The 143389-nt window shown below is 46.0% G+C and overlaps 3 protein-coding genes across 7 annotated transcripts; 2 read left to right on the top strand and 1 right to left on the bottom strand.

Moving 5' to 3' along the window:
- The first annotated feature begins 44184 nt into the window (after positions 1-44184).
- On the top strand, positions 44185-123104 carry BAIAP2L1 (BAR/IMD domain containing adaptor protein 2 like 1). 4 transcript variants are annotated; one of them, XM_071211142.1, is made up of 15 exons: positions 44195-44446; positions 66116-66191; positions 66696-66781; positions 71022-71108; positions 98605-98666; positions 98763-98834; positions 99894-100031; positions 100629-100781; positions 103207-103374; positions 109576-109720; positions 111188-111395; positions 111818-111895; positions 112490-112670; positions 119778-119815; positions 120322-123104. In XM_071211142.1, exons 4-15 carry the CDS (start codon positions 71024-71026, stop codon positions 120395-120397), a joined length of 1404 nt encoding a protein of 467 aa, XP_071067243.1. In that variant the 5' UTR covers positions 44195-44446; positions 66116-66191; positions 66696-66781; positions 71022-71023; the 3' UTR covers positions 120398-123104. The 4 variants fall into 4 exon arrangements, with proteins under 4 accessions (XP_058141772.1, XP_071067244.1, XP_071067243.1 ...); XM_058285789.2 differs by lacking the exon at positions 66696-66781 and having other exon boundaries at positions 44185-44446; XM_058285791.2 differs by lacking the exons at positions 44195-44446; positions 66696-66781 and adding an exon at positions 68971-69070 and having other exon boundaries at positions 66137-66191.
- Positions 123105-123299: 195 nt separating this feature from the next.
- BRI3 (brain protein I3) lies at positions 123300-133351 on the bottom strand. Its single transcript, XM_058285793.2, has 3 exons — positions 133213-133351; positions 132595-132697; positions 123300-123708 (listed from the first exon to the last, which is right to left on the bottom strand). Exons 1-3 carry the CDS (start codon positions 133349-133351, stop codon positions 123576-123578), a joined length of 375 nt encoding a protein of 124 aa, XP_058141776.1. The 3' UTR covers positions 123300-123575.
- Positions 133350-137951, top strand: LOC139437399 (elongin BC and Polycomb repressive complex 2-associated protein-like). Of its 2 annotated transcripts, none has more exons than XM_071211144.1 (2): positions 133350-134468; positions 136505-137938. In XM_071211144.1, the coding sequence occupies exons 1-2, from the start codon at positions 133350-133352 to the stop codon at positions 136574-136576; spliced, it is 1191 nt and encodes a 396-aa protein (XP_071067245.1). In that variant the 3' UTR covers positions 136577-137938. The 2 variants fall into 2 exon arrangements, 1 of the variants encoding a protein (XP_071067245.1); XR_011647168.1 differs by having other exon boundaries at positions 133403-134468; positions 135827-137951.
- The last annotated feature ends 5438 nt before the right edge of the window (positions 137952-143389 follow it).

Here is a 143389-nt window from a genome sequence, read left to right as displayed (position 1 = left end):
GGGAGGAGATATATACATTGACTAGGGTGATCCCCTTGTCCATTCTGGTAAGTTCTCTCGATTGGACCAAAACTGGTTTATCACTAGGCGTTGCTCACCTGCAGTTCTACAGGGCGTGTTCCATTTTCTCAGAAAACCCCTGCAGCTCCAGCGTTTTTATCCTCTGGAAAATGCTTTCTTGGAGAGGGGTCTCCCTGGCCATGCCCAATGCAGGTGGCCATTTTACTTTTATTTAACACCGCCCCCCCCCCCCGCTGGCCTCTCTGGCAGGGTTGTCTCCCCCAGCTCCAGCTCCTGCTGCATTGTCCCCTCACCCCCCACGCCCTCCCCCATGGTCCCAGGTCCCGGCCGCCAGCCCTGGCTCCATCTTCCACCAAAAGGCAACAGCTCCCAGGCTCAAGAACCACTTCCTCCCTCCATCTCTCCAATCCTGAGGATACCAGCAGCTTCTTGCCTTGCTGACCTCTGGGTGGCCTCATGGTACCCTGTGGCCTCTCAGCTCTCTCATCTGTCATCAACGCATTCGCCCCGTTCTAAATTCCCAGCATGTTTCTCTTTCCCCAGCGGGACCGTGCCTGGCACCCGTCCTCTGTGCATTTTAGCCCCCGGCCGTCGCTGGCAAGGGGCTCCCCTGCAGCGGCCCCCATCCGTGCCCGCAGGCCGGGAAACTCTAAGGGACCCAGCGGAGACCCAGTGCTTGGCTGCCGCTGGGGCCATCTGCTTAATCAAGAACCAAGCCGCTGCTCTCGCCCAAGCCGGAAGCAGGTGTCCAGGAGGCTCAGCTTTCTCCGCAGGGGGAAGCACACACGGCAGCCACCCCGCCCGTGCCAACGGGAAATCCACGAGAAGCCACCAGCTCCCTGCAGATGGTGTGGTCTCTTCTTAGCTGCCGTGCTTCCTTATTTATACCTGCCTGCAGCAGACACTCCCCAGGCATGGATGCCCCCCCCCCCCAGCTGCGTGCTACCCAAGGCAGACTTTAGGGGCTCCCTGGGGAGCCTGTCCCAGGGCCCCTGGGATTTCTCCTTCTATTCCTTAGAATGGCCCTGGTTGAAGATCTGCGATCCTGAGCTCCTCTCCCCTAGGCTGCCCACGCTGTGCCCCCAGGGACAGCCCTTCTAAGCCAGGAGCAAGCTGGGAAACTTGCTTCACAGCCCAGGTGAGCTTGGCCCGGGTCCCTGTCCTTTTTATCGACAGCCTCTGGCCGCAGGCTCATTGCCTGGAGAGCCATAGAGGAGAGAGGAAATGGCGAGAAGGGGCCCTCGGAAATTGGCTCCAGGCCCCTCTGAGTACAGGAGGAACCGAGGGTCCGTGATGACCCAAGGTCACACAGCCAGCTGGACGGTCAGCAAGGGGCAGTTGAGGTCAGGGGTGCTTCCACTGGCCCGTGCCTGGCAGGCCCCGCAGAGCCAGCCACCCATGGGCGTAGCAGGTCCCCTGCTCTTCGCCTTCCCCTCGGGTGTCCTGGCGCTGACCCAGGTCTCTCCTGGGGGACCCGGCCCTGCTCGCTGCCCCCCTGCCCATGCCCTCACCCGCTGATGCTGGACTCTGGTTCAATGGATCAGATTAGGGGTGGAGAGAAGGGGTCCTGGGAGCTCAGAGTCCCGCCCCCTCCCCAGGCTGGAGAGCCAGGAAAATTGGGGCAGCAGCCCAGACCACAGCTGGGGAAGACACAGCTGCCCTGGGGACATGGGCTGGGCACGGCCGCTGCCACCCGCCACCAGAGGGCGCTCCCCACGGTCCCCGCCTCTTAGGGGGCGGCTCAGCGTTCGGCGGCCCCACCGGAAGGGTCCGATTGGCCCCCGGAGGCCTCTGCTCATTCTGGGTGCAGGAGGCCCCGGTGGTGGATAGTGGGGGCCCGGAAATGAGCCGCCGAGCGCCACCTGCTGTCGCGGCTGAGTCCTCTGGTGCCAAAAGCCACAGGCTCCCCCTACCTGACATCTCACCATGACTGTCACCTCCCAAGCAGGGATCAAGGAGCAGGGCACGGATGCCTCTGCCAGCATCCTTTCTCCATCCAGACACAGCTCAAGTCCTGAGGAGCAGAGCACCTCTCGAGGCAAGTCTAAAAATTACCTCCCAGCCCTTCACTTCGGGGAGCTTTCAGACTCCCTTGGTCTAATGAAGTCATATGTAAATCTGGTCTTCTAAATCTGTGCATTTTCCCAAAAATAGTCATTCCAATCTCAGTGTAGTTGTCACGCCGCCGGTCCCTTTGACCCTGGTGGGTTTCTAAGCTTCATGGATTCCTTTAGGAACTGGGCATGCGACACTCACTGGCACCTGTGACTCCCACCATCGCATCATACCGGACACAAAATAAGCTCCCGAGAGCCACTTCTTGGTTGAATAAATGAAAGGTCTGGCATCCTGTCGACTCAGATCTAGGATGATTATTTTAATGAGCGGTGCAACGGAGTTCCACACTCCTGACGGTCACTCCCCAAATGTAATCCGAGGAAGTTTCAATGGGGCGTGATCTTCGCAGACACAAGCCTACCTGTTGGAACTATCAGAAGAGATTCTGATCTGCATTTATGACTTTGAAGGAATGGTGCACCTTCACACTTCTGAACATCCTTTCCCCCTCTTTGGGCATTTTAGAGCCCACCCTCCTTACAGCTGCCCAGCAACCTCTCCCCTCTCCAAGTGCTGTGCCCCCTCTGCCCCCTGTAGCTCTCAGCATTGCCTCCCCTCCCCCAGAAAATACACTGAGCTAGCAAAGACTTCTCAAGAGGGAAAAGAAGACATGCTCTGAGCCTGCCCTGGACTGAGGAGGGGTTTGTGACCCCCTCACGTCCCCGCCCGGTGGGTAAGAGCTACGTATGTCCGCACAGGGGTTTGAAAGTCCACGTGGGCAGGCGGATCATCACATTCAACCCGCGCTGTCCAACACGCCCCGTGATCCATAAAGCAAGCGTTCCTCTCTTCCACCTCCACGGAGGAGAGGATCGTAACTCGGTGCTGTCGACTTGCCCGATGTCACACAGCCTGCAGGTGTCAGGTCAGTCTCCAGCCTGGGTCTGAGACAAGGGCATTTCCAGAACGCCACGCCGAGAATTCACCAAGTAAGAACCTGACCCAGAAGCACCGAAGGATCCTCAGTTATTCAAATAAAGATGCCACTGTATTTGTTTGACTCCATTTACTAGGTGGGCTTTTTAGAGAATTTTTTCAGTATGAATCTAAGAAGTTGAACCAAGGGGGCTTCTGAGAAACACCCGGTTCATGAGAACCAGACCCCCGCTGCTCCCCCCAAACCCCTTCCTCCCATTTCCTGAGCCCTCTCGATTTCAGAAGTTTCACATTCTAACCAACTCTATATCCGGAAACCAATCCTGTTCTGAATTTCTAACCAACCCCAGGCCCCCACTCTCTGGAAAGAACATGGCCTATGAGCCAGCTTGGCTATATTCTAAGCCTTGAACAAGCTTGACCTCTCTTGAGAAGAGGATGTGGCTCAAGTGATTGAGCTCCCGCCTACCAGATGGGAGGTTCCAGGTTCAGCCCCTGGTGCCTCTTGGAGAAGACAAGCAAGACATCAAGCTGGCATAATGGGCAGGCATGGCAAGGTGACACAACCAGATAACGCAACAAGGAGACACGAACAGGAAAGACAATGAAAGACACGACAAAGCAGGGAGCTCAGATGGCTCAGCCGACTGAGCACCTGTCTCCCACATAGGAGGTCCCAGGTTTGCTTCCTAGTGCCTCCTAAAAGCATGCATCTTCTTTCCAGCTTAACTCACCTGAGGACAGAGGCAGCGAAGGGGACCCTTTCTTACATAGGGGCCTCCTCACAGTTTCTCATACACACTTTTTTTTAGGAGGTACCAAGCTTTGAACCCAGGACCTCGTACCCGGGAAGCAGGCGCTCAACCACGTGAGCCACATCCTCTCTCCTCCCAACATAGACTTCTTTGCACCATGTTTTGTTGCCTTTGAAGCCCTGGTATAGAGGAAGTGTGGCAAGTTCAAATCCAACCACCACAGCTCACTGGGTGCTCTTAGACACCTCCCTGGGCTTTCTGAGCTGCTTCTTGGGCCCCAAAATGGGAGCACAGAGGACCCCCTCGGCTCCTGCGCCCTGCAGGCTGCTGTGAGAATCCTGCACGCCGTGGGGGCTGCAGCCCCGGGGGCCTTCCCTTCTTGCTTTTCCTCCAGAAGTCTCCCTCCCTCTGGGGAAATCCCAAGGCTCCCAGGATGTCAGCGAGCAGAGCTTTAGCTGTGGAAGCCCACGGCCTGGGAACGGGGTGACGGCCTGCCCTCCACTGAGATCAGCCGCTGCCAGGCCGTGGCGCCCACCGGTCTCATTCCCGAGGCTGGCAGGGGCACCGTCTTCTTTTAAAAATTAATTTTTTGTGGCTGTGTATCTATAACATACCCTCTTCCCTTTTTTTTTTTTTAGATTTATTTATTTATTTCTCTCCCCTTCCCCCACCCCCCCACCCCCCAGTTGTCTGCTCTCTGTGTCCATTCACTGTGTGTTCTTCTGTGGCCACTTCTATCCTTATCAGCAGCTCCGGGAATCAGTGTTTCTTTTTGTTGCGTCATCTTGTTGTGTCAGTTCTCCGTGTGTGCAGCGCCATTCTTGGGCAGGCTGCACTTTCTTTTGCGCTGGGCAGCTCTCCTTACGGGGCGCACTCCTTGCGCGTGGGGCTCCCCTACGCGGGGACACCCCTGAGTGGCAGGGCACTCCTTGCGTGCATCAGCACTGTGCATGGACCAGCTGCACACGGGTCAAGGAGGCCCAGGGTTTGAACCGCGGACCTTCCATGTGGTAACCACTGGGCCAAGTCTGCTCCCCCCGCCCCTTCCCTTTTACCTGTCTTTAAGTAGACAACTCAGGGGCATTACATTCGCAACCTTGGGCAACCACCACCACCACCACCACCCGTTTCCAAACTTTTGCACCACCCCAAACAGAGCTCTCTACCCACTGAGCAGGAACTCTCCGTCCTCCCCACCCCGCGCCCTAGTAAGTGACCCATTCTAGACATCTCATGTAAGTGCGATTGCACAATATTTGCCCCTTTGTGCCTGGTGTATTTCGCTCCACATGACGTCTTCAAGGTTCGTCTGGGTTGTAGCACGCATCAGAGCTTCTCTCCTTCCTATGGCCGAATCACCCGCGGTTGTATGGAAAGACCCCGTTCTGCTGACCCATTCTTCTGTTGATGGATGGTTGGGAAACAAGCTCTGCACTCCCCCACCTCTTCTCCATGGCACCAAAGGGAGCCCTGTGAAAGGGCACCCAGTCGCTCACGCTTCCAGTGACCTGGACAAGCCCTGCGATCCAGCTGAACTTCCAAAGAGGGCATGAAAAGCAGACGACGATGTTTATTCCCCCAGCCCTCCTCCCCCCACCCCGCCCCTATGCAGGGGGTGCCGAGTGCAAGCCAAGCCCCCTCGGGGGTCCCACCTGGGATCAACTGGGCAGAGCCACGTGGCGTGTGAGAGGCTAAGAAGGTCCGCTGGACTCGAAGGCTGGCGTTGCTTCACTGTGTCCACTTTCCTCCCAGTAAATTTCACACCTCGATACAAATGAGGAGATTTTGGGAAAAAGAAATGGAATGTTAATTAACATTTCTAACCACGGGGGATATGTGAAAATGTGCCCTTCTCTCCAAGGTCTGGATGAAACAGTGGCCCCCTGAGATACATAAAGGGAAGGCTCTCCCCCTGCGGGATGAGAAAACCCACACTGCCTCATCTCAGAACGACCTTGTCCATCTGATGGTGTTGTTTGAAGGAAAGTCAACAGAAATACCTGCCGCTGTTGTTTAGGCTGAATAACCCAGCATACAGAGGGTGCCCCATAAATGTCAGATGGATGGGTGAGTGAACGAATGAAGAAATGAGGGAGGGAGCTAGTGAACGGTCCCATCACAAGCCAATATCCATGAACCTGAGACGAGCAAAGTTGTTTACGGAAAGGCAAGAAGCCAATTCGCACCAGCGCTCCCCTGCCCCCGTCAGCCTCATAATCATTCATGCTCATCCGCGTCTAATAAAATATGGAAGCAATTTTACAGGAACATTTTGTGCTTTAGCAATTCATTTAACTATTTTCTCTAGGGGGCAAGTCATGTATTCTCATCCAGATGTGCGGGGAGTTCCATGAATAAATCTGCAAGTATCAAGAGGTGACGATGCCCCCCAGAGCCTGAACTTGAGCTAACGAAAGTGCGAAGGTGGCTACCACAGGGAGGCGGTCCGGTCCCCCCTTCCACTGCGGGCCCTGGACGCAAAAGGGGCCAGGAGCCGCCACGTGTCCCCATGCCCACCCCACTGCTGAAGTGGCCCTGAAGTGGCTAGGGGAGCCGAGCCCTGCGGTCACGTGCCTCCAAGAACTTTCCCCAGCCGAGTCCAGCCCCTCACCTGGCAGCCCTCAGGGACGCAGCAGCTCCCCACTTACCCAGCCGGGGGGCTGTGGCTCCCGGGTGGCTGCCCCCTACCTCCTTGCTGATGAAAGAACCGGGGAATAAAAGGAATGGCCCCTGCCCTGAGCTGTGTGGCATTGCATTCGCTTCTTGATTTTCTGGGTCACCAATTTTTTAAATTAAACTTTGAATGTTGAGGTCATGGTAGATTCACATGCAGTTGTTAAGAACAAATACAGAGGGAGGCAGATTTGGCTCAATGGATAGGGCGTCCGCCTACCACATGGGAGGTCCAGGGTTCAAACCCAGGACCTCCTGACCCATGTGGTGAGCTGGCCCACGTGCAGTGCTGATGCACGCAAGAGGTGCCATGCCATGAGGGGTGTCCCCCGCATAGGGGAGCCCCACACTGAAGGAGTGCACCCTGTAAGGAGAGCCGCCCAGTGCAAGGAAAGTATAGCCTGCCCAGGGTGGCACCGCACGCATGGAGAGCTGACGCAGCAAGATGATGCAACAAAAAGAGACACAGATTGCCGGTGCTGCTGACAAGAATACAAGCGGACACAGAAGAACACACAGCGATTGGACACAGAGAGCAGACTACTGGGGGGAGGGAAAGGGGAGAGAAATAAATAAATAAATTTTAAAAAAGAATAGGAATAGAATGTGCCATCCCTTTAAAAAAAAAAAAAAAACTAATACAGAGAGATCCCGTATATACCGTTTGCCCAGTTTCGTCCAATGGGGACATCTTGCAAAATTATAGTACACCATTGGGTCCCCAGTTTTTTCAAAAATGTAACATCCCATCCCTATTTCATAATGTTGGATAGAAAGACTGCTTTCACCAAATAGACTCTTGACTCCTACCCCTGCTCCAAAACCTGCCCCACCTCCTGGTGGTTCCCAGCTTTGCTTCCCAGGCTGCTGTGCTGAGACCGCCCGACGGGCTGGCTTAACAACAGGAACTGATCCGCTCCCGGGGTCAGAGCCTAGAAGGCTGGCCTCCCCCGGGGTCAGCTGCGTTCTGGCTGGCCAGCCAACCTTGGGGTCCCTAGGCTTTCCCGTCCCTCCTTTCTCTTCTGGGTTCCCCCTGATGCCTGGCTTCGCCCTGTGGCCTTCTCTAGGTCTGAATTTCTTCTGCTTATAAAGGACTCCAGAAGTCCCCTTAAGACCCTCCCTCTTTCTATTGGCCACAACTGCACTAAAAGTAACATCTTCAAGGGAGAGGACATGGCTCGAGTGGTTGAGAGCTCGCCTCCCACATGGGAGGTCCTGGGTTCAGTTCCCAGTGCCTCCTGGAAAAACAAACAACAAGCAACAGCAAAAAAAAGGTAACATCTTCAAGATGTCTTATTTATAATGGGTTCACTCCCACAAGAATGCAGATTGAGGTCATGTTTTTTGGGAGGTACATCATTCAACCTACCACCATTCCCTTCTTGATTAAGACTACTCCCCATCCAAGTGAACAGCCCCAAATTCAGGAGTTAGTCCTCCCTCCCTGTCATTCTCCCCCCAAATCCAAAATATCAACCAGACTCACAGGTCCTATGACCACAAAGTTCTGGATCCAACCACTTCTTAGCCACGCTACCACGATGACCCTGGCTTCAGCCACCACCAACACCTCTCAGTAGGACAGGCCCTACTTTGAGAAGCCCAGTGAAAAATAAAACTGTGGAGCCCCTTTTTCAAAAATTATAAAGACATTCAATATGTCAACAGCAGTATCAATTAATGTAATATTAATAGATATCTATATCAATAGAATAAAAAACAAAAATTGCATGATCATCTCAATGGACATAGAAAAAGTATTTGACAAAATCTAATACCCTTGCATGATTATAAAACAAAAAAAATCACTCAACAAATGAAGAATAGAAGGGAACTTCCTTAACCTGAAAAAGGGCATCTTCTGAAACCCACAGCTAATATTATACTTAATGGTTAAACATTGAAAGCTTTCCCCCTTAAGATCAGGAACAAGACAAGGATGCCTGCTTTTACCAATTCTGTTCAACATTGTATTGGAAGTGCTAGCCAGAGCAATTAGGCAAGAAAAAGAAATAAAAAGCACCCATGTTAGAAAGGAAGAAGTAAAACTTTATTCACAGGTGATATGATCTTGTATATAGAAAATCCTGAGGAATACACATACACAAAAAAAATATTTAAAATAATAAATGAGTTTGACAAGGTTTCAGGATCCAAGATCCATATGGTGACAGCAGAGTCTTAAAGAAAGTGTGGGTTCCTTCTGAGCAAGGAGCCCCGTGAACTTCACGGGTCTCACTGCCATAAAGTTGGCCTTCTCTTCAGTCAAAGTCTACCAGGAACACACCTATAGTTGAACAAAGTTGGGTTTATTGATTCAAAGCAATAAGGGTGAACACATATCACAGTAATCATAGGGCATCTCAGTAAAGTTTTAATACAGATTTGGGGCTTATGTTGGGTGATTTTAGAGAGGGGAGGTCAGGGAAACAAGGCTTTGCTCTGGATTGGATGTTTTCAGGAAACGGATAATTTTACAACAGGGTATCTTAATAATTCTTATTCAAAAGGCCAGAAGACTGAAGCAAGGCTAGAGCTGTGATTGATTTTTTTTTTTTTTTTTTTAATTTTGTAAGGAGCAATCACGCTTGTTAGAAAGGTAGGGGGAAGTTTGGCTCATTTTATAGTCTGGATAATAGTCACATTTGGTCTTTGTTCAAACATGATTTTGGACAGGTCTTGCTGCTGTCTTGATCGATCATAGGCACAGAGTGCCTGTGGCTGGTGTCCTGTTAAATTTTTTAAGTCCAAGAGGAGAAGGCCGACACATGGCCGTAACCGTTCGTTACTGCTTTTCTCTTTCTTGCCGTCATCTCTCTCCCAGCTTACTGCAATGTCTCCCTTAACTGGTCTCCCCCATGACAGTCTATTCTCATCCATGCCGCGGAGAGGAACACACAGCCTGTTCTCTCACATAAGCATGATCCCATTAAATCATAAGCCAGGCCCTGCTACTCCTCTGCTTAAATTACTAATGGCCTCTGCAGGGGGCTGAACAGTGTCCCTCCAAAAGATATACCCAGGTCCTAACACCCTGGCACCTATGAATGAGCCCCTGCTTGGAAATACAATTAAGTAAGGGTCTCAGGATGATATCCTGTTCACTAAATGCAATGAATGTGCCACAATGATGAGAGAGGTTGATGAGGGAGGAGTGGGGGTGGGTGGGGGTGGGGTATATGGGAACCTCTTATATTTTATAATGTAACATTTTTTGTGATCTATGTATCTTCAAAAGAATATAATGTAACATAATATAATATAATAAATAAATAAGATGATATCCTGGATTTAGGAAGTGCCCTGGCTCCAGTAGCCATTGTCCTTATAAGACAAGGAAAGGACAGAGCGACCCAGAGAGAAGCTGGCCATGCGAAGATGGAGGTGGACACTGGAGGGATGCCAAGGCCACACGGGCCAGCAGAAGTGGACGAGCCAAGGAAGGATGCTTACCCAGAGCCTTTGCAGGGAATGGGGCCCGCCCACACCTTGGTTTGGGCCCAGTCATATTTGTTTTGGACTTCTGGCCTCCAGGACTGTGAAAGAATACATTTCTGGGAAGCAGATGTGGCTAATGGGAAGTGGATGTGGCTCAAGTGCTAGAGCTTTCCCCTACCATATGGGAGGACCCGGGTTCACTCCCTGAGGCCTCCTGGTGAAAAAGAAGAGAACGCGTGCCCAAGCAGCGAGCCAGTGCCTGCGTGAGTGCCCACGTGCTGAGCCAGTGCCTGTGCAAGTGAGTCACGCAGCAAGATGATGACGCAGCAAAAGAGAGACAAGGGGAGAGTCAAGGTGAAGCGCAGCAGAAACCAGGAACTGAGGTGGTGCAGCTGACAGGGAACCTCTCTCCCCTTCAGAGCTCTCCAGGATCGAATCCCAGTGAATCCTAGAGGAGAGAAAATGAGAAGAGAAGACAACACAGACAGCAAAAACAGCAGGGTATAAAGAGGGGAAGAGGGGGAAATAAATAAATAAATCTTTTTTAAAAAAAAGAAGAAGAAATTTCTATCATCTTAAGCCACCTGGTTTGGGGCAAGCTGTTGTGACAGTATATTAGTCAGCCAAAGAGGTGCTGATGCAAAATACCAGAAATGGGTTGGTTTTTATAAAGGGTATTTATTTGGGGTAGCAGCTTACAGATACCAGGTCATAAAGCATAAGTTACTTCCCTCACCAAAGTCTACTTGGAGCAAGATGGCTGCTGTCGTCTGCCAGGGCTCAGGCTTCCTGGGTTCCTCTCTTCCAGGTTCTTGCTTCTCTCTGGGTTCAAGGTTCCTCTCTTCCTGGGGCTGGTTTCTCTTTCCTCTGTGAGTTTACCTCCCAGGGCTCCAACTTAAGGCTTCAGCATCAAACTCCAACATCAAAACTCCAACATCAAAAACCCTCAACTCTGTCCTTTGCCATGCCTTTTATCTGTGAGTCCCCACCCACCAAGGGCAGGAACTCAACGCCCTACTGAAGTGGCCCAATCAAAGCCCTAATCAAGTTAATCACGTCCAGGTACAGACCAGTTATAAACATCATCCAGTATCTACTTTTGGAATCCAATACCATGTCAAACTGCTACCGAAAGCCCTAGGAAACTAAGATGACCTTCTATTGCAATAAGAACCCAAAGTCTTACATGAGCCACTGGGCCCAGGATACCCAGGCCTGCTTCCCTCTATCCCTGCTCTCACACACCTTCTCCATGGCCCCCAGACGCCCACCACACCCACCTCCATACTGCAGGCTCCTCAGGCCCTCTCCAGGGGCACCCCTCTGCCTGGAGTGGGTTCCTCCCATCTTTCTACTGGAACCTTCTCATCATCTAGGCCTCAGTGCAGCTACCCCCTCCTCTGGGAAGTCTTCCTTGACTTCCTTGGCTAAAACCGCACTCCCATATCTGCTCCTTCTCTGCTATGTACCCTCCTGCCTGTTGCTGTTGGAATTTTCCTCGCTGTGCTGCGATCACATCATTTATTTGCTTACATGTTTAGTGTTTGTGCGCCCCCCCCACAAGGAAAGTCCCCATGGGGTCTGCACACCCCACTCCTCCCAGCACCTAGAAGAATTTATGTTTTACTGAATTCACGCACATGTTGTGTTTATTAGATGCCAGGCACTCTGCTAAATGCTTTACAAATATTATCTCCTTGAATCTCCATGAAGAAGAGATTACTCTTGTTTTGCAGAGGACAGAACTGAGGCCCGGAGAGGTTAAGTACTCTGCCGAAGTCACACAGCTCAAAAGTGGGAGAACCAGGATTCGAACCCAGGTGGTCCAGGCCCAGAATCAGAGGGCTTGACCCAGAGTCGGTGTGCTCGATAAATACCTACTGAATGAATGAACTTCCACGGAAGAGTGAGCACTAGTCTCTCACAGGTAACCTACCAGGTGGGAGGGCCCTGAAAGCGTCTCCCAGGTCCATACCGCACCACAGAGCCATCTCACCCGTCCCCGCCAAGGCTGGGGGGACAGAAGAGGGAGAAGAGGACAACAGAAGAATCTGAGCAGCGTGGCGGAGAGCCTGAGACCAGCGCAAGTACCACGGCTCTCTCTAAGGCATGACGCCGTTGGCCCAGCCCCCAGCTCTGCGCGGGGAGGGACGCGCCGGGGCCTGTGGCTCCCTTGTGCCCGGAGCTCTCCAGGCCCCTGCTCCGTGGATTCCGCCCCCAGCTGGGCAAGCCCACCCTGCCCTGACCCCACCCCACCCCCAGCCAGCCCCCACGGGCCTCCTGGGCTGGGCCCCGGCCTGCAACCTCCTTCCCCTGGCCACAGCTCCAGGGGCTGCCCAGGGGGAGAGCATCTTCTTCTCTGTTCACTGTCACTTCCTGGCATGTTTTATATAATATTAGCATTTGGTTGCATTTCTCAACAATCCCAGAAAGCAGAAATGAAGTGTGTGGATCAAGAAATAAATGTATATTAGGGAAGCGGATTTGGCTCAAGGGATAGAGCGTCCACCTACCACATGGGAGATTCAGGGTTCAAACCCCGGGCCTCCTTGACCCGTGTGGAGCTGGCCCATGTGCAGTGCTGATACGCACAAGGAGTGCCCTGCCACGCAGGGGTGTCCCCCACATAGGAGAGTGCAAGGAGTGTGCCCCGTAAGGAGAGCCGCCCAGCGCAAAAGAAAGTGCAGCCTGCCCAGGAATGGCGCCGCACACACAGAGAGCTGACACAGTAAGAGGACGCAACAAAAAGAAACACAGATTCCCGTGCCGCTGACAAGAATGCAAGTGGACACAGAATACACAGCGAATGGACACAGAGGGCAGACAACGGGGTGGGGGGAGAAATAAATAAAATAAATAACTTTTAAAAAAAAGAAATATATATATATATATATATATTTTTTTTTTTTTTTTTTTTTTTCTTTAAGGCAAGGGAGGAATAACAAGGAACCGGGATTAGAAACGGGACTGTGAGGCACGTGGAGAAGAACGGAGAAGTGGGCAATGCTGGAAATGAGTGTGAAGAGGAAACCTGAGAGGAGGAAATAAAGCCTTTCCACCCGGCAAGCTGGAGTCGGGGCGAGGAAGAGAAGAGGCTCCGAGGGCCCGGCCGGGCCCCCCGTGCCCCTGACCCTCCTCGTGGCTGAAGGCCTCACCGCCAAGTGCTGCCTTATGAGTCACCCATTGGCGGTGGCTTTTTAATTTCAGGTGAAAAAAAAAAATTTGACTAACTCTTCGGCTTCACGGACAACCTCCCCTTCCCAACCGTCCCCTCGGCTCCTCGAACGCCGTAAACAGAGTTTATGGCTGAGGCTGGCTTCCCGGCTGAGTCTTGGGGGACTGGGGTTCCTGTGTGTTGCTAGGCAGCGCGGGGCCGCTCCCGGGCCTGGCTGGGCCTGTGTCCTGGAGGAACCGCAGCGGATCCGCAGCCGCTGACGGCAGGAGCTCTGAGCTGACCATTCCTCCTGCCTGGTCCATGGAAACCACGGACCGGAAGAACAGCTGCCAGTCGGTTCTCGGCGCGCTAGGAGGCATGTCCCCAGCTTGTCATTAGCACACGCCGCGAGGAAGCGGTATCCAGGAAAGGAAGGCCTGAGCCGAGACACCGCGCCGGCAGTGTCATTAGAGACCTCTTCCGTCGCCATCGCAACGAGAGCCGGCATTGGTTATTTGCTACTTATAAAGCACTTTCACAGACAGGACCTCACTAGGCCTCACCGCCGTCATCAGGGGTGAAAACGCACGCGTGCGTGTCCCGGGTCCCATCCGTGGGCCGGGTCCCCGGGCTTCAGCGGCCGGCCTGGACCCGTCTACCGGTGGGCAGAGGGCTCTGCACCCCAGCATGGCCTCCCGCCTCTGCCCCGTGTGCCCGTCAGCAGGCAGGGGCAGCCTGGGGAGTGACAAAGCCCCCCGCAGGTGCTTCTCACTCCCACGCTGGCGTAGCGGGGAGAGCGCCGCGCCAGCCAGCAGCGCTCGCCTCTCCTCTCTCCCGAGGCAGCCAGGCCCTCTGCCCGGGCCAGGCAGGTGGCAGGCGCTGGGGGCCAGTAGGGTCTGTCTCGCTCTCTGCCTCTCAGGTTGCATCCTCTGCTGTGGTGGCTGTGAAGGGTTGGCCGTTTGTCCCAAATCCCTAGACCTTAGGAAAGAGGGTCCAGCCCAGACCACACAGCTTCAGTCCTGGGATTTGGGACTCACTTAGGGAGCGTATCGGGGAGGAGGAGATTGACAAGGCCAGATGAGGGCATTGTTGGAGTCCTGCCGTATCCGTCAGGGAATATTAGGTTATGTGGCAGTAACAAACAGCCCCAAAAATCTCAGTGGCAAAGGTAGGAAGGGAGGGAGGGAAGAGAGAAGAGAGTCTGATTCTTCTCTGCCTTTAGTGTTGCCTGCGGGGCAGCTGCAGCTTCTCTCCCTGTCCTCTGCGCTCTAAGATCAAGATTAAGGCGGGTCTCTATCCGGAATAGCTGGCTTCATAGAGAAGCGGAACAAAACGTCTGCTTCAAAACGGCCCGTGTCACTTGCACTCCTATGTCCAGTCTCAGGGCCCAGCCCCACGTCAGCGGGGCAGGAGGTGTGGACTTCCTGGGGGACGCCCCAGTAGGAGGAGAAGGCAACCAGGCAGTCCAACAGCCTGGCTGCCGCAAAAACAGGCGCTCACCCGCCTGCCGCTGTTACCCACTTCCGCCAGGAAGATGCCCTCCAAACCCAGCGGTGGGGCTCCGTCAACGCCAAATGTGAATTCCGTTTCACAGACCAGGAAACCGTGGTCCTCATCGGGCAGGTTTGACAAAAGCGGATGAGGTGCTCCCTGTCGCGGGCTGAACTGATTCTCCGAAAAGGATCGGTCCAGGTCCAAATCCCGTACCCAGGACTGTGCCTGTATCTGGAAATAGGGCCTTTGCAGGTGGAGTCAAGGTAAGATGGGGTCACCCTGGAGCTGGGTGAGCCCTAAATCCAGGGCCTGGCATCCTGATGGGGAGCGGAGCGGACGCACAGAGGCACAGAAGGCCACACGAAGACGGCGGCAGAGACTGATGGAGCCACGGGCCGTGGGACACCAAGGACCCCAGGTACCACCAGAAGCCAGCAAGAGGCAGGCAACGGTCGCCTTTGAGGAAGCATGGCCAGCTCACGCCTTTTCTTTTTTTATTTATCCCCTGCCTCCCCGAGATGGTTCTCTCGTCTGCCTGCTCACTGTTTGCTCACCTTCTCAGGAGGCACCAGAAACCGAACCCAGGACTTCCCACATGAGAGGCAAGTGCCCAAGAGCCTGAGCCACACCTGCTCCCCATGGCCTACAGCATCTGCCGGCTTGTGGACTGTGCTTGTTGTGGCAGGGGTGGCATCTGTGTGTCTTCTTTTAGGAGGCACCGGGACCCGAACCCAGGACCACCCATGTGGTAGGCGGGCCCCCAATGGCCCGAGCCGCCTCCACTTTCCCTGCCCACACCTTGGCTTCAGACCCCCAGCCTCCAGAACTGGGGAGAAGGCATTTCTGTGGTTTATGGTGATTCCTTAACAAATACACTCCCAGCCAGGTGGGAACAGGACATTTCCCAGGCTCCCTTGCAGTTGGATTGGGGCCACGTGGCTGGGGGTTCTGAGCCACGAGACAGGCGTGGGAGCTGTGCCTCGAGGCCCCACGCCTGACCACAAAGCTCCATCCAGGCTTTCACCCTCTCCCTTCCCCTTTTACCCCCACGGCGGAGCCACGTTCCACGAAGGCGCCATCTCAGTGTGGAAGGCGCGTAGGTCTCAGAATCAGCGCTTGGGGCCTGCTGCCCAGGGAAGCCGCTGGCCTGCGTGGGGCTGAGCCGCGAGAAACAAGCCAGGTTTTACTGCGCCGTGGCACGGGGGGCCTCACCTGCACCAGCCAGCCTGGGAGTGAGGCCACGAGGCCACGGCCGGGCATCAGTGGTGCTGGGAGTGAACCCCGGGTGTCTTTGCATGGGGTCCCTCAAAAGCAGAGCCTGTGGCCAGGCTCGGGGGGCAGATGGTTTTACGGGGGACAATCCTAGGAGCCAGGGCTGGGGAGCAAGCAGAGCGGGGCAGGGAAGAAGGAAGAGCCAATCCGTGGGGTTTCACGGGGCTCAGCCCACCGAGGACACGTAGGCAGACGTGGCAAGGGAGCCTCAGCTTGTCCGCCCCAGGATGGAAAGCTGGGATGTGTGTGCACAGCTTCCGTCCGCCCCCACTGGTGGCAGGCAGTCCCTGGGGACCCATGTCTCCACCAGGAAGCCTGCCCGGCCCACGGGCGGGGCCACGAGCTGTCCATCCAGCTGCCACGGAAGCCAGAGACATCAAGGGGCCACACCAGGACATGGGGCCCCACCTCCGTCATCTCTCCATGGCACTGCCCGACTGCTTGAGAGAGGCCAGGGTCACGGGGGACACTGAGAGCCACCGAGACAGACCGAGCAGGCAGCCCCTTCCCAACCCAACTCCAAACTCTAGTGGGGCGAGCGGGAATCGTGGCATGTGGGTAGCCACCACGAGGCTGCCAGGCCCAGGGAGGAGGGCCAGCTCCTGCGATGGCACCTGCAGGGGAGGGGTAGAGGGCAGGCGGAGGAAGAGAGGACGGGAGGGAGAGATGGAGGGAAGAAGGAAGAGGGAGGGCCCACTGCCCTTGGCCTTGGAAGCACGTTTCCTCCCTGACGTCAGTCTCGGCAGCAGCTGGCCACCTCTGGACTGACGGACCGATGGGCAGGGCCACCGTCTCCCCCAGCCTCGTGTCCACCGTCGGCCAGCATGGCTCAGCAGGTCACGGGCAGCCTCCTTGAGAGATGCTTTTGGGAAAACGATAAGACATCCTGAAGAGGGTAAAAGGGCCTTGCTTTTTTTTTAAAGATTTATTTTATTAATTTTCTCCTCTCCCCCCCCCCGCCCCCGTTTATCTGTTCTCTATGTCCATTCGCTGTGTGTTCTTCTTTTTTGTCCACTTCTGCTGTTGTCAGTGGCACGGGAATCTGTGTTTCTTTTTGTTGTGTCATCTTGTGTCAGCTCTCCGTGTGGGCGGCGCCATTCCTGGGCAGGCTGCACTTTCTTTCGTGCTGGGCGGCTCTTCTTACAGGGCACACTGCTTGCGTGTGGGGCTCCCCTACGCGGGGGACACTCCTGCGTGGCAGGTCACTCCTTGCGCGCATCAGCACTGCGCATGGGCCAGCTGCACACAGGTCAAGGAGGCCCGGGGTTTGAACCGCGGACCTCCCGTGTGGTAGACGGACGCCCTAACCACTGCGCCAAGTCCGCTTCCCAGGGTAAAAGGTATTATTGTTAATATTAAACCGACTGCTTTGTAAATGCACCACGGGAAACATGTTTAAAGTACAGATTAAGGAAAATGGACCAGCTCTGCTTTCTGATTCTACTGGAATGCCCCGGAATCCTGGCAAAGCTCGCAGTGTGCCCCCCAGCGAAGGCAGGCTGGGCGGTGAGGTAAGAGGAATGGCGCTCCTGGAAGGGCCCAAAGCACCCACCTTTCCACCCGGCTGCCTTTCGTCGCCTCCCAAGGCTCTTAACAGGTCCTAGCTGAAGGCAGCCGTCTGTCCTTTAAACACAAATTGTGATAGAACACATAGAGGGTAAAGTTCACCTCTGTGAGCATTTTAAAATGTACGATCCAGGGGCATTTAGTACACTCCCAATGCCATGCAACCACCCCCACTACCTAGTTCCAGAACATTCTCTTAACCCAACGGGGACCCCGTGCCCATTAAGTGCTCACTCCCCATTCCTCCTCCCCCAGCCCCTGGCAAACACCAATCCCAGCGGCTTCGCCTGTCCTGGACGCTTCCCACCGAGGGAATCACTCGCGACGTGACTTTTGGGTCTGCCTTCTTTCCCTCAGCACAGCACTTCCAGGCTCACCCGTGCGGCCGCGTGTATAGAACTGCAGGTCTTTCTATGGCTGAATCACAGTCGCACTGTCTGAACAGACCACACCTGGGCCTTTTTAAGTCCACATCGCATCCTGTCCCACTTAGCAGGTGTGGTTTCCTTTCCGTTGCTAAAAATTTCTCCTTTTTAAGAGGTTTTTCTCCCTTCCCCCCTGCCTTGACATCCACAGCCTGTAATTATCGCAAGATGGAAAAGCATGGACTCACCTGCAAGAAACAGGGAACTCCTCTTTGGAGATCAGACTTCTTCCCTCTTCTTTAACGAGGTGGCTCTATGGAGAGAACCATCACTTGCAGAAAGAGCTGCCCTTCACCTCTCAGCCCTGAAATCGGCCTTCTAGCCCGCAAGTTCAAGTCCCCCCGGGGGTTAAACCGCAGCCTGATGAGAACGGCAAGACCTGGTGGATTTCTATGCAAAGGGAGAGAAAACCTCAGCTTTTCCCACGGGAGAGAAATGTCTTCGAGTGGCCCTGGGAGGCATGGAAGACAGATACCCCACCCCCACCCCCTGCGGATTCTGAGGTAGGTGGGGAGCAAGAGAGAGCGGCAGGGGCCAGCCAGGCTTGGGTGGCCGTGAAGAGTGAGGGGACCCTTCCAGAAGAGGCTCCGGCTCGAGGCGAGGGTGCTGGCCACAGACCTGGCCGCGCCTGCCGGAGAGGCTGAGGATGGCGAGGGGCACGTCGGGGCAGATCGGGGAGTGTGCGGAGCCGGCGGGGAGCAGGGTGCACAGCACGGGGGTTAGGGACCTCGGCGGACGCCCGGATTAACCGGGGAGCGAGAGCCCAGGGCTCAGCCCCGGGAGACCTGGGCCCGCGTTTCCAGCTGCGGGTTCGAGGCCACGAGGGCTCCAGGCAGCTGCTGGGGTGCTGCGCCCCCTGGTGGCCGAGGCGGGTAGGCGCGCTGTAAGGCCGTCCCCAAGCTTGAGGCCACCCGGGAGGTGGCGGCGCGGGGGCCACAGGCCTGCGGCTGAAGGGGCAAAGTCCAGCCGCACAACCCGCGACTTCCCCGCCGCTCCAACCCGGGAGAGGTTCCAGCCCAAGAAGTTAACAGTCGGGCTGAAAAATCAACAATCCCCGGATGTGTCGCTTCTCCCAGGAACATCTGCGTTTGAATGCCTGTATCGCCCTCTAGTGGGAGGATTTTTAATTCAGAAAGAATCTGATTTAGCAGGTAGGAGGTGTAGGGTCCCAAGAGCAGAATTTTCCCCCAACATTTTATGATAAAGGTTTTCGAACTCAGTCCCTATACACCCATCGCCTAGATTCTACAGTTATTTTATTTTACTCCCTTTACACGTACCTCTCCAACTCTTCATGCCATTATCCAGTCAACAAACCATATGATTTTTTTGATCCATTCCAAAATTAATTGCAACATTAGTACTCGCCACCCCTAAACATTTCAGCACACGTTACTAACTAGCGTTCAAGATGTGTTTATGGGGTAGCCGACTTGGCTCAATGGATAGGGCATCCGCCTACCACATGGAAGGTCCGCGGTTCAAACCCGGGCCTCCCTGACCCATGTGGAGCTGGCCCACACGGAGTGCTGATGTGCGCAAGGAGTGCCCTGCCATGCAGGGGTGTCCCCCACGTAGGGGAGCCCCACACGCAAGGAGTGCGCCCCATAAGGAGAGCTGCCCACCGAGGAAAAAGTGCAGCCTGCCTAGGAGTGGCACCACACACACAGAGAGCTGACGCAGCAAGATGACACAACCAAAAGAGACACAGATTCCCTGTACCACTGACAAGAATACAAGTGGAAACAGAAGAACACACAGCAAATGGACACGAGAGCAGACAACGGGGGGTGGGGGTGGGGAGAGGAGAGAAATAAATCTTTAAATTTAAAAAAAATTACTCAAAACAAAACCTGGAATGTTTAAATAATAATAATAACATAAAATAAAACCCACTGGGTAATTCCAAGGGCTTGAGTGGCACTGCACAGAGAGTCCAGGACAGTCACATACACACAGACACACACACACACACACACACACGTTGTGTGGGCAGCAGGAGTGAAAGAGATGGTTTTAGGAGAGCACACTATTTTTAAAATTGTAATCCTTATGGATTGATTTTAATGTATATTAGGAAAACTTCACAAGCCCGTGAATTCATACATACTCTATAATATATTATTTTTTCCCAAGATTTATTATTTATTTATTTGTTTCTTTATTCGTTCCCCCCCCCCCCCAACCCTTGTTGTTTGCATTTGCTTTGTCTGTTGTGTGCTCATCTTTTTTGGAGGTGCTGGAACCAAACCCGGGACCTCCCATATGGGAGGGAGGCACCTAATCACTTGAGCCACCTTCACTCCCTGCTTTGTTGTGTCTCTCATTATGTTTTCCTCCTTGTGTCTTTTGGTTGCATCAGCCCACCGCACAAGCCCATTGTGTCAGCTCACTGTCTAGCTCATCTTCTTTAGAAGGCCCAGGAACCGAACCCAGGACCTCCTATGTGGTAGGAAGGAGCTCAATCACTTAAGCCACATCCTCTTCCCTATAATATATAATTTAAACACTTTCCTCTTTAAATAAATTTAAGTTTAAAAAGAGACTCGAATGACCCCGGCAATTCCACTCATAGGAAGAGCCACAATATAATTGAAAACATGGCCTCAAGCATATACTTGCACACAACTGTTCATAGCGGCTTTGACCACAGCAGCCAGAAGATGGAAGCAGCCCAAGCGTTCCTCCGGGGATGATGGATAATCAAAATGGGGTCTAAGACACAACTAACAAAACGGGGTGGAGCAGGTGGAGCGCAGTGGTTGAGCGCACGCTTCACATGTATGAGGTCCTGGGTTCAATCCCCGATACCTCCTAAAAACAATGGAATCTGACCACACAACAGAATATTATTCAGCCATGGAAAGGAAAGAGGTTTTGATACATGCAACGACAGGGAGGAACTTTCAAATCATTATGTTGAGTGAAACAAGACAGATTCAGAAGGACAAAGATGGTAGGATTCCATTTACATGAAATATCTAGAATAAGCAACTTCACGGAGAAGGAAAGATCAGAAGTTAGAAGGGTCTGTACAGAGAGAGGCACGGGGAGTTACTGCTCAATGGATATGGAGTTTCCGTTTTGGGGTGATGAAAAGATTTTGGAACTAGACAGTGGAGATGGTCACACAACAATGTTAATACAATTAATGGTTAAAATGGCAAATTTCATGTTTATGTATTTTATCACAGCAAGTTTTGTTATAAGGAATTGATTTTTTTTTTGAAGATTTATTTATTCCCCTCCCCATTGTTTGAACTCTGTGTCTGCTCTTTTTTTTTTAAGGAGGCACTGAGAACTGAACCCGAGACCTCCCATGTGAGAGGGAGGTACACAGTCACTTGAGCCACCTCCACTCCCTGCTTGTTGTGTCTCTCACTGTGTTTCTTTCCTGTGTCTCTTTGTTGTGTCATCCCATGCATCATCTTGTTGTGTCACCTTGCTGCACCAGCCCATCACATCAGCTTGCTATCTTGTTCATCTTCTTTAGGGGGCACTGGCACCTCCCATGTGGCAGGCAGACACCTGAGCCACATCAGCTTCCTGGGAACTGGTTTTTTAAAAACAACAACAATATTGACAAAATAATAAAATAGGTGCCTACAAAGATGTGGCAAAGTGAAGGGGTAGGAGGCAAACTAAGGTCCAAGAAACCCTGCTTCAGCAGATTCCAGAAAAAGGTGGACCATGGAGAGTCTTGCCAAGCGGCAAGTCCTGCTCACGTTCTTTTCCCTGAAACCTTTAAATCACTGTCCCAAAATACAAAAACAACTCTAGTTATTTTGATTTCACAATTTGTGGCTTAATTTGCATAGTATTCTCAGTACTTTATGATAAAATACTTATTACCTTTAAAATATGTGACTTTACGTATTTGCTGCAATTTTAAAGTATGGTTCTTATAAAATTTGGGGACTAGAATTCTTTTTCCTTGAGGAACACATTTTCAATTTTACAATGAAAGGCAGCTGGAATATAAGGCTCTGCATATAGAATATTACACTGAGACCCTTTTTCAATATCTTTTTTACCTATAAAATGAGTTGTGTTGTTATTAAAAAAGCAACTTTATTCAGTTATGTTTATTTCTTTCTCTATTTTACATTCCACTTCATCCCGTATGGATTTGAGATAACTTAGAGCAGGAACACATATGCGAAAATAAAAATGAAAATTTAAGACTGAACAGTAAAAGTAGGACGTCAAGGTAAAGGTAAGTAAAAACACAAATATGAAGGCCCTACTTGGTTATGGTGTTATAGATGAGTTTCAAATTAGGTTCTGAGCTCCCTGGCAGCTAAAAAGAAAAGAGATGAAGTCTGGACATAATTCTCATTATGGGGAAAGAGGAAGTATGCCAGTTGCTCAAGGAAAGCAAATCATTTCCTACTACTTAGCTGAAAATGAAATTTCTTGCTCAGGATTTTATGGAGGGAGCACTGCGTGATATAGTAGGTAATGTCCTTGACATTCCTACAGCCAAGGGCACAGAACGGCCTCCCTGACCCTGGCAAAGGTCAACCACATTGTTTTCCATGACACACACCTAAAACCCTTAGAATTTGCCCTGCATGTCATGCTGCACTTAAAAATCTCTTTCTGACTGATAGTGTTTGAAGACATTCAACTGTTGCGGCTATCTGTCCATCAACAACTCCCAAATTTATATTTTCCCAACTCATTCCAGACTCAAGTAGCCAACAACCTCCTACAAACCTCCACCTGGGGATCTAATAGTCATTTCAAGCTCTGGTGTTTGGTGGCCAAACTAACTCCTGATCATTCCCTAAAGCCCGCTCGACCTGGAACCTTCCCCACCTCAGTGAGTGGCAATTCCAGCTTTCTCCTTTCTCCATCATCCTACATCCCTCGTTCAATCTCTCAGGAAATCCTCTTGGTTCCTTCTTCAAAATCTATCCAGAACCTGACAGTCAACTTCTCTTCACCTGGTGTGAACCCCCAAAAGCTAACAGAGGTCTCCCGCGTCCATCCTGTCCCCAGCCACCCACACACACGGTCTTATCTCAACCAACATGCCAAAGCAATCCTTTGAAGACATAATGCCTATCATGCCAGGTTTCTGCTCAGATCCCTGCAGTGGCAGAAGTCCTTATGTGGCGAAAGTCCTTATGTGGCCACAAGCCCCACATGATGTGGCACCCTCCCTTACTGTGCTTTGGTCACATCCACCTCCTTGCTGTCCCTTGAGCACATAAACACACCTCTGCTCCGGCCTTCCCCCTGCCTGGAGCACTCTTCCTCCAGATACTTGCATTGCTCGCTTCTTTTTCAAATACTGTTTCTCATTGAGGCCTACCTTGATTGCCCTACTAAAGTTCAGTTTTCCTTCCCCTCCCAATATCACATAACCTGCTCAGCTTTTTTTTAAACCCGTGGTTCTAATCAATTTCTAACAATCTATATAATTATTTACTGTTTACTTACTTATTATAATATCAGTCAGAATAGGCCAGGTTAAGCCACAGTAACAAACATCCCCCCAAATTTCAGGGACTTAAAAAATCAGATGTTTAGTTCTTACTCATGCTACATGTCACGGGGACCTAGGCTGATTGAACAGGATCCATCTTAAATATTTCCACTTTCCATGTCAGGGGCAAATGAAAAGCTCTGGGGTGGTCTGATGCCAGCAATTAGTCTGGTCTGGAAGTATCACGTCACTTCCCTTCACAATTCACTGTGAACTGGTCACAATGAACTGGTCACACAGTTTCACCTAATCACAAGAGAACCAGGAAGTGAAATCTTACCCTGTTACCCAGGGGGGGTGAACTGGTAATATTTTGAGAACAGCACTGATGACATTCATTTTTTACTATTTGTCTTCTCCCTCTGAAGGGTAAGCTCCATAAAGGCAAGTATCTCAAGCACTTAGAACAGTGCCTAGCACATAGTAGGTGCTCAATAATTTAAACAAAAATAAAGGAATGCTGGATGTGGATGTGGCTCAAGTGATAGAGCTTCTGCCTACCATGTGGAAGGACCTGAGTTCGATCCCTGGGGTCTCCTGGTGAAAAAGAAGAAGAGAAAGCGTGCCTGCGTGGTGAGCCAGTGCCTGCACAAGTGAGTCACGTAGCAAGATGATGACACAACAAAAGAGAGACAAGGGACGAGTCAAGGTGAAGCGCAGCAGAGACAAGGAACTGAGGTGGTGCAGCTGACAGGGAACCTCTCTCCCCATCAGGAGTCTCCAGGATTGAATCCTAGAGGGGAGAAAATGAGCAGAGAAGACAACACAGACAGCAAAAACAGCAGGGTGGGAGGAGGGCAAGGGGGGGAAATAAATAAATAAATCTTTTTTAAAAGATAATAAATAAATAAATGAATGGATTATGTGGTTAGATTCATATCGGGCCAAGGAAGCTGGAAGGTAAAAATAAACCCCAGATCAAGTTTACATACTCCATATACGCAAGGCAGAGGCTCTTCTCTAGTCCTATGGTGCTCCGGAAGCCCATGAAATTATCTGCAAAACCATTCCAGAGAGGGGTTCTGCAGCTTTCACCCAATTTTCAAAGGAATCCCTGACCTAAAACCGTTAAAAACAGTCCGTTAAGGATGAAGGGGAGTTTGGCTGTCCCAGGTAGGATACCAGAACCTGGAGCCAATATCAGCTGGGTGCTAACGGGTGTTAGGGAAGTCTCTTCACCTCCCTGGGCCTGGGTCTCCTGGTCTGTCAGGGGGGCCGGGGGTGGGGACCACCTGAACAGGTGCTCTCCATAGCGGCCCGTGACTGGCGAGGGCTGCGCTCACCTGTGCAGCCAGCGCGCCCTCTAGTGGACACAGCAGGCGGTGCAGCTTGCACCCACCGGCCCTCCGGGGTCCCAGGCGGCAGCTGGAGCTCAGGCCTTTGGGGCTTCGCTAGAGCGCAGTGGCTCTCCAGGGCTCCCCGGCACAAGCGCCCCTTTCTGTCCAGCCAGGAACCCTCTGACAAGCCGGCAGCGACCCAGGCGCGCTCAGAGGCGCTTGCCTCAGCACAGAATTTCAGGGAGCACCGAAAAAACTCGGTCTGCAAGAGAAAGAATATTTTAAAGCAACATCTGCAAAACTCAAGATGAATGCAAAAAATATCCACACGGTGAGCCAAATAGGAACATTTTCAATAAGGACAAGATTTCACGATTGTTTTCCTCAGCCACAGGCTCCAGGGCCCCCCGCCCCCCCCCCAAGGAGGGAGCACCCTGGAGGGAGGAAGATGCAGTGCGGAGCGAGCGCCCCACGGTGCGCTTTGGTTCTGCTCGTTGCGTGGTCCCTCGGCTCTCTTCAAGGCCCAGAAACGGGGCCTTATTTGGAAATAGGGTCTTGGAAGACGCGATGAGCTAAGAGTAGGGTGTCCTCACCCAATATGCCGTGTCTTTGTAAGGAGAGGGATTGGGTGCCCCGACAGGGGGGCGAGGCCCTGTGCAGACGGAGGCAGAGACTGGAGGGGTGCAGCTGCCAGCCCAGGAGCACCCCCGGCTGGCCAGAGCCCCCGGAGTGCAGAAGGAACCGGAAGGAGCTCCCCTCCTGGGTTGAGACCAGCATGGCCCTGCCAGCACCTTGACTTTGACCTTCTGGCCTCCAAAGTGGGAGAGGAGAAGCCCCTGTTGCTTTAATCCATCCAGCTTGGGGTGCTTTGTTATGGCAACCCCTGGAAATTAAGATGGGAGAGGGGTTTGTTTACGGGGTGGTGGAGGTGGGCTCTGGCCAGGGCCACAGGAGCTTCCAGGCTGAGCAGGTGACCCTGTCCTCAAGGGGGTCACCGCCTTTTGGCCGAGACCTACAAGGACAGGAGGCAGAGCACTGGGGAGACGCAGGCTGGACTTTGAAAAACCAGGACGTTGGGACAAATGGGACAAAAGCTCACAGGGACAGCTTCTGCTGAAGGCTGAGGGTATGCCTTCCCTGCCCAAGAGTGACTTTAGCAAAATCAAAAGGTGACCCCTGAGCATTTTTCCCCTCCAGAGATGCCATGGTCCCGTCACAGACATTTCGCCGCCCAAAGTTAGCTCGCCCTTCACCCTCCCCGCAAAGGGCCAGCCCGGGGGTGACGTTGACCGGCAGTGCAAACAGAGCTGCCTCCCTATCTGCGAGCATCTGTGTTTGCGGATGACGTCACACCTGCCCTGGGCCTCCCATGCTGGTGAGTCAAGGTGAGTCAAGGTGAGTCATGCCTTGACACCCCCCCCCCCAGACAAGCAAGGACCTGGCTCGGAGCGAACCCGTCTCTGGAGAAGGAAGCTGGACGGAAACCCATTCAGGTGACACCTGCCCGCTGCTGACGTCAGGGGTGCCGACGGAGGGGAGTCTCGCGGCCCCCCTCCGCCCCCAGCCCCGCCCGGCACCCGCAGCCCCTGCGATGCCACGTCCGTGAGTCACGGTCCCGCATTCCCGTCCTGCACACGAGAGCAGAGGCTCCAAGGGGTGAAGCGCTTTGGCCAAGGATCCACGGCGAAGCCGGGGACGGCAGTGTTTCCTTCCCATCTGGGGGCAGGGACAGCACAAGGAGGCCAGGAGCGGTGACTCCAAACGGCAGAGGGTGCGGGGACAGGGCTTCACGGTGAGGTTCGTAAAAACGCTACCAGGGAAGCGGATTTGGCTGAACGGACAGGGTGTCTGTCTACCACATGGGAGGTCCAGGGTTCAAGCCCCGGGCCTCCTTGACCCGTGTGGAGCTGGCCCATGCGCAGTGCTGATGCACACAAGGAGTGCCCTGCCACGCAGGGGTGTCCCCGTGTAGGGGAGCCCCACGCGCAAGGAGTGCGCCCCATAAGGAGAGCCACCCCATGTGAAAGAAAGTGCAGCCTGCCCAGGAGAGGTGCCGCACACACGGAGAGCTGACACAGCAAGATGACACAACAGAGAGACACAGATTCCTGTGCCGCTGTTGCCGCTGACAAGAATACAAGGGGGCACAGAAGAACACACAGTGAATGAGCACAGAGAGCAGACAACTGGGGGTGGGCGGGGGGGGGGAAATAAAAAATAAATTAATTTTTAAAAATATATCACATCACTGAGCTCTCTGAAGCATGGGCTCAGGGGCCAGCCACTTTCCCCAGGCCTGCCTCTCAAGCGGTGGCCAGGGAGCCACGGGTGACCCAGGAGAAGTTTCTTTCAGCCTTCCCAGTCACCTGGCCCATCATCGGTGACCACCTCCCTTCGCTGCCGTCAGGACTGCTAAAGGTCAGCAGGATGGGCAGGGCGAGCAAAACTCCCTCGAGAGGTGTTTGCTCCTGGAGGCGCCTGCCGAGTGGTTGCGCAACCTGCCAGGGGCGTGGGAACTGCAGGTGACCCTCCCAGCCAGTCTGGGAGCAGGAGGGTGGGGGCGAAAGCGCAGGTCCAGGACATCTTCCCCTGGGCTGCCGTCTGTCCCACCGGGATCTGGAGGGACCTGGAGATCAAAGTGGGCCTGGAAGGGGAAAGGCGGGCACAGCTGCGGCCTTGGAATGCCGAGGGGCAGTGGCCCCCTGCCTTCCCCGAAGCCCCTGCCCCCCACCCAGACTCCTGGCCCCTCTGCCTCCGCGGCAGCAACCCCCCAGACTCCTGGCCCCCTGCCTCCCGGGCAGCCTCCCCAACCCTGAAGACTCCTGGCCCCTCTGCCTCCCTGCCAGCCCCCGGCACCCAGGAGGCTCCTGGCCACTGCCTCCCCGCCAGCCCCCCCACCCAGGAGGCTCCTGGCCCCTGCCTCCCTGCCAGCCCCCCCACCCAGGAGGCTCCTGGGCCCTGCCTCCCTGCCAGCCCCCCCACCCAGGAGGCTCCTGGCCCCTGCCTCCCTGCCAGCCCCCGGCACCCAGGAGGCTCCTGGCCCCTGCCTCCCCGCCAGCCCCCCCACCCAGGAGGCTCCTGGCCCCCTGCCTCCCGGGCAGCCCCCCCCACCCAGGAGGCTCCTGGCCCCTGCCTCCCCACCAGCCCCCCCACCCAGGAGGCTCCTGGGCCCTGCCTCCCAGCCAGCCCCCCCACCCAGGAGGCTCCTGGGCCCTGCCTCCCGGGCAGGCCCCCCAACCCTGGAGACTCCTGGCCCCCTGCCTCCCAGGCAGCCCCCCCACCCAGGAGGCTCCTGGCCCCTGCCTCCCAGCCAGCCCCCCCCAGACTCCTGGCCCCTGCCTCCCCGCCAGCCCCCCCACCCAGGAGGCTCCTGGGCCCTGCCTCCCGGGCAGCCCCCCCAACCCTGGAGACTCCTGGCCCCCTGCCTCCCCGCCAGCCCCCCCACCCAGGAGGCTCCTGGCCGCCGAGCACAGCTGCTCCCTCTGACTCCTGCGCATTCCCGGGGAGGGCGCGGCTGGAGGCCCGGGCAGCCGGCTGCGTCTCCTGAGGCGCCAGGAGGAAAAGCGGGGCGACTCGGCGCTCCCAGAGCCGTCGGGGGAGCTGCCCGCCCCTGTTCCTCTTGTCCAGGACCCGGAGGCCCAGGGCACGGTGGCCTTGCTGCGGGGACGCAGGCACCGCATTCAGCAAACCGACTGCTGGGGGCTGGGCCGCATCACCCAGAAAGACCCGTCCTCGGGGACTTGTCTGTGAAGAGGATCTTTGGAGGTGTCACTCTTTCAGAAGAGGCCAGACTGGAGGTCAGGGTGGGCCTGCATCCAGTAAGATGGTGACCTGACAGGGAGGAGAAATGCCGGCGGGGTGGGGGGGGACGGCCTGTGACAAGGCTGAGGCGGGGGCGCTGGCAAGCCCCGGCTGGAACCCCACGGCCTCAGAAGGAGCGCGGCCCTGGTGACATGCCTTGGGCTCCACGCCTGGTCCCCAGAAGTGTGAGACGATCCATCCCTGTGGAGTGGCCCGGGTCGTGGTTCTGTGACGGCAGCCGGGGCAGAGCCCACCGCCACCCGTGTGCCCTGTCGCGTTCCCAGGGCAGCGGGAGCCACGGGCGGCACAGCCGAGACCCGGGAGGGGGCCCCTGCCCGGCAGCTGCCTGGAGGCATTTCTAGACTCCACGGGAGCTCTCCTTCCCCAAGCAGCACTGCCTCCAGGGAAGCAGGAGCCACTGAGTCTAGACTTGACGTAGGAGAAGAGGAAACCTGGGGCCTGTGGGGAATCGCGTATTTCGAAACCTGGGGCAGGTAGTCAGTTATCTAGAGACCTGGGGCAGGTGGCTAGCCAGAGACCCCTCCCTGCTGGGAAAGACAACGAGGGGAAGACTCCTGCTTGCAAGAGGTAGAAGCCTAAGCTGACGCCCACAAGCTCCACTTACCCGGGAATGCCCCTTGCCCAAGGCCTTAGACGGTACTAACAACCCTAGCTCCCCGGCCACCCCCGGCTTCTCAGCACACGCCTGCCCACTTGCTCCAGCTTCCTTCCTTTAACTCTCTTCAATACTTTAACACGGTTCAATAAACCACCTAGTTCCCCATCCGGTCCTTGAATTCTTTCCTGCAGTCAAACAAGCACCCTCTTCATCCACAGACTCAATAACCAGACTGAAGCAGGCTAGTAAGATAGGGAACTAATAGACGGATCTGGAACCTGGCAGAGAGTCCACGTGGACATCAGGAACCCCAAGGGGGCTGCTGGAGGACCCCCACCCCCCGGATTCTGCTATCCAGAGCAAAGACTTCTTCTGGATGCAAAGAAAAGCCCCGGATGTTCCTAGAGACTTTATCACTGGGTCCTCACTAGGGAATTGATGGGTGGGGTAATCAATGCAAACAGCAAACAGCTGGGACCCCTCCCCTGCCATTAGCAAAGGGGTGGAATGATTAATAGTTTATAAAGCAAACTGCGAGGACCGAGCCCTGCTCTCTTGCCTCTGGACCCGTTCCTGCCCTCTTGGCGTCGCTCTTGCCATTTTTCCTCTGCCACGTGGCGATGCAAGTAACCCTGGGCATTTATAACCTATAATGGGGAATTGTAGCTTGTAAATCAGCCCTCTTTATCCCTTTTCACCCCCTTCCTCTCTACCTGGGACCCCTGCTCCGTTATTTTCTCCCATTTCTCTTCCCTCCCTACCTGAATAAATTACTGGCCTAACTCACCCCGCGTGCTCTTGAAATTCATTTCTGCAGCACAGCCAAGAATCTAGATAAAATCCTTTAACAAAACGGCTAGCTCAAGCAAAGCGGGGGAAAATGCAGACACTGTAATATCTTTATTTAATGACCAATATCCAAATGTTTCAAACCCTAAGGAGTCCTGAATGACATTCTGTGCTACGAGTCAACAGCCAAAATCTCATCTCCATTTGTATTCTGAAGAAAGCGGCTGTTGTAGGAGAAATCTCCCAAGAATTATGAACTCAATTACAGGTCCACAGATGTATCATCACTTGAGCTAATAAAAATTCACGAATGCTTTCCTGTTTGGGGACAGATTCACTTTTGTGGCTCTTGTCATTGTTTTCATTGCTGGTGTTTTATGGGAAGCAAAGTGGATGATTTATCATTACAAGATTTTTATTTGCCAGTGTTGACATGTCATTTGGAACTTTATTTCTTGGAAAAGTGGGTGTAAAAGTATGTTCTCCAATTGAAGTAAAATAAAAGTGCTTTTGGAAAGTATAGCTTAAGGACACAAACTCAAAGTCAACATGGACTTTTCCAGGAGAGTCTCAATTTTAATAATATTTCCCTCCTCTGGTCTCCATCATCATGCTCGAATTTGGCAGCTCATGTGTCTTTTGTTTTTACCTCTGAAACATGATCATCGCAGAAATGAAAGAAATTAAATGTATTGGAAGTTTCAGGGAACTGTTTTCCTCCAATTTAGATTTTTTTGGTTTGCTTGAAAATTCATTATGTTTGTATATGTTGAATTCAACTCAAATTCTCCCAAATTGTCATAATAATAATAGATGTCAATTTGGAATCCTTTCAACTGCAAAGAGCAGAAAATTCAGGGCTCACAGACAAGGCAGCTAGTTGACTTCCAGTCTGGCTGCTTGTTCGGACTTGTGAGAGACTGCTGCTTCTTGCGTGGACATTACATCTGCCTTCTTGGTAGTTATTGGGGCACTAAGCAAAAGGCTACACGAGCCCCAACTATTTTGCGTCTCATCCTCTTTAGCAGCCCTTTTTAAGGTTTGTTTCGTCCCTGGGGCCAGAACTGGATCTCCTTTGCCACTCCTAACCGCAGGGGAGCCTGGGAAGTCAAGTTTTTAACTCTCCAGCCCCTGTAGTATAAAAAGGATGATTCACCCTTCTGCTCCTGCTAATTGCCTTACTAAGTTTTTAGAAACTATAGAGTTAAATAGAACCTATGGGGAAGCAGACTTGGCCCAATAGATAGGGTGTCCATCTACCATATGGGAGGTCCGCGGTTCAAACCCTGGGCCTCCTTGACCCGTGTGGAGCTGGCCCACGCACAGTGCTGATGCGCGCAAGGAGTGCCAGGCCACGCAGGGGTGTCCCCCCGCGAAGGGGAGCCCCACGCGCAAGGAGGGCGCCCCGAAAGGAGAGCCGCCCAGCGCGAAAGAAAGTGCAGCCTGCCCGAGAATGGTGCAAGATGACACAACAAAAAGATTCCCAGGGCCGCTGATAGGGACGGTCACAGAAGAACACACAGCGAATGGACACAGAGAGCAGGGGAGGAAGGGAAGAGAAATAAATAAAAAATAAATCTTTAATAAATTAAATAAATAAATAAAACCTATGGACTCGCTAAAGTCTCCAGCTAAAACGAGTGGTGCAGAGAATGCATGCTTTCAGTTGGTGATGGGTGTTAAAACAGTGATGGTCCTTCCACCTTGGATTTGTCACTTTTGCCTCTGGGCCCAGAGTCCTGCTGGACGCTGTGGCCAAACACATGCTAACCATTTTATAGCCATCAGATCCTAATGGGACAGCAGATTCTGCCTTTCGTACTCAGCAAGTTTCCATTGATTCGTAAGCATTCTTGTCAACATCAATACGTGGGGAACATTTCTAAAGGAACACATAAACTACTACTCAAGGTTTTACTTAATTATTTATCACTGCATGCATTTGCCTAATGGAAATTTCCACTTTATGCTGAATTTCAAGATCCGTGGGGCTAATACTTCCCCCTTTTAGGGAAGCAGTTGCAATCTCCCATCACAGATCCACGGAAATTAAAAGTCAGAGCTGCGGCACAATGACAGACTGAGGTTACAGAAGGTGTGAACTGTTCTGGAAACAAATTCACTAGAAATGCCAAGGACAGTACTGAAGAGGACAGTGGAGAGCCGTGGCACCGGGTAGCTGAACGCAAGCACATGTGTGTCATCAGGTGGGCTGCAGACAAAAAGGCTCGTCCGAGGCACTGTGGTGTTGCTGAAAAAGAATTAAAGGGTCGAAAGACAAACCGTCCTAGTGGAAGGGAATATTCCACAATATCCCACCCCGTAGCATCCTCTGCTGTTCACTTTGGGGAACTGCTTGGCAATCCAGGGGTTTCTTTCTGCCTTCCCTGCTGTAACAGCAGTAGGAAAAGAAATGAGAATTACCTGCCTCCATAGAGTACTCCACTGTGTCTTTTCCCAAGTCTTCCCTCTCCAACAAAGCATCGGCTGAAGGTAGGATTGTTCCAGCACTCACTGCACTTGTTTATCAAAGGAAAATGTGGGGCACCCGGCACAAAGATTTAAGCTCCACTAAAAGGAAATTTGCAGAAGTGGTCAACATCTGAACTGTGGTAAATGCAGAAAACAAATCTTTTTGTGTGATCTATTAACTTAAAAAAAAATTAATAAAAGAAAAAAGAAAACAAATCTGCTTAGGAAAGGAAAGTCTGGAACTTTCTTTGCTGGCCCTTTGGATGCTTTCCCATGGAAAACCTAGACGAGGCAAACAAAGATAGACCAGGCAGATCAGCTGCCACAAATCCGGCGAGGCCATTTCCGCGTGGAGCCAAATCACCCAGGAGCTTTCAGGACACCAGGTCAGGGGCCCTCCCTCTCTGCCCTTTGAAAGGAAAGAAGGTTCTGGTTGTCCGGGCCTTTAGCAAAAAGCCTCTCTTTTGTCAAGAGGCCAACTTGTTTTTAGGGGAGGAGGCTTGAGAACTGGGGGGCAGAAGTCGTCGAAAAAAATCAGAGAATTTCAGAGCTGAAAGTAGCCTGTAGATCAGCTACCCTATTTCAGAGGTGGAAAAAAAACACAGCAAGCCAAGAAGTGAAAAACACCTCACGCAGTATTTCCTCCTGATAGAGACAAACTGAAACAGGACCGGAGGCTGCCAGCCCAGTTCTTATCACGCCATAAACGTCTCAAATGGAAACTACAGGGGCCCCTTCAGGTCTTGGGTTCCAGGGACAAGGTGGACTGGATAACCCAGAATTTCTCCAGTTACAAATACCTGAAAATTATGGGTAAGATGTAGCAAATGTATTTTAACACATAGCCGAGTTTGCAAAGACAAAAGAGAAGGGCAAGGTGCCAAGCACACACAGGGAAACGAGGCAAGCAGATAAGATGATCTGGCCGCCTTTGGGGGTAAGGGATGGAGATAACAGAGCTGGAACTGGGCCCCGGCCCCGGTGGGCAGGGATTTCAAATGGTTTTGTGTTTCACCTGCCTAAGGACCTGGGACTTGTGCAAGACGGAGATTGGAGCTAAGCTTCATTCATACTCTCAAGAATCCACGCCAGGAAAAGGGGGACTAGAAAATACTTATTGGACCAGGGGCAGACAGGGAAGTTTGGCTTACCTGGAATCTTGAATAGAAAAAAAAAAAAAAAAAGCCTGCGAGAAATTAACCCACCGGGCCTATGACACGGGGCAGGTGAAGGATCTGAATTTTACGCTATCCCAAGTGTTGCAAGAATTAACCCTAAAACGGGCCTGTGCCGGTGAGCTCCTTAGAGTGTCAGGCAGGAGCAAATGCGAAGGTTTCCTGGGTGAATACTGTACAAGCCAGACCATGTGGAATTTTTACAGACAAAATGATTCCCACAGAAGATGACCTCATACTAAAAAAATTACCAAAACAAATGAGAAAAGGATCCGCCATAGAGAAGGAGCAGGTACAACCACAGCTGAATGAAACCAACAACCACCTAACAAAATGAAACAAAAACCACGCCGAAGTGCCTGGAAGAGACCATAAAATAATATTGTGAATGATTAAAGTGACAAGTCAGGGAAATGATAAGGAAGAAGACTCAGAAAAGAAACCGAAAGACCTATATCAAGTAAAGAGATTGAAGAAGTAATTTCAGAACTTCCCAGAAAGAAAAGCTCAGGCCCAGATGGGTCATGGGGGAATTCAACCAAACATTTAAAGAAGAATCAACACCAATTCTTCATAAAGTCTTCAAAAAATAGAAAATGAAGGAGTACTTCCCAGCTCATTCTATGATGGCAGTATTATCCTGATACCAACACCAAAGACATGATAGACCAATATCCCTTGTGAATATAGATGCAAAACTCATCAACAAAATACTGCCAAACTGAATCCAACATATACAAAACATATATATATATATACACACACACATGTTATATATGCAACATATACACCATGACCAAATGGAATTTATCCCTGGAATGCAAGGTTGTTTCAGCATACAAAAAGTAATCAAAGTGATTCGCTAAATCATTAGAATAAAGGACAAAAGACACATGATCATCTCAACAGACACAGAAAAAGCATTTGACAAATGCTTTCATGATAAAAGCACCCACAGAAAGGAATTTCTTCAATCCGATAACTATTAAAACTAATAAACAGGGGAAGGGGTGGGACATACAGAAATCTCTTATATTTTTTATGTAACAATTATGTAATCTAAATCTTCTTTCAAAAATTTTTAAACTCATAAACAAAATCAGTAATATCATAGGTTATCAATTTACAATTGTATGGATTATGAATGTTTCAATAAAATTGATTAAATCAATTTGCAAAAATCAACTACATTTCTATACACTAACAATGAATAATCCAAAAATGAAACTAAGAACACAATTCCATTTTCAGTAGTATCAAAAAGAAAGGAGGGAAACGGACTTTGGCCCAGTGGTTAGGGCGTCCGTCTACCACATGGGAGGTCCGCGGTTCAAGCCCCGGGCCTCCTTGACCCGTGTGGAGCTGGCCCATGTGCAGTGCTGATGCGCGCAAGGAGTGCCCTGCCACACAGGGGTGTCCCCTGCGTAGGGGAACCCCACGCACAAGGAGTGCACCTGTAAGGAGAGCCGCCCAGCGCGAAGGAGGGAGCAGCCTGCCCAGGAATGGTGCCGCCCACCCTTCCCGAGCCGCTGACGACAACAGAAGTGGACAAAGAAACAAGACGCAGCAAAAAGACACAGAAAAAAAACAGACAACCGGGGGAGGGGAGGGGGAATTAAATAAATAAAAATAAATCTTTAAAAAAAAAAAAAAAGGAATAAATCTAACAAAAGAAGTTCAAAATACATACTCTCTGAGAACTGCAAAATATTTTTTTAAAGAAATTAAAGAGGGAAGTGGGTGTGGCTGAAGTAATTGAGCTCCCCCCTACCATATGGGAGATTCCTGGTTCAGTCCCCTGTGCCTCCTAAAGAAGACAGCGAGCTGGCGCGATGACAGGCAGGTGCAGCAAGATGATGCAACAAGAGACACAAGTAGAAAAAGCATAATGAAAGATACAACAAAGCAGGGAATGGAGGTGGCTCAACAATTAGGTGTCTCCCTCCCACATCAGAGGTCCTGTGGGGTTCAGTTCCCAGTGCCTCCTAAAGAAACAAGGAAGACAAACAGACATAACAAGTGCAAATAACAAGGGGATGGGGAGAAAGAAAGAAATAAAATAAAACTTTAAAAAAAACAAAACAAAGAAAGAAATTAAAGACCTAAATCAATGGAAAGCCATTCCATGTTCATGGATTGGAAGACTAATATTGTTAAGATCCAATACTTCCCAAATTGATCGATAGAATCAACATAATCCCTACCAAAAATTCCTGCCTCTCCCCCTTTTTGGCAAGAATTGACAAGCTGAGCCTAAAATTAATATGGAAATACAGGACATCCAGTGAAACCAAACAATCTTGAAGAAGAGGAATAAAGTTGGAGGAGTCACACTTGCCAATTTCAAAACTTACTACAAAGTGACTACAGTCACGATGGCAGCACTGGCATAAGGACAGATATATATAACAATGGAACAAAATTGGGAGTCTATAAATAAGCCCTTACATATATGGCCAACTGATTTTTGACAAGACAAATCAATGGGGGAAAAATCAGTTTTTCTCCTCACAAGGTAAAGAATGATGTTGGACTCCTTCCCTATGCCATACATAAAAATTAATTCAAAATGGATCATAGATGTGATACAAGAGCTAAATCTATAAAACTCTTAGAAGAAAATATAGAAGTAAATCTTTGTGACCCTGGGTTAGGCAAAGGATTCTTAGATATGATACCCCAAAACACAAGCAACAAAAGAGAAAATAGATTAATTGGATTTCATCAAAATTTAAAATTCTTGTGCTTCAAAGGATATTACTGAGAAAGTGAAAGGACAGTCTGCAGAATGGGAGAAAATATTTGTAAATCATATATCTGATAAGGGGCTTGTATTCACAAAACATAAAGAACTCTTACAACTCAAAGATAAGATAAATAACCCAATTTAAAATCTTCAAAGGATCTGAATAGATATTTCTCCAGAAAAGATATACAAATGCCCAAGAAGAACATGAAAAGAAGTACATGAAAATGCCCAAAAAGTACAAGAAGTACATAGCCACTTAGGTAAATGCAAATTAAAAGCACAATCAGGTACAGCTCACACCAAGCAGGATGGCTATAATCAAAATGCTTCTCCGTGATTATTAAGAGGTTGAATTTTTTGTTTGTTGTATGTTTTTTGTTTATTATTATTATTACCATAATGATGAAAATACTCTAATAATGATTGAAGTGATAAAAGCACAACTATGTGATTATACCAAATGCCATTGATTGTACACTTTGGATAGATTTTATGGACCAGAGGGAGATTATGGTGGAGCTAGGGAGTGACCACTAATTGATATGGGGTTGCTTTGGGGGATGACAAAAATGTTCCAAAATTTATTGTGGTGATTGAACTGTACACTTTAAATAGGTGAACCTGTATGGCATGTGAATTACATCTCAATTAAGCTATCTTTGAAAAAAGAACTAAATATAGAAATGAAAAAACAGTATTGAAAAGTAAAATTCAACGGACAGATTAAATGGGAATTAGGCACAACCAAAGAAATAATGAGTGATTGGGAGGATGCTTCTGAAGAATTATCCAGAATGCAGCACAGATAAATATGTGGAAAATATAAAAAGGAAGATTAGGGACAAGGAGAATTTAATGAAATTGTTCAATACAATCACAATAAATGTCTGTGATTCCAGAAAGAGAGAATAAAGAGAATGAGAGGCAAGTGACTTGGCCCAATGGATAGGGCGTCCGCCTACCATATGGGAGGTCCGTGGTTCAAACCCTGGGCCTCCTTGACCCGTGTGGAGCTGGCCCATGCACAGTGCTGATGCACAAAAGGAGTGCCCTGCCACGCAGGGGTGTCCCCCGCATAGGGGGTGCACCCTGTAAGGAGAGCCGCCCAGCATGAAAGAAAGTGCAGCCTGCCCAAGAAGGGGGCTGCACACATGGGGAGCTGACACAACAAGATGATGCAACAAAAAGAAACACAGATTCCCGGTGCCACTGATAAGGATAGAAGTGGTCACAGAAGAACACACAGCAAATGGACACAGAGAGCAGACCACTGGGGGGGGGGTGAAGGGGGGAGAAATACAACAAATAAATAAATAAATAAATAAATAAATAAATAAATAAATAAATCTTTTTTAAAGAAGAGAAGGAGAGATAATGGCTGAGAAGTTTTTAGAAGTGATGAAAGCCATGACGTCCCTGTTTTAAAAGGGACCAGTCCTCAGCAAGATAAATAAAAATAAATTCACAAATAGACACATTGGAAACACCAGAGAAAGAGAGAAAAAGTAAAAGCAACAGAGAAAAAATTTTGACAGTAAACTTCTCGACATCAATCACTGAGGCCATAAACAATGGGGGCAGGAACCCTCAAAGTGCTGAGGGTAAAGAGCAGCAACCATCGGTTTCCATACCCAGCTGACATATCATTCAAGCGTGCGCGCTCTTGCAACATCTCCAGGTCTGCTTGTATCATTGGAAACTTAAGTTCTCATTGACGTAAGACATAACAACAACTATTAAAATATTTCTGGATAAAATGTCACTTCTACAAATAAAAAAGTATTTTCAGTTCACCTATTAGTAACTCACGAGCAATGGAAAAGACAGGCTAAGATTCAGGTTTCTTGAACATGGTGCATTTAGCCTTTATACCTAGAAGGGCTTACTACCGAGTTTCTTAGGCCATCATACCCATACAAAACTTACATTCATCCTTTAGCGTTCTTAAGAATTTCGTACGTATTTTTCTTTTCGATCACTAACATTCAGTGCATTTACATAACGCTAAGGAGGTGCTTACTTTGAAAGGCACAGTGCATTTTCTCAGAACTCATTTATGCCGATGCTTTGTTAGTTTTTGATGCTCGTTGAAACTAAAATCTGGATATTCCCTTTAAGGGCTTTACCCCACAATCTGTTTTTGCAGTGGCCTATTTTATAGGTTTTCTGAAAGTTTGAGGAAGCAAACCCTGCTCTAATTGTTTCTTATGAAATGAAGAGCATCTTGACTACCTCGTAAATTCATCCTCTTAACATTTCTTGAGCCCCTGTAGTGGGAGGAGACTGACAATAAAAGCAGAAACAGATTAGCTAGGGTATTGGCTTCTATTGCTGTAACAAACCATGGACTTGGTGGCTTAAAATAACACACATTTATTCTCTCACAGCTCTGGATCAGAAGTCTGAAATGAGTCTCATGGGGCTAAAATCAAGGTGTCAGCAGGGCTGGTTCCTTCTGGAGGCTCTGGGTGGAAATCCGTTTCCTTCGCATTTTCCACTTTCGGTGGCCTCTGTATTCCTTGGCCAGTGGTCCCTTCCTCCAAGTCCAAAGTTCAGTCTTCAGATCGCCTTCTCTGATTTTGCCCTTCTTCTAAGTCCCACTGTGACTACATCAGGCCTGTCCAGATAATCCAGGAAAATGCCCCCATCTCCAAATCCTTAACTTAATCAGACCCGCAAAGTCCCTTTTGCCACATAAGCTATCGTTCACAGGTCCCAGGGACTAGGAGGTGGACGTCTTTGGGGAGCCACTTTCCAGCCACTCACATCTGGGGACAAGCACAATTAAAATTCAAATTGGGGAAGCGGATGTGGCTCAAGAGATTGAGCTCCTGCCTACCACATGGGGAGGGCCCAGGTTCGGTTCCCAGTGCCTCTTAGATATGAGCAAGACAGCAAGCTGACGTGACGAGCAGGCGCAGGAAGCTGCCGCAGCAGGAGACACGAGGGAAACAATGAGAGACTCAACAAAGCAGGGAGCGGAGGCGGCTCAGGCGATTAGGCGCCTCCCTCCCACATTGGGGATCCCGGGTTTGTTCCCGCTGCCTCCTGAGAAGAGGACGAGCAGTCACAGCAAGCGCAAACAACAAGGCGGTGGGGAGAAATAAATAAATAAATCTTTTTAGAAGAATTTAAGATAATTTGGATAGCTCTATGGTATGTGAATATATCTCAATAAAACTGCTTAAAATTTTTAAAAAAATTTTTAAAAAAAGGAAGCTTTCCTGTTGAGTGGAAGACCCCTCTGAGGCGGCATCTAGACAGAAATCCGCATAAGAAAAGGTTGGGGGGAGGTGGGAGAACATTCTAGGCAGGGGAACAGCTAGTGCAAAACATTCAGGCAGCGATGAGCTTGGCATGTTGGAGAAGTTAATGCACCTGGGGTTGGAAAATGTTACAGAAAGGCAAATGTGTGTGTGTATGCCTGTTTTTTTATTAGAGAGGCTGTAGGTTTACTGAGAAATCATGCAATACTATAATTCCCTGTACCTCTGCCCCATTATTAACACCTTGCATTAGTGTTCTACACTTGTTACAACTGATGAAAGAACAGCCAATGTTTACATGAGGGTCCACTATTTGTGTTGTACAGTCCTATTTTTTGTTAATACTAGTAACATACATACAACCTAAAATTTCCCCATTTAAGAACATTCAAATACACAATTCAGTGCTGTTAATTAATTCACAGTGTTGTGCTACCCTCACCACCATCCCTTACTGAGACTTTTCCATCACCCCAAAAAGAAACTGTACAATTTAAGCCTGAACGTCCCATTCCCTCCCCCCACCCTGGCCCCTGGTAACTAACGTAGTATTCTAGTTTACAGAAAGGCAACGTAGTATTCTAGTTTACAGAAAGGCAAATGTACTTTAGTTTCAAATCTGCTTTTTCAGAATACAAGAAGTTAAGCCCCCACACTCCCTGTAGGCTATAGAGCATTTGCCCAAGGCTACTGTCATCAGAAAGGACCTCTTTTGTCACAAAACGATGGAATCCTTGTGAACACCTCAGTGAGCTCAGTAAGGAGGACGTACACAGGAGTCTTTTTTTTATTGTGGTTTTGTTGGCAGAACACTCTGGGTTCTGGGCATCTAGGTTCTCTGCTATGTTGCATAAAAGAACTTAAGGATATACCATAGGGTAGGCAAAGGGGTAGAGTTTATTAAGAAACAAGAAAAGAATTCACAATCCAAGGGAAGTGGAAGTGGCTCAAGCAGTTAGGGGCCTGCCTACCACATGGGAGGTCCTGGGTTCAATTCCTGATGCCTCCTAAAGAAGACAAGGAAGACAGCCAGCTGGCACAGCAAGCTGATACAGTAAGATAACACAGTGAGATGAAGCAACAAAGAGACACAATGAGGAAAACATAATGAGAGATCAACAAGTAGGAAGTGGAAGTGGCTCAAGTGATTGGGTGGGAGGTTCCAGATTTGGTTCCCAGTGCCTCCTAAAAAGAAGACAAGCACACAACAACAGACACAGAGAGCAGACAGTGAGAACGAACAATGGGTTGGGGTGTGTGGAGGAATCAATAAAAATTTTAAAGTATATATACACAATCTGAGACATGGATTGCAGGTGTGCTGCAGGGTGAGTCACATGCATGGGGCCCTGATTTAGGCCGCCTCCCCCCACAAATGGCTCCCTCATCTGTTTGCTCATTGATTTTGCTTGCGGGAGGCAGGCACCCGACTGCTTGAGCCATATCTGCTCCCTGCTTGTTTGTTTTTGGTCGCTGTCTTGCTTGTTGTCATGCTCATTGTTTTTGCTCCTGGTCTGTTTGTTTCTTCTTCAGGAGGCACCGGGACCTCCCATGTGGTAGGCAGGGCCCAACTGCCCGAGCCACATCCTCTCCCCAGGCCTTTTAAGACTTTTACTCCTCCCCCTTCCTAATGTTGGGGAGCTGTCTGCTGTGCTGATTGGTTGCCCCCCCTCTTAGCTCCAAGGGGGCTCATGGTGGGGCTTTTCGTTTGAAGGTATCCAGGGCTTCCCCTTGACCCCGGAAGGAGTTCCAAATGGGATCTCGCAGCCAGGGTCTTGGATCTTTCCGCAGCCTTCCCCTCAGGAGGTGTCCGGGTGGGGTCGCACGGCCATGTCTGCCGGCCCGAGCCGCCTTCCCTCTTTCCCTGTACTAACCTGCCTCAGTTTTCAAAATCGTGTTGACACTGTCCCCTGTCATTCTTCAAACTTTGGTAACAGAAACAGGATCTCTGATGATGTTAAACTCAAGGAGACACAAAAACCTTGGCATTCTGGCCCCGGAGAGGCGTGGTGTGGATTTCCAGCGAGGCAGGCCAGCTTGTATTGAGGGGACTCCGGCAGTTGGGACGCCCGCTAAGGGGGCCGCTGCTCACCGTCTCCTGAGGCATTCCTTCCTTTCCCTCGCTCTGAGCTCCACGAAGTCTCAGAGCAACCAAGATTGTGGATTTTCAAGTTTACCGGAAACCAACAAATACTTGAAGAGCCAAGCACGTACGGCCCATTTTGGGAGCACTCATGCATTTTCCCGTCTGACTGTGACGGCTTCCGTTACGAGCCTCCTTAAACTCTACCTTGCGCACACTTCTGGAAGGCCTGTGTCCAGCCCTGGTCACTCTGCACACCCACAGCCCGAGCAGATAACCAGTGTGCAGGGAGCTTGGGGCTGGACTGCCCGACTCTGTTGTGCCCGCACCAAAAACCAAAAAGGACACTTCTCAAAGACTTCTAAAGGGGCAGGAGGGTCATCACCTGGAAATTATCTCCATGAATGAAAGTTTAAAAAGACTGGGAAGCGGATGTGGCTCAAGTGATTGGGCTTCCACCCACCATATAGGAGGACCCAGGTTCGATCCCCAGGGCCTCCTCGTGAAGGCATGCCTGCGCGGGGAGCCAGTGCCCACCCGGTGAGCCATGCGGCAAGATGATGACGCAACGAAAAGAGAGATGAAAGGGAGAGTCAAGGCGAGACGCAACAGAAACCAGGAACGGAGGTGGCACAAGTGACAGAGAAGTACTCTCCCCATCAGAAGTCTCCAGGATTGAATCCTGGTGAATCCTGGAGGAGAAAACGAGAAGCCGAAAAAAAGAGGGAGACAGAGAAATAGAAATAGACACAGAAGATCACAAAGCAAATGGACACAGACAGCAAAAAAAAAAAAAGGAGGGGAGAGGAGGGGAAGAGGTTGGGGTGGGGAGGAGAAAAAAAAAAGACTGAGCATCTTTGAAAGATTTGCATACAATGATGAACCTGGTCCTTTGATGGAATTTCGATCTTGATCAGCTCAAGTCTCTCAGCGGTATAGCTGGTTTTGAGTGGTTTACTAATCTGTTCTCTGGCTCTGAAGCACACCACTTGGGCTGTGGTGTGTGAGGGGTTAAGTCTGCTCTCTTTCCAGCTCCTCGGTTGGCTGCTTTTCAGCAGAGGATGAAATGACCCCATTCATGACAAGGCAGAGGGAAGATCTAAGAGGAAAGGTGATCTGCACAGGGAAGGCGGTGATTTCCAAGTTGAAATGAAACCCACAGACAGACTTGAAGAGCCTAATAATAATGGTGGTAATTATAAGGTCGTGAGTGCAACTCACAAATGGCAAATGACACCCAGCTGGCGGGTCTCATGAGCTCCATGTTGGAAACCTCAGGAAGGAGGCAGCTTGCTTCCACTGTTTAAAGCCAAGTGCCAAGACATTTCCCCGCAACATCCAAGAACACATAACCTTTCGGTTCCCAGACATGGTATGTTTTATAGCCTGCAAAACTCGATAAGCTTGCCCCAGAGTCAAGGTTGTGCTTCGGTCCAAGTCCAGCGGCATCTCAGGCTCTTGAGGCCATCTGCACCCCACAGAGCCTTCTTTGTGTGCCTTTCCCAGTGAGCTTCACCACAGGCGCAGTTCAGAGGCCTCATATCCCAACAGTCTAGAAAAGATGCAAAATGCACCCAGGCTGGAGTTTTTAAAAGGCAGAGGGACCGGGAACGGATGTGGCTCGAGCAGTTGAGCGCCTGCTTCCCACATGGGAGGTCCTGGCACCTCCTGAAAAATAAAATAAAATAAAATAATAAAAATAAAATAAAGCAAACAAAAGAAACGAAAAAACCAACTCAGGGGAGGCGACATGGCTTGGCGCCGGCTTCCCACGCTCGAGGTCCCTGGTTCAATCCCCCGCCCCTGAAAGAAATTGTCAGGGGGAGGTCTCAGGTGCTGGGATCTGAGTCTGGGTCCCCGCAACCCTCCCAGAGAGGGCCAGAGAGCTCGGCGACAGCACCCTGGACAAAGCTGGGGCGGGGCTGGAGACCTCCAGGGCGCCTCCGTGTTTCATAAATCCCAGTGTGAACAGCATGGTTGTATTGCATTGCGTTAAAAATAGTTCTTAATGTAAATTTTCAAAGTATACCGCCATTTCACCAGCCAAATCTTGGCATTTATTGATTTTTCGGTACATGAGGCGTTCCCACCACTGAGAACCCATGACCTGGGCTCCCTGGGCCCTTTGGGGTCAGCAAGAGGACGAGCAGACAAGGGTCAAGGCGGGAAATCGATACCACCGGGGCTGTGGACAACCTGGCCACGGTCCCCAAAGCGCACGGTTTGGTGGGAAGTGCCCGCGGAGGGGGTGGATCTCGGAGAGCCGCCCACAGCTCCCGGCGGGGCCGCCTCGAGGGGCCGCTCCCAGCTGCCCGCCGCCCCCCACCACCCGGCCGCCCCGCCCCCCGGGCCGAGCTGCTCCGCCCACCCGGCCGCCCCGCCCCCCGGGCCGAGCTGCTCCGCCCACCCGGCAGCCCCGCCCCCCGGGCCGAGCTGCTCCGCCCCCCGGCAGCCCCGCCCCGCCCCGCGGCCGCCCCGCCCCGCGGCCGGCCGCCCCGCCCCGCCCCCTCGCGGCGCCCCGCCCCGCCCCGCCCCCTCGCGGCGCCCCGCCCCGCCCCGCCCCCTCGCGGCGCCCCGCCCCCGCCCCGCCCCGCGGCCGCGAGTGCGCCTCAGGTGGGGCCGCCGCGCCCGCGCCCCGCCCCCGCCCCGCCCCGCCCGCCTCAGGTGGGGCCTCCCGGGCCGCGTCCCGCCGCGTCTCCTCAGTCCTGGGCTCTTCGCCGCGGCGGCCCCCACGACTGCTGACACCTCGGCGTGCGGCGGCGGCGGCGGCCGGCTGCCGAGGGTCCCTCAGCCGCGCCCCGGCGCTCCCGCCGCCCGCGGTCCGCGGCCACGAGGCCCCGCCGCGCGCCCCGAGCTCGCCGCCCCGGCGGCCGCAGCCATGTCGCGGGGGCCCGAGGAGGTGAGCCGGCTCACCGAGAACACCTACCGGGTGAGCCGAGCGGGGGCGCGGGGGGGCCCGGCCGGCGGCTCGCCGTCCTCGCCGGGGAAACTTGGGGAGTTTTCACCTTGACGGTGCGGGGGGGACCTGAGGCGGGAGGGCGCTCCCCTCCCCCGCACCCCCTCCTCGCCCGCGCCGGGGACGCCCGTCAGGCCGCCCCGTCCCCCCCGGCGCCGGGAGGGCGGGGGTCCGGCGTTCCCGCGCCCCCACCCCAACTCCTGTGTGGACTCGGTCGCCGCGCTTGAGGCTCTCGGGGACGCGCGGGACGGGCTCGCGTTTCCTGAGAGAAAACGCCCCGAGGTGTGGGGACGCCGCCGCCCTCGGCGCGCCGCCCGCAGGCCGGGCTGGCCCGGGGGGCTTCGCGCCCCCTTCCCCTGGGCCTCCTCACGCCCCGCTTCTCGCTGCGCTCGGCGTCTCTCTCTCCTACATCGATTATTATTGTGCGAAGTTTTTCTTGTAGTCTAGCGCACGGGGCTTTAAAAAAAAAAATTGTCCTACCCTTCGGCGATGCCTTGCTAGGCTGTTAAATTTGCATTTATTTAGGAGAGAACGTTTCCGGAAACAGACGGAGATTTAGGGCGAGTGGCCAGTTTAATAGGTTTGAGTCCTTTTACGTGAATCCCAGTTGAAATAAGATCGGTGTTTTTCATCTGCTGTAGATAGACCACAGAACGACTTTTGTTTTTACCCCTGAGACCTTGAAGTTCTCTAAATTCATTTGTAGCCCTTTTTAAGGCCCACAGTTTGTGGTCATTTTTAGAGTTTTTTTTTTTTTTACCTTAAAATTTAGTTTCTAGACTTGAAAGTCTGGAGTTCCTGAATTCAGGGAAGTTTATTGACTTATTGGATGAGAGTAAAAGAAGCATGAAAATATTTCATAATCTAGCCTTTGAAGTCTGATTGATTCCCTTCATCTGTATACAAAAAGCGTAAACTATATGCATAAATTGAACCATTGAGGTGTATCTAGTCGGCAGAGGAGGAAGGGTTGGCACGGCAGTTTTAGGCTCAGCAGCTGTGACCAAAAATTGGTTCTTATTCTCCTTTTTTTCTCAATAGAGGACAGATTTTTAAGATTCCAGAAATTTTAATGTTCAAATCTTATTTACGTTGAGATCATTAATATGTAAGTGATCCTGAAGATGGTGGGACAGGAGGTGTGGGGTGCTGACAAAATGTATAAATAAAACAGCCTTAGGCTTGCGGGGTAGAAACTACTCTGAAGACTTCAGGGGAAAACTACGTGTAATTGAGGAATGCAGGTCACTGCAAATTTCAGGTGGTATCATGGAATAAAAAAACATCTGAACATGAAGTTTCCCTGCCTTCAAGAGTATAGGAAGAGAGTATTTATCTTCCCAGTCTTAGATGAGATAATTTGAGACAAGCAATCAGATGCCCAGGAGAAAACTGATCTCTTTGCTCTTACTCCTACTTCTTTCCTGACTTTTATTTTCAGTGATAACTGGTGGAGGGGCTGTACTCAAGTGAATTACAGTGCCATAAATGCCAACCACCTTGGCATGACCCAAAGTATTGGAGCAAGAGGGGACAAAGTAGTGGCCTTTCATCATTTTGGTTTTTTGTGTTTATAGAATTTAAAGCAGTGTAAATCAGAAACCAGTACCATATTGCTGTCCGTTCCCACTTAGTCTTAATAGTAAAGGTTCACTAAATGTCTGCTGATTGATTTTAGTTGCCATTTCTTCCTTAATGATTTGGGACTGCATTTTTTATATCAAGGTGGTGGGCTAAGAATTTATATTCCCGGGGTGGGGGGGGGGGGAAGAATTTATAGTCCCAGGCAACAAGTTTAGATAATCTGTAAAATGAAGTTAAAGCTGCTCTTTCATACTTTGGCGATGATGGAAATGCACAATGAAATTTTACATTCGCAGATCTGATTGGCCCTGAAATCCTTTCACCACCTCCTCATTCAGTTCTTACACTCCACCCCATTCCACCAATCAAAAGCTGAAAACAGTTTAACATGGTAAAAATCTCTTGGCAGTGTTTAAGTTACCTAGCGGTCTACAAAAGCCACCTGCAAATGAGATTTTATGGCTTGCTGGTATGGTCTTTAAATATATTTTTTTAAATACTCAAATTTCTCCAATGTTGAAATAAAGGAATGCATTCTTTAGAGAAAAGGGAGGTCATGAAGTACTATGATTCTCTGTGTACAGTATCAAATATCCCTAAATAAATACTTACACATTTGCTGAGTTTCCAAAAATATATACTTAAACAAATGATTATTGGAGATCCATGCTAATGCCCAGGAGGATTTGTACTTTACTATTTCACAGACAAGTGGCATAAAACCCCAAAATGTCAAGTACTGTTACTGTTGCTAATTAGAGTTCAGACAAAGGTCCCCTCTCTCCCCATACTTGAGTCTATAGTATGCCCATAATTTGCCCTCAAAAGCTTGCTTGTGATTTTACATGGTTTTGTGATGAGTACATGCTTCAGTGATTATGAGGAAGAAATAAAGTTAAAAACAAAACAAAACAGCAACAAAACCCAACCCTAAACAGTAGCCACAACCTTCCTACAAGTTAGAACTGTAAAAGTCTTAGGAAGCTGAGGAGGGATGGGTGTGGCATCCAGGAATGTCATACAGTATCTGCAAGTCTTGCAAAGGAGGAAATGAGTCTAAGAAGGGAGAAGGAAAGTCTTCGTTTAAATGTCACCCTCTCTGGAAGGCCTACTCAAATAGCTCTTTATAAGAACCTTTCTCCCAATCAGAGGTCTCCAGAATCAAATCCCAGAGAATCTTAGAGGAGAGAAAATAAGAAGAGAAGACAACACAGACAGCAAAAACAGCAGGGCAGGAGGAGGGGGGGCGGGGAATAATAAATAAATCTAAAAAAAAAAGTGCTTGTAACTCCACCCATCTCAATGCCCATTTATGCTACTTCATTCCCTTTTCCTCCATAACAGGTATTATCTTTGAATATACTATATAATACATTTACTTATTATATGTGTTATCTTCTCACTCCCACTAGAATGTGCACTCCACAAGGGCTAAAAGGTTTGTTTTACTGTATTCCAAGCACTTAAAACAGTGCCTTGCAAATAGTAGGCATACATATTTGTTAAGAATGAATGAGCATTTATTAATGGTCTCTACCAGACTCCCTCCTTCCTCCCTTGATATTTTACACAGAGCATTTTGTTTCATTCTAAGTATACACCAACCCTACATGATGAATATGGATTTGTCTCTTTACCATTTTTAAATGGTGAAACTGAAGCCCAAAGACTGAGTGAGCAGCACCCGCATGCCGTTTACTATACCAGTCTATGTCCCTATCCTTTTTGTGTAGTAATTTAGTTTCTAGTGACCAAAAAATACACAAACCAAGTACATTTTCATAATTTGGTGATCTAAGATGTCACCAAAAATTTCTGTCAATTCGTATTCATTTAATTCATCATCATTGCTTTTTTTAAAATGTATTTTTATTACAGAAGTTGTGAACTTAAAAAACAATCACGCATGTATGGAATTCCCATACAACACCCTTTCGCCAACGCACTGCACTGTTGTGGAACATTTGTTACAGATTATGAGATAATATCATCAGACTATTACCACAAACTGTGGTACATAGCGTACATTTGGCCTATTTTTAACATACCCCCCTGTTATTAACACAGTATATCTTTGGCATTGATGCAAGAATATTACAGGATTGCTGTTAAGTATAGACCATAGACTGCATTAATTATATTTTTTCCCATGCTTCTCCACATTCCTACCACCTTGCAATGGTGGTATACATCCGTTCTTGTTCACAGAAGGACATTCTTGGTTTGTACTATTAACCACAATTCTCCTCCACATGTGGGTTCACTATGTTATTCACTCCATAGATTATTCTCTAGCTTTCTTTCAGTTGACATTTACGCCCCTAGACTACCCTTTTCAGCCGCAATCCCATTTATAAACCAGTTGCTACTCACTATAATGTGTTACCATCAACTCTATCCATTTCCACACTTTTACAGTCAAATTAATTAAAACTTCTACATACATTAAGCATCAGTACTCCTTTACAGCCCTCCTTTTATCACCTAATAACCTACGTGATAGGTTCATTGCTATGTTTTTTTGTGTTTTTTTAAAGATTTATTTATTTCTCCCCATTCCCTCCATTGTCTGCTCTCTGTGTCCACTCGCTGTGTGTTCTTCTGTGTCTGCTTGTGTTCTCATTAGGTGGCTCCAGGAACCGATCCTGGGACATTCCAGAGTGGGATAGAGGCCATCATTCACTTGCACCACCTCAGGTCCCTCATCTGCTATGTCTCTTATTCTCTCTTTTCTGTGTCTCTTTCTGTTGCATCATCTTGCTGCACTAGCTCTCTGCATGGGCCTGCTCACCACATAGGCCACCATGCCTTCACCAGGAGGCTCTGGGCATTGAACCCTGGACCTCCTATATGGTGGACGGGAACCCAGTTGCTTGAGTCACATCCACTTCCCTGCTCTTGTTTCCTGATGACTAAAAAGGGGGCAGTAAAAAGCAGGTGCCAAATAGCAGCAGAAAGCATTGCCAGGTATTGAATATGAAATTGAACAGCCCAGTATTTTAGCCTCTTGTCTTGTGAAATGAAAATACAAAACCAAGGAATAGATGTATTTTTCTGTCAAATATTTTTTCTTGATTGGAAAAAGATTTGAGAACTTTGATAACATTATTGCTGTACAGACAAGGCAGCGTCCTTTATTATGAAACAAGGAAACCTGGGATCACTTGGACAGATGACACTCTCCATAAATTTCAGGTTGCTTTGAGTTTTACTTTTGTGACATTATTTCAATATTGGGCCTTAATTATTACCTTGTGGCCACAGAATGCATTTTTAATATAATGAACCACAGGCAGACCTACAGGGGAAACCTAAAGTGTGTGAAATTGCAAAAGATTGGATTTTTGTTTTCTTTGTATTCCACACAGCAATTTATTCTGCAGTTAAAAAGTAAATATAAAAGCTGCTAAGTCAAACATTAGTATATATTATCTGTTGAAACATGCAAATATATTTTTCTTCTGTTTCATTCCAAAACTTTATTGAACTACAGTATTCATACAGAAAAGTGTGCTTAAATGTATAGCTCACCAAATTTGTCACAGACTGAAATTACCTGTGTCACCAGCATCTAGATAAAGAATATAGTTTCCAGACCCCTCCAGGGTATCATGAATATTGGTTTTAACCTCAGAGGCATTTTTAAGTTTTTAATATTTAATTTTATTTTTTTTAATTTTTAGTATTTTGATCTGACCCCATAAAATTCCAAATTTTTCATGAAAATTTACATAGAAAATAAGTCACAAATCCCATATCCAGAGATGACACTATTAACACTATACCTCTGTGCAGTATTGTCTCAGTATATCTTTACGTGTCAATCAGTATTCTGTACCACCTCATTTCAGTGACTCCGCAGTACTCCATTTTTTATTATGACTTATTGATCCATTCCCTGTTGTTGAACCAAGACCATTGTCCACGCTTTGCTACTAAAGCCCAGCAGTGGCATTGCTTTTAAATTTTTGCACAAATTCGTGATGCTTTCCTTAAGCTAAGTTCTCAGAAAGGAGTTGTGGGTCAAAGGGTAGGTACATTTTAAAGCACATTTGCTACCCATACACACTGCAAAATGCCCGCCAGAAAATGAGCACCAGATTATCCTTTAACCTCCATCATGTGAGAGTGCGTCTTTCCCTGAACCCCAACCAATTTAGATCTTTTAAAATCACTTCCTTTTTTATAACAAGTACTTTTGTTTTGTTTGTTTCTACAGTAGTAAAGCATATTCAACATATATAACACATAGTAGCTTGTGGGTGGACATTGGCCAGAAAAACGCCTGAGATTTCATGTCTATCACTCTTTGATATAATTTCCCCCATAAACTTTGTCCAGGGTAATTTCAGCTATGTGACCCTTTAGCCCTGAATACGTTTGATGTTCTTTCCCTCAACCTTGATTTTATACTTCTTTGTATGTTTTCCTGACCTTGAGTCTTTCTCTTTTATCATTATTTATGTTCTGGTTGTAACAGCTGCCTCAGATCTTTGTGGGTAAAGGTGAGGCATGTGTAAATGAGATTAAAATGTTGCTGGTTTCTTTCTCTGTTCAAAAATAAATGAAAAATATACTAGAGTGTATTCCAATCCAAGGAACAAAGAAGATGGTCACTAAGAGTTCTAATTGATGGCTCATAGCCTCTGTAGCAGTTTGATATGATTATGAATTCCAAAAATAGATACTGGATTATGTTTGTAATCTGGCCTGTACCTGGGCATGATTAAATTATGATTAGGGCTTTGATTGGGCCACATCAGTAGGGCATTGAGTCCCCGCCCCTTGGTGGGAGGGGACTCACAGATAAAAGGCATGGCAAAGAACAGAGTTGAGGGTTTTTTGATGTTGAAGTTTGATGCTGAAGCGTTAAGCTGGAGCCACAGGAAGTCAACACACAGAGGAAAGAGAGGCAAGCCCCAGGAAGAGAGGAACCCTCAGCCCAGGAAGAAGCAAGCCCTGGGAAGAGAGGAACCCTGAACCCAGAGAGAGGCAAGACCCTCGAAGGGAGGAACCCAGGAAGCCTAAACTCTTGCAGACATTCGCAGCCATCTTGCTCCAACATGTGAAAATAGACTTTGGTGAGGGAAGTAATTTATGCTTTTTGGCCTGGTATCTGTAAGCTCCTACCCCAAATAAATACCCTTTATAAAACCAACCAATTTCTGATATTTTGCATCAGCCATCCCTTTGACTGACTAATACAGAGGGGGTGGGGGGAATTAAATAAATAAATAAATCTTTAAAAAAAAATCAGGAGGGAAATCACAAAGATGATTCCTTATACTTCAGTGCTGTGATTTTAACGCAAAGCAGAACCCTCTCACAGGGTCTGGTTGAAGGAGGTTCACTAGAATTATTCCAGACACTATCATAAGAATGACATTTGAGAAGAACTAGTGGACTAAAACAATGTCACTTGCTGTATGAAGTCATTTTGCTTCGATCAGATAAAGTTCGGGTTGCCCATTAAGTACTTTGAGGCTTTTGAAACAAATTCAACCCAGTGCATGGGACGTACTTTCCTATAAATCCATTGCTTGCTTTTTATTCCATGACACACCTTTTAAAAATAGGCAGGCAAGAGCACTTAACCAAATAATCTACTGTATTTCTGGTGCTTAAAATAGCTATTTTAAACCCAGTAACTAATCAGGTACTGTTCATGTAATATATGCCATTTATCTGTGATAGTTAGGTATTTCTAAGCAATATTCAAGAAATAAAATGTTTGCATTTCTCTTTTGCTGGGTCAGTCTGGATTGCCTCTCCAGGTTTTTTCATACCTGTCTCCCATGCCTTTTTTTTTTTTCAAAGGAGGTACCCAGGATCAAACCCAGGACCTTATATATGGGAAGCAGACAACCACTGAGCAACACCTGCTCCATCTTTTTTTTTTTAAGCAGTTTTATTGAGATATATTCATGTAGCATACAATCTATCCAAAGTATACAATCAATAACTTTTAGTATAATCACAGTGTTGTGCATTCATCACCACAAAAAAATTTAGAACAATTTCATTACTCCAAAAAGAAAAACTCCACACTTTTTAGCAGTCAGTCACCTCTCAACCCTCTACCCTTCCCGAGACCTACATAACCACTAATCTAATTCCATCTTTATAAATTTATTTATATTTACATTTTATATAGATGGAATAATACAGAATAATGTGGTACTTTGTGTCTGGTTTCTTTCGCTTAGAATAATATTTTGTTTTGCTTCTGCCTGATACTAACATTTTGCTATGTTAACATACATTTGTTCATTTTCAAGAAAGTCTTATATGCAGTATTACCCATATATATAAATATTCCCATATATGACTATTTTATGTTGTTTCAAAGGACCAAAAATGAAAATGATTTTACAGAATGAAAATCCTTTGTGGAATTAAACCCAAGCGCACAGACCATCTAGCATTTGCCATGATTTCTCTCTGTTCTGCCTCTTTTACACTCACAAGAAAATGCCAGAAAAGAGGCACGTTATCAGATTCTGGTTAAAGTATCACTTTTAAAATTTCCTCTCAAGTTGTGTTATATAGTAGTTGTACAGGTACTACTTGGATTAGTTTCTATTCTTTAAAATAAGAATATATACCTATGCCAACCAACCAAAATGGATAGTGATATTTTTTCTCAGAGTTGGAATTTCATGAAGTGATTTTACTTCAAATGTAGGTACTCCTCCCACTGTTGAAGTCCAAGTTCTAAAAGTTGCTTGAGTTCTACAGTAGGGTCCCCAAATCCCCTGCCAGACAGAGGCCAGTGTGGTCCAGACATTGTTACAATGTCTGATAGCTTCCTAATTGCCAAGGCTAGGAATGCCTGCTTTCAGTCTCTGAAAGCTTTCTTGGCACTGCCCCATAACTATAGCGCCTGTTGGACTTTGAACCCAGTATAATTGTTGGCTCTTAAACTACCAGGAAAAGTGGTTTCAAACAATTCCACCCATAGGCAAATGTAAAACTTTTGCCTAGTATTTAAAATAGAATGAAATTTTCTAGTCAAACCAGGTTATGGATGAAGAAGGGAAAGAAGGAATGAATCCAAAGCAATGTGATAACCCAAAGCATAGTGAAAGTTTAATGGAGAATTTTCTCTGTGGGCTAAAGATTTTTATGAAACTATCCTTTTATAAGGACACTGCAAAGATTTTTGTCTGGAGAAATATTTGTCAACCAACTGAAGATTTGTCCCAAAATAGCTAAGTTATCTTTTTCTAATAGTGGGTCAAATTGATTTTCACCCTAGAAGGGAATTGTTGCATACAGCCAAATGGGCATAAATGCTTTGCAGATTGTTAACAGTTTTCTGGTTGGTTCCATATTCGCAGAGAACAGTGGATGACCTGCATCATAATAAATCTGGCTCTTTGGTGGGCAGGTAGTTAGAAACAACCAAAGAACAAGCAGTTACACAACTTGGTGGCTATTTCTTAACCCTAAGCATTTAAATTCTCTCAATCCTTAGCCACATGGAACATAAGTCAAGGACTTTCTGTTGTTCCTTTTATGTATATATATAAGGATACATATATATGTAAAGATATATGTATCTTTGAGATACAATTTACATACTAGGATATTCACTCATTTAAGTGTGCAGTTCAGCATTTAGAAACTCAGGGTTGTGCAACCATCACCACAATCCAATTTCATTTTATCTTTTTAAAAAAATATTTATTTCTATCCCCTTTGCCCCCACCCCGGTTATCTGTTCTCTGTGTCTTTTTGCTGTGTCGTCTTTGTCCGCTTCTGTTGTCAGCAGCACGGGAATCTGTGTTTCTTTTGGTTGCATCATCTTGTTGTGTCAGCTCTCCGTGTGGGCGGCGCCATTCCTGGGCAGGCTGCACTTTCTTTCGCGCTGGGCAGCTCTCCTTGCGGGGGACGCCCCTGCGTGGCACGGCACTCCTTGTGCACATCAGCACTGCACGTGGGCCAGCTCCACACGGGCTGAGGAGGCCCAGGGTTTGAACCGCGGACCTCCCATGTGGTACACAAATGCCCTAACCACTGGGCCAAGTCCGCCACCCCACCACAATCCAATTTTAAAATATTTCCAATCTCTCAATAAAGATCCTTCATCCCCTTGGCTGTCATTCATCATTCCCACCCCAGCCCTAGGCAACTGCTAGTCTACTTAAAGTGATCTCCATAAATTTCATTTAAATGGAATTATACAATCAGTACTTTTATGTCTGGCTTCTTTCACTTTGCGTAATGTCAGAATTCTTCCATGTTGTAGTGTCTATCAGAATATCATTCCTTTTTATAGCCAAATATTCCATTATAAGAACAGACCACATTTTTTTTTTTAAGATTTTTTCCACACCCCCGTCCTGCTGTTTTTGCTGTCTGTATCCATTCACTGTGTGATATTCTGTGTCTATTTCTCTTTTTGTCTTCTCATCTTTCTACTCTAGGATTCAGAGGGACTTGATCCTGGGTTCCTCTAATGTGGAGAGAGGTTCCCTGGCAATTGCGCCACCAGTTCGGGTCTCTGCTGCGCTTCACTTTGGTTCTCCCCTTCGTCTGTCTTTTGGTGCGTCATCATTCTGCTGCTCACTCACTTCCGTGGGAACTGGCTCACCACGTGGGCACTTGGTCACCACGCAGGCATGCTTTCTCTTCTTTTTCTCCAGGAGGTCCCAGGGATCAAACCTGGGTCCTCCCATGTGGTAGGTGGAGGCCTTATCACTTGAGCCACATCTGCTTCCCCAGACCACATTTTGTTTATTCGTCATCCATTGATGGACATTTGGGTTGTCCCTAAGAAGGTGCTGTGATGCTCTGAATGGCCACATACCTAGGCCTAATACTTAAAAAATAGCTTAAATGACAATGTGGGGAAAATACAGCATTGGGAAGCAAATTGCCCAAGGAAAGCCCTGCTCTGCCAGCTTTGGGAAGCCTGTTATAACTTACCAGGGAGAGTGCTGAGCCATGCAACTTTGATGATCATGGGTTTGAGAACTGTTGCTTTGAGCTAATGAAGCTGCAGGCAGTGGCCCAGTTACCTCCTGTCAGTGATTGTGGCTAATTGGCCCATTGGGCCTTTGTGTCTTAGTGAGATTTGCAGATGAGCTCACTAAGATAAAGTCACATCTGTGGCAAAGGCATCTCTCATCTGATAAAAATTTGCTTTAAAGTACTGCTCTTGCTGAGCACAGCATTGGATGTTCCAGGTAATGTTCTTGGTGCTGGAGATGTAGTGGTAGGTTAATTAAGGTCTTTGTTTTTAGTTTACATTCCAGTAAACAGATGGGTAATACCAGGTGAGGCAGTGAAAAAAACTCTTGAGAAAAGAGAAGAGAGAAAAGAGGGCTGGAAGTGCTGCTGTCTGTGTGAGGAGGATAAAGGAGGTAGGCATCTCTGAAGGGGCCCTCAACCTGAGGCCGGGAGGAGGTGGGTGTTCAGGCAAAAGTAAAGCAGGTACAAAGGCCCTGCAGCAGGAATGGGTTTAGTATATTCAGAGAACAGCACATAGGCCAGTGTACCTGGAGCTCTGTGACTTACAGGGAAGGGTGGCCAGGGCCCAAACATGTGTTTGGAGTACAACTCAAGTGCAGGCAATGTCCAGGCTTTTGATGGCCTCCTCCTACACACAGTTAAAAAGCAGAGAACACTGATGATACTAATCTGTGATAGATATGAGAACTAAGGAGAAAACCATTAAATTTCAATGTTAGGAAACCACCTTTCATTATTTCTCTTCCCCTGCATAGATTCTTTTTAGTCGTGTAGACTTTTTTAGTGCTGACAAGAGTACTTTAAAAAGCAAGCAAACAAACAAAAACCTAAACTAAAATAATGAGTCAACTCATAGAGGTAAACTCTAGAGCAGGGTTTTTTAATCAGTGTCCATGGCAAGATTACAGGGGGTCTGTGAGCTTGAACTGAAAATTTAAAAAATTGTTCTTGTGGGGACATGTTAGTGTGGGCGTGATATGTTTATTAAATAATACATAGTGTAGTGTGGACTTAGTAAGGGGTCCATGGTTTCACCTGACTGGCAAATAGGTTCATGGAACAAAAAAGGTTAAGAACCCCTGCTCTAGAGTGTAGGTTACTAGGAAATTGAATGTGGGTTGAGAATGGGAGCTGATGCTTAATGTGTACAGAATTTTTAATAAGGTTAATTGTAAATGTGTGGAAATGAATAGAGTTGATTTTAATACATTGTAGTGAGTATAACTAACACTGCTGATTTATAAATGTGGTTGTGGCTGAAAGGGGTAGGCTGTGAATGTAATATTTCAATTGAAGGGAAGCTAGAGAATAATGTACAGACTGTATAACAGTGATTTTGGTGGTGGATGAAGATTGTGCTTAATAGTATAAGAATGTTGTTCCTTTACAAAGCATTAAGTATATAGTGATACATGGGAAAATTACAAGTAATGTAACTTATGGATTATAGTTAACTGTAATATTGTATTTTTGCAGCAATGGCAAAGAAAATATCAATTCTAAGTGACAATGAGTGGGGTACAAAGGGCTATGAGATTTTTCCTGTTGGAGTAATGAAAACATTCTAAAATTGAGGTGATGACAACACAACTCTGTGATGAATATGAGAGCCACTGAGTGTACACTTTGAATGGATTGTACAAAGCATGGGACTGTATAACACAGTGAATCCTGTTGGTGGAAGATGGACTGTGGTTAACAGAACAAATATGAGAACATTCTCTAGTAAACTGTAACGAGTGTATATAATACTAATACATGGTGTCATTAACTGGGTGGATTGGGGGAAAATACACCAAATGTAAGATATTGGCTATAGTTAGTAGTAATGTTTTGATGATGCTCTTTTTGTAATAATGGTTTCACAGCAAGTGTGAGGTGGTTGGTAAGGTAATGTATGGGAGCCCTGTATGTTGATGTTATGCATCTGTTTTGTAAGTTCACATCTTATACTATAAACTTATTGTTTATGGATGTTCATGTATGAATGATAATCTTCAATTTTTAAAAGTTTTAAAAATCTAAAAACAGATACTATTTTTTCCCATCAGACAAAAAATTGAGAATACCAAGTGTTGCTTAAAGATGTGGGAAAAATACTTTTATATAGTGATTTTGGGAGAGTAAATTGCTGCAGCCACTTTCTCCAAAGTATTTGGCAGTATTTAACAAAATTTTAATATTTATTTCCTACTGTTCTTTGCCCCAGAAGTTCTATTTCTGCGTAGATTCTTATCTAGATGTACAAGAAGATAGGCACAAGGCATTTATTGCTGCATCGTTGGTAATAGCAAAAACTTGTCAACCATCTAATGTCACTCAATAGAGGAATGGATGTAGAAAATGCAATAGTTATATGATGAGTGTATTGGCTAGGGTTCTGCCAGAGATACAGAACCAGTGGGATATATTTACCAAGAGCTTTATGTCATGTCAGGGAGTTGGCCCATGAATTGTGGGGGTTGGCAAGTCTAATGTCTGTAGGGCAGGCTGGTGATATGGAAGATCATGTCAGGGGCTGACAGTGCAGTTCACAAGTGGGATTTCTTTTTCTTCAGGGAAACCCTCAATTTTGCTCTTAATGCCTTTCATCCAGTTGGATGAGGCCCACCCAGAAGATAATCTCCTTTAAGTCACTGATTATAGATGTTTAACCACATCTACAAAATACCTTCTCAGTAACAGCTAGATAGTGTTTTTTTGTGTGTTTTCTGTTTTTTTTTTTTTAGATTTATTTTATTTATTTCTCTCCCCTCCTTCCACCCCCATTGCTGCTCTCTGTGTCCATTCACTGTGTGTTCTTTTGTGTCCACTTGCATTCTTGTCAGGTGGCACTGCAAATCTATGTCTCTGTTTGTTGCATCATCTTGCTGCGTCAGCTCTTCCGTGTGTGCGGTGCCACTCCTGGGCAAGCTGCACTTTTTTTGTGCGGTACAGCTTTCCTTGCGGGATGCACTCCTTGTGCGTGGGGCACCCCTGCGTGGCATGGCACTCCTTGCGCACAGCAGTGTACCGCACGTGGGCCAGCTCACCACATGGGCCTGGAGGCCCTGGGTATCGAGCCCTGGACCTCCTATATGGCAGGTGGATGCTCTATCAGTTGAGTCACATCTTCTTCCCCAGATAGTGTTTAATAACTAGGTACTATAGTTTGGCCAAGTTTTCTTATAAAACTAACCATCACAATAAGTACTGCCATTAAGTTAAATAAGAATACACTCAGTGAATATATATCGACGTGGTCAGGTCTCAGAAGCATAGCACTGAATAAAAAACAGGTAAGATGAAAGAATGAAATGTATTACACAACATCATTAAGTTTTTTAAATGCACAAAGCAAAGTTTTATTACAGACATGGCTAAACATGTGTATATAAATATATATTTATATTATATGTTTAAATCTTAGGAGCAATGTTTTTTTTTAGGAAAAAAGGATGAGACCTTAATAGAAACATTAAAGTAGCCTGTAGTTTTATCTATGTTTTAATTCTTTTTCAACAGTAGAAACCAGTACAACAGTGTTAGCCATTATTAATTCTTGTGGTGGGACTAGGGATGAGTGTAGAATTTTCATTTCCTTTCTTTCTTCCTTTTTTTTTTTTAATAAAGAAAAGGGGATGGGGTGGTCAGAAATATTTGTTTGCCCAGGTTGAAACATGTTTTGGTCCATATTATGATGCTATTAGGAGATTAATTATATCCATCAAAATTCGGGAGTGAATTACAAGAAAACCTCTAAAAAGAAAAAGCAAACATAGAGACTCCCATCATTTCTCACACTTAAATAGTGCTTTGATATTTTAAAAGCATTTTCATTTCATCTTATCTCACAATTCAGGTTTCTTGTATTGAGGCCTGAGTTGAGTGCAAAGGCCTGAGTGTCTCCATCTCTTGCTGGGTGTGGAACCTTTAGCAAGGTTTTTTTAGTTTAACAGCTTAAAGCTTCCAGGGCCTCGCCTGTAAAATGGAAATAATAATAACCACATTGTTAGACTCCAGTGAGCAGTTTGTGCAAAATGCTAGGCATAGAGCCTGAAACATGGTAGCATTCCATATATGTGGGTTTTTTTGTTTTGGGTTTGTCGTTTTTTGTTTTGGTAGAAGATTTATTTATTTATTTCTCCTCACTCCTTGTTACTTGCACTTGCTGTGTCTGTTCTTCTTCTTTGTTCCTTTTTTTAGGAGGTACTAGAAACTGAACCCGGGACCTCCGATGTGGGAGGGAGGCACCTAGTAGTGTAAGCCACCTCCGTTCCCTGCATTGTGGTGTATCTCGTTATGGTTTTCCTCTTGTGTCTCTTGTTGTATCATCTTGTTGCATCAGCTTGCCGCACCTGCCCGTCGCACCAGCTCACTGTCTTAGGAGGCACCGGGAACCAAATCATGGACCTCCTGTGTGGTAGGCAGGAGCTCAATCTTGAGCCACATCTGCTTCCTTCCATATATGTAAAATGTATCTCAAGTGAATAAAGCAGATAGTCATAACACCTTCAGTTTTTCTAAAGGTTTTTGTATTTATGATGTCTTTCATCCTGACAGTGACACTTTGAGGTAGGAGCCTGTATCATTTATTTTCATGTCACAAAGAGGAAGTGTAGGTACCTGGAAACATCTGTGAAATTGTAATGTTCATTTGTTTGAAGAGTTGCTAGTAGTTTAGAGGTTTCTCTTGCAACAGTAATTGCCACAATTGAGTCACTAGCTACTGTCAAGTGCTTTGAAAAGTGAATGGTAAATGCTCTGTAAATGTTGATTATCATACTGTTGAATCCTCATACTCCTTATGGAGGTGGAAATTATTTTTAGTCTCATTTTATAGAGGATGAGAATGAGGCTCAGAGAGGTGGTAATGTTTGCACAAGGATTCAAGACCTGGGAAACGGACTTTGGCCCAGTGGTTAGGGCGTCCGTCTACCATATGGGAGGTCCGCGGTTCAAACCCCAGGCCTCCTTGACCCGTGTGGAGCTGGCCACGCGCAGCGCTGATGCGCGCAAGGAGTGCCGTGCCACGCAAGGGTGTCCCCCGTGTGGGGGAGCCCCACGCGTAAGGAGTGCGCCCGTGAGGAAAGCCGCCCAGCGTGAAAAGAAAGAGCAGCCTGCCCAGGAATGGCGCCGCCCACACTTCCCGTGCCGCTGACGACAACAGAAGCGGACAAAGAAACAAGACGCAGCAAATAGACACAGAGAACAGACAACCAGGGGAAAGGGGGGGAAATTAAATAAATAAATAAATCTTAAAAAAAAAAAAAAAAAAGGATTCAAGACCAAAGTTTTGTGTATACCATAAATCCCTAACCCCCAGGTTCAGTGCTACTGCTGATGGCCTGTTACAAGATATAGAAGATATAAATTGATACATAATGCAACTTGATAGTTGATGCAGTAGATAATTCAGATTGAAGAGAAGCCAAAACATTATTCCTATTTGACGGGAAGAATTTTTGTATATTTATGTATTTGAATTATGGGTGTTAGATATATTTGAATATCTAACTTAATTCTTCTAACGAAGATATCTAAATTGCCTTATTTTCCTTTACTTGGCTTGTGCTCCTATTCATGATGGATATGAACATAAATCTTCTGATAATCTGTTAGCCCATAAGCAGCCGTCGTTTCACCAAATTTGCTTGCCAAGACTTTCCTAAAGGCAGAGGAGGTAATCAAATATTACTGATATTAGTCCAGGAGCAGCAGCTTCCAACAATGCAAGGAAGGAAGAAGCAAGATTTTCTATGTATAACGTCTATCTAAAAGTATTCTCAAACAGTTAACCTTTGCTGCACTTCTCTGGTCAAAACTAGAATGAGCCTTGATGAGTATATACATTTGTGACGTTGCTATATTAATTTGTGATATTGTATAAATAAAATAATACCTAAAACTTCAAGGATACATAGATAATTATGAATCAAGTTATTAAACTCCGTATTTACTTAGAGATTGCTAAATCATTTTGACAGTTTATTCCAATGTAAATATTACCCACATTTTTAGCTGAGAAAAATGAAGCACTGATATATCAAATAATTTGTCCTTGCTCATGTAGAGAACTGGAAACTGGAAAGAGAAACTAATTCTTGAAATTTAAAATCAGTTTCAATTCTTGAAATTTAAAAAGTTATTGTTTAACATAATTGTATTAATTTATGCTCTGTAGTCCATAGTTTGTATTGATAAAGGTAATCATTTTTCAAAACTGAAGAAGTCCAAATGCTAAGGAAATTAAAAGCATCATAAGATTGTAATAATCCATTTGAAAGTTAAGATCTGTACATCTGTAGGAAGCAGGGGAATCCATAAGAAACTGCCTAACTGAAAGTCTGGTGGAAAGTGCCTATAGGTTCTGAGTGACCTATTCCTCAACATTTTATGTGGACTATCTAATTACTAATTCTTCAAAGCTGAGCTTTTCCAGTAGAAGCAATTTTTTTCAGGTGGGACTGCCAGTCTATTAGGTTAGACTTTATTTCGTAACCATAGCTACCCATAGTCTTTGAATGGAAATTACACTCATTCTAGTTGAAACTGGTTTGGCAAATTATCCTTGCCAAGCAATAACTTGTAGAATACATACTAAGCTTTGTAACAAAATAGTGCTTCTTGACCTGTTCGTATATTTTATGATTCATTTCATTTTTACAATTGGTACCTTAAATCTTTTATTTTCAATGCGCTAAACTTCTTTAAATGGATTTTTTTTTATCACTGCTGGTAATTCTTTCTAAATTTTAAGCTCTGTAATAATTGAAGTCTTAACAAGCTGTGCCAAGGCTTGACCTTTGACTCAACTGCTGCCCTTGCCCAACATGTGGGACCCATTTGATTCACAGGTATTATTCAATGCTGCTGAATTTTACAGATTGCAATATAGAAAGACGGCACTGCTTTTTGTTCATGGGTTAAAAAATGCATGTACTTCGACTTGAAAAAAAACTAGATTAATGGGAAAGAGCCACATAGAAATGGATTTTCCACTGTTCTCTAAAACACCAAGGGAAACGGACTTTGGCCCAGTGGTTAGGGCGTCCATCTACCATATGGGAGGTCCGCGGTTCAAACCCCGGGCCTCCTTGGCCCCGTGTGGAGCTGGCCATGCGCAGTGCTGATGCGCGCAAGGAGTGCCGTGCCACGCAAGGGTGTCCCCCGCGTGGGGGAGCCCCACGCGCAAGGAGTGCGCCCGTGAGGAAAGCCGCCCAGCGTGAAAAGAAAGAGCAGCCTGCCCAGGAATGGCGCCGCCCACACTTCCCGTGCCGCTGACGACAACAGAAGCGGACAAAGAAACAAGACGCAGCAAATAGACACCAAGAACAGACAACCAGGGGAGGGGGGGAAATTAAATAAAATAAATAAATCTTTAAAAAATAAATAAATAAATAAAACACCAAAATTTCTGGGGGATTAGATGTTTTTGTAGCTGGTCCTAAATAATAAAGAACTGTAGAACCTATATTAAATTTTCAAGCTTAAAACTTGTTTTGTTTCAGAGCTGAATCTAGTTTCTCAAATCTTAGTTAAAACTTTTTTTTCCCCAGTAGAATCATTTGGATAGTGATTTGTGATTGGTGCTAACTTTGAGAGTTCTCCTTTATTCATTGTTCTTGTTATTTCAAGATGTAAGAGTTCTTTATGAACATTTCAAAAATTTCATCGACTGAAAATTATATTTCCCTTTATTTAGATAAGCTGAGAACTAAGGAATAATCTTAAGAAAGATCACATATCTGGGCTTCAGAATGACTGCTTGTAATTTATAGGATAGAGTTAGCTCTTTATCAGTTTCCTTCATTGTAAAATATTCTTACTGCCCAAATTCAGCCTCAGAAGGATATTATAAGAGTTTGAAATAATATATTTTGAAGATAGTTTTATCCTTTTATGAGAAAATAGCTATTTTCTAATAAAATTATTAGATTTTTAAAATTATTGAAATCTCCTGCAATACCGATTGGAGTGTAAAACAGTGCAGCCACTCTGGAAAGCAGTTTCTTATAAAGGTAAACATTCACCTGCCATATGACACAGCATTTGCACTCCCAGGTATTTATCCTAGAGACATGAAAACTTAGGTTCAAATAAAAACTGTAAATGATTCATAACAGCTTTATTTTGTAATTATAAAAAACTGGAAATAACCCAAATGTTCTTCAGTGAGTAAATGGATAAACTGTTACATTCCCACCATGGAGTACCACTCAGCAATAGAAAGGAACAAGTTCTTGGAAAAGTGGAATTGCAATGATTAGCTGACAATTTTGTTCACTTGAACAAAATTTGAACATGTGGAAAAAGTAAGGTAGATACATAAAAAACTAAGTAGAAAAACTGAGTTATAATTTCAAGAAGAACAAAGTACTGTACCACGCAAAGAAACAGTCTTTACCACATTCTTGGCATTGTAGTGGCCAATATTTACAAAGTCATAATAAACAGCAACTTGTAAACAGCAACTTAGTGATTTACCAAAAAAATTGCAATTTAATTACATAGGAAGGATTAGGGAGGAGAGAGTGGTGGTGTGTAGAGCTGAGTCCTTATCTACTGCAGCAGAAAGCCAGGAGTTATCATCCAAAATTGAGAAATCAAGCAATAGTATAAGCATGTTATCCAAAACTGGCAGTAAATATAAGACTAATAATAGCTGAGTTGAAAGTGCTGTTAGGAGTGAGATGGGGGAGGGGGCGGGGGTGGGGAGGAAGGTTAAGGCAGGTGTTGTTGTTTATTTTTAAAGGGGTTTCAGATTTCATAAATGTTACATCAAAAATATGGGGGGGGTGGTGAAGTAGGTGTAACTCAGTGGTTTGAGTGCCTGCTTCCCATGTATGAGATCCTGGGTTCAATCCCTGGTACCTGCTAAAAAAAAATATATATATATATATATAATATAGGGGAATATAAATCAATTTATAAAAGATAAAATTAGTGGTTATGTAGAACTGGGGAAGGCCTGCTAAGAGGTATAGAGTTTTTCCTTTTAGAATAATGAAACAGTTTTAGAAGTTTTTTGTGGTGGTGATTGTTCCACATTGTAATTATTCTAGAAGTTATTGATTATACACTTTGGATAGATCATATGGTATGTGAATATATCTCAAAACTGCTAAATAAATAAACAAATAGTGCAAGAATAGCCAGAAATAGCAGGGGAAACAGAGAAATTGAGAGGTAAAAAATTTTCTTTTTTACTTCTCTGTTTTTTGTTTATAATTATTATTGAAATAATGAAAATGTTCTAATAATGATTCAAGTGATGAATGCACAACTATGTGATTATACCAATTCCATTGATTGTATACTTTGGTGAATTGTATGCTTTATTAATTTGTACCAACAAAATTGATTTGTTTAAAAATATATATACCTCCCACACTTTCCCCATTAACAACATCTTTCATTAGTTAAATTTGTTACAATTGATGAACACATCTTGAAGCATTACTACTAAGCATGGCCTGTAGTTTACATTATGTTTTACATTTTGCACTGCACAATTTTATAGTTTTTAACAAAATATATATGTCATTACAGTATCATGCAGAACAATTCCTATGTCCCAAAAATACCCTATGTTACACCAATTCTTCCCTTTCCCTCCCCTCAGAACTTCTGATGACCACTGTCTTTATATCAATGTTAGAAGTTCTTCCATTTTTAGAATAATAAGTTTACTTTAGTCCATAGTTATATTCCTCCCTTACATTTGTTTGTTCCTCAATCTTGAGGATTTTAAGTTGGTGATACCCGCTCTGCTTCTGATTGAGAGGGAGCTTAGATGCCAGGGTAGGTGGATAGAACTGCCTTGCCTGCAGTTGTAGATACTCTGTTTTTTGGGGATAAGTATTGGCCATCATTATCCCTTTGTTTGTTGTCCTGGGCAAGTCCAATGACCTGGACAGTGGGTGTTGGCTACAACTTTGCTGCAGGTGTTGTTTTTCATTATAAGGCTTTATCACTATTTGACAAAAATTAGTCAGATAATTGTCTTTCTACCCCTAAATCATAATGTGAAAACCTTTTTATCCTGAAAAGAAAATGTTTATAAGTATCTGCCTGAATGTTGGGTGGTTTTTCATTCTTTTACTGACTGGTCATCTATAGAGAACAACTCTCTTGGGAGAGTTGACAATGAGACTTGTGTCTATTTTGAATCATGAATATTTGCAGAGTTCATTGTTCATTGATGAAACAAATATACAAAATCACTATGTGTTCTAGGTTAAGAAGTCAGCATCATAGGAATGATTTTTTCCTTCAGATTTAAGATATTTTGTATTTAGACCACTGTTCTAAATAATTGCATGCTTCTACTTGTCATAGCATTTGTCTCTAAACTTCTTTTATTACACTAGAAAAGGTACTTTTTAAAAATGAAAAGCCCATGACAGTCCTGAAGGGTACTGTATCATGAAGTCCACAAGGGAGAAATAGTATTTTCACTTTCCCTGCTGTACACCCAGGCCCCAGCACACAGTAGTGACTCCAGAAGTACTTAATGAATACATAGAAATAGAGCACTGGAAACAATGCCTGTGGTCATCTAAGAAGGCTTCAGGCTGCTCTGTGTTCTAGAGCCATCAGCAGCACCCATTCCCATACCCTCCCCCAGTAACTAGGCATGGTAAAAATGAAATCTCTTAGACATTTCTGACACAGGCAAATCATTACCTACATAATTCAATTCAGGTAACTGATCGTGGGCCTGATTCTTAACAACACCAGAAGGACAGCCTTTAACCTGCTTAAACCCACGAAGGAGCCTTAGCTTTTCTGGGTCTCCAGTCCCTGCTACATGTGCTTTGAAACAGGGACGGGAATGTCTGTGACTTGCTACATTTATAGTAGGTTCTAGGCAGCTGGAGAACTGCCAGGGTTATATGTACCTTGCCACATGTGAGCACTCCTTTTCCACCCAGTAAGAAAATTTGTGCTGCTAATTATTTTTAAGTAATTCATTTTTTTTTTTTTGTACACTGTGCTGTTAAGCACATATAAGGATCCTAGGCTGCAAAGTGACAAAATCTAAAGATGACTTAGTTTACTCTTTGTTTATGTTATTAATTTGTTTGCTTTGTTTGTCAGAATGTTATGGAACAGTTCAACCCTGGGCTACGAAATTTAATAAACCTAGGAAAAAATTATGAAAAAGCTGTTAATGGTAAGTCTATTTCCTAAATTTATAAATAATTGAGTAATACACAAAAGCTATTCAGTAAATATTTAGTTTTAACTGTTTAACATTGAATTTTAAAAATATCTTTAAATTGGCAGAAATATTTAATTTAACCTGTAGAACTTTGCAATAATAGAATATTATTAACATATTTGGAATGAGTAAATTGATAATAACAGGGCTACTATAAATTGATGTATTGTAACTATCAAATCATGTTTCAACATGGCTCAAACTTTTATATCATTGCCATAAACATTTTCTGCTTTTTAAACCCAATTCTTTGTGAACCACTTTGAAATGTGTACTTAAAATGTTTGTTATGTGCTAGTGTCCTGCAGCATAAGAATTTTTCTTTTATTTACTTCTTTGTTACTTTTGATGGTAATATGAGACATAATATTTTTAGCCTGAATGAAAAAACTCCTAAATTAAATGTTGAATTTAAATTCTTGTATCAAAATAAATGTTTTATTTTTAACATTACAGTATTGGTATTCTGGAGTTTGCTAGTTTGAAGAGGTTTCATTTGAGGAAACTGATACGGGTCTACACATGCATTTCTGTATTTAAAGGTGAATGTTAATACATGCCTTAATGACGACCTTAAAAAACTTAGAATGTTAATAATCAACGTATTGTAAAATGGTTGAAACAGTTCTCCCTGTGCAAGAAATGTTATACCCGAAACATTCATGATCCAGTTTTATCCTCTTTTCTAGTTCACTAAACCACCAATTAACCAAAGTAGGATTTACTTTCTAACAATCATAGGTTTGAAGAAGGTTTCACAAATCAATTTTTGTGCCTTTTACATTTCTCTTGATTCTCTCTTTCACCATACCTCACCTTTGGTTGCTCCCTGTTGGTAATTTTGAAGATAAGCCTGTGGCCTCACCCACCCTCCTCAATGAGCATGCCCCAGAAAAGGGGGCATGTTGATGGGACTTTGGACTTGGGTTGTCAGAGAGCACTATTGTTGTAGTCACTGAAAAAGTCAAGTCCTTATTTACTTTTCTTCTGGATCTCTATGTTATTTGCCAGGCATTTTCAGTCAGGAAATGTACCAGGTCTGGGGATTTTCCTCCCTTGCCCTCCAGCAGTATCAGTGACTTCTGCTGATGCCATCCCTCCTTCAAAGAGTGGAAGGCTTGTGCTGGAAGTTTTGCGTTGCTGATTCTCCCTTGATGATTACTTTGTCAGAAGGCCACAAAGGCATTGTGACTATGGTGGGATTTTCCCTTTCTAGTATGAACTGCCTCTTTGAGGCAGTTTACAAGGTGAATCACTGAGCTGCCAGCACCTCAACCTCCTGCTAACAAGACTTATCTCCAAAGGGCTGGCTGCCAGGCCTCTGGTCTCTTATCACTTAAACACCACCTGGATTATTCTGCAGTCCATAAGGTATACCCAGAATTCCTACAGTCCATCTAGTTGTACTTCTGCTGAAGCCATTGAGAAATTAGGTGAATTCATAAAGTCCTGGTTGTATGTAGAATGTGCAGTGTACTTTGGAGTTCAAGACTTGTACGAATCTGTAGTACAGTGAAGGATTTCCAGCAAGCAGTCAGTAGTAGATCACAATGCAGGGCAGTATGTGAATGGCCAGTGGAGAGTGTGATGTAGACCAGTGTTACAGGAATTCAACTAGCAGAGGTTAGTGTGGAATGGAGCGGGCAGGAGGCCTTATAGGAGCTGTGCTAGCTGAAAGACTTCAGGTTTCAGCAGGCAGACGTAGGTACTACCTAAGTGCTTCAGGCAGAAAAGACAGCAACTGCACCAAGACCCCTGAGGTCCACACTAACATGGGTGAGAAACTCTTGAGATACAATAAAATATAAGGTGGGTCAGATTATAAATGTGTTTGAATGAAGCATCAGTTGTTTTCATAACAAATTGCCCCAACTTGATGGCATAAAACAATTTATTAATTCTCTTGGGTATTTAATCTCAGGGCAGTTATCTGAACTCCTTGTGGCTGCACTCAGCTGGGGCCTGGACTAGGTTGGGGGCTGGGTTCACCCTCTCCCCCTGGGGTCTTTTAGTTTCAAGGAGGCCAGATGTGTCCTCCCAAGATCACAGCAGTATTCCAAGAATGCAAGTCCCCACCCACAGCTGGCCTCCTTGGGAGTCCTGCTTGCTAATGTCCCATTGGCCAAAGCAAGTGGCATGATCAAGTTGACCAGCAATGTAGTTGAGAATTAACACAGTCTGGGAATTCTGGGAGTATGATTCCTTGAAGGTCATTACTGTAAAAATCTACTACCAGCCCTGGGGAGTGTAGACTTACCCTGTTGGCAGTGGGAGGCCATCGAGATTTTTGAGCAAAGTAGTCAGCCCAAAGAAAAATTTTTAAGGAAAATTTTATCTGGCAGAAGTATGTAGATTAAATTGATGATATCTATTTGATTAGCCATTAAAATAGAACTAGTGTATTTCATTCCTTAAAACAATGAGAAATGGAAAATCCCTTAATGTGTTCGCAATAAGGGACAAAATTACAAAGATATTTTACTAGACTGAGAGGTTAAATAGTTTTAAATGTAAGTCAACATTTAATGAAAAAATGCAATTTAATGTGTGGGTGCAAACCAAAAATTTGTTTAAATATTGCGGAATCCTGCTTGTCATCTGCCCACCAATTTGCTTTTCAGCTTATCTGTACTTTACAATTTTAAATCTTCATACTAAAATATTGCATTTATTAACTTGACAGTTTACTGGATACAAACTTTGTTTTTAAGTAGAGTCATCTCTTTTTTAGTTCTAGATTAGACCAAAGATTTTTAAAGCCCCCGAATTTAGAACTGAGGAAGTACCTTAGCTGGAGTTGTGTACACTGCCCGACTCACTGTTGACTTTGGGTATGTCCTAGAATATCTCTACTCTACTCCCCTTGGTGAAATGGGGTGATAATATCACCCATTCATATCTTAAGATTGTTGAGTAAATTAACTAAGTAATGACTTGGAAGGACTACATAAATGCTAGTTATTATTATTCTTTTTATAATTATACTTTAAGGTTATCCCCAGTCTTATAACAGGTGTAGCAGAGCATAACATTTCCTAAATTTGTAAGCACATGCAATAAAAGCCATAAATTTTATTCTTTTTCAAATTCTGCAATAAATCCTAAAAATAAATTAATTTGCTATAAAAATACTAATATTTTAGCCTGCAGTGCTTCCACTGGACCTGTATGTGAATTCATTCTGTGCCCCTCCCCCCTTTTATACTTGAAATGCCTTTTAAAATCCACTTTTTTTTTTTTTTGAAAATCCACCTTTTAAAAGCCCATTATAATACCCATTATAAATTGGAGCAATGCGGTTCATGTGGCCTCTGATTTTTCTCCTAGTGAAAGGAAGAGACTTGGCAAGGAGATTCATGAGGGTTCTCTTAGCTCCAGCATCTTGTCATCTCCAAAGCGACAGGGGAATCTGATTTCTTTTATGAACCAAACATTGAGTTAAATAAAATAAATTATTCTCTCCACAATCACAGGGAATAGGCAGGGTCTTATTGAAAAACCTGCTCTCTGTACATTTTTCAGTCTTCTCAAACCTAGCCTATTATAAAGTAAAAGAAAGGATTGGTATTAGCAGCCACTGTTAGTTCATAGTAATGCTCACATTATTAGGGCATTTTATAGTTGAGGGACCTTTGTTTCAGAAAGGATAAGTAACTTGCCCAAGGTCATGTAGTTAGAAATAAAAGTAGCGAAACAGACTTGGCCCAGTGGTTAGGGCGTCCATCTACCACATGGGAGATTCGCGGTTCAAACCCCGGGCCTCCTTGACCCGTGTGGAGCTGGCCCATGTGCAGCGCTGGTGCGTGCAAGGAGAGCCACCCAGCGCGAAAGAAAGTGCAACCTGCCTAAGAATGGTGCCACCCACACAGAGAGCTGACACAAGATGACGCAATAAAAAGAGACACAGATTCCCGTGCTGCTGACAACAGAAGCGGACAAAGAAACAAGATGCAGCAAATAGACACAGAGAACAGACAACCGGGTTTGGGGGGCAGGGGAGGGGAGAGAGAGAAATAAACAAATAAATCTTTAAAAAAAAAAGTAAAGGTAGAATTTAAACCTTTGTTTCCATCCCCCAAAAAGAAAACATCAAAAGCAGATTTCTCTACCATATAGATTTCCAGCACCAGTTTGAAGGAAGAAATGTCTTTTTTTTTTTAAGGTAATAATAAAAGTTGTCTAATATTTGCCCAAAAAAATAAAATAAGTCTATTTTTCAGACAATTCTATTGTTTTTTTTAGAACGATAATCTATTTCAATTGTATAGATATTCCCCTGGCAACAAGTATTTTGGTTGGTTGTGACCCAGAATGTCTTTTCACTTAGAACAAATAAAAATACCAAAGGACTAGGTTCCTAGGCCAACCATATCAGTCCTTTTAAATAATAATGTTGCAGACCTGTAGTGCTATAGAATAATCAGGTTTGAAAAGATTTTTTCCTAGAGTGGAGGTCCTCACCCCTAATTAGATGCTAGGAATACATCCACTGTGGAATTGGCAGCAGGAAGCAGGGCCTTCTCTTATTTTCAAGGCCTGCTGCTGGAAGTTCTTCAGGTTGGTCCTAGGTGGGAACCCATAGGGACTTTAAAGTGGAGAGGCCTTTGGAAATACACAGGTATCGAACAGCAAGCTCTGCCTTCTGTGAGCCACATTGCCTGCATCAGGGCCTTCCAATAGACAGAAGGGAGGACGGAGGTATATTTGAAGAAATCATCTATGTCTCTTCCTCCCTTTCTTTATTTAAGTGACAATTTGTGTGTGTCACCCTTCCTTGTCTAGCTATGATCCTGGCAGGAAAAGCCTACTATGATGGAGTGGCCAAGATTGGAGAGATTGCCACTGGGTCCCCTGTGTCAACCGAGCTGGGTGAGTCAAGCTGTCCATTATATGTAAATTAAAGTTAAGTTGTGGTTCCAGTGGCTTCTCATCCTGGGAACCCCAATAAGAACACAGGCCTATACTCTGGAAATAGAAAGGGAGAATTAGTCCAGCACTCTAGTTCGATCACTTAAGGAACAATTCAGTTCATTGTGGTCTGTGGTAGTTGAGGTTAATTAGAGGGAATGCCTAGACTGATGACTGAGGGCCAGGTGGAAGGCCTGCTGGCCATGTTCATTTCCTAGCCAGAGCCTCCCTGCTCTCCAAGGAGCTCCAGCTTCCCCTTGGGGCTTGGCTTTAGCTCTCTGCCTCTGATCCCTGAAGCACAAAGCCTAGGAGCTTTGACCTACTTTCTTACCTGGAAGGGATGAGTGAGCCAGGCCTCCAGATTGACGATGTGGCAGGGGTGTTTCCTGTGACTCATCTAGTAGAAAATCAGACGCCTTCACGTTGTTCTCTTGGCTCTTGCTGCTTCCATGTTGTTTTTAGTTGTGACTTTTCCGGTTTTGCTAGTATGAATTGCTTTCCTTTGCAGCCACAGAGGGCAGTGCCATCCTTAGCAGCAGAGACTCACCGGTCAAAGAACTCCAGCTGCAGAGGGAATCCTAGATCTGGGTTTCTCTCTAGAGTCAATTCACTCCAAACCAGAAGAGAATGGTTATAGAGTGCATGTGTTTAAGGAAAAGTGCAGCCCTCTGCATTAAAAAGAGGGAAGATCGAAGTAAAGGAGGAGCATGGTATTAGAAATTTAAGGTTCAAATCATTCACATCATTTCAAAATTAAGTATTTTGAGAGTTTGCAAGATTGGTGAGAAACCTCTTAGCTGACCCATAAAAGCCAAGGAACAAATTAAAATTGTAATGACAGTGCTGGGATAAGGAGACAGCTACTGGGCATGAAGTAGATCTGGGTTCTAATTAGCACTCTCTGGCCACTATTCTACTTGACTAGTTTATAAAAAGTCTTGAAAACTGTAGCCCTAAAGGTGATGCTGTAAGTCTGAAGTTATACCATATGATGAATAATTGAACTATTTATTTGTTTGTTTGTTTATTTTTAGGAGGTACTGGGGAATGAACCCGGGACCTTGTACATGAGAAGCAGATACTGAACTACATCTGCTCCCCAATGACAGTTGGCTTTTTCATTTGTTTATTTTTGTTTTTAGGAGGTACCAGGGACCTTGTATATGGGGAGCAGGAGCTCAACCACTTGAGCTACATCCATTCCCCTGCTGTTTTTAATAGTCAACCACATGCAGAAGTTTTTCAAAATCCTGACTTTTGCGCTGGTTGGTGCCACTAACTTCTGTGTGTTCTGGCAAGGACCGAACTATCATAACTCATTAATGAGCATGGTCAATTTAATAAAATGCTGACTGCACTATGTAGACTGAAACTGCTAGCAAAATTCAGGCGTTTGGGGGAGTTGTTGAGATAATTTTAGGGTTCCAAAAATAGACCACATTAAAAAGAAAGGTCCTCTTTGTGTCAGGCATCCAAAAAAAAAGGTATGAGTCTTACATTAAGACATGTGGCCCTGTGATTCAGTGTCATTCAGTTTGCCTTTTTGGTGTTTCATGGTCATTGCCACTGTTTAAATAAGGCTTCTGTTCCACACCTTACTTTATTCAGCTGTGAGTTCATAATGGTGAATCAACTATTTCCACAGCAGCAATGTTAAAAACACTGCCTATAAACTTCCCTTTCAATAAGGAAATATGTTGTGGTGGTGAAGTTTCTTTCAAGTGGATATATATTTTATTCAGAAATAAATTTCGGTGTGTTTTATTTTTGTTTCATGTGGTCTATTACTTTTATTCACTATCTCAGCGCTCTTAATTTTCTAGTCACATACAGCAATTCCGTGATAAAACGCCATCCCAGTAAGAGTGCTTTTGGAGGCCTAATATTAAGTTCTATTGATTTGCTTAGTTTTCTTTATTTTTGTTTTGTTATTGATGTTGTTAAAGTTTAGACTAAAATACCATCCTTTATCTGTTTAAATTCCCTGTACAGAAGAGTAGAGGATAGTACATTGGGAAAAAAAAAGACCTAAGGTATATTGTATTTCTCTCATTTTTCAAGATGATTATATTGCCTTTGGCATTGGTATTCATACCTTCATCATGAAGCCTATGTTATAAAAAACTGTCTCTGGAAAAAACCTACATATTCCCATCTTAAAAATCCTGTAGTTTAAAAAATTCAATTAAAAATTTTTGTTTCAAAGTGAAGGGAAAAGAGCAATACTGAAGAATTCTTATTCCCAAAACTTTAACAGAATAGTTTCCTTTAATGTTGCTGTAACAGGACATGACTATTTTTTCATTTCATACATAGTTTTACATGAAATTTCTATAACATTCTGATATTTTGGTACTTTGGATGTGGGTGGAGAAAATATTGACTTAATTTCACAGTGAGAAATTGTAGTGAGAATTCAGCTTCAGAAACCAGGCCAAATACATTATAAATATTAATCAGGGGTGTCAAAGCCAAACATTTCAGTCTCTTCTTACTTTAAAAGAAAGGGTGGGGGGAGCTAAAAAGCTGGAGGAGAAAGTTGATTATGCTATTTACTTCTTGACTTTTGGAGAAAGGTTCTAACAATCTGTCTCTCTTAGTGAAACAGCTGTAGCAGTATCCTTTCTCATTTCTAGCTCTAGATATATTCATTTAGACATCCCTCTTCCAGCATCGACTCACCTATTGCTATGCCTGAAAGTAACAAAATATACAACTAATAGTGATTTAAAGAATAAGGATTTTATGGCGGCGGACTTGGCCCAGTGGTTAGGGCGTCAGTCTACCACATGGGAGGTCCGCGGTTCAAACCCCGGGCCTCCTTGACCTGTGTAGAGCTGGCCCACACGCAGTGCTGATGTGCGCAAGGAGTGCCCTGCCACGCAGGGGTGTCCCCCGCATAGCAGAGCCCCATGCGCAAGGAGTGCACCCTGTAAGGAGAGCGCCCAGCACGAAAGAAAGCGCAGCCTGCCCGCGAATGGCGCGGCCCACCCGGAGAGCTGACACAACAAGATGACGCAACAAAAAGAGACACACATTCCCGTGCTGCTGACAGCAACAGAAGCGGACAAAGAAGATGCAACAAATAGACACAGAGAACAGATAACTGTTGGGGTGGAGGGGAAGGGAAGAGAAATAAATAAATAAATAAATCTTTTAAAAATAAAAAAAATAAGGATTTTATTATCTCACATAAAGATAGGGTGGCAGGTTCTAGGTTAATCATCACTAGAGACCCAGGTTCCTTCTTTCTTCTCATTCTCATGCTTAGTTAACCCTTGTAGTCCCAAGATGGCTGTAATTGCTTATCTAGCCATCATGTTCTCCCTTCCTATCCAAAGTCAGGAAGGGGGATTTCTTTTCATTTGTGCTATACAAAAGAGGACTCCTTTTCCCAGAAGTTTCAGCACACATCCCCTCATGTACCATTGCCTCATGTCCCAGGTTTAGATCACATGCCCATGTGCCAGCTGCCAAAGAGGCTACTCTAGCATTCTTAGCCAAGGTGCATGCTAGAGGAGGAGAGGATGTAATGTAGTTTTAGGAAGCTGCCGGGTGACAGTGGCCACATCGTGCATCTCTGGTATTAAAGGCCTTGTTTTGGGAGCAGATGTGGCTCAAGAGGCTAAGCGCCTACTTCCCACCTGGGAGGTCCCAGGTTCAGTCACTGGTGCTTCCTAAAAACAAGCAAAAACAATAGGCAAACAAATGAAAAAACCAACTCAGGAGCCAATGTGGCTCAGTGGTTGAGCGCCACCTCCCACATATGAGGTCCAGGGTTCAATCCCAGCCCCAGTACCTCAAAAAAAAAAAAAAAAAGACCTTGTTTCTGCAGATAGCAAGTGAAAGGACAGGACTGAAACAAGCTCTGACTTTAATTGTGCTGTGGATTTACATAGTGCTTGTACGTTTTGTATGTGTCTCTGATTGAAATGATGTTTTTCTCCCTCATGGGATGGTGTGTGGTTTTATTAGAATGCATATTCAAGTTTTATGATTGTTGTTACTTTTGGGCCCTTATTTGCTCTTTTCTTCAGGAGACCATAGCCATCCTTCCTGCTCCATTCCTATTTGGGAAATGAGAATCCAAGCCCAGAGGAACACTAGGGTAGTTTGTTTTTCCTGTTCTTTTGTCTTTCCTTCCAAGCCTTTTGAGTATGTTAACTCTCGCATTCTCCCTGCCTCTGCTTCTCTCTCCTTTCCTTTCTCCTCTCATTCTCTGTGCCAGTATATCTGCATGGTCTGGCCAGAAGCTGTTTTTAGTTGTGATCCCCAAAGCCTCATTATTGAAAATCTGGGGAATAGAAAAAATGAAAAAAATCATCCATCTCTTACTGCTCTAATACAGCCACTTTATCATTGCTAGATTTCTTTCCGGCCTTTTCTTTCACTTTGTATAAGTATATTCTCAGACAGTTGGAATGCCTACATTTACCTAATAATAATAACAACACTGAGCTTGCTGCATGCCAGGCAGTAGGCCCAGCCTGTTGCAGGTATTATCTCGTTTAGTTCTGGCCACAGTCCTGTGATTGGATAGATACTTTTATTGTCTCTCCTTTACAGATAAGGAAAGGGAGGCCCAGAGGTAAAGTGACTTGCCCTAGACACACAATTAGTAAGTGGTCTGACTTCAGAATCTGCGTTCTTAACTTCTGTGCTATACTGCACTTTATGTAAGCGAAGGGAAAAGGAAAGCTAGCCAAAGTGTTACTGAAAGAGGGATGAAAATGGGAACCCTACACTGGGGATCTTTTCAAGAAGGGACCTGAAAAGGAACCATTTGTGCCAGAGTGAACAAAGACAGGGGTAGGGGTGCTAGCAAGTGTGACAAAGGTCACCAAGTCCCCTTTGAAGTGGAGGCTTACCTGGTGTTATAGGTTAAGGGTGATGGAAATTATAGAGAAGTAACATAAATATGACAGTGTTCAGAAGGATTGTGCTGTGCTCCCAAATTGAAACTGAGATCTCGTTATGCACCTACTACATGCCAAGCCTTCATGCATTACCTCATTTCATCCATCACAGTCCCACAGATGAATTTTCCCTGAGTGGTCCTCAGGGTGATGTCTAACCTAGTATTCCCTTGGGGTGGCTGGTAGGTCCTAAGTGTCAATTTGGTGGTCACCTCCTTCAGCCTGGGAGTTAGGGAGACTTCGATGGACGACCATATGAGATTCTTACTACCTGCTATCTAGGTGTCTGGGTTTAACATATATTAACATGTTCCTAATACTCACTATAATATAAGCTCTGCTGCTTAACCAGTTAACCTTGTTGGGAGGAGGAAACCAGTGCTCTGTATTCAGAATTTGGCAGGTAAAATATTTTAATCCCCTATGCTTAATTGCTAAGTAGATAATAGGGTCAAATTCACATGATACTCCAGTTTGTCAGGGCTTATACCATAGTGGGCACACATAAATTATCGCATATACACAGATCTGCTCAAGGCAGCAGAATGACTGGGTAGTAGTCATTTTTTAGTTAACTACCAGTTTTGTTTCTAATTCAAGCAACATTTTTAAAAATTAGAAAATATTGAAAAGGTAAAGAGGGAAAACAAATTGTCAGGGGGAAACATTTTGGCAAAATATGTCAAAAAACCTTTAAACCAGTTTGTTTTTTTCATCTTTAAAGCAGAAAAAATTAAAGCTTGTTCTCATTTATTTCTTAACAAATAACAGGCTTTTGGGGGGTAGTCTTTACTTTGAACTCCTTACAGCTTACCTTTATATAAGTTTGTTCTAAGTTATTTTGTTCCAGTTTAGCCAGCTTTTTTTTAAAAATTTTTAGAGCAATTGTAGGTTTACAGAAAAATCACACAGAGAAGTACAGTTTCTATATACCTCCCTTACAGTTTTCCCTATTAACATTTTTGCATTAGTATGGTTCATTTGTTACCATTGATGGACCAATATTAAAATTTTTTTTAACAAATTAATTTTATTGATACATATTAATAGAGCATACAGTTCATCCAAAGTGTACAATCAGTGGTATTTGGTATAATCATGTAGATGTGTATTCATCACTTCAATCATTGATATTATTTTGAATCATTTATTTAATTGCTTTTACCAGTTAGTTAAATTGGGCATAAAACAGAAGCTTTGATCTCTGTTTTCTAGGTTTCAAGGAACCTAGAAAATTGTAGGTTTTCTTTTGTTATTGACAGTGTTTATAGATAATTGCCGTTTTTTATTTTTATTATTTTTTTAAAGATTTATTTATTTCTCTCCCCTTCCCCCCCCACCCCAGTTGTCTGTTCTCTGTGTCTCTTTGCTGCGTGTTCTTCTTTGTCCGCTTCTGTTGCTGTCAGCGGCACTGGGAATCTGTTTCTTTTTGTTGCGTCATTCTTGTTGTGTCAGCTCTCTGTGTGTGTGGCGCCATTCTTGGGCAGGCTGCCCTTTCTTTCGCACTAAGTGGCTCTCCTTATGGGGCGCACTCCTTGTGTGTGGGGCTCCCCTACATAGGGAACACCCCTGGGTGGCACGGTACTCCTGGCGTGCATCAGCACTGCACATAGGCCAGCTCCACACGGGTCAAGGAGGCCCGGGGTTTGAACCTTGGACCTCCCATGTGGTAGACGGACACCCTAACGACTGGTCCAAGTCCGCTTCCTGCAGTTTTTTAAATTTATTTTTTATTGAATGTATCCTTAATACATGAACATACATAAACAAATGTATAGTAAAAGTTGTGAATATGCAGTTATTTTTTTTAGTATTTACAAACAATTGTACTGATCTTCTTTGATCTTAAAAATAAGAGCAGAAAACAGTATTCTTAAGTATTTTTAAAGAAATGTTATTCATGAAAATATTGCAATCTATTCCTAAGGTTTAAGTAAAATAAAAGACTTTGTACCAGGATTAGTGAGAGAGCCAAGTTGAGCCAAAGGAGTTGTCATTGACCCAAATCGCTTGATCTTTTAGTTGTAGGTTAGAATCACTTTTATTTTATTTTCTTCTTTATTTTTAAAGAAGTTTTAGATTACGGAAACATTACATCAAAAATATAGGGGATGGAATCACTTTAAAGAGATTGAAATCCTTCTCACAAAAAGAGAAAAGAAACAAAACAAGAATTTATTTTATTAACAGAGTGCCTGCTGTATACCAGGCATTACAAATACTAACTCCTATAAATCACCATGACAGCTCTATGAGGTATGTGCTATTATTATTATTTCCCTTTTACAGATGAGGTAACTGAGATTCAGAGAGAGTAGGTAGCTTGTTGAGGTCACCCAGCTGGTAAATGGGCTGGTGGATCCCAAGCAGTCTGCCAGATACGTTGTTCATCATGCCAGTTTAATATTCAGTATGTCATAAGGTATAGAATTTAGTTGTGTACTTTTTCTGGCATGCTTTATTTTACGGCAGTCAGATTTTCCTGCTCATTATAGCTTACCAAAATAAAGATTGTGTTAAATAGCAAACTAACATATAATCCTAAATTCGGAATCAACATTCAGGTGAGCCTTTATTTTGTGTTTTATTCAATCTTATCAAGATTTTATATTTTGACCATTTATTCCAACTGGTTTTTTGTTTAATTTCAGTTTGGAATTTGGCGGGGTAAATGTTTTTCCTTGAATTGTGCATATAATCAATGCCTCTAGGCCTTGTAAATGATCTTCTTGTCTCAGTTCTCAGGTGGCCATTACTCACTCATAAGGCCATTGTCCAATTTGGAATGGAAAAGACCTTTGTTATAATAATCGTAGAGAAAGATCATTGCCAGTTGTGGAGAAGGACTGGCTAGCAATTGAGGACCCAGGTGGATCTGACCCAGCCCTAACCTCTGCCACCATTACTGCTTATATGAGCAGCTTGCCCATCCTCTTACAAATCATGCAGAGTCCTTACACTGTTCAAGGTACTGTGCAGGGCCTGAAATTATAGATCAGGAACAGAAACACCTGAGTTATAATAGAGAGGGGTTTGGAGCATACCAAGAAAGAAGAGCTCCGATCAGGGACCCAGGAAACAGCAAAGGGCATAGTCCAGTGACAGGCTGAGGAAGAAGGACAACTAAATGATGGGAAGAGGCACCGGAGGCCAGTATAGTTAGAATCATGAAGGGGCACGGCCTGATCTGATTACGTCAGACGCACATTCCCAAACATACTAGAATGTGGTGGCAGAGTAATGGTTCTGGTGTGGGAACTAGGTAGATTCTGGTTTAGGAAGTGTAGGTCTGAAAGGTTTTTGGTCTTCAGCCCACCTGAGAATGAATTTACTTCCTCCTCAGGAATTTTTTCCACTTCTGGATGATATCAAAACTATTAAAAGTAAGGATGCTGTGTCTAAGCAGTTACCTAAGCAGGGCAATTAATTCATACTAAAAATAATAATATTATTGATTATAATAATTCAAGAGACTAGTTGGACACACCCTCTTTGAAACCTGTAGGATTAGCTGTGGTTTCACAGATGTCGCTCTGCTACTTAGAAAGTTCAGACAGCTTGGCATCAATTTTATTAACCTCTAATTGTTACCTTATTCTCAACTTTTCACAAGATGAGAAATCTGAAAACATGAATTAGGTTGTTGGTTTTTTTGGTTGGTCAGAGGTCTTTTAGATCATGGACTACCTCACAACCTTGCCACAGTCTGGTACAGAGTTTTAGTTGGCCCCAACTCAGTACTATCAACATGGCAAACGAATTTCATTAGCATTAATGGAAATACAGAATTCTTGCAACAGCCTTCTGAGGTAGGAGGTACTCTACTCATGTTATGGACAAGAAAATGAAAACTTATGTTAAGGAACCCACCTAAGTTGTCCAATTTCAAGCAACTAGTAAGGAGTGAAGCTGGGGTATAAATTCAGAATTTGTTCATGAGCTTGGTGGAGAATTTACCACCAAGTTCATGACACTTAAGCTTATCCATGCAGGGAACAAATCATGAAAGCAGTCTTTAAAAATTGGAAGAGTGGGTATGTAGAGGAAGGATTTAGACCTTCTGTATTTTGTCTTTAGATCCAGTAGAAAGAGACAGGAAGACAAATATTGGTTCAGTTCAGAAAATCCTTCTGTGAAACCTGGAAAGGGTCTTTGAGCAGCTGGCCTTGTAACAGTGCTTCTAGAAGGTTTCTGAGGCCAGAGGGAGGTATCCTGATGATCCTTTAGCAAAGTCTGCTGTGGTGTGGGCAGTCTCAGGGGGAGGGGCTTGCAATTACAAGGAACATACCATCAGCAACTGTGACCAGCTTTGCTGAGGCAAGGATGTGAGGAATAGACAGAGTGAAGGCGAAACTTAGAAATGTTTCTTGGTCAACTAAATGGTAAGGATATTGGACTTTTCCATTCTAATCCCATGAGTCAGATTTCTTGAAACCATGGCCATTATTTACAGCATTAATAAGACTTTGTCCCTGCCTTCAATATATCTGCAACATAGTAAGAGAAATTATAGAAATTGAAACATACATAGTTTTTTTCTTTTATTCTTTTATTTTTCTTTATTCTTTTGTTTTATTTTATTTTATTTGCGATACCAAGGCCAGGGATTAAACCCAGGACCTCGTATGTAGGAAGCAGGCTCTCAACCACTTGAGCTACATCTGCTCTTCTTTTCTTTTCTTTTTTTTAGGAGGTCCCAGAGATTGAACCCGGCCATATACAGTTTTAATCAGGACTCAAACCAAGAGTGAAAAAGCATAAAGGCTGAGGCTACAGGATTTCATAGGAAGTGCTAATCATACTCAAGTGTGGGTAGAGGGGGTAGAGAGGAAACCTGAGCCTCAGGAATGTGTAGTATCCCGATCATCCAGAGGGAAGGTGAAAAGGGTGGTGGTGTTTTCTGGAGGAGGAAACAGTGGCAGGGAACAGGGAATGTTGCAGTATACCTGGGATTTACGGTTCATCATCATGGGAGATGATCATGGTTGAAAAGGAAAATTGATATTTTGAGGGCTAGGCTAAAGATTGTCTCTGTATGCTTCATTATTATAAGAATTAACATTATTAGAACTAAAAAGTTTTAAGTTATTAAAAGCTGGGTAATATTTTAGGAGCATGGATTTAAAGATAAAATAAAAATTACTGAGTGACTAGAGAGGCAAATTAAGTGCCAAGCTCTTTGCAACCAAGAACGGACTAATTGACTCTAGAATAAGCCTGTTCCTTTGTCTTATAAGTCCAAGGAGGCTGACAGCTGAGAGCCTTGATTGATAGTAACTTCCAGTTTTGTAACAGTAGAAATTTGTGACATGGCCGCAGTCTCTCTTTTTCCTCTACTACATATCTTACCTATCTTAATTTTACATATGATTATATATCTTAATTTTATCCCGTTTTTATTTTTTATTCTATCCTGCCCAATTTCCCATTTGTATTAATATTTTAAAATAAGCATGAGTCCTCTAGGAAGTTTAGAAGTACACTTACATTTTATAATGAGTGTTAAAATACACATTAGGTTTTTTAAAATATTTATTTCTTTACTGAAAAATGAACCTAATGTCAGTTTCTATATTGTTTGGGGGTTTTTTGTTGTTTTTTTTCCATAAACCTTCATAACATCTTTATTTACTTTTAAGTAAACTTTATTTCAAATTCAGAAAATAAAATAACAGACAAAAGGCAGCTTAACAAGTTATGGAAGTATTGCTCAAAAAAATTCTATCATCTAATCCTAAAATCAGTTGTTCCTCCAGTGTGTATTCATTATTATGTGCTATCAACTCCATCTATTACCACATATTTACGATTGACCTCATTAAACATTCTACATATATTCAACATCATCTCCCCCTTCTCAACCACATTCTCCCTCCTACCAACCTACACCCCATAGTCCAACTCACTAAGTTTACTTGGTTCATGAGTATATTTAGTTCATATCAATGAGACCATATCATCACCAAGCTTTGTCAGTCAACTCATGGCCATTCTTATTGCATCTAAATCTGCATCCACCTTCCTGCTTGCTATGTTATTATTATTTTTAAGATACTTAGATTACGTAACCATATTATTTAAAACAGTTATACACTAGAAACAACCCAGATTTTCTAACAGTGAATGGATAAACTGGTACATCCATATATAGACTGCTACTCAGTAAAAAAAAAAAACAACTGTATACCCAATAACTTGGAGGGATCTTAAGCATAATTTGCTAAGTGAAAAAAGCCAGTGTTAAAGGTTCCATGCTATATATTCCATTTTAACAGAATTCTTGAAATGACAAGATTGAGTGATAGTCTATGGATCGGTGGTTGCCGTGGGTCACAGAGGTAGGATAAGATTATAAAGGAGAAGCATGAGAGTGTTTTTTTGTGTTGACACGAGTTCTGATTCTTGATTGTGATGGTTGGTACACAAATATATACAAGTGATAAAATTTCATATAACTCTGCATTAAAAGAAAACAATTAGTGCATGTAAAAACTAGTGAACTCAAATAAGGGCTATAGTTTAATTAATAGTATTGAACCAATGTCACTTTATTAATTTTGATTATGAATTGTGTTTATGTAAGATGTCACTAGAAGAAACTGGCAACTTTGTGTGTATATATATATATTTTTAAATTTCAAAATAACTTAGTAAAAAACACATTAAGGTGTTTTTGCAAAGTACTTAATGCTACTTATAAACACAGATAAACATACCCATATATGTTGAGTTATGTTTATGAACTTGATATATTCGCTTTCCATTTTTAACAGTAGTTTTAGATTTCCTTTAATACAATCAAGTTATAATAGAATTATCTTAACACATTTCAAATGTCTACAATATGTCAGCCCAGGAATGTAGGACTAGTGTACATCATCCCTGAATCCCTTCTCTCTCCAAGCTGCCTCAGTAAGGGGCCGCAAGTCTTCCCACATGTGGTGAGTTTCTCTTGGCAAGGCTGTGTGTGTCCACTTCATCTTTGTATCCTTAGTACCTGGCATAATGTTCATTGCTTCATTCATTGGTTCTTCACAGTTATTTATCATGAGCCTGTGATGTGCAGGCACTTTTTTAGGTGTTGAGCCATGCTGGTGACCCTTTTCTCATGGAACAACAGACATTAAACAGGAAATTCGAGGGCTAGGGAAAATGAGCAAGGGTACTTTATCTAGTTGTGGAGGTCAGGGAGAGGCTTTCTGAGTTGCCAAGATGATGGTCCCCGGGTGAGGTATATAACACCTGGAAGTAAGTACAGTGTGGTTGCAGCAGGAAGGCAGTCGCAGAAGCCCTGGACATGAGGCTGGAGAGCTCCTGACCCTTGTTAAGGATTTTCCACTTATCACAAGGGCAAGAGGAAGCTGTTAAAGTGTTTAAGTTAGGGGATCATCATCAGAGCTGTGTTTCTGGAACATCACTCTGGCTGAAGTGTGCTGGCCAATTTGGAATTTGTTCCAGTAAGCTAGGCAAGAGGTAATGGTAGCTTCATGGAGGGGATGTGAAGAGTCAAATGGACAACAGGAATAGAGTCAACAGGACTTGCTTACTGTTCTAAAGCGTAAGATGTGGCCTTTGAGAAAAGCATGAATAATAAAGGATGTCCCCCAGGTTGTGCTTTGAGCAACCAAAAGGATAGTAATGCTCTTTACTGAGGTGAAGAAGAGGATAGAGAAGGGAGGATTGTGAGTTCAGCTTTAGGCCAAGTGTATGTCTGGGGTTCATCTGCATAGAGGTATGCTGTAGATGACTGGAAATATGAGTGAGTTCAGAGGAGGACTGGCTGGAGACCAGGCACCGGGAGAGGTAGACAAGACCCTTAGAGGGTGTGTTAAGAGGGTCCATTTGGGCTGTTTGTTCAGGCAGTTTGGTTTTGAGGGTTGTCTTAGTTTACCAAGGCTGGTGTAACAAACTACAGACTAATTGGCTTAAACAACAGGAATTTATTGTCTCTCTGTTTTGGAGGCTAAAAGTCCAAAATCAAGGTGTTGGCAGGGTCATGTTTTCTCTAAAGTCTATTCTGGTGATGGCCTTTTCTCTCCCAACTGTCTCCTCCTGTTTTCTGCTGTGTCCAATTTTCTCTGCTTGTAAGGACTCCAGTCATATTGGATTAAGGTCCACCACACTGATTCAGTTTGGTCTCACCTTAACTAAAAACATCCTCAAAGTTGCTATTTACAAATTGGTTCAGCATTCACAGGTCCCAGGATTAAGACTTGAATATGTCTTTGTGGGGGATAGGATTTAATCTGTAATAAGGCGAGGAGGTTTTGGGGTTAGAGGGAGAGGTATTTAAGGTGAGAGGGATGGGAAGCGGACTCGGTCCAGTTGTTAGGGCGTCCGCCTACCACATGTAGGTACAAGGTTCAAGCCCCGGGCCTCCTTGACCCGTATGAAGCTGGCCCAGGTGCAGTGCTGATGTGCGCAAGGAGTGCCCCCCATAAGGAGCCCCATGCGCAAGGAGTGCGCCCCATAAGGAGAGCCGCCCAGCGCGAAAGAAAGTGCAGCCTGCCCAGGAATGGCGCCGCACACACGGAGAGCTGATACAACAAGATGATGCAACAACAAAAAAAAGAAATACAGATGCCCGTGCCGCTGACAACAACAGAAGCGGACAAAGAAGACAATGCAGCAAACAGACACAAAGAGTAGACAACCGGGGCAGGGAAGGGGGGAGGGGAGAGAAATAAATAAATCTTTAAAAAAAAAAAAGCCAAGTATTGGAAAAAAAATAAAGTGAGAGGGAGATTAGAATGTTTAATTACTGGGAAACGGACCTTGGCGCAGTGGTTAGGGCATCCGTCTACCACATGGGAGGCTCGCGGTTCAAGCCCTGGGCCTCCTTGACCCGTGTGGAGCTGGCCATGCGCAGTGCTGATGCGCGCAAGGAGTGCCCTGCCACGCAGGGGTGTCCCCGGCGTAGGGGAGCCCCACGCGCAAGGAGTGCGCCTATAGTGAGAGCCGCCCAGCGCGAAGGAGGGAGCAGCCTGCCCAGGAATGGCGCCGCCCACACTTCCCCTGCCGCTGACGACAACAGAAGTGGACAAAGAAACAAGACGCAGCAAAAAGACACAGAAAACAGACAACCGGGGGAGGGGAATTAAATAAATAAAAATAAATCTTTAAAAAAAAAAAAAAAGAATGTTTAATTACCAGTGGAAAGATGAGGTAGAGTGGGAGAAGAAAAGGTAGTGATAGAGGAAGGGCTCTGGGAAGTTAAGAGGAGATTGGGTCTCAGTCTACGATGAGCTACTACAGCAGCATCTATGCTTTGATTTCTATAGAAGAGAAATCCTGGAAGATGCCTGGGGTCTATTTCTTGGAATATAACATCACATCTTCCAGGAAACATTCTCTGCCTCATTTGACCAGATAAGGTCTGCTCCTCTTCTGTCTTTTGACCCCTCACCTAGATTGTGATGAGGGAAGTTGGTTCACTGATCTGCCTCCCCAATGAAGAGTTGCTTGGTGACTGCAGGTCTTGTCTGACGTGCTGCCAGTGCCTGGTGCCACAGCTGGCACTCATGGGGCCTAGTCACTCACTGTGTGAATGCATGAGTTAATGTCATTTACTACCCAAGGTACAAGCCTGCTAACCTTTCCAATCAAAAAGGTCCTGAGCCACTTATATATCAGAGTAGTGTCCCCTCCTAAATGCCTTGAAAGTATCAGAAATCCCCCATTAGGTTGATATAGAGACGTTACCATGTGTAAATGTGCTGTATAAACTGTAGCCTGCTGTGAGGATGTTGGCCTTGTTGCTGCTCTGTCAGAGCCCAGCTTGCCTCTTCACTTAATGCTCTCAACGTATTCCAAAACGAGATAGGACAAATGTTTGTCCCTCTGGGGAAGTCCACCTAAAACAGTACTTCTGAACATTTTTTAAAAGTTGGAAATAGAATGGATGGTCCAGCCATCCATCTGGAATTATACACAAAACGCCCCTTTTTAAACCTAGCCATGACTTCCTTGAACTGGATCTCCTTTAACATTGTTTTCTTCAGTCCATAACCTTTTACAAGTAGGTCCTACAAATTTAATTTTCCTTTGAAAAATAGGGAATTAAAAGGAGTGCTATATTCATTGTAAAAAAATTTTTTTCCCTTTAAAATTTTTCATGCCTATCCCTTACACTATTGCACTAGCTACTAACATTTCTGATACTCCATTTTTCTTTTTGGCCAAAACTGCAGAGTAGGAGGAGACACCAGCGGCTGGTGGTGTTACACTTGTAGGACATCTGTCCATGACTTTCCACTCCTCTTACACGGTGTAATGTTAGACTTCCAGCATGACCTACAAGAACCTATGTAATCTGGCCCTGCTCCCTAGCCTTATATTATGCCAAGTAACTGGCACCTACACTGAGCTGAAATGGCTTCATTCGATTAGTCAGTCCTTACCCAGGACCTCTGCAATACTGCCCAGCTGTTTTTTGTTGGATAAGAACTGGCTTCCTCCACAGTAAACTTGTTTCATTTTTGGACAGCGCTAATAATTAAAATGTTCTGGCTGGTTCTGATTCCCCTTCTGTATGAGTTCCCTTTACATATTTGATTATGCAGAGTGGTTAAGAGTATAGGCTCGGGGAAAGGGGATGTGGCTCAAGTGATAGAGCTTCCGCCTACCATATGGGAGGACCTGGGTTTGATCCCTGGTGAAAAAGAAGAAAAGAAAGCATGCGAGTGCCCGTAGGGTGAGCACAAGTGCCCGCGCGGTGAACCAGTGCCTGTGAGTACCCATGTGAGTGCCTGCGCAATGAGCCGGTGCCAGTGCAAGTGAGTCACGCAGCAAGATGATGACTCAACAAAAGAAAGACAAAGGGAGAGTCAAGGTAAAGCACGGCAGAAACCAGGAACTGAGGTGGCACAATTGACAGGGAACCTCTCTCCACATGAGGGGTCTCCAGGATCGAATCCCAGTTAATCCTAGAAGGAGAGAAAATGAGAACAAGACAGCAAAAACAGCAGGGTGAAAGGAGGGGAAGGTGGGGAAATAAACAAATAAATAAATCTAAAAAAAAAAAAGTATAGGTTCAGGCAAGGGTCCAAATCCTGGCTCTACCACTTTAGGGCTGTGTAATCTTGGGAAAATTATTTAACCTCTCAAAGCCTGTGTCCTCCTCTGTAAAATGGGGATAATAGCAGTAACTCCCTCCTAGAGTTGCATGGACTAAGACAGGATCACCTCTGTAAAGCAGTGCTTGGCCCAAAGGAAGGACTCAATATATGAGAGCTATTGCTGCCATTTTTTAGTATTCTGCAATGGTGTACTTGGGTGTCATCTTTTCCCTTCAGATAGAAAAAGGTAGGGAATGTGTTTGAACAATGAAAGCATGGACTTAATCTATTTGATCTTATTCTTCTGCATTTCAGTTGCCAATATGGTGTAAATATAAGCTATAATAAAATGGATTCTACATTTTGTAGATTCTTTTAAATCCACATCCTAATAGGACTGGTCGAGATCAATGTAGTGTGTAGGTAGATCAAAAGAATAAATTGCATACCATCTGAAAGCTGGAAGCAATAGCCCTGTTTTATTTTGTGTTTTTAAGCTTTTTCAACTACAAGTAGTTGGCTTTAAAATAAAACTACATAAAAACCTTAGTTCCTTTTTTTTTTAGTTTTACCTTAGTTCTTTTTAAAAAAAACTTAAAATTTTTAAGATAGTTTTATTCAGTAATATTAAACTGAAACAGTCTTTTAGTGTCTTTTAGTGCCTTTTTAGGTCCTGTTTTAATATTTAAAGAAGACGTAGCATTTTTTGAGCTTTGACTGAAAATGCCTACAGTAATTAGTGATATCACAGGGTAAAACTAATTGTCACCTTCATTCATTATTGACAGTACACCTGTTTTCATTTTTGCTAGCATCCAAATGACTGTATTTTAACCATAATCTAATAATTGGTAAAAAAGCAAGATAAATAATTAATGTTAACTTACCTTCCTTGATAAAATAACTTTTAGAAAACTCTTAATCTTTCAATGTTATATTTTCATGTACTTTACTACTACATATATTATCAACCTAATATCATTATTATCTTTGTATTGTACAGTGAAATGACCTTTAAAGATACCAAGAAGAGAAAAAAATTGTCTTTTCTATGTACCCTCACATTTATTATTTCTAGTGTTCATTTCTTTCTATAGATTCAAATTTCTATCTCCTATTATTTTCCTTCACCCTGAAAAACTTCTTAGCATTTATTGTGTGTTGGAGTTTCAGCCATAAATTCTGTTTTCTTTTATCTAAAAATATTTTTATTTTGGCTTCATTTTTTAAATAATTTTTTCTTTGTACTGCATCCTACCTCTTATTCCTGGTAAAAAATCAAGAGAAGTTTTAGATTTACAGAAAAATTACCCAGAAAGGTTAGAGAATTCCCATATACCCACACATATACCCTACCCACACACACTCACACATACAGCTTCCCCTATTATTAATATCTTATCATTGTTCCCCCGCAATGTGGTTTTTTTGTTTGTTTGTTTTTCAGGAAGTACTGGGGATTGAACCCAGGACCTCATACATGCAAAGCAGGCTATCAGCCACTGAGCTATACCCACTCCGCTGCAATGTGTTTTTATTTTTGCTAGATGCTTCAATGATTTTCTCTTTTCTTCTGTTTTTATTTTTGTTGTTTGACTATAATCTGCTTAGGTGTGATTTTCCTTCTTTTTCCTTCTTGGGGTCTATTGAACTTCTTGGGTGTCTGAATTCCTGTTTTTCATAAAATTTGGAAATACTTTGGCCACTCTTTCTTTAAACAATTTTTTTTTAAAGATTTATTTATTTATTTATTTCTCCCCCCTCCCTCCATTGTCTGCTGTCTCTGTCCATTTGCTGCGTGTTCTTCTGTGTCTGCTTGTGTTCTCATTAGGCAGTTCTGGGAACCCATCCTGGGACCTTCCGGAGTGGGAGAGAGGTGATCATTCTCTTGCACCGCCTCAGCTCCCTGGTCTGCTGTGTCTCATTATTTTTCCTCTGTGTCTCTTTTTTTGTTGCGTCATCTTGCTGCACCAGCTTTCCTGGCGTGGAAAGCTCTCATGGCAGTGTGTGGGCCAGCACTCCTGCGTGGGGCAGCACTCCTGTATGGGCTAGCTCCCCACATGGGCCAGCATGCCTTCACCAGGAGGCCCTGGTCATCAAACCCTGGACCTCCTGTGTGGTAGACAGGAGCCCAATTGGTTTAGCCACATCCGTTTCCCATTAAACATTTTGTTTCCTGCCCGATTCTTTCCTTCCTCTTTTTCTTGGACTCCACTTAACACCTGTGTGACACTGCTTGATGTTATCCCCCAAATCACTGAGGCTTGACTCATTTTTTTTTTTCCAATCATCTTTCTCTCTGCTTCAATTTGGATCATTTCTCTTTTTTCTCTGATCCTTTTTTCTGCAGGGTTCAATCTGCTGTTAAGTCTGTCAAGTACATTTTTATTTCCAATATTATATTTTTTAGGATTTCCTTTTGGCTTTTTGCTTGTCCATATCTCTCTGAAATTCCCTCATCTCATCTCTGATTTTATATTCAGGTTTTCCAATTAATTCTTGAATATATATTTAATAGTCATTTTACAGAAACTGCTGTTCCAACATCTGTATCATCTATGATTCTGCTTTTGACTCATTTATCTCTTGGTCATGGGTTGCATTTTTGTGCTTCATATTACTAGTTTTTTGTTGTTTGTTTTTAACTTTTTTATTGTAATTAATTTCAAACGTACGTAAAAGTTGCAAGACTCTTACAAAGAATATCATATATACTTTACTCAGATTCACCTATTTTTAATATTTTGCTTCATTTGCTTTATCATTTGTTTGTATTCTCTTTTGTGTGTTTGCGTGAATTTACTTACAGATCTATAGTAATATTTTTTTCTTTACATATTTCTTCTGAATTATTTAAAACATTTTATATATACATGATGGCCTTTTTCCCTAAATATGTCAATGTGCCAGTCCTAAAAATAAGGTCGTACAAATATAAACTTAGGTAAATTCGAAGTTGATACAGCTTTGTTATCTAAACTACCATTTGCATTCCAATATTGTCAGTTGACCCAACAATGTCCTTTATAGAATTTTTTCCCTCCATAATCTCCTTTAATCTAGAACAGTTGCTTGCCTTTGTTCTTTGCATCATTGACATTTCTTAGTAATACAGTCTTAAAATTTTTCTTTTTAAAAGATTCATTTCAGGTTTGTTGAAATTTCCTCGTGATTAATTTGGGGTTATGCATTCTTGGCCAGAATGCTATGTTAGAGATTTTGTTTCCTCAGACTCTCACATTGGGCATAAAATGTCATCTGCCTCTCATTTGTGATGTTAATTTTTTTTTAAAGATTTATTTATTTATTTCTCTCCCTCCCCCCCCCCCCACCCTGTTGTCTGTTCTCTGTGTCTTTATTTGCTGCGTCTTCTTCTTTGTCCGCTTCTGTTGTCAGCAGCACTGGAATCTGTGTTTCTTTTTGTCACATCATCCTGTTGTGTCAGCTCTCCGTGTGTGCGGCACCATTCCTGGGCAGGCTGCACTTTGTTTTGCGCTGGGCAGCTCTCCTTACAGGGCACATTCCTTGCGCGTGGGGCTCCCCTACGTGGGGAACACCCTGCATGGCATGGCACTCCTTGCACACATCAGCAGTGCGCATGGGCCAGCTCCACACAGGTCAAGGAGGCCTGGGGTTTGAACCAGGGACCTCCCATGTGGTAGACGGATGCCCTAACCACTGGGCCAAGTCCACCGCCTGTGATGTTAATTTTGATAGCCCATTCAAGATGTAGTCCAAATTTCTCCGCTGTATAGATACTATTAATATTTTTCCTTTGCTAATAGTAAACAATCTGTGGGGAAACCCTTTGAGACTATATAAATATCTTGTTCCCCATCAACATTTGTATCTTACATTTATCATCTATTTAGAATTTTGCCTGAACCAGTCTTTACTATGTTGGTTACAAAATGATTTTTCTAAGTCCAACTCTCTCTCCACATTTACCAGTTGGTACTCAGCATTCTGCTTTTGGCAAGAGCCCTCTCTTTTTTCCTATATCTTTTATTTATTATTGCTATGATTTATAATTTTTTACTGTCCTTAATTATTAGGAGTCCCTTCAAACTGGCTCGTGTGTGCTTATGACATGCCCGATTGTTTTAATTTGTTTTTAAACACTTCCTTACTTTCTTGCATAACATTTTGTTCTAGGTGCATTTATAATTTCCTTGCCTTAGTTGTAGAATCAGCCATTTCTCCCAAGAATTTGTGGATATTATGAATAAAACTGCTATGAACATTCTTGTTACATCTTTTGGTAAATGAAGCACTCATTTCTCTTGGGAATATAATTGTGAGTGGGATTTCTGGGTCATAAAGTAGGCAGATAATTGTCAGTTTTACCTTTTCCGGGGTGTTTTATAAATGGAATCATATAGTATATAGCTTTTTTTAGTCTATTTATTTCACTTAGCATAGTTTGTTTGAAATTTATCCATGTTGTATCCATTAGTTCATTTCTTTTTTATTACTGGATATTATTCCATTAAATTCTTGCAGTGGATGCTTAGATCATTGATTTGTATTCCTGTTCTAGTGTGTGCATTTTAAACCTGTAAGTTTCCCTCTGGACACAATTTCAGTTGCATCCTACATTTTTCATACGTTTCATTAACATTCAGTTCAAAGTACTTTGTTGTGATTTCTTCTTTGAACTATGGGTTATTTAGAAGTCTGTTTCTTAATTTCCAACAGTGGAAATTTTCTAGTTATCTTTTTGTAAATGATTTCTAGATTAATTGCATTGTGGTTAAAGAACATACTCAATATGGTTTCAATTTGAAATATCGTCAGACTTTCTTTTGTCCCTTTTTTACTTACTACTTTACATTTGCCTAAAGAATGCAGTTGTTGGATATAGTGTTCTATATATGTCCATTAGGCAGAGTTTATTTGCTGTATTATTCAAATCTATATCTTTACTGATTTGTTTCTGTCTGCTTGTCTTATCAGTTAACTAAGAGAAGTACATTAAAGTCTCCTAGTATGATTATTGATTTTTCCTTGTAACTCTTGTTTAAATATCTTGAGACCATGTTACTAGATGCAGACAAATAACATAATTGCTCAATCTACCAGATGGATTGAGCCCTTTATTGTTATGAAATGACTTTCTTTATCTCTAATAATGCTTTTTTGCCCTTTTTGTCTACTTTGACTATTTTGTCTTTTTATTTGATATTAATATGCCTATATCAGCTTTCTTTTGGTTAGTGTTTGCTCTATATTTTTTACTATCCTTTTACTCTCTACCTGTCCGTATCCTTATATTTAAGGTGTTTCTCTTGTAAAGGGGTATTATATTAAGTAGGGTTTTCTAGGGAAACAGAACTGATAGACATATATAAATACTATGAGATTTTTGTAAGAATTATCTCACATAACTGGAAGTGGGCAAGTCTAAATTCTGTAGGGCAAGCTGCAAGCTGGGAACTCCATTGAAGGGTGTTTTTTTTAAAAGATTTACTTATTTATTTTTAATCTCCCCCCCCCCGTTGTCTGTTCTCTGTGTCTATTTGCTGCGTCTTGTTTCTTTGTCTGCTTCTGTTGTTGTCAGCGGCCCGGGAAGTGTGGGCTGCGCCATTCCTGGGCAGGCTGCACTTTCTTTCACGCTGGGCGACTCTCCTCACGGGGCGCACTCCTTGTGCGTGGGGCTCCCCTATACGGAGGACACCCCTGCGTGGCACAGCACTCCTTACGCACATCAGCACTGCGCATGGGCCAGCTCCACACGGGTCAAGGAGGCCCGGGGTTTGAACCGTGGACCTCCCATGTGGTAGGCGGTCGCCCTAACCACTCGGCCAAGTCCGTTTCCCCATTGAAGGTTTTTGATGAATTTCCCTAGGAGAAACTAGCTGCTGAAATAGATATTAATAGAAATTCTCTCTTGTGGTATTTTTGAAGCCTTCACCTGATCGGATAAAACTTCTCATTGTTGATTGTGGATAGTCAGCCATAGATGCAGTCAACTTACTGATGATTTAAATCCTCTGAATATCCTCACAGTAACAGTCAGGCCAGTGCTTGCTTGACCAAACAACTAGACATCATAACCTACCCAAGTTGATACATGAACTTAACTATCGCGGGTATATAGTTGGTTTTTTAATCCTGCCTATTTTTGTCTCTTAATTTTTGTATTTAGTCCATTGACATTCAATATAATTACTTTTTTTTCTGTTTTTTTCCTACTAGAGAAGTGGTGAGCCCACCAAACAGTCATGCATAATGTGCAAAATTCCTGTACGTTACCCTTCCACTAAAACCTTACATTATGGAACAGTTATTACAGATTATGAAAGAACATGATCAGTCTATTACCACTAACTATAGTCCATAGCATACACTTCGTATATTTTTTCCATACCCCCCTGTTATTAACACTACATATTAGTATAGTGCATTTGTTACCATTCATGAAAGAACACTGTCATATTTGTACTCTTAACCACAGTCTGTCTTCTACCAAATGGTTCACTTTTTTTTGTTTGTTTTCTTCTGGTTTGTTTTTTTTTTTAAGATTTATTTTTTATTTCTCTCCCCTTCTGCCCAGTTGTCTGCTCTCTGTCCATTTGCTGTGTATTCTTCTGTGTCCACTTGTATTCTTGTAGCAGCACTGGGAATCTCTGTCTCTTTTTGTTGTGTCATCTCTCCGTGTGTACGGCACCATTCCTGGGCAGACAGCACTTTTTTTGCGCTGGGTGGCTCTCTTTACAGGGCGCACTCCTTGTGTGTGGGGCTCCCCTACACGGGGACACCCCTGCGTGGCAGGGCACTCCTTGCACGCATCAGCACTGCATGTGGGCCAGTTCATCACACAGGTCAGGAGGCCCTGGGTTTGAACCTTGTACCTCCCATGTGGTAGGCAGATGCCCTATCTGTTGGGCCAAATCTGCTTCCCTACATGGTTCACTTTTGCTATACAGTCCTCAGTGTAATTTCTTTTTGCTTTCTATTGCCTGTTTCAGGTTCGTTTCTTCTCTTGTCCTTTCTTTTTTTTTTTTTTTTAAAGATTTATTTATTTATTTAATTTCCCCCCCTCCCCTGGTTGTCTGTTCTTGGTGTCTATTTGCTGCGTCTTGTTTCTTTGTCCGCTTCTGTTGTCGTCAGCAGCATGGGAAGTGTGGGTGGCGCCATTTCTGGGCAGGCTGCTCTTTCTTTTTCACGCTGGGCGGCTCTCCTCACGGGCGCACTCCTTGCGCATGGGGGCCACGCGGAGGACACCCTTGCGTGGCACGGCACTCCTTGCGCGCATCAGCGCTGCGCCTGGCCAGCTCCACACGGGTCAAGGAGGCCCGGGGTTTGAACCTCGGACCTCCCATATGGTAGACGGACGCCCTAACCACTGGGCCAAAGTCCGTTTCCCCTCTTGTCCTTTCTTGACTGATTGTTTTTCCCCTTTCTATTAGTTTGCTAGTTGTATGTACTTTATAAGAGCTACCTTAAATATTTCAACATGTATCCTTTTCTTATCAAAATCTCTTGTAACTTGGCACTTTTACCATCATTTCAGGCAATGAAAGAACTTTAGAATGCTTTATAATTCAGTTGTATAAGTTCTGTTTATCCCACTTGTTTTATAAGATGGGAAAAAAAACATAATGGCTCTATGCAAGATGTTAGTTAGAACTGTAGTATAATGGTTGGTTAAGTTAGAAGCTAGACTTTTAGAATAATGTTCAGTGAAGTGCTCACCCTATCACTTACCTGGCATTTTTCTAAATACACATTGTTCAAGAGGAGAGCACCTCCAGCTGCATCCAGGGACTGTGAAGTAGATAGCCCCTGAGAGCTGGGTGTAGACATTGGCACAACCTTTTTGGCCACATGTTCATAGTTTACTAATCTGCCTCTGCACTAATTCACTGATGGTGCATATTTGTATATTTAGCATGCTCCATTCAGGTATAGTTTGCTTTTACTTCCATTATATTTTCTTCTCATCATGTCTGATACTTGGAAAATTGCCAGAAAAGGTTATAGCCTTTTTCTGGTGACATATTTAGTCAGTTTTAATTTAATCCAGATAGTGTAACAGTATAACTTTAGACCAGGTTGTTTCCCACCCATCATTCCATGTTCCGATTCCACTTGTTGTAACATGTAGGAAGTGGTGTGCTGCTCGGTCATTGCTCTATACTCTCTGGAAATAGTAATTTTTTTCTGTGATAATTCATGATCAAATATAAATTATAAAGAGCCTTTATACCTACATATTCAGCACATTTCATGTTTCTCATGTTCACTAGAGTCTCCATCTAGTTCCTCTAAATGTATACTATGAATTGATGACTTTTCTGATGGAAAATATATTAATAGTTCAGTGACTAATCTATATTTCAAACCAAACTGTGTGTCCATACCAGTAATATTCTTTTTAATTTTTGTTACTAAATACATATATATTTAGTTCATACTGCATACTGGTAAATGTGTATTTTTCTATGGTACTTTTAAATATGCTGGCCATATTTGTTCATAGTCCCTAAATTTATAGTGATATCACTGTTAGCTGTTACTTGTATAAAATTTTAGGGAAAAATTCATGGTAGACATTGTCTTTTAATTATATTAATATAGAGTTTGTAATTCTAAAATGTTCATATTTAGTCTAAATTCATTTACGAACATAATTGTTCAGACCAAGTCACATTACTGTAATTACTAGGAGTTTCTTTCTAAAGTATTCACTTAAAACCAAAAAAAAAAAAGAAATGATTGATCCAGTACATATAATGATGTGGATTTCAAATTGATTCTAGTTGGGGCATGTATTTGGAACTGTTCCATTAGAATGTAGCTGTGTTTCTCCACCCCACCCTGTTTTTTTCCATTTTTTTTTTCTTCTCATATGTAACTTATGAAAAAATGGGTTACAGGCCAGCAGTAAATAAAGGTGTGTGATATAACATTTCAAACATAAAGTGTTAACACCCCCTATATTTAATATTAAACTTGTATAGGTTGGATATAAAAGCTTCCTTCTTTTTCAAGATACACTTTCAGTAGCTTTGCATAATCACAGTAAAGATTTTTTTTCTAATCCTTTTTATGACTGAGGATTCAGAGGCTGCTGCTGCTTTGAGGTCGGCATTTATATTCCATGAACCTTGTGAGGGACAAGAATAACAAGTATATGGTCAGGTTTTCCACTTCTGTCCCGCAGAGTGAATGGACTGTTTTCAGTGAGCCTGCTTCCCGTGCCGTGAAGAGAAACCATAGGAAGGAGGGCTAAGAATGATGAGAGAGCGTGCAGCATGACTAGGGGCTGTCAAGGCCAGTGTGTCAAGTTCAACAGTGTGGACCTTCATAAGAGTTCCCACACAAGCACATAATTTTGTTTTGGCTACACATTTCTCAGATCTGCATTATATAAGACTGTGGAAATAAAGTTCATGAAAGAGAACAGTATGAAAAAAACACATGAATGCCTTGCTTCTAGTTTGAATCATTCTGAATTACTTAAGCAAAAGTATTTTTAGACACTTATTTTTTTAAGTAGATCTGACTTGCGAAGAATAGAGCGTTTGATTTTCATTTTCAAATAATTGAGGTGGGGTTTTTTAATTGTTTTATGTTGAGTTTTAAGAGAATTTACCTATGGAGTAAATGAAGTCAACATCAATAGAGGTGTGGGTGGGCCGGCGGGTACCTTCTAGAGTTGGTGTGGTAGAGCCATGAGTGCTGGGGATGTTTCTGCACTTACTTTCTCACATTCATCCAGCCAGCTATTCTGTTAGAGATTCCTAGGATCACATGGTACTTAGGGCTTAGAGATTCAATCCCTACCACCCACTACACACTATGGCTTTAGGCAGCACTGTTCATAGAGGGCTTCACATACATTGCTGAGGAGCTGGCTTAACTGGGACACAATGAGAGGAGCAGGGGATTGACGGGTCACATTTGCATTTTGGGAAGATGCCTGGCACCTGTGAGGAAGATGAGCCAGAAGAGAATGCACTGGAAGTTAGGGAGACCAGTTAAGGAGAATTGATAAGGGCCTGAACCAGGGCGGTGGTTGAGGGATAGAGAGGGAGGGAATCTCTTAAGAGGGCAAATTGGCAAGATTTGAATGTGTGTTGGGGGTGGAAGGTGGGGGTGATTTGACTGGGAAGAAATGTCTCCTCCCTTTAGTGGAACAGATTGTTGAATGAACACACTTGTTGCATATCTTCTCTCCTGGGCAGGAAAAGGATTATAGACTTCCATAAATTTGGCATATTTGTTTCCAAAGGAAGTAGGCTGTTTGAAGGGCAGGGTTCCACCCCCAGGGTGGTCCAAGGGAAGGTATTACATGCACAAGAAAATGAGTCTGTCATTGGATATGACATGCAGGGGAGGCATCAACCCCTCATGATTGGCTGGCAGTGCCAACAGCTGAGGTTAGAGAATACGACGTAGCTGGCGAGTTCAGTTTTAGAAATGTTGAATATGACATGCCTAATGCAACATCTTGGTGCATATCACATGTTTAGGCAGGGATTGAATTTCTGAATCTGACAATGAGAGAAAATACTAAGCTGGCAATTTGAGAGTAGCTGTCATAAAATGTAGATTCATTTAGAGGTGATAGCCAAGGCCTTAGTCTAGTGTAGGTTCTTTTTCTCTTTCCCCATATTCTATAAAATCTTGTTTAGCCTTTCAGTTTGCCAAAAGAATTCCTTTTTTCCCAGCACTGCCCAGCATATTTTGTTGGTTTGGATTGGAGGTGGTGATTGTTCCAAATGATTGTATACATTCCACAGGTGTCAGACCTTTGGATTCCTTTAGATAAGTTGGTGGAAAGCAGCTCTTTTCACCTTTTATCAGAGTAGAGTAGCAGAGACTTAGCACACTTAGTCACAAGAGAGATGTGTTTGCAAACAAAGTGGTCTTACTGCTGCTTTTGGAGTAAGGTTTCCTTTGTTTTGGAATTTTCTGTTCTGTCACATGACTGTTCTTGTTTCAGAGAATTGGCATAGTTCCAGGAGATGGGAGGCAGAGAGCACTGTCAGGGCTACAGTTTCCCATGGTGTTAATATTTTCCAGAATGATATAAGAACTAATATGAGAAAAAGAAAATAATCTTGATCTTTTATGCCTGACAGCTAATCAGATTACTTTGGGGGTTATGTAAAAATAATCTGTCTCTATAGTTAGTTACTGTAATAACTGAGGTAATGTCTTACAAAACAATTTCAAAATTAAACCAGATCTATAGGAGTCATCTTAGGGAAGGAGTAAATATAGAAAGAGCGATGTGAATTTGAAGGCATATTTGGCATTCTTTTGATTAACAGTGTTGTTAACTAGCTAACAGCTATGTCCGTGTTGAGTCTGCTTTGTGGATGCAGTCTGTGTCACTGATATGTCACAGGCCCGGTGCTTGAAGACTTAGAGGTAGCATTGTGCTGTTCCCACTCCACATTTGAACTTCCTCAGTATGTTTACAAAGCTCTGCAGTGGCCTTTACCCTAACATATCTGGTTTTACTCACAGGACATGTTCTTATAGAGATGTCGAGTACACACAAGAAACTCAATGACAGTCTTGATGAAAATGTATGTAAACTGGTTTTATTGTTAAATTCTTTTTTAAATTTTGCTTAAAGTCTCAAAGCTCAAGTGAATTTAAAAAAAATTTCCTTTTGTTAACAGTTCAAAAAATTCCATAAAGAGATTATACATGAGCTGGAGAAGAAGACAGAACTTGATGTAAAATATATGAATGTGAGTACCCAGGTTTCTTCTGCCACCCTCTGAGGGCCCAGCTTTGGGCATTCAACAGCAGCACATATAGATGGAGCTTGGTGTTGAGTGTACATCTGGATGCATAAAACTGACCAGGCCCCTTTGGGCTAAGTGGGCTCAATTTTGCTAATGCTGGGGTCTTTATTAAAAAACAAAAGGAGGGAGCTGGGGTGGCTCGGGCAATTGAGCACCTCTCCCCCGTGTGTGAGGTCCCAGGTTCAGTTCCCAGTTCCTTCTCACCAAGACTGTGACCCTGTGTAGTGGTAGCAATACCGTTTACCCTGTACACATCCCCTGTGGGGCCTGCTGAGGGCAGCTGCCTGTGCCATGTGTTCCTTGCAGAAGTCTGCAGGGCCAGGACAGTCACAGAGTAGATTCAATGCCAGGCACTTTAGGTATATTATCTGACTTTTTGTCCTGACAGAAACTCTGTACCATAGGCGCTGTTTTTAATCCTCACCTTAAGGATCTCAGCAAATTACTTAATTTCTCTAAAAAGGTTTTTTTAGAGAAATTAAGTAATTTGCTGAGATCACACAGGTATAAGGGATGAAGCTAAAATTTTAATCCAGGTCTGTCAGGCTTCAAACCCTGTGTTCTTATACACTGCTATACAGCCCACAAAATGATTGTATGTGATTGTGCTGGTTCATTTTCTTTCTTGAAATCATAAATTGTAAAATAAGAATGTATGATTTAATAGTATGTATTCACCAGAGCAATAGCTAGCTCCTCACTGTCCAAAAACCTTTGAGGAAAGATGGAATAAAAGAAAGAGAAGACATTGTTTTTGTCCTCAGATCTGCCACTCTGGTCATATAAGCAGGAAACTTTACAACAGGCAAAGCAGCAAACATTAAAGTTGAAGGGAGGAGAGCCATGTGAAGTGAGGGCGTGCAGGGTCACAGTTGGCGAGGGGGCATGAGAAGTGACAGTGTGCAAGGCCATGGCCAACCATGCACAGGGGAACTATTAGCAAAAGTGACTATGTGACAGTCTACGATTCTGCAATAAGTAAGCATAACATTTAACTTACAGGCAACTCTAAAAAGATACCAGACAGAACACAGGAATAAGTTAAATTCTTTGGAGAAATCTCAAGCTGAGCTAAAGAAGATCAGAAGGAAAGGCCAAGGAGGACGAAATGCGCTAAAATATGAACACAAAGAAATTGAGGTGAACTTTCAGTAATATTTTATTTTGTTGATATTTTATACAGTTTAAGGGAATACTTACATATCTCAGTCAGCCTGCACTTTATCCACTTCCTGTGTCCTACTGTTGAGGTTAAAAATAAGCTTATTTGATTTAGTAAGAACTGAAGACTTCAGAATTAAGAATATATTAGCCAGTGACCTCCCAGAAACATTGGTTGGCATCTTCTCCTTACTTACAGAGGGGAAGTTGACTCTCCATGATAAGTATTACTGTCCCCATTTACAGATTGGGAAACTGAGGCTCAGATTAAACCCAATTTGGCATTTGGAATTGGGGTTTGAACCTGGAACTTTCCAAAGCCCGTGTTTCTTTCCGGTAGAACATGATTGTATCACTGTATTATTTTGGCAACTTGTCTGCACAGGTGTGTCAGGATATTGATGAGAATGATATCTGCTCAAGTCAGGTTACAATGTATTTGTTTTGTCTAATGTTTATCTGTATTTATTAGTTGCTCCTTTATCAAAATGAAGTGTAAGGATGGCAGAAGATGTCATGCTGTGCACCATTTGATACTTTGTGTCATATTTGTATAATTGTTATTTATTTTCCTAGTTTGTAGAAACCATTACTTCTCACCAGAGTGAAATCCAGAAATTTATTGCAGATGGTTGCAAAGAAGCTCTACTTGAAGAGAAAAGGCGCTTCTGTTTCTTGGTTGACAAACATTGTAGTTTTGCAAATTATATACATTATTATCACTTACAGGTGAGTGTGATAGCAGATAATATTGAATATATTTATTTTATTTCATATTTAGATGCCTTTAACATGCTTTAACTTCCATAAATGCCCTAACAGAAAATGATGGGCCTATTTTGTCAATGAAAAGATTCCAGAGAAATCATTTTTTGCCAACTTGACTATATAAACATTTGGGAATATAGATGAAGTGGTCAGATGTCTGTTTATAATGTTTAATTAATTTAGTAATGTATCCATATTTAAAATCCCTCCTAAAGTAGTGCTTAATAACATAGAAATTGATGCTTTTTTACTTTACTCACATATGAATCAGTGTTATTCAGATTGCAGATGCATCTTCCATAAAGGATCATCACCATCTCCCTGCTGCGTCCAAGTCCTTGTGTCCACTCCATCTGAATTGTTTTCAAATACTGCACTTTCAGGATCTATGTATGGTGGTGTTGTGGAAGTTTTATTTATCCCAGGCCACAAATATTCATTCACATAATGTCAGAACGGTTAGCTTGGGTTGATTTTTTTTTTCCTTTCTTCTTCAAGAATTTCCTCAATTTAATGACTTTCTTTTTTTGCCTCCCTTAAACGATCTTTAAAAGTCTAATTATAATGACACTCTCCACATATAGTTGTGTGATTATATACACAGGATTACAAAATGTTTTAAATTCCTTTTTTTTTTTAAATAATAAATTCTAACAGGTGCCTATATAAGCACCTATAACTAACACTGATTTAAGTCAAATATTTGTTCATCAAATAAAGTAATTTACAGGGTGGCCCATAATATGAGAAGCTCTGTTGGCTTGTCTATAAGGCAACTTCCACTTTTTTCCTGGGAAAAAGAACCTGGCCTTATATATATGCATATCATATATTCTCTAAAGTTTTTTCAACCCTAAGAAATGTTCAGGTACCTAATCCAAATACCTGAGGTCTAAAATTATTACAATAAAGAAAGAATTGCTGCTAGGCAATCGCTTTTGTTGACAGTGCATCTGTACTGGTTTCAGCAAGGTTGTATTAGGTTTAGAAACCTCCGTTTCCACAGTGAGAGCATCCTGCTATAGCAGGGTCACAGGCTGGCAAGGCATAGAAGTGACTTCAGTGCTCTGGCCCTGTGCTGGTGCCCCACCCAGCCATGGGGTGGTCACTATGTCATGAGGCAACCTGGCCTATTTTCAGAAAGCTCTAGTTGTTGGCACTGTCTTTAACTTTTGGTACCAATTATGCGTTTTAGAATGAAACCAGTCTCCTCCTTTCTATACCTGAAGGTTCTTCAACTACCTGACACACTTTCATGTCTTCCCTTCTCCCGACTAAGAGTCCCAGTCCTTTCAGTCATTCCTGGGATGAAGCAAGCCTGAGCAATTGGTCCATACTATGGCATTGCCACAACATGTCAGGATTCTAGGCAGGGCCAGCCAAGCTTGCCCAGGTCAAGGGGTGGCTTGGGGTGAGGGAGAGGTGCTTTGCCTTCCCCTATGATAATATGAGCACCCCTGAGCCTATTCCTATTAAACATAGATACAGTGTGATTGCTATGCAGGGAGTTTTAAGGAAGTCCCCTTCTCTTTTCCAACCATATTACTCCCTTGGAAAATGGGATTCACTGAAAGGCTTTGTGGACCTCTGAGAGTACAATTGCAAGAAGCAGTTAGACTTGTGGGAGTCAGGGAAGGACACATCTGTTTCTGGAGCCATGGGCTCCCACCTCTGCCATCCTGTGCCTCTATGCTCTGTAGCCCCCCTTCCTCTGCAGAGTCCATAGTCTGCTTCTCCCAGAGCTCTGTCATCCTGGAGCTGGGACTTCCCTCAGCTCTATCCCTAACTCAGCCTGCCCTCTCTGCTGGGCTCCAGAGCCCACCACACCCTTCCTATAATCTCTCTGTCCCCTAGATGAGCTCCTCAGGCCAGAATCTGACCCATTTCTCTAACACATGAATTGGTTCCCCTGGAATCAAAGAATCCACTTCTGGTCCTGTTGTCTGTATTGGAAGTGCCTCCTTTAGAAGAGATGGAAGGAAGAAAGCAGTGATCGGCATTCCTGGGATCCCTAGAAAGAAAGTAATGGGGATTAATGCAGATTGTGCCAGCCCTTCTTTTTTTACTTTTTGAGCTTCTTTTTAATCATTAATAATTCTTGTATTAGTTTAAAGCTCAGTGTTCAGACTGAAGGAGAAGGCAAATTCCTTTAGAGCAGGAGCTATGCCTATCTTCATCCTTCTAAACAAATAGACACAGTAGATGCTCCTAGATACTAAAACTACTTTTTGACTGTATCTTTTTTTTTTTCTGACTTTATCTCAGTGCTCCCATATTTCTGATGATGAGCCAGTAATCTGTTATCAGTGATATTACTGTGATACAGTTTTTGTCCACTCTTCAAATAATGCACATGACTTTAGTTTTATTTCTTTTGCATTTATAGTCTGCAGAATTACTTAGTTCCAAACTGCCTCGGTGGCAGGAAACCTGTGGTGATGCCACCAAAGTACCAGAGAAAATCATGAATATGATAGAAGAAATAAAGACCCCAATCTCCACCCCAATATCTGGAACACCACAGCCTTCTCCAATGATTGAAAGAAGCAGCATGGTAGGAACTGGTCATCTGTTCAAGATTTCAGTTGTGTGTACTTACTAGTATGGTTTGGGCCACATTTGTGCAGAAGACAAAGGCCTTCTTTGTGAGTGGAAATCTCAAGTCCTCTTTTAATTCTTCTAGGCCCACCTTTTCTTACCTTCAGATTTAGTGTCAGCTATGCAAATATTTTATACTACATTTGGCACTATTATCTTTGGTTTAGAAAATTTGTTGTTACTGTGTTTAATTATGATGATTCCAACTTTAGAAATTTATTCCCAATAAAAGAAGTATAGATATTTTAGAGAATGGATTAACAAAACTCTGATTAGTGCCATTTTTCACAATGTAAGATACTCCAGAAAAAAAAAAGTCACCCAAGTAATCAAGGTACTGAATATGAATATTTTAGTTTGCTGTTCTTTAACTTGAGCTTTATTGCTTTTCCCAAGCATGTGTGAAGATTTGGATCCAGCAGGCAGTTTGAAACATGGGTCCACCCTACTGCTCCATCTAAACCCCCCCAAAATGACAGCTAAGATATTAAAGACCAGAGCCATCAGACCATAGTATAGATCCCTAACAGTGTGGGAAAACAAGGAAGGTGCAATCAGTGGACCAAAAACACTGAAGGAGTCTCTATAGTAGAGTACGGCAGGATCAGTAAAAGAGAATCAAAATTAGGAGACCTCCTGGAGCAGTAAGCTTAGAGCCATTGGATACAGGAAGAGAAAGGGAACCTGGGGCATTTGTTGATGTAGTTGGTTGGGGAGCTGATTCACACCAGCCCTGCTGGTCAGTTCCTTCTGCTTGTGTATTTGTCCAAATGACAGGCAGCAAGCGCTTTTGTCTCCCAGCCAAATGAGTTCGTTGGGGATGAAGAGGTCAGGTACAGCTTCCTGCAGGCAGGTCTTGCCTCTGCCCCACACCACCATGGGTAGTCTGTGACAATTAGACCAGGTGAAAAATTAGATGATAACATATAATAAAAAAGAATAGGGACTACCATACAGTACAAAGATGGATAGTGTTTGGAGGGGAAAAAAATTATAGGCCAGTCTCATTCATGAACTTTAAAAATCCTAAATATGAGCAAATAAGATCTGACCAACACTGCTTTATAAGAATAGTACAGCATTTCCACATAGGATTTGTTCCAAGAATGCAAAGAATAGTTTTTACCATTAAGAAATCTATTGATTTAATTCACCACATAAACAAAGGAGGGAAAGAATATTGATTGTAGCAATAGGTACCAAAAAGGAATTATTAATAGGTAATTTCAAGCCATTCTTAATAAAATCTGGTATTAATAATACAGGGAAACTAAACATGATACTGTCTGTCAGAAAAAAATAGTAATCATCCCCAATAATGGAGTGCCAAAGCCATTTTCAAGTACAAAAAAAAAGAAAATTATATGTTTGATTTTAAAACAAGACTACAAGACTACTAAAATGCTCTTATTTTTTTCTCCTGTATTTTCACTTTTTATTATGAAAATTTCAAACCATACAAAAATATACAGACTAGTGAGATGAACTCATGCACCTACCATCCAGGCTGAATAATAGTTTGTTTTTACTGATTTTACATAAATTTGGTGAGGGGGCTGGATTTCATACATATTTATATTTCTTCTCTATATTACCAATTAGAAATGGAAATAAAGTTTGTGTAGCAGTTTGATATGGTTATGATTCCAAAAATAGATATTGGATTATGTTTGTAATCTGGTCTGTCCCTGGGTGTAATTAAGTTATGATTAGGGCTTTGACTGGGCCACATCTTTAGGGCATTGAGTCTCCACCCCTTGGTAGGTATGGATTCACAGATAAAAGTCATGGCAAAGGACAGAGTTGAGCATTTTTGATGTTGGAGTTTGATGCTGAAGCCTTAAGCTGGAGCCCCAGGAAGTAAGCTCACAGAGGTAAGAGAAGCCAGCCCCAGGAAGAGAAGAACCTTGAGCCCAGGAAGAAGCAAGCCCTGGGAATAGAGGAACCCTGAAACCAGAGAGAAGCAGGACCCTGGAAAAGAGGAACCCAGGAAGCTTGAACCCTCATAGACGTTGGCAGCCATCTTGCTCCAACACATGAAAATAGACTTCGGTGAGGGAAGTAACTTACACTTTATGGCCTGGTATCTGTAAGCTCCTACCCCAAATAAATACCCTTTATAAAAACCAACCCATTTCTGATATTTTACATCAGCCATCCCTTTGACTGACTAATACAGTATCCTATTCACAGTAATGAATTGTGACTTGAACATAAAACACAACTAAAGCCAATGGAGAGATAGATAGCATGTTACTGCATGAAATGCTAAATACCATAAAAATGTTATTCTTTCCAAAGTTAGTATATAAATTTCATGCAGTTCTAATCAGAATCCCAGTGAGAGTTTCTTGGAATTGAATAAAATTAATGTATTTAGACTAAATACCTAAAAATTTCCAAAGAAAAAGTAGTTAAGTGAACTTACTACTAGATATTAAAACTTATTAAACAAGATGTCTGAGCGAGATGCTTCAAGGCTCCAACCCCCCAAAGGAACTTTAGACAATCAGCAAGAATAGGCAGAAACATCTTTCTCAAAGCTCCAGAAACAGGACTGCAGTAACCAGGCAAGCAGTGGATCAAGAAAAAGACCACTTCAAAGCAATAGCATTTCCTGGCTGCCCCTTCCCTTCCCCTCACTGGATTTGCACGGAGCCAGTCTGCGTTCCCCGTGCAGATCGCTGGTCCTGGTACTAGAGGGAGCAGAGTAAGCCTCGTACACATATTGGAGCTTATATGTCTGGCCCCATCTATCTCATGGTGGCCTGAGGGACTTGCCAAACCAGAGCTTGCCTTGCTTATAAAGGGCAGCTCACTGAGCTCTCTTCCAGAACACTGTGGGAGAACAGTCAAGTTGTGCTGCCTGAGCCGATGGATTGCTGGCTGTAAGATGTAGAGTGCAGTGCCCGAGACTATGAGGAGAATTTCCTAAGGATGAAGAGACATTCATATCCATGAAATGGGAGACTTCCTAGGGCCACACATGCATGCCCAAGACAAGAGGCATGCACAGAAAGGATCAAGGAGGCCCCTATGTTTTGACCTGGAGTTATTTTCTAATCTCTTTCTTTAGATAAGCCCGGAAGGAAAACAGTTGCATAGTGTTTCTTTTTTTTTTTTCCCGTCTCATTTTTTACCCCCTGGGTTAAGTCCTGGCGTTCAAAGAAAACTCTGTCATAACTAGATATAAACTTAAGGAACAGATGCCTCAGAATCCAAATTCCAGTGATAACGCATGAAAATATCAAAATGTCTGGGTTGCAAAAAATAGGTTACAAAGCTTACAAAAAATAGGAAATGATGGCCCAGGCAAAGAAGACTAAAATATTAGAAACCATCAATGAGAAAGAACAGACCTGAGATATCTCAAAAACTTTTTTTAAAAATGGCCTTAAATATGCTTAAAGAACTAAGGAAAATGATAAATGAACACAAAGAAAATATCTATGGAGAGATGGAAATTATGAAAAGAAACCAAAGAGCTGAAAACCAAAGGAACAGAAATAAGAGAATTCCCTAAAAAGGTTCAAAAGTAGATTGGAGCTGGCAAAAGAATCAGAGAACATGAAGATAAGTTAATTGAAACCGTTGTCTGAGGAGCAGAAAGAAGAAAGACTGAAAAAAAGCGAACAGAGCCTGAGGAACCCTTGGGACATGTCCAGCATACCAATATATGCAATGTGGGATTCCCAGAAGGAGAAGAAAGAGAGAATATCAAAGAAATAATGGCTGACAGCTTCTTACATTTGGCAGAAGATATGACTATATATTCAAGATGTTCAAGATAATTCTAATAGACCCATGCTGCAGCATATTATAATAACTGTCAAATGCCAAAGATAGAGAATTCTGAAAGTTGCAAGAGAGAAGCAGCATGTCACGTACAAGATAGCCTCAAGATAAATGCCAATTTCTTATCAGAAACCAGTGGAAAACAAAACAGAAAAAAGTGCCAACCCAATAATTGTATATCCAGCAAAACCATCTTTTCAGAATGAGGGAGAGGTTAAGACATTCCCAGATAAACAAAAACTGAGGTTGCCACCAGACTGGCCCTACAAGAGATGCTAAAAAGAGTTGTACAGGTTGAAAGAAAAGGACAGTAGACAATAGATCAAAGCCACATGAAGAAATACCCAGGGAGAGTAACGATATGGAAAAGTATAAATGCCAGTACTATTCTATTTTTGGTTTGTTACTCTACTTTTTACTTCCTATGGAATCTAAAAGACAAATGCATAAAATGTGATGAGAAATCAGTAGCCTTGGACTTCTAATATATAAACATGTAATTTGTGAGAACAACAACATAAAGTGGGGGGATGGAGATCCATAGGAACACAGTGTATACTACTGATGTTAAATTGGTGCCAAAGCAATCAAGATTATAGATTTAGGATGTTAAAATTTAAGCCCCATGGTAGCCACAAAGAAAATATCGGAGAATATGCACGCTTATAGAGACAGAAATTAGAATACAGGTTGCCATGGGTGGGAACAGGGGAAATAGGGAGTTAATGCATAATGAATGGGGAGATTGGAAAGTTTTATAATGGAAGGTACCACAGTATTGTGAATGTGATTAATATACTGAATGGCATGCTTGGGAGTGGTTGAGATGGGAAAGTCTGTGTTATATGTTTGTTCTCACAATTAAAATTAAGGAAAGAGAGCATCTAAAGAGACTGTAATAAGTAAATGTAATACATCATCTTGGGTGGGATCTAAGAAGGGAGGAGAAAAGACTCAAAGGAACATTATTAGGACATTTGAAAAAGTTGGAATATAGACTACAGGCTATATCAATGTTAAATTTCTTGAACTTGATAGCTGTACTTAAGGATATTTCATAAGTGAATTGACCTTATTCTTAGGAAACGTACATGGCAGTAACAAGTGTTCAGGGGTATGATGTATAAATCCTACACTCAGGTGTTCACACCATGGATTGGTAAATAAACAGATAGTTAGATTGAATGATGTGGCAAATGCGGCAAAATATTAAAATTGGTAGATCTTGGTATCTGGGGGAGAGTGGAATATGTTGGAGTCTATGTATGGGGTTTGTATTATTTTTCTAACCGTCATGTAATTTTGAAATATTTTAAAATGAAAACTTAAAAAAAAATTCATTAGACAACAGGTGACTAGGTCAGAATAGAGTCCAGAAATATAGTTGAATATATATACTTAAGCTTTATATATGACAAAGATGGCATTTCAATTAAGTAGGAAAAGGATAGTTTATTTAGTGAATGGTATTCACATAATTGACTGTTCATCTGGAAAACAAGACTGCTGCCATATACTCCATATAAAAATTTAATTTTAAATGGAAATTTAGGATGTTATTGGTATCACCCTATGGTGTGGAGGAATTTACTAACTAAGCAAGATGGGACACCAAGAAGCCAGCTCCCCAAGGGCAGGAGGCTCTATCTGTTTTCATCTCTGTTGTGCCTACATGCTCAAAATAGTACCTGGCATGCATCATTTTCTAAATTAAAAATATAGCATATGTGAGAAAGACCTAACATCCTTAATGTTCAAAGACCTTCTTTAATTGATGCAATGCAAATAAAAAATAACAACCATTAGAAGCATCTAAAGGATATGAACAGACAATTCAGAGAGGAAAAATGCACCTTCTCATGTTTAAGAAATACAAGACAGAGTAACGATGAAATAACACTTTCACCCATCGGGCAGACCACAAAAGTTGGGAAGAATCTGGAGAAACAGGCACTTTTATACATAACTAGGGGGCCGTGAATCACAGCAACCTTTTTGCAAAATTAAAAATTAAAATGCACACATCCCTTCAACAATTCTACTTTGTAGGGATCTCTTCTACAGAAATAAAAGCATCTGTGTTTTTTAATAGTACACAATGAAAATTATTGGCCATTTGACAATAAAAAAACACTGGAAACAACTTAAATGTAATCTATAATAAGTCTGCAAATTATAAAACACCCACGCTATGGTATCTTGTAAGTGTGTGCTATTCTTGAAATAATTCAAAATGGAGCATTGCCCTACAACTTAGAGAACTTTGGGAAGAAAGTGGAATTAAAGTGATACAGAACAATCCAGAGAATCTGTATGATTCCATTCCTTGTTATACTAATATTAGACTATTAATTTTTCACAGGTTGGAAAAGATGATACCCTTTCTAAATATTCACCAAAGATGCCTCCAGCTCCTTCAACTAAAGCTTATACTAGTCCTTTGATTGATATGTTTAATAATCCAGCAACAGTTACACAGGATTCAGAAAGGATTAATAATTTAACAGGTAAAAGATTAGTTTGATTTTAAAATGCCTTTTTAATTTTTTAAAATAAACGTTGGGTATACTTTGGATAAATATATCATGAAGTAGAGTTAAACATGTATGGTAGCATACATTCAACATTAGCTTTGAGGAGCTTATACATCTAAACAGATAAAGGCGTACGTTTATTATAAGGCTGCAAGATATTTTGATAAGTGACATTTCTTTGACAAATACTGATTCTGTGTACTGATTCATGTTTGCATAGAATAAACATTTTTGAAAAATGTTGCTTTTTCAAAGTAAACGAGACATAATGTACATAATCTCACACATGGTGGCACGTGTAACAAAATTTCTTTTTCAGTAAAATATAAAAGTTCACATGACAAAATGACGGTTATTAATCTCAACGATAGGCTTACTTGGTTTTAAATCATAATCGTTGCGTTTTTTCATCTCTAACAGGGCACCTTATGTTTTCTGGAGACCTAATGAGTTCTAACTGCTTACATTTCTTAATAGTGTTGTCTGTATTTCAACAATCAGGACCAGTCACTGTTGATAGACAAAGAATTTGCAAGCAGAAAGTGAACTTGCATTGTTTTAAAGTAAATATCCTAGATGCATTACTAGGATAGCAGAATTTGGGTGAAAAAATAATATTTAAACAGAAAATCTCCATTCCAATTTTTTGGGGGGAGCACTCAAAATATCAGCCTGTGTGTGAACTGACATAAAATATGCAGCGCAGTCTTTATGAACATAGGCTGTGGTGCCAGGCTGCCCATGTTGACCCCTGGCACTGCCATGTGCTAGCTGTGTGATCTTGGGCAAGTCATTAACTATGTAGGACTCGATTTACTGATCTGTCAAAGTGAATCATAACAGTTCCTTCCTAGGAGGTTGCCAGGATACCGAGGTGAGTGGGGGACTGTGATTGAGATTGTCACCTGGCACTTAGGGCTCTGTAAAGGTAATGCCCCATCACATCGTGACCTGGGGCTGCAAGAACATCTACATTTCCCATTTTTTTCCTTTCTTAGTGGCATTAGTCATTGACAGTTGGGTTTGTATTGTTGTCACAGCCTGCCTTTGTGATCAAATTGAGAGAGCAGAGGGAGGAAAAATTTCAGACCACTTAGTATTGAGCAGTCTACCTCTCTAAAGAAAGAACCGTGATCACAGTCAGGTTGCAGCTAATGCTAGAGTGTACTGGTAATCCTCACCATCTAGAAAAGAGCCTTTAGCCCCTCTTCTCTGGGCTTTGAAAGACCTCAGATCATAGTTCTGCCCTTGTTCCTTGCTGTCCCTGTCCAGTCTAGGCAGTGATAAAGGTATGCAAATACAAGGCATTTAGAATTTCAGTAGAATGTGTGTTTCAGCAAGATGGGAGTGAGTGGATTTCTGGGGTTTGCTCTTTGAACCTGCCTGTTGATTATCATTTTTTGAATAGCCGTTAACGCTGGGTTCATTTTTTTTTAACAGATGCCTCAGATGATTCTAGTTTACAGCGATCAGTTTCTGTTGCCACTGGCCTAAACATGATGAAAAAACAGAAAGTAAAAACCATTTTTCCACATACTGCGGGCACTAACAAGACCTTACTTAGCTTCACACAAGGAGAGATCATCACACTGCTCATCCCTGAGGAAAAAGACGGCTGGCTTTATGGAGAACATGATGACACCAAAAAGTAAGTCTTTATGTGGGTGCTTCTGGGTTGAGACTCAGCCCAAGCTGATTCTTCAGGGTGATCTGTCCTTTCATAGAGGTGTGCTCTGTCATTTAAGAAGCAAATTGTCTCTGTAGAAAAATCAGCATTTTAGCCAAAGTTAGGCTTAGTTTAATTATTGTTACAGTTGTAGTTTAGTTAACTGGAGTTATTCTATCCCAGACTCTATTCTGTATTTAAATGCATATATAGATAAATCTGATGCATGAATGGATTAGATCATGTGAAAGTTACCTCTCAAAGTATATATTTATAAAAGCCTTAATTTCACTCAGTCACCTTTATGGTGAAAATGGACCAGTCTGCCCCTGAGCTATCACTGAATCATTCCTTAGTGTGTTTGCTACTAATACCGCAAAAAGTGCCTTTTTTTCAACCTGTAGGAGGGGTTGGTTCCCATCGTCTTATACAAAATTGCTGGAAGAAAATGAAATGGAAACAGAGACTGTCGCCACACCAAGGTAATACTTAAATATGACTTCTCTTTCCCAGCAACAAAAAACTCATTTGGCCTAATGTTTTCAGAATTATGTAGCCAGATCTATGGTGAAATCCCAGATCTTGTGGAATAGAAATACATAGAGATTGCTGTTCCACATTTATTTCTGTTGTCCACAAGACTTTATGACTGTGTTCTGTGACATAACCCAGACTACCTGCTCTTTCTTTACCTCACTCCCCACCTGATCCAATCAGCCCTCAAACCATTCTCACTACCAGCCACCACCTCCTGGCTCCCCTAAAGAATTTCTTTTGCGTATACATTTATAATCAACAAAAAGCATTACAATGTTAGATGCATTGTGTGTGGTGTATGTGTATTATAATACCCTCCTCCCTCCTCCTCTTGGATTAATAACATATTGTAGGAGAGCAGATGTAGCTCAGGTGGTTGACCGCCTGTTTCCCATGTACAAGGTTCTGGGTTCAGTCCCCAATACCTCCTTTAAAAAAAAAAAAAACTATTGTAATATTGGCCATAGGATATTTAGGATGCTTGGGATTCTGGTGGCAGGCTCTTATCTAACTTGTGTTCTATAATTTTTTGTCTTTAGCCCTGCACCAGTAAGAAGTATCAGCACAGTGAATTTATCTGAAAAAAGTAGTGTTGTTATACCTCCGCCAGATTATTTGGAATGTCTGTCTACAGGAGCAGCTGCAGATAAGAAAGGAGACATTTCCAAAAGTGCCTCTACATTTAAAGCACCAGTGTCCAAGCCAGAAATCACATCTCCTGTGAGTAAAGTTGCAGTACTGTAGCTTATGTTCTAGACTCACCCATATCCAAAATCCAGAACATTTTGCCCCAGGAGGTATGAGCAATTCCCACCTTAACAACTTTATTCTCTGCTAGAATAATGGTGGGGTCCCTATAGGGGGCATTTTCTCAGTAGTTACTCTCAGTCCCTTTCTTTGTCACACAACCTTTAAAACCTTCTTTAAAAAAAAAAAAAAAGATTTATTTCTCCCCCTACCCCACCCCCATTACCCCCATTGTCTGCTCTCTATGTCCGTTCCCTGTGTGTTCGTCTACGTCTGCTTATATTCTCATTAGGCAGCTCTGGGAACTGATCCTTGGACCTTCTGGAGTCAGGGAGAGGTGATTACTCTCTTGCACCACTTAGCTCCCGCATTCTGCTACATCTTCTTATTTTCTTTCCTCTGTGTCTCTTGTCGCATCATCTTGCTGTGCCAGCTCTCCTCATCGGCCGGCACTCCTGTGTGGGGCAGCTTTCCGGTGCAGCGCCGCATTCCCACATAGGACAGCACTCTTGCACGGGGCCGCATTCCCACATGGGCCAGCTCGCTGCACGGGCCAGCTTGCCCTCACCAGGAGACCCTGGGCATCGAACCCTGAACCTCCTATATGGTAGACGGGAGCCCAATTTGTTGAGCCACATCCATTTCCCTTAAAACCTTCTTAATTTCAATCCTCTTGTTCTTTATCTTGTAAATATGGGGTTTTTAAAAGGAGTTAGCATAGTCTTGTCAAGTTGATAAATAAAAATAAAGAGTAAAAGAGGGACAGTGTCAGTTATCAGACAAGGCCACTGAGGAGCTGCTCTGCCCTCCTGCCCTACACAGTACTCGGACTTCTTAGACCATAGGTGCTTCTCCTTGGCACTGGTGGTGCCCTTTACCTCGTGACTTCAGGTTCCTGTCGTGCAGTGGGAACTCCCTGTGTCTTGTGGATGAGCTTACAGGCTCACTGCCCTCCTAGGACTCAATGCTACAGTTGCTTACACCCCATCTCCATGGGAACCAACCACATGGCTCTCAAACTCTCACCTTCCAAACTGAGTTGGGACCACAGCCACTGTTCCCAGAGCTCGCCCTCTTCCCATACTCCCTTTCCCCACAGTGAGCAGCACCCTTCGGTCAAAATCAGCACTGCCCTCTAGGCTTCTCTCCTCTGCCTCCTTTACTCAGCAGGGAAAGCCCACAGGTTCCCTCTGAAACATCTCCCAAATCAACCCCATCTTCTCAAACCCAACTTAGTCCTTGCTTTTCGTCATGACTGTAGTCTTTTGATCACTTAATTACCTTTTTCTGCATTTTCTTCAGTTTTCGTAGTTTTCTGAAGGAATGCTTAAGGTTAAAATTGTTAATAAGCTCTTTGTTACCTCAAAAAGTGTTCACTTTGTACCAGGCCTTGTGTGTAAACATTGTGTGCACAGTATCTTTACTCTTTGAACAACGCTGTATGACAGATAGTGGAGGACATCAGCTCAGAGAGAGACCTTCACTCATTCCCTCGGCAGTGCCTGGCACTGACTGGTCTGGGCCCTGGGGATATACAGATGAACAAGACAAATTCCTGACTTCTTTGGAACTTACATTCTAGTAAGAGGAAACAGATAATAAAGAAGAAACAAGCAGAAATACCTTTTTAAAAAGCTATACAGAGAATTAAAACCAGGTGAGAAGGTAGAAGTGGTGGGGTGACGACTTGGGTGGAGGTCACAGGTGGAGTTCACTGGGAAAAAGATCTTGAGATTCATGTGCAGATGTTACTAGCAAGCACCCTTGGGATCAACACCTTTGAAAATGAAAGGAAGGGAGCAGCACTGGGAAGAGGGAGAAGCTGGACAGTGGTACAGGCCACTGGTCCCACAGAGTGCTCAGTAGCTGAGGGCCCCTCAGAACTGCCTTAATTTGGGGCCAGGGAGCCAAACTTTCATATGCCTGTGTCCAGGGGGCAACTTCTGACAAGCACTGGCAACAGCGCCAGGTGTCTACCAGCTACACCCCCTGCAGCCGGGGAATCAGGCCTTCAATCCTGAAGATACTTAATGGAGAAGTAGAGCATGGTAGAGAAAAAGGGGGTAATCGAGGAAGCAAGAAGGGGCCTAAAGCATGAGTGGAGGAGTCAGCTGTGGCCAGGAGCAGGGACGTGTCCACAGTAGTAGGTGAAAAGGCCAAGGGTGTGGATATGGGTACAGCTGGGTGGGTAAATGAGGGAGTTCCCATTTGACAACTTAAGTTTTCTCCATGGTGGCATAAACTCATCAGCTGATGGGAGCAGGCAGAGTAGTGGTGAGCAACTTTTTTAAAAAGTGAAAGGAAGCGGATATGGCTCAAGTGATTGGGCTCCCGTCTACCATATAGGAGGTCCAGGGTTCGATTCCCAAGGCCTCAAGAGTTCTGCTTAGGATTTAAAATGGAACCCATCAGTATGATTTTGTGCTCTTCTACAGCAATATTCAGCTGTTCGGGTTTAGCAAGAAGTAGCTAAATAGTGGGCACTAAGTTGGTGTTGGCAGTAGGAGAGCGAGGTGGGGTGCAGCTAAGGGTGCTTGTTACAGGGTCCCAGACCGTGAACTCCAAGCTAGGTAAGGATGTAAGGGAGGGTAGGAAGTGGGTAACAATAGTGGGAAAGGGGTGGGGTCAGTGCCATTGTCAATCCCAGCAAGACTGTGTAATTGCTGGAGTGGAGAGAACCTAAAGGAGGATAGGAAATGAAGGTCGGGATGGATGACATGGTTTGGACCTTTTGGAGGATGTGCAGCTGAGCCATGTGCCCAGGGTCGTAGAAGGGCTAAGGCGGCAGGGTCTCTAACCATCAGCCCTCCTCGCTGAGCATCACCCTCAGAACTATTGGTAGGACGGATGCAGTTGGTGCAGTTTAGCCTGTGCCACTTTTTTGGTTTTTAAATTATTTTTCGATTAGGGTGGGGTGTTTTCTGTAATGCATTATATAAGCCATCTCTCTGCCTTTCGGGGGGGGGGGGGGGGTCTGTGGTTTGACAACTCAGCCTCCGTCAGTCATGGTGATTGGTGGCCCTTCTTCAGCTGTAAATGGTTTACAGGCAGAGTCTCTTAATTGTGTGAGATGGTCACTTTTCTAAAAACATGCCCTATGTGTTGGTGTGAGACTTAAAGGATTTTGGAACTTAGGCCTACCTCATCATAAGCTTACAGAAATGGCACATTTTGGTCCAGGAAATGCAAGTTTTTGTCTGACTTCTCTTCTTAGATAAACATCCTGCATGGTATATTTTTATCATTCTTTCTCTACTGACATGACAGTAGACTTCAAAAAGTAGAGAAAATTATTGGGAAGTCCAAAGATAGCAAATGCTTATTTATTGGAAGCCCTAATACTTTTTTTTTTTTTTTTTAATATTTATTTATTTCTCCCCATCCCCTTGTTTTTCACTTACTCTGTCTTCCTTGTTTCTTTAGGAGGCACCAGAACCAAACCCAGGAACTCTGATCTGGGAGGGAAGCCCCTAATCGCTTGAGCCACCTCCATTTCCTGCTTTATTATGTCTCTCACTATGTTTTTCCTCTTGGGTCTCTTGCTGTGTCATCTTGTTGGGTCAGCTCACCACAACTGCCCATCACTCCAGCTCGCTGTCTTTTTTTAGGAGGCACCAGGAACTGAACAGGGACCTCTGATGTAGTAGGCGGGAGCCCAATTGCTTGAGCCACATCCACTTCCCCAAATGCTAATACATTTTAAAAGAAAAAAGATATTCAGATATTTTAAAAGTTGTATTTAGAAGTGACCTTAAGACATTTCTAAAAGCATAACAATTTGCTTTGATGAAGAAAAAGCTTTTACAACTGCATGTTACAAAACTTAGGATATAGTCAGAGACAGTACATTGCTTGTGTGTGACCTGAGTCTATATTGCCTTTTCCAGTTTTAGCAATTGCTGACAAATCTTGTATATCTCTCCCCCACCTACTCCCAGATCATTTTGACACTAATGCCAGACTGCATAGCATTTTATCTGTAAATATTTAAAAGATAAGGCTCTCTCTCTTTTTTTTAAACATAATCACAATACTGATACTGCAGCTTTAAAAGTTGATAATTTCCGAATATCATCAAATGGTCAGTGTTCAAATTTCTGATTGTCTCCTACCAAAAGTTATTCACCATCTATTTGATTCTAGGTCCAAATAAGGTCCATTGAAGCTACAGGTGTCATCTTCTGTCTTTTTTTCCTTGTGATTTATTTGTAGAAGAGCCAGTTTATTTGACCTCGAAGGTATCCCCAGTCTGGACCTTGTCGGTGGCATCCATGCATTGTCCCCCAGTGTAAATTGTTAGTTAGGTCTGGAGCTTCAATCTGAGGCCACGTTTTTGCTGCTGTTGTTTGTTTTGCTAGGGCATTTCCTTGGGGGGCTGGCTGCATCCATATGGAGGCATACTGGTCTAGTGGTTCTTTTTGTGATGTTAGCGGCTATTGACAGTGATTGCCTAGCTCCATTACTTCATTACAGTTATATAATGTCTTCTAAGGTAAAAGAACCTTGCCCTCAAACCATCATTGTCACTGAAATTGAACATGTTCAGTATTTCACCAAAGAAAGCGTTGTTGCTGCTGTTCTTAGTATACTAAACTTAGTAAATGAAAAACTCCCATTTTAAATATCAATATAATCAATAATGATGCATTATTCATTTTTTAGCATTTGGTAGTTTAAATATAATCCAACTTTGTTTTTAAACCTTAGTTGACTGAATCTTGGTATAGACTATCAATATAAGGAGACTACTTTGAAAAGTGCTGAAACTAGTAAACTGAGAGTTGCAAACAGTGCCTACCTTTTTTTCTTTCCCATTTCCTTGGCATGGTACTTTAAGTACATAAATTTCTCCCAAGGGATGGAAATTAGAAGGTAATACATCTGCTTATAAAAATAACCCAGGAATTTTCTCTTGTCTCTGGTACACACACGGCCTGCTCATACCTCCAGGAAGTGGGACTGCTGGGTGCAGAGCGCACCTAGGACCCAGGTTTTGTGGGCTCTGTGCTCTGACCTAAAATGGCTTCAGTTTTCATCCTCTAAAGAAGTATCTTTTGCCCCCTTCCTCACAGCCTTTTTCGTTACTAATTTCCACTTTAACTCTCACGGCTGACCTTGATAGCATCCCTTCCACTGTTTTCTGTTTCTCTCCAGTGCATTTGGTCTAAGCAATCAGATGACAGAGCTCCCTAAAATGTGGCCCCAAATCGTGTTTGAAGTTCTTTCAGGGCCCTGAAGGTTCTCTGTGAAGGGGCTCAGGGGCTTTTGCCTTGAGGATGGTTTGGGGGTGCTCTCCCTGCTGGAGGGGGCCTGTTTCTGGTTGCATGCAGATGAGGATGCACAAATAGATTTCCTTAAACTTAACAAATGGGAGGGGAAAGGAGACAGAAAGAGCATTTTGTCCAAGGAAAGGAAGAAGGAAGGTGGTTTCAAGTAGGAGACCGGAGGAGGAAGAGGGCTGGGTGTGGTGCAGAGCGGCGGAGGCCAAGAACCTGCCTGCCAGAGGCTGTGCCTGCCAGAGCTTGGCTGGGCACCAAGGGCGCTTTTGAGGCGTCAGAGGATGAGGCTGCCCTTCCCCCTGACCTTTGGGCCACAGGAGGCCTATTCACAAGCATGAACTCTCGTTCCTTCCTGCGTGTTGGGGGCTCTTGCTCTGGGCTTTCTGCTTTCATACCAGCACTTTCAGGCATTTCAGTGTATTTTAAAAATAAATCGTAAAATTAGCCCTTCATCCTCATGTACTGTGGACCAGAAATGGCTTATTCTGAGGTCTGCTGAGGAAGCGCAGCATGCCCTTTGGGAAGAAATCATTTTTGCAACCATTTAAAACTCCATTAGGAGGACAGGCTAAGCAGTGCAGTTGGCTTTCTGACTTAAGATTAAAAAACAACAACAGAAAAAAACGTCCCTTCCATTGATTTGTCTGGATTACTACTTTGAGGCAATCAGATAAATATTTAGCATGAATACTTCTCAGTGCTGAAAAGTAGGCCCCGAACTAGGGCGTGGGGCTCTTTTCCTGCCATGTTCTGGCACTGCTGCTCAGGATGGGCTTGCTGCCTCTTGGTGGGGGGAAGGCTGGGATAGGTGTGCTTCCCAGGTGTGAGGTCCTTTGAGTGGACAGGCTGGGAGTCCATCCTGGCCTCCTGTTCCCATGTCTGGCCTTGGACCCTAGGGGCTGGCAAAGGAAGGCTGCAGAAGGAGGTCTGAAGTCAATGCCCCTCGTGGGCAGCCTGGAACTTGTTGGTCAGACAGCCTTACACTGCCCTCTCCTGGCTGGGTGGCTGCCTGAGTGAGCTCTGGCCTGCAAGCTTTCTGCAGTGAAGGGGTGAAGGCACACACCCCCACCTGTCCTTGTCACCTTCTGAGGTCCCAGGAGGCAGAGGCCCAGGACCAGGGCTTAATGGGGCTGCCTCTGGACAAGACTGCATTTGCACTTTAGTCCCATTTTTCCTTTCTGGAACTTCCTGCAGTTCTCTGTGGCTTCAGCAGTTCACACCTGCTTGCAGGGTATCGTTGCCTTGTCATTTTTCCATGTCATCATTCAGGGCTGGGCTCACAAAAAAGTAACCATAATCGCTGTGGTTTTGCACCTAAATGGTCCTCAATGAGGAGAAGCAAATCTGCTTTCTCCCTAGAAAGTTTAACTGGACTTTGTGTAAAGGTTTAATAGCGCTCTTTTACTTGATGCCATATTCTTCTGTCATGTAGCTCTGTTGCTCAAAGTTTAACATGTTTAAATGTGAGTTTCAGCATGCAGGGGACAGGTTTGCCCACGTGAGCTCATGGGCATCACTGGCTGTCAGGGTTCCTATGTGGGCACCGGGGCCTCACTGCCCTGAGGTGGCCTTTGTGACATGTTCTAACATGTGAGGGTATCTACTTTCTGTTCTCACCCTTATTCTTTCAAATGAATTTAGGTATCTAAATAGTCTCAGATGAAGACTATGGGGCACTTTTTTAAACAGGTGTAGCTTTAAACTACCCCTTTTCCTAGATGTCTTTACTTTTGTGTCATACTAAAAATGACCCAAATTTCATGAGCCTTTTCATAAGCTTCACCTTTGTCTTTTCTCACAGAGTGATGCAGACGGGACTGCAAAACCTCCTTTTCTAAGGTAGGTTCAATTTCCTACATTAAGTCTCTTATGAGCAGGTGAATTCGCCATTGGCTATTGGGTGAGTGGGTGTGTAGGGGGAGGCAGCTTGGAGTCCCCAGGAAGCCTGGTGCTGGGAAAGTCTGCAGGCCTGTGAGGTCAGGGAGCAGTGCAGCCACCTTGTTCTCAGCGCCCCACAGAAAGTTCTGGGATGCAAAGCTGGGAGGGGCAGCGCAGTATCTGGAAGAAAGGGGAGGGTCTCCCTGTCCCAGTGCAGGTCTCCCATAGGATTACCCCCTTCCCGAATAAAAGACTAGAAAGATGTGGGCTCTCACATGTCAAACAAGTTCTGTAAGTAATGAAGGGAATTGCTACAGAGTAAAACTTTCTTACTCAGAAAATGCTGTCAGAAATTTACGCACAGTAAAAAGGTAGTAAACCGTGCCAGCAAAGTGGCTGTTAGTTCTTTTAAAATCATATCCCTGTCTTTTAAGTAGTATTTCTGCATGATGTTTTTTCCCCCACAGTGGAGAAAACCCCTTTGCCACTGTGAAACTTCGACCAACAGTGACCAACGATAGATCAGCACCAATCATCCAGTGAGAAGATGGCCAAGGAACTCTTGTTCCTCTAACGTTATACGCTCATTTTCAAAAGGATAGGTATATATTAATATGTGCAAAGCTTTACCAAAGGGTACCCGATTTTAAGTGGATTCTAACAGAGCAAATCAGCACATTTTCTCAATTTAATAGTTGTTTGGTTTACACATTTCTATCTTTAAGATAATAAGTTTAGTGACCAACTCAACTCAGTCATTTAAAATAAGTTTTTTCCTTTTCTGTTTACCTAAAGTCAGTTCCAATCCCTATTATATCTTTTTTTTTTTTAATATAAATTTTAGGTTTTTTTATTTTAAGAATTGCCCTTTTTTGTTTGTTTGTTTGTTTGTTTTTTAGGACGTCCTGGGGATTGAACCCAGGACCTTGTACATGGGAAGCAGGCGCTCAACCACTGAGCTACACCTGCTCCCCTCTATATCATTTCTTTAAAATACTCCGTGATTTCTTCCCCCCTCCTCCCTCTCCAGAAAAGGGCCAGAATAAGGGACAGAATTTGCTTTCATGACTGGCTTTCTGCACCTGAATGCAAATGAGATCACAGTTTATTTTATTAGGCATGTAGCATTATAATGTTTATCTAAAGAAAAATATTGTGGAAGTTTGCACCCATAGCATGCAAGATCATAATTTAAGTGATATAAATTATGAAAATATGTAAAATTTAATAATTAATTTTAAAACTTAAAATTGTTTAATCATATATAGAGCTGCCCAAGATTGAGAGATGCCAGGCTTTCCTGCAATTTAGACCTAGCTGTAGAGTGCCAAGACATTTTGCCTGTCCTCCTTACAGCTGTGATATTTAGTACCTAAGAAATAATTTTCAGCAGCTACTGCATTTGGTACCTGAGGCTCCAAGTGGACTTGCCCATTAGTGTCATGACACTGCCAGCCTCAGAGCGCACCAGGCCATGTGTGGGTCAGCCCGGCTCACAGGAGCACAGGGGTGGCTGTGGACTCCATGTGCAGAGACCCATGCTCATGCTGAGCTGGCTGACCAAAGCTTCCTCCATCATTAATCAGCTCTGAAATCTTACTGGGGGCACATCTTCCCATTTCTGAATCAGATACTGGCTCACCAACAGTGCTGTAAAGCCTGGGTATCCTCTGGGAGCCTGCCTGAGTCTTATAGTTGGGGATCCTGGCATTAGGTCAAGAGTGTCGTCACTGCGCACTAGCAATGTGTGTGTTTAGTCCTGACATTGGGCCTCTGCGGGGCTCACCCTGAGGGAATGGCCAAGTTTGCCTCTGGCTGCCATGGATTCGGCCCTCAGCCTGCCCATGACATCCGTGTTCTTTGGCCTTTTGATCTCTAGGGAGGAGGAAGGACTGTGAATACTGTTTTGGATGAGTGGAGAATCATGATTAAAACTAACCCCGGGCCACTGTATGTGAGGGTGGGAGATCTGCCTGCTTGTTGCTTGTCATAGCTCTTTGGTCTCACTATAAATGTACTGGTAAACCAGGGTGTGTGTGTGACACTTCCGGCTATTGATCCTTGCTGCTGAGTTTGAGCAATGAGACATTGCTCAAGGCCTGATGACACAGGACTATGTTAACGCCACCCCAGGAACACAACTTGAAGTCATGCCAAATGCAGCAGTCAAGCACCACCACTGTCTTGAGGGAGAATGCTGCAGTCAGGAAAAATAAACCCTGTTGCATTTAGCTAAATGGCCCACTGCTCTGTCACCACTTAGGCAAAGTAAGAGTAGGATTAAGAGAACCTCATTATTTTCAACAGTCGGAAGGAAATGTGATGTAGGTTTTGGAAGTGTGTTAAGAAGGGAGAATGGTTGGTAGGGGGAGGTTATAGCCTGTCCCAGGCCTATAGAGCACCAATTTTTGTTATTTTCTGGCTTCATTGTAGATTAAAAAAAATAGTCCTGGGATCATTAGATTCCATCTACACACTCGCTTGGGTCACCCCCATCCGTTTACGAAATGGAACTACAGTGGTCACTTGTTTGTCACAGACAGGAGGGTTTGTCTTTAGGTCCTTGACACTGAGACATATGCTCTGTAAACGTCAAGGCATTATTTTTAATTATAATAAAAGATGACTTGAAAACAAGCATATTTCTTGAACTGGAATTAAGAAATTTTAGGTCTCTCTTGGCTAGGCCAGGGCCCATGAAGCTGACCTTGGAGATGGACAGGAGAGAAAATAGAATGTATTCTTGGAAAGGGCCCACTCCTCCCAGTGCGAGAATGGATGGTGGTCAAGTTGGTGTCACATTTGGAGGTCTGGGTTGTTTGGGCCATTGATTATATGCCTCACTATCTGGTAATTCGCAAAAGGTGGAGGAAAGTTGGGTATTATTTTTAAAAATCCTGCAGTCAACCATCTTTGGCAAATGCCAGGCTTGGTGGGAACAGGTATCTTTCAGGGGTCTTTTTCCAAGCCTTTAAAATGTTGATGTGTATCGAGTCTCCAGTTACCTGACCTCTACCAAGGCATGCGACCCAGGGGACCCACATGGGGAAGGAGGACACAATAGGACAAAGAAATTCTCAAAAAAAAAAAAAAAAAATGTGGCTCACATAGAAAGTGGTGTTGCCCACATGTTTAGCAGTACATTTCCAAAAAAAAGAATGAGCCAGCTGAATACAAGTGTTCTTCAAAACAAAACAATTTGTTTTTCTGCCAAAGCAGTTATATTCACATTAAAATCATATCAAACCTATGATCTTATAATTCCTGGGTAATAATTTTAGGTCACTGAGTCAAATGAAGTGACAAGTTTTATTTCTTAAAATGTATAATCTGAGGTGGGGGAGTAGGAGGTGTATCCAGTCATGAATTGGGTAATGCTGAAGCTGAGTGATGGTTTTATATAAATGGCAGCGTGCACACAATGAATAAGCAAAACCAGGTAAACAATGGTATGAATCTCCTTTATTAAAACAGTATCTCTCCCCATTCTCAAATTGAAGACTGCAAAAAATAAAAGCAGTGCTTTATTGAGTTGTCATTAACCTCGGGAGCAGTGTCCCCATGTGTCCATGCTCTGTGACCACCCGGCCCACAAATGCCAAGTTTATCCCACCACACTTTACAAAACAGTCCTGAAGCTTAATCAAATAAAGCTATTGTACACAACATTTACATTAGAAAAAGATAACTGGGTGTAGGAAAGCTTGGTGTATTGTTCCCTTTAAGCAAAGTTTGCTCCACAGTTGGGGCATCTTCGCTTTCTCAAGGCAAAACAGCAGATGAATCCAAAGGGAAACAAGATGATGGCCAAGAAGATGCCCAGGAAGGTGAAGGAGTCCTCCAAAACCCCAACTCTGTGAGGAGAGAGACGGGAGGGTTAGAGCCACACTGTCCCAGGACCCTGTTCCCACTTCACCCCCTTGTGCACAGGAAGACAGCTGGTGACTCCACAGGGCCATCCGGCATCTACCGTGAGACACACCCCTCCATCAGCCACCAACCCCACATGCCTAGAGAGGGCCACGCAGGTTTGCACGTGCGGATATGGAGGGAAGAGCAAACTACCCGTCCCTTAGTTGCCACAATAAAAGTTTGAAAAGGGAGAAGAGAAGCCACTTAAGTTATCACGCAACATTTATAAGGGCAAATTCATTGCTACATAATTACCACAATAGTAAGGAGAAACAAAATGCACGTTACTGTAAAGTTTCTTGCATATCTGAAGAAACAAGAACAAAAACTCAAATCATTTTCAGGTATTTTTTCAATGCTGATACACACGTGTTAAGACCTCACTTAGAATGAGGAAGGAAATGTTTTAGATTTCTTCTATCTCCTGGAGGGAAATTCCTAAAGAAAGTGGTCAAATAGGGTTTAGGGTTTTGTTTGGTCCTTACTGTTGCATTTTTGTGTTTTTGTTTTTGGAGTTACAGTGAAAGATTAAAATAAGCCACATTCACATGATGCCTACAATATCACTTATCTTGAGAAATTTAATCTGAAGGCTCCCTCTGTGTCCAGCGTATCAAACTCAATGCCCACCTCCTTACTTACTGCAAATTCTACCAGGATTTCCCAAAGCATTTGTCCTGAAACACTAGTCTCCTGATAAGGTCGGCAGAGAAGAAAAGGGATTCTTTGGTCAGACAATTTGGGGAACTATGTTTCACATTATCTGTTAAAGGCCCAGGGGCCTGCAGGAAAGACCCCTGCTTGCCCTTTCAGTGTCCATAAGGATTAACCAGACAGTAGGACCCCAGGAAACCCTGTTCTAAGGAAAAGCTTACTAGTAGGCTGACTCTTCAACAAAGAACGGTCCCAATTCTTGTCTGGACTTCTGTAAAGAAGTCTTGTAATAGGTGTCCCCTCTCTAAACCCATCAAAGGCTACCATGTCACCACACTGTGCCTCTGCCCTCGCCTTCCATGGCTGCCCCACCTGTGAAGGTCTAGGCCCTGCAGGGCACCTCCCTATAGCCGTGCTAAGCACCACGCACCTGCCTCAGGATCCTCAGACAGGGAGGGCGGGCACCAGACCCCGCCGAGCAAGCACCTGAGGCCCCCGCCAAGGGCCAAGAGAAGGGAGCTCAGGAAGGCCCTAAGTCACTAGCTGGGTGGACAAGACAGGTTTACCTGGCTTAGGAACACACCTCTAGCCACCAAGAGACACCAGCACGCAACAAGAATTTGGCTAAGGGCACCCATTTCTTTCTTTCTTTTTTTTTTTTTTTTTTTCAGTGTGGCAGGTGTTTATTGATCTAAGGGCACCCATTTCTAAGGATCCATACGCAGCCTCAGACCACTAACGGGAGCTTAAGGAACGCTACCCCAGGCTTCCCTTTCCTGTTTCCTCCTGGTTCTGCACAAATGATCTACCCAGACCTGAAATCTCAGGAAACACTCTGGCCTGCATGTCCCATTTCGAATGTCCAATCAAAGAGGAGAGGGCAGAACTGAGCTAGGCCACCACGGTGGAAAGCAGTCGGGTGGTTCCTCAAGAATGTAAGGTATTCAGGTGAAAAAAATTTGGTATAATTTCACTCCTTTTCTCATACCCCATTATCCAGTACCTTAGCTCTGCATTCCAAATCTATCTAAATTCAAACTACATCTCACTAAGTGCACCTGGGCCACAAGCCAAGTCACCATCCTCCAGCACCTGGATTACTGCAGTGGCCTCCTCTGGCCTTTCTGCTTAGAGCCTTTTCAGCTTGGGCTCTGCACAGCAAAGTGATTCTGTTAAAATGTAAGGCAATCAAAAAGAGGCAACCTGGTTTAAACATGGGCAAAGGATACATATGTAAAGAACTACAACTCAACAAGGAAACCACCACTCAATTTAAAAAATGAAGAAGTGGACTTGGCCCAGTGGATAGGGCGTCCATCTACCACATGGGAGGTCTGCGGATCAAACCCCGGGCGTACTAATGCACGCAAGGAGTGCCGTGCCACGCAGGGGTGTCCCCACGTAGGGGAGCCCCACGCACAAGGAGTGCGCCCCGTAAGGAGAGCCGCCCAGCGCGAAAGAAAGTGCAGCCTGCCCAGGAATGGCGCCGCCCACACGGAAAGCTGACACAGCAAGATGACGCAACAAAAAGAAACTTCTGTGCCGCTGACAACAACAAAAGTGGACAAAGACGAACCCACAGCAAAATGGACACAGAGAGCAGACAATGGAGGCAGGGGGGTTGGAGGAAGAGGAGAGAAATAAAAAATAAATCTTTAAAAAAATAAAAAATGAGAAAAAGACCTAAGACATTTCTCCAAAGATATAAAACAACCATTGAAAGGATGTTCAGTGTTGATATCAGGGAAATGCAAATCAAAACAACAATGATTTACCAACCAGAATGGCTACTATTAAAAAGAAGAAAAGTGTTGAGAGGATGTGGAGAAATAGGAGCCCTCGTGCCCTGCTGGTGGTAATGTAGAATGGAGCAGCCGCTGTGGAAGACAGTTTGGCAGTTCCTCAGAAAGTTAAATATAGAAATACCACATGACCTGGCAATCCCACTTGTAGGGGATTGCAAAATAATTGAAAACAGGGACCGAAACATACAAACTGATGCTCACAGTGGCATGGTTCACGACAGACAAAAGGTAGAAGCACCCCAACAGATTCATCAACAGATGAATGAATAAACAAAAGTGCAAGGGAACACGATTTAGCTGTAAAAAGGAATGAAGTTCTGATCCATGCAACAACATGGACTCTGAAGACGTGAAAAGGACAAATATTGTATGATCTCACATATGAAATAATTAGAATATGCAAATTTAGAGTCAAACTAGAATACCAGTTACTGGAGACCACAGCTGGGGGGGGGGGGAATGGGGAGTTAATGTTTAATTGGTACAAAGTTTCTGTTTGAGATGATGGAAAAGTTTTAGCAATAGATGGCAGTGACTAGAGTCACAACTTGGAGAATGTAGTTAATACCAGTGAAAACCTGAAAAGATAAAAAGAAGAATTTTAGGTTTTATTAAATTACTACACACATCCCCCCAAAAAATACCCATAGACGTGTACAATACAAAGAGTGAGCTCTAATGTAAACAGTGAGCTAAAGTTAACAGCATAATTATAATACCATTTCATCAATTATAGTAATGCAGAGTATTAATAAGGGAAATTGTGAGAGGGATATATGAGAACTCTACTTGGCACATGACTTTTCTGTAAACCTACAGCTGCTTTACTAATTTTTAGACAAAGCATTTGAGTAATTTCTCCAAAGAAGATACACAAATTACCAATAAGCACATGAGAAACGGCTCAACATCATTAACCAGTAGGGAAATGGGGGAGGATTTAAATACAGAACTACCATGTGCCCCAGCAATCCCACTCCCACAGCTACAGACTACAAGAACTGAAGCAGGGGCTGCAGCAGGAACTTGGAGGCCGAAGTGTGGCGGGGAGCCTGTAAACACATGGGACACAACTGGGCCATAAAAAGGAAAGAAGTTCTGACCCATGCTACAGCCATGGGTGGACCTTGAAAACCTTAAGCTAAGTGACATAAGCCAGACAAAAGGACGGTTATTGTATAAGTACACTTACAATGAAATACCTAGAATAAGCAAAGTCAGAGCCAAAATCGACTAGAGGCTCCTAAAGGCTGGGGGGATAACAGTTATTGCTTAACAGGTTGCAGAGTGTCTGCCTGGGGTGATGGAAAAGTTTGGGTAATGAATGACGGTGACGGCAGCACAACATTGAGAATGTAATTAATACCACTGAAATGTACACTTTAAAAGGGTTAAAATGGCTACTCACAAAAAGTGCACCAGGCCTCACCCAGCAGCTCTTCCTGTCTGCATTAAAACAGGGATTGTCTGGTGAGCACTGGCCCAGCTGGGCACCCACATTATCTCCCTTCAAGGTCGACGCCCTGAGGTCTCAGGTGCCTCTGGGTGCAAAGCAGTACAAGCCCCTAGTGCTAGAGGCTCTGCCAGTCATCCCAAATGAACCACCCCATCTGCCGGCTGTATCTTGAGGGTCAGGAGCCAAGGGCAGCAGTCCCCACCCGTTCCTCACATGCACAGGCTCAGGCCAGGGGCAGCCTGGAAAGCTGGTCCACTCTGGGCCCTCTGCAGGAGGCCAGGGGACAGTGCCCACTAACCCCACGACCTGCCTTCCCAGGGCCAGCAACCCCTTCCACCTCCTCGGCCTCTGCAGCTGCTGAGAACTTGCACAGTACAGTAACTGGCCCACCTCCGCCTCCCGGGAGCCAGGAAACACCCTCCACCCCCATTCTTCAAGTCCCCAGCTCTCAGAGCCCCACCCCCCACCCCCCACCCCTTTTTTTTTTCCATCATCGTCGCCTCTCTGTGCAGGTCTGGGATGATTTTTTTTACCAGAAGGTCCTGGGGATTGAACCCGGGTCCTCCATATGATAAACAGGAGCTCAACTGCTTGAGCCACAGTCGCTTTCCCCCATTATTTTTTAAGCCCCCAGCTCACAGCCCCCCACCCCCACCCCTAGGCTCAAAGCCAAGGCCCTGCTTACCCCCATCATCTCTGCCCCACCCAGGGCAGCCAGGGCCCCGAGGCTGCTGGAGGAGATCTGGTCACCACCGAGCTCAGGCATCTTCCAGCAACCAGAGCTGTCCTCCAAGGAGAACTTGGCCATGAGGCGTTTCTGCCCGGGGAAATTTAGACCCGGAGTGCTGGAGGTGCCCTGCTCCGGGGCTCAGCTCTGCAGCCACCCAGGCCAAAGCCCCAGAGTCCACACCCCCTTACCCAGAACTCCAGAAGCCGAAAGGGCCGAGTTTCGGCCACGTCTGTAGCAAACCCGTTTGGTAACGTGGCCTGGAGCAGGGTGTGGCCCCCCGCAGGCTCAGCGCACCCACTCACTGCCGACAGCCACGTGGGGCGGAAACCCGAGCCTCTGACCGCGGGCAGCGCCCCAGACCTCCACGGGAGCGCTGGCGGATTTCACCCGGTTTTGAAATCCAAACGCGAAACCACCCAGCCCCTAGGCCAATCCTGACTCAGCAGACCTCAAGCCTCAGCGCTGACCCAGCGGGAGGGGCCTCCAGCCCGGACCCAGGCCCGGGTGCGGGAGGCCAGGCTCCGGCGCCCGGCGCCCCGCGCCCCCGGGGACAGCCGCGCGCCCGCCAGCCTGGCCCGGGCGGGCCGCCCTCGCTTCCACGCCACACGCGAAAAAGCCCAAGGCGGCGCAGGGGGACTTTCAGCTCTCCACCGACCGGCTCTGTGGCGCCGGGACCCCCTCCCCGCGGCGGAGCAACCGGCCGGGTCACGTGCGTGGGAGGGGGCTGCGGCGGGGACCTCAGGGCACTCGTGCCGAGAAGGCGTCTCTAAACCCTGGCTCCAACCTACAGCGACCAGCGCCCTGGGAGGGCTCTGGGGCGAGCCTGCCAGGGGCTCCCGGGGCAGAGGTGGCCGGGGACCCCCGAGCTGGCCCCGAAGAAGCCCGGGGGGGGGGGGGGAGAGCCCTGAGAGCCCTGCAGGCCCCGCCCCACCCCAGGGGGACCCCAGAGAGGTCAGTTGGGGAGCACCTGCTCACCCCACCAGCCTTCCGGGCTTAGCTTCAGGCCCTACCTGTCCCCCAAGCACAGGGTGCCTCGGGGTGGGATGCGGCCCAGACGCAGCCCCAGACCACCCCTCCCTGGAAGCCGAGGGCCTTCCTTCAGGGCTGGCCCCAGGGACCCGCTGCGCACCGCCCGCCTGCCGCTGTCCCGCGCCGCGTGGGGGCTGCCTGGTCTCGGGAGCAGCTGTCTAGGCCCTCTGGGGCCAGTCAACACTCCGGGGGCAGTTCTCACAAGGTGACCTCGGGCCTGGCCAGGCCGAGGGTCCGGGGGGCTTCCCAGGACAGGCGTCAGGGGCCTTGCGGCCAGGGACTCGGTGGAGGCCGCCGAGGCGGCTCGAGACTCAGTGTGGCTCAGCCCCCGTGCAGGGGCTTGGCAGAGGCCCCCGATAGCCCTGCTCCCCCACCCTGACCCAGGGCAGCAGGCAGGCGCCCACCCCGCACCAGGGCCGCGGGCCGCCCTGAACCAGACACGGCCAGTCCCCCCGCCCAGCCCCCAAAGTCTGGTCATCCCTAGGGCTGCCCCACCACCTCCCCCCTCCCAATAATGCAATAACCGACCCCCGCCCCAGCCAGGGTCCCAGGGTGCCCTGCTTGCAGCCCCCTCCCTCATCCCCTTCCCAGCGCCTGCCGGACCCTCCCTGGCACAGGGCCCCCCCCCCACCTTGGGGGAGGCTGCACCGGGCACACCCAGGCCCCCCGGCCGGCGGGGGCAGGAGGAGCGCCGCACACCGCCGCCCTCAAGGCTGAAAAGGGAGGACGCAGCCGGCGCGGCTGGAACGGCCCCCAGTGCCAAGGCGCTCGGCGGGAAGCACAGGCGTGTGACTCCGGCTCGTCCCTGCCAAGGATGGGACTGTCTGCCACCTGCGCCGCGCCTGGAGGACGGTGACCTCTCCCAGCCCCGAGAAGCGGCCGTCCTCGGGCAAACACCCCCTCCTCCCGCCCCGGAACCTCGGGGCTCCCCCAGGGCAGAGGCAGCGCCCCCAAAACGCCCCCGTCCGGAGACCAGGGTGGGGGCCGCAGAGGCTGCGAGCTGTCGCCTAGACCCAGCTCAGGGGCAGGGAGCTCCACGCCTGCTCTCGGGTGGGGCCCACCCGCGGCCCACGGAAGCTGAGAGGGGAGGAGCCTGCTCCAAGGCAGAACCCCTGCCCCCCCCCCCTGCAGTGGGACGCCTAGGGTGGGGGTGGGAGGGGGCAGGAGCCACAGGCCTCCTAAATGAGGCGATGACACAAGGTCCAGCCCAGAAAAGGGAACTGGCAGGGAAAGTGCTCCACACGCCCAGAGCCGCAGCTTCCCGGGGGCCCCCTCAGCTCAGGCCCTCCCTTACCACCCCAGAAGGGGACACAGGCCAGCTGGCCCCGGGCAGCCACCCAGCCACCCCTCTGCTCCAGGCGCCCTCCTCACTCCCGAGTCTGCGGGCCCGACACCCCCAAACTTGAAAATCTGAGATCACTTGAAGACACCCCCCCCCCCCCAAAAAAAAGTCCTTGAAGACTCAAGGCGGGCTGAGCGGGGGCAGGAGGGGCTGGCCCAGAACAGGCTCTCGGCGCACCCAGGACTGGCCTTCCTCCGGGGGTCCCGTCACCACCGCGTCTCCAGCTTTCCCTGAAGGAGTCCCAGCGGCCCTCTCCGCTGTGGGCCCCAGCCCTGGCCCTTGCACCCCAAGCTAGAGGCCCCCGTCGGCACAGAGCCGGGCGCTCCGGCGGGCCCCGCTTCTCCTCTCGAGGTGCCTCCCACCCCAAACAGCTCGGACCCCTCGGGGGAGCACCCTTCCCCATGGGCTCCCCAAATGCCCGCCTCGGCCAGGCAGTGCCCGCCAGCTGCCCCGGCACACGTGGCCCGGTTTGGGTTTGCCAACGGGGTTCCCCGGGGGCGGCCCCCGGGGCTCTTGCTGCCCCCAGGCCCTTCCCCAAGCTGGCGGCGGTCTCAGGGCCCCCAGCCCGGTCCCCCCGCAGCCGGCCACCTGGGCCCCTGAAAGCCTCCACTTCCCCTTGACTCAACACTTTTAACTCGAAGCCAAAGTCAGGGTTTCTTAATTTGGACTCAAGAGACTTCAGCCTCTTCCTCCCGGACGCCACCCGCCCCCATCGGCTCCAGACCTGCACGAACAAGGTCTGGGTGCCCGGGGCCCCCCAAGAGCCCGGGAAGAGCCTGCCCCCACCAAGCACAGGCGTCCACCCTGCCGGGCTGCGAGGGGCCGGGGGTCCAGCAGCCCCCAGCCCTTGCCCACCCCCACCGGCCTCCAGCCCCCGGAACCCACTGGCCTGGGCACCCAGGCCCTCCAAACCACCCCCTGCCCCCCCACCCCCTTAAAGAGCCCACGGCCAACTTGTGAGGCCTGGGGGGACAGGGAAGGCCCCCCGCGCCTTGAGGCCTGGGCGGGGGGAAGGGGTGCTTCCGGGATCGGTTGGGACAGGACCAAGGCTCCCAAAGGCACTCGGCCCCTCCCTCTGTCCCCAGGGCTGGCTGTCACATGGTCTGCTCCACGTCTGTGCAGATGGACAAGGCTGGGGGGTGAGGCTCGGGGGTGGAGCTGGGGGGTGAGGCTCGGCGGTGGAGCTGGGGGGTGAGGCTCGGGGGTGGAGCTGGGGGGTGAGACTGGAGGGGTCAGAAACTGGGGGCCAGGGGGGAGGGTCAGGCTCTCGGGTGAGGCTGGGGTGAGTCTGGGGGGAACCTGAGGGCCAGGCTGGGGGTCAAGGCTCAGATGTAGGGCTGGGGGGGGCAGAGACTGGGGGCCGGGCTGGGGGGCGAGGCTCAGGAGGGGGTTAGGGGGGTGAGACTGGAGGGGATTGGGGGGGGCAGAGACTGGGGGGATACTCTCAGGTCAGGCTGGGGGCCAAGACTCAGGGGTGAGGCTCAGAGGTGAGGTTGGGGGGAACCTGGGGGCCAGGCTGGGGGGAGGGGAGACTGGGGGCCAGGCAGGGGGGAGGGGAGACTGGGGGCCAGGCTAGGAGGGGGAGACTGGGGGCCAGGCTGGGGGGAGGGGAGACTGGGGGCCAGGCTAGGGGCGGGGAGACTGGGGGCCAGGCTGGGGGGCCAGGCTCCGGGTGAGGCTTGGGGGTGAGGTTGGGGGGAACCTGGGGGCCCCACTGGGGAGAGAGGCTCAGAGGTGAGGCTGGGGGGAGGGGAGACTGGGGGCCAGGCTCGGGGGGAGGCTGGGGGAGGCTGGGGACGAGGGGCCACGTACCTGCAGACCGGGCAGCCTCCGACCACGACGATGGAATTGGCAGGGTACCTGGTGACGTGCCGGCTGTGGATGTTGTAGACCCTGGGGTGGTGGGTGGGGATCCCTGTGGGGTGGGGGGGCAGGTCAGAAAGGAGGCAGGAGAGCCAAGGAGGGGTGCGGGGTCTCCGATTCCCCCCCTCTCATCCCGGGCACCCCCATCCTACCGGGGCACAACCTCCTGGGGCAGGACGAGCATGGGCGCCCCAGCACCTCGGGAGGGGGCAGGCAACTGGGGTCCCGGCTCTCCCTAGGGTGCGCCCACAACCCCGGGGGGGTCCTGAGCTCCCCGGGGCCCGCGGCGAGGTTGGGGTGCGGGCCCCCGCCGCCCCCACGAGCCCCGGGCACTGCCAGGCCCAGGCCCCACCCCCGGCGGGCGCGGCGGGGAAAAGTTTCCCCGGGGGGTTAAAGGTCGCCCCGGGACCGGGTCCGGGGCGAGGTCCGCGCCCCCTGCTCGCCCCCTCTCCTCGCCCCTCTCCCCTTCCCCTCCCCCTCCCGCGGCCCCCTCTCTCTGCCCCCTCCCCCCCCGCTCCCCTCCCCCCTGCCGCGCCCCTGCCCCTCCCGCGCCCGGCCCGCGCCCACCTGCGACGAGGTAGGGGTAGGGCGGCGGCGGCGCGGCGGGGATGGCCCCGTAGCCGCGCGGGCCGCACGCGCAGTCGCCGGGCGCGGCCTCCAGGCTGTAGGCGGGGGGCCGCTCCTGCAGCAGCGGCTGGTGGGCCATGGCGGCGCCGGCCCGGCCCGCGGGGGGCGCGGGGCGCCGGGCGGGGGCTCGGCGGGGCGCGGGCGGCGGCGGGCGGGGGCGCCTGAGCGAGGCGCGCCGCGGGCTTCCCCTCGCGCCTCCCCGCGGGTCACAAGACCGCGTCACGTGGCGCGGGCGCCTTAAAGGGGACGCGCGCCCCCGCCCCCCCCTCCCCCGCCGCCACCCGGGACTGGGGTCGCGACCTCGCCGGCCCGGGCTCCCCCCACCCTCACCCCGCGCCTCGGCACCGCCTCCTCCCAGGGCGGGGAGACCCTGCGCCCTGCGCGCCCCCACAGTCGCCGCCCCGAGCGGAGGGGGGGGGGGCGGGGGAAGCTGCAGGAAGAGCCCGGGGGCGCCCGCCCGAGCCCCCAGTGGGGCCGCGCAGCCCCGCGCTGCCGTGGAGCCGCCCGCAGCCCCTGGGGAGAGCTCTGTCCCCCCCTTGGCTTACCGCAGTGACCTCGACGACGTGAAGGCGCCCACCTGGGCCACTCCCAGGTGCGCGACCCCGCGGAGCGGGCTCCCTGCCGCCGTCACCGCCACCCGTCACCCCGAAACTGTCCCCCCCAGCGCGGACGCCGCACCCCTCCCCCCAGTCTGTCCTCTGCTGTCCGCTGCTGTGGGTTTCCACGGTCTGGACACCTCCTACGTATTTGTCCTTCGGCATCTGCGTGCCGCTGGTCACGATGTCTCCAGGCTTCAGAGCAGAACTTCATTCCTTTTTTGTTTTTTTAAGGCCAGCTGGGGTGCTGCTTTCTTTTTCTTTCTCTTCTTAGCAGGTGCTGCGGCCGGACCTCGGGTACGGGAAGCAGGTGCTCAACCACCGAGCTCCACCCGCAGCCCAAGGACTCCGTTCCTCTTTCGTGCCTTGGTCCCGGGACGCGTCGTGTGGGCGCATTCGTCAGAAAAGACAAGAGTGGGCCGCTGCCCGGGATGGGTGTGCAGACGGCCGGCCCGGCCCTGCCCGCGGTTCTGTTGGGTTAACCCCCCTGAGCCGAGCTGCCGGGGCACTCGGTACCTCCGCGTTTCACTTTCGGAGCCACCGCCACCCTGTTTTCCGCAGCTACTGCGTCATTTGAGGTCCCCACCAGCAGTGCACGAGGTGCGTCGTGGTCAACCCGTGTTTGGATTTTTAGTAGCAATTGTAGCCATCCTAGTGGCTGCGGGGGGGGGGGGGGGCGTCCCGTGGGGTCTCATGAGCCCAGCGGCTTTTCCCATGCTTATTGCCACGTGTCAGTTACCCTCCTGTTCACAGCAACCCCAGGGGGCTTTCAAAGAAACTGAGGCACAGAAAAGGGAGGGGGGAGGTTTGACCAAGGTGTTCCAGGGAAGTGGACTTTGGCCCAGTGGTTAGGGCGTCCGTCTACCACATGGGAGGTCTGTGGTTCAAACCCCGGGCCTCCTTGACCCGTGTGGAGCTGGCCATGCGCAGTGCTGATGCGCGCAAGGAGTGCCGTGCCACGCAGGGGTGTCCCCCGCGTAGGGGAGCCCCACGCGCAAGGAGTGCGCCGGTGAGGAAAGCCGCCCCGCGTGAAAAGAAAGAGCAGCCTGCCCAGGAATGGCGCCGCCCACACGGAGAGCTGACACAACAAGATGACGCAACAAAAAGAGACACAGATTCCCATGCTGCTGACAACAACAGAAGCGGACACAGAAGACACAGAGAACAGACAACCAGGGTGGAGGGGAGGGGAGAGAAATAAATAAATAAATCTTAAAAAAAAAAAAAAGGGCGTTCCAGGGCACAGCTCGGCCTTGAACTTGGGTCTTGCCTGCCCTCAAGGACCACTCTGCCACCTCTCACAGAAGCATATTCACATGCTAGTGCTTACTGGATCATCACGAAAACAATAAAAAGAAAAATTAGGAAGGTTAAAACCACTGTATTAACACCTTTACATCGGTAGCCCCTCTGCACCTTTCCGGGATCTTCTGCAACAGCTGCTGGAGCCCGTCCTGTTTTTGTGACTTGCTTTTTTTTTTCTTAGATTTATTTATTTCTCTCCCCTCCCACCCCGGTTGTCTGTCCTCTGTGTCTATTTGCTGCGTCTTCTTCATCTGCCTCTGTTGTTGTCAGCGGCAGGGAATCTGTGTCTCTCTTTGTTGCGTCATCTTGTGTGTCAGCTCTCCGTGTGGGCAGCACCATTCCTGGGCAGGCTGCACTTTCTTTTGCGCTGGGCGGCTCTCCTTACGGGGCGCACTCCTTGCGTGTGGGGCTCCCCTACACAGGGACACCCCTGCGTGGCAGGGCACTCCTTGCACGCATCAGCACTGCGCATGAGCCAGCTGCACACGGGTCAAGGAGGCTCTGGGTTTGAACCACAGACCTCCCATGTGGTAGACGGACGCCCTAACCACTGGGCCAAGTCCACTTCCCTGCGACTTGCATCTTGATTCTGGTCCAGCTCCGGGACCACCAGGGTGCCTCTGGAACCCCGCCTTAGTTTTGATTTCCAATAGGTTCAGATGCTACCTGCTTTCTGCATCACAAGCCCCCCTCTGGGAGGCCCATTCCCATCGTCCCTGCGTCCTACACCGCTCATCTTCCCAGGGGTGCTGTGGGAAGGGCCTGAGGGGCAAGGGTGGACCTGGCCGATGTTTGTGGGGACAAGAGGCCGAGGACTTCCGGGCCTGCAGAGGTCCCGGCGATGGTGAGGAGGGCCCAGGCTCCTGAGGGTGGTGGGCGCCGCGGAGCCGCAGGGCGAGGGGCCCAGGGCAGACGGCCATCCTGGGAAAACCGGGGCCCCCGTGCCACGCCTCGTGCACCACGTCAGGCCTCCTAACCCCCCCACCCCGGTTGACGGCAGCCACCCAGCTGGGGTCCCCCATTCTTCCCCTGTCTTGCAAACTGCTAAAGAATAGCGCTAGGCATCTCACCCTGCAGCACGTCTCAGATTGCATACTGTTTTTCTTTTTTGTTTCTTAGTAAACTCTTTACTCCCTTACCTACCCTGAAAATAAAATAAAAGCGCTAGAGCGGGGATTGCCTTTCCTAAAGAGTCAGTGGAAGTTGGCAGATTCCCCTTCAATGTCATGGTTAATTTTCACTTTCTCACAAAGCCTGGGGGCGCTTATCAAGCCCCACCAAACCCGGCCTCCTCTGGCTCTCCCTAGAATGACATTTTTTTCTCCTAGCAGTGCCCCCTAATTTGGAACCCCGCATCCGTGACAGGGAGCGTGGGCCTTTGGGATTTCCCAGTGTCGCTTTGAGAAATGTTGCTTGCAGACAAAACGCTGTTCCGGCCTCTTCGCTCATCCAGCAAGTTGAGTGTGGAGCAGCTGTCCCAGGTGCAACCACGCAAGCCCGGGGCTACGGAGACCCTGAAAAGAGCTAGCAGCCAGGGCGGGGCCAAAGAATCAACTCACCACTGCGGAGTGCAGTTTGCACAACAAAGGGTCATGTGAGATGCAATACTCTGGCCTCCCCAAGAGACCCACGGTACACGGGGTTGAATGGTGCATCCCCCAAATCCATGTCCACCCAGAACCCCAGAATGGGACCTTATTTGGAAGCTGGGTCTTTGCAGAAGTCATTAGTTAAGATGAGGTCAGACTGGAGCAGGGGGGCCTGAAATCCAATGAGTGGTCTCCTTAAGAGAAGAGGGAGGGGAAGCGGACTTGGCCCAGTGGTGAGGGTGTCCATCTACCACACGGGAGGTCTGCGGTTCAAACCCCGGGCCTCCTTGACCCGTGTGGAGCTGGCCCATGCGCAGTGCTGATGCGCGCAAGGAGTGCCCTGCCACGCAGGGGTGTCCCCACGTCGGGGAGCCCCACGCGCAAGGAGTGCACCCCGTAAGGAGAGCCGCCCAGCGTGAAAATAAAGAGCAGCCTGCCCAGGAATGGCGCCGCCCACACTTCACGTGCCGCTGACGACAACAGAAGCGGACAAAGAAACAAGACGCAGCAAATAGACACAGAGAACAGACAACCAGGGGAGGGGGGGAATTAAATAAAATAAATAAATCTTTAAAAAAAAAAGAGAGAGAAGAGGGATACTTGAATAGAGACACGCACTGGGCGAGACGGCCAGGTAAGCTCGGAGGCATCTCCGAGCCACGGATTGCTGGGAAAAGGCAAGGAAGGCGGCCCTGCTAGGGCCTTGGAAGGAGCACGGCCCTGCCGACTCCTTGGTTTCCAACTTGAAACCTCCAGAACCGCGAAAGGACGGCTCTCTGTCGCAAGCCACCCAGTTCGTGGCCGTTTGCTATGGCAGCCCGAGAATTCAAAGGCGCACGTGACCGTGACGCCTGGCCCGGCGGCGTGGGTCGTGCTGCTGGGGGACAGAGAGGCCGGCCGTGGTGTGCCAGGGCTGGGAGTTGCTGGTGTGGTCCGAGCCTGAAAGGGTCTCCTGGAGGCAAGGGTGGGCTACGGGCCCGGAGGTGGAGAGGCAACCTGGAAGGAAGGTACTGGGGAACCATGCAGAGTGCAAGTGGGAGACCAGATTTGCGTATTAGAGGAAATTAACCGGCAGCAGGATAAGGCACTAAGAGGCAGGGGTCAGTGAGGGGACGCTGGGGCCATTTAAGCAAGAACGTGAGGTCCACGGGGAGGGACAGCCGTGGAGGTGAGCAGAGCCAAGGTGGGAGCCCCTTCAGATCCCATTCAGACCTGGTCACCTTTGGGGAGGGGAGGGGGCAGCGGGCTTGAGAGGACTCAGGTTTCCAGCTCAGGTGAGATTTGGGCTCAGGAGGGGCCGCTGGAGGGGCAGCAGGGGAGGCGCCCCGTTCCCCAAAGCCACACACGACAAAAGGTGGAAAACGTGCACGCGGAGGCGTCCTGATGGCTAAAGCCACGCAGCACCCCGCAAGGACTTGGGAGCGCAGCCTCTGTCCGTGGACGTACCGAGGACAAACGCCACAAGGGCCCTGCCTGCGGCAGGGGAGTGAGAGAAAGTGGGAGGCGCTGGGCACATTGAGAAGGTGACCCCTGAGCCAAGACTGGGAGGAGGAAGGAGGGCTGCCCCGCTGAGAGTGAGGAACGGCTTTTCTGCTTTGTTCTGGAAGGTGGAGAAGAGTAGCGGCCTGTGAGCGCGCGGAGGGCATCAGCCCAGGGGAGAGAGCGTGGCTGGGGCGCCGAGGTCACGGCCAATGTCCCGCAGAAACAGCAGGGCAGGCGCGGCCCCAGGGGGTCCCACACTTGGCCAAGGTCCCTTCCGACACCAGATGCCCCAGGCCACGCCAACCATCTCGCCACGTTCTGATGGAAGGAAGCGTGGGAAACCTGCTGAGCACAAACCTTCTTCTATTTTTTACATACTTGAATTTTCTGCTCTTTATCTGCTTTTACATCCCGCTTCAATATTAAATATATTAGTGTTGCCAGTTCCACCAAAACGAGTAAGCACACTTTTAACTGCCAGGGGGACGCTTACGCTGGGACTGCGCAGTGGAGGATGGCTCGTGCCCTGGCGTGCCTCTCCTGCCTGGGGTCCTCAGACAGAGGAAATTGAAAGAAAGGAGAAAAGGATGTGGCCTTTCCTTTCTGGCCTGCTCGGGAGAAGGGCTGGCACCCTGGCTGCTTGGCGCTCCAGAGTTGGGCACCCGCCAGTGGGCCCTGCTTTGGAACTTATACTCCCCGGTATGACAGAGTTGGACTCAGTCGTGGTTTCTCTAGCCATGGCTCTTCTGCCCCTTCTGTCTGAACCTACAGCTACTAGTAGAGTTGAGAGGTGTATGTTCAAGAGACTTAAATTTCACAGGCTGTCCATGTGCCAGTCGAGCCCTGAATCTTAACAGAGTTGAAACACCTACTCTCCAGGTCTTCGGACTCACCCAGAACAGCTAACGAGGAGATGATGACAGACAACAACCATCCCAAGCAACAGGGTCTGCAACTGCAAGCAGGAGAGAGTCCCATCCATCTGCCCCCTGGGATCTAAGCCCCCCTCAATTAGAGGTGGAGTGGGCACGACCAGAATCCTCAGGACTGGGGAATGGACGATGGACTAGAGTAGACTTGCTGTTATTCTATTATAGACTTACTGTTATTCTAGCAACAGAAGAACTTTCATTACTGATGTGGAGGCAGTGGCCACCGGAGGTTCTGAAGGGAGAGGGAAAAATAGATGTAATATGGGGGCATTTTCAGGACATTGGGATTGTCCTGAATGATATTGCTATGACAGATACAGGCCATTACATATCTTGTCATAACTTACAAAGTTGTGTGGGAGAGAGTGTAAACTACAATGTAAACTATAATCCACGCTTAGTGGCAATGCTCCAAAATGTGTTTATCAAGTCTAACAAATGTACCACATTAAAATAAATAAAAACTAGTCTCTCACAGAACTGGGATTGTGGCAAAGGAGAAAAAAAAAAGCAAATAGGATTTCAAAATCCAAGGTCATCACCGACAATTGCAAGTGCCAGGCTCAGAGGAGGCCCTCATCAGATGTTTGCTAAATGAGTGAAATGTTTATCTTTGATGAACATGTTAAGTTTTAAGTATGCCTGTAGTGCTTAAAATTCTACTAGGCAAATGTTTTCTAATTCAAGAAGTCTTGGAAGCGGACGTGCCTCACCTGATAGAGCGTCCGTCTACCATATGGAGGGTCCAGGGTTCAAACCCAGAGCCTCCTGACCCGTGTGGTGAGCTGGCCCACATGCAGTGCTGATGCGCACAAGGAGTGTCGTGCCAGGCGGGGCACCCGTGCATGGGGGTGCCCCACGCACAAGGCGTGCACCCTGCAAGGAGAGCCGCCCAGCATGAACAAAAAAAGCGCAGCCTGCCCAGGAGTGGCGCCGCACACACGGATAGCTGACCCAACAAGATGACACCACACACAAAAAAAGAGATGCAGTTTCCTGGTGCCACTGAGGGTACAAGCGGACACAGAACACACAGCGAGTGGACACAGAGAGCAGACAATGTTGGGGGGGGGGGGAATAAATAAATCTTTTTTAAAAAAGAAGTCTTAAGTTTCTAAATGAACTACACACATTTCTATACTGTGCAGACAAAACTTTCTGGCCTGCTGGGTCACGTGACACATCTCAGCACATCAGGTCTTACCACATAGTCTGCCTGGTAGAACACTCGTACAAGGAAACATAGAAAGCACGCATCCGATTAAGACAACATTTTCTAGCAATGCTCGCAAGAACAAAAAGCAAGTTCTGAATAGCAAGTTTTTGGCTAAATAAATCTCCAAACAGCTGTACTCAAAACCCCTGAAAAGCAATTGTTAGTATTAATAGGTGTCGCAGGTTCTCGCTCAACGTGTTTTGTGGCAACCACGTGCGAAACCGTGACACGTTGATCTCGGCCGTGTTCAGGGCGGCAGGCCAGGTGCTTCTCTACGACTTCTCGGTGGGGGGAAGGGAGAGCCCAAGAGAACCTGGGTGGGAACTGCCTGTGGAGGGGCCCTGGAAGAAGTGGGGTGTGGTCGCAAGAGCAAGAAGGGCTCACCTGGCTGCTCTGCGATTCCCCACGTGACGCGAGCGAGTCAGGTAGCCCCCCGGGGCCGGGCTTTCTTAATTAGTGACTTCCCAGCATTTCTTTGAGGTCTAGAAGAGTGCCTTTCCTTGGGGGGCGTTTCTACGTCATCGCCTTCCAGGATGCCAGAACCGCCATTTCTCGATGGAACGTCAAGGGCAAAGGTGTTGGGTGCTGGGTGGGGCTCTCGCTTCCGTCTCCCGTTTAACCCTCTGAGGGGAGATTATCACCCCCAATTTACAGGCGAGGACAGAGCCTGTCTCCCCACCACACCGGGCCCTCTCGGGCTCTGCGCTGCAGGGAACGCAGCAGGTGCTCGGTCCACGCCTCGCTGCACTCGAGGCAGGGTGCCCAGGGTCATTCGGCTGGGGGTGCGGCGGCGAGCCCAGGAACTTCCGCCTCCAGGACCAAGCTCTGGCCACCAGATCGCCGGGGGCATCCCTCCCTCGGGCTGGGGTATTGTTCCGGAAAGCCATTCCCAGTTTTAATAACGTGCCCGGGTGGTAAGGAAGATGGCAGCGGAGGCGATCAGTGATGAAGTAAGGATGTGCCACTGCAGCTCTGCTACCTTCTGCCAGATGCCGGTGAAAGGCATTCAGCTGGCCGTTGCGGAACTCCAGGGGGAAGAGAGAAGCCGACGGGGTCTTTTTTATTTTTTTAAGGGACTGGGGCCAGGGATTGAACCCCGGACCTCGTATGTGGGAAGTCGGCGCTCAACCATGGAGCCCCATCCGCTCCCCTGAGCTGGTTTTTTGTTTGTTTGTTTTGTTTTTGTTTTTCAGGAACCAAACCCCAGACCTCCCATGTAGGAAGCAGGCGCTCAACCCCTGAGCCACACCAACTGCCCCCAGGCGGATCTTTTTTTTTTTAATGTTACATTCAAAAAATAGGAGGTTCCCATATTCCCCCCCACCCCCCTCACCCCACTCCTCCCATAACAACAACCTCCTCCGTCATCATGGGACAATCATTGCACTTAGTGAATACATCTCTGAGCACTGCTGTACCACATGGTCAATGGTCCACATTATAGTTTACACTCTCCCCCAGTCCACCAGTGGGCCATGGGAGGACATACAATGTCCAGTAACTGTCCCTGCAGTACCACCCAGGACAACTCCAAGTCCTGAAAATGCCCCCACATCATATTTCTTCTTTCCACTTCCCACCCTCAGCTGCTACCATGGCCACTTTTCCATCTCAATGCTACATTTACTTCCATTACTAATCACATTAGTTCCAGAATACAGTATCAGTAAGTCCACTCTATTCCTCCATTCTGTGGACCCTGGGATGGTTATGTCCGCTCCACCTCTGTATCAAGAGGGTGCTTAGAGTCAACTTGGATGATGGATGCAATTCTCCTGTTCGCAGTTGTAAGCACTCTTGGCTCCCTGGTGTGGTGGTTGACCTTCACCTCCATGTTAGCTGGCTGGGTAAGTCCAATAAACCAGAGGGTAGGAGATGCAAGTCTGTTGAGGCTCAGGGCCTGGCTATCACATGGACAATCCAGAGATTCAGGTCTCCTGAGTATACACTAAACCCCAGCACCAACCATAGGTCTGGTAAAAGTGACAAGAGAAGCTTGTGAACAAAAATCATACCTGAGTCCAACTCCATCACACTCAGGAACACAAACTCCAAAGTAGGGCCAACTGACATGGCACTGAAGTCCATCTGCCATGACCATAGAACCTGTGGGTCTCTGTAGCCCTCAGAAGAACCAATACCTGGGGTAGTATCTTCTTTAGCTATCTGCTGAGGTGTGCATAGGGTGACCCCTCTGATGACCTCCTGGCTCTCTTTTGGAGACTCAAAGCCATATAAACTCATTTGTCCTTTACATTTCCCCCTTTATTCAAGGTCAAAAAGCATTTTTAACTCCTGATATTACATGTAGGCTGAGATATTCTGCTGGTCTGAGTTGACCCTTTTATTCATGGTCATTCTCCAGCCATATCATCAGCTGGTACTTGGTAGTAATCCCTCAGTGCCAGGGAGGCTCATCCCCAGGAGTCATGTCCCACACTGGGGGGAAGGCAATGTATTTACATGCTGAGTTTGGCTTTGACACTGGCCAGCTGGATCTTGAAGTGAGTCGTTGACCATTCCCAAAGTCCTGAACCTGGTGGGGCATTTGTCTGGTTGGAGAGAGGCAGACAAATGCCCACTCCCGAGTGGAGACAGAGCGGTCACATCCTGTGGTCAGCCAACAGTTTCTCTCCAGCCCACCTCTGGGTCTCCCCCTCGCAACACTTTTTCTACTTGGCCAGCAAGGCCTGGAACTCCATTCTACTTAATACCACAGAGCGTGGCAGGGGAAACCGAGGCGTCGAGGCCGAGCCGCCTCTAAGCCCTGCCCTTCTGAGGCCGGTGGCTCTGGGGACAGCACTGGGAAGGAGAAGGCGCAGAGCCAGGAGCCCCCAGGGCCTCCCCAGCGCCCGCTGCTGAAGGGCCCCCTCGCCTCCCCTGGGTCCCAGGGGCGCCTACCTGCCGCTTGCACTGTGGACATGGTGAGCCTCAGGGAGGTGGCAGGCGGGAGCCCAGGCTGCACCCTCTCACACTTCAGCCCAAGGCAGGTGGCGA

The sequence above is a fragment of the Dasypus novemcinctus genome, chromosome 23 (genome assembly GCF_030445035.2).
Source record: "Dasypus novemcinctus isolate mDasNov1 chromosome 23, mDasNov1.1.hap2, whole genome shotgun sequence".
Taxonomy (NCBI): Eukaryota; Metazoa; Chordata; class Mammalia; order Cingulata; family Dasypodidae; genus Dasypus; species Dasypus novemcinctus.
Note: the sequence above shows the minus strand (reverse complement) of the source record. Positions and strands in the feature narration are given on the sequence as shown.

Coding starts and splice junctions, on each gene's coding strand:
- LOC139437399 (XM_071211144.1), top strand. CDS start 133,350: ATGGCGGCGCCGGCCCGGCCCGCGGGGGGCGCGGGGCGCCGGGCGGGG. Junction 134,469..136,504: donor CCCCACCAGCAGTGCACGAG/GTGCGTCGTGGT, acceptor TTCTCCTAGCAG/TGCCCCCTAATTTGGAACCC.
- BRI3 (XM_058285793.2), bottom strand. CDS start 133,351: ATGGCCCACCAGCCGCTGCTGCAGGAGCGGCCCCCCGCCTACAGCCTG. Junction 132,698..133,212: donor CTACCCCTACCTCGTCGCAG/GTGGGCGCGGGC, acceptor CCCACCCCACAG/GGATCCCCACCCACCACCCC. Junction 123,709..132,594: donor GGAGGCTGCCCGGTCTGCAG/GTACGTGGCCCC, acceptor CTCTCCTCACAG/AGTTGGGGTTTTGGAGGACT.
- BAIAP2L1 (XM_058285789.2), top strand. CDS start 44,396: ATGTCGCGGGGGCCCGAGGAGGTGAGCCGGCTCACCGAGAACACCTAC. Junction 44,447..66,115: donor TCACCGAGAACACCTACCGG/GTGAGCCGAGCG, acceptor TTTGTTTGTCAG/AATGTTATGGAACAGTTCAA. Junction 98,667..98,762: donor ATGACAGTCTTGATGAAAAT/GTATGTAAACTG, acceptor TTTTGTTAACAG/TTCAAAAAATTCCATAAAGA.